This window comes from Pyrus communis, chromosome 9 (genome assembly GCF_041283825.1).
Source record: "Pyrus communis isolate YQ-2024b chromosome 9, ASM4128382v1, whole genome shotgun sequence".
Classification (NCBI taxonomy): domain Eukaryota; kingdom Viridiplantae; phylum Streptophyta; class Magnoliopsida; order Rosales; family Rosaceae; genus Pyrus; species Pyrus communis.
Window position 1 is genome coordinate 8,867,901 of NC_142573.1, and position 141,755 is coordinate 9,009,655.

The following is a 141,755-nucleotide window of genomic DNA, read 5'->3' on the forward strand; positions in this document are numbered from 1 at the left end:
TCTTTTTTAATTTGTTGCCACATTTGAGATTATTATTTTAGCTTCAGATCTCTTATTTACAAGTACCCTTCTATGGAGATCATGTTCTTCGTGATCTTGTATTTATCTTTATCATAAATGAAATATGTCGTTTATCTTTAAAATGAATAAAAATTAAAAAAATACTGGTATAGAAATATGTCGTTTTTCTTGTTTGGATTCATAAACATAGAAAATTAGAATTTCCGCGTGGAAAAAAAAAAACTTGGAATTTGGAACCTCCAATTCTCAAGTTTAATATCCACGTAAATATGTGTCATTTCCAAATTTCTGCAAGTGAGAGTTTAAAAATTAAAAAAAATACTGTATTCAAATTTCATTGTTCTTTTAGGTTAACCAAATAAGAAAATTCTAAAATTCTAAAAAATAAAATTCTGGCATTTCTATTTTTGTCATTTTGAAATTCCTTAATCTTAAATTTCAGGTAGACGAGCCATAGGTCCACTCCAACAATACCGATAATGTCCCCACTTGGCCACCTACTCAATTCGTCAGGTGTGAGGTTTTAATACAAAAGGTCTCAGTGTTAGTTAGAGTGAGGTAATTCTATTTAAAGAGTTTGTTCTCAAACCTTCTAGGCGATGTGGGACAGATGAATTCTAACAATTAAAAATCTTAAATTCTCTCATCCAAATCCAAACATAACGTAGGTTAACCAAATAAAAAAAAATTCACAAATAGATAAAAGTCCAACATTTCTATTTCTGTCATTTTAACTAATCTAATATTTTGGACTTTTTGTAATATAAAACAAATAAACTATTTCCTAAAATATACGAAAGTAAACCAAAGTCGAGACTCAAAACCAAGACCACGGAGTTTTACCAAGTAAATCGAGACTCAAAACCAAGACCACAGAGTTTTACCAAGTAAACCTAAAACACTTGTGAGAGAGACAGAGAGCGATAGAGATAGTCATGGTGGTAGCCGCTAAGTGTGAAAACATAACGGTATATGAGAGTGCCGTGGGACAAATGAAGCAGGAAAGCGAGGGGAAAGAAGCAGAAAGATGAAGAAGACCAGGTAAGCACTTTGATTAAATATTAAAAATTCACAATTCCACATCCTCCTCTCCTCTCCTCTCCTTCCTCTGGTATTTATTTCTGCTTTTTTATTTTTATCGAAACCGCGTTTTCAACTGCACCCTCATCTTTTGAAAAAACAAATCAACACATTCAAAGTCTTTGAAACCGATTCAAAGTATTTCCCAGAAACCTTTCCTATTTTTTTAGAGCTTTAAATTGAAGTTTTTTGCTTCTGGGTTCCCTTCTTCGTTTTCATTTTTTTTTTCCATCGGAATTCAAGTTCCATCTGGTTTTTCCGTTTCTGGGATTTTCAGATTTTCATCCAAAGATTTGGGCTTTCAGCGAAGTTTAAATCTTTCTTGGTTTTTCTCCAGTTTTTTTCTTCTCGAGTTTTATTCATGCAGGAATTTGAAACGAGAAGATACCATCAGAATGGCTGTTAAGGCTTCAATCCTACTAGTTCTCCTTGTGATCTTCTCCTCCACTTTAGCAGCGATTGCCAGAGTTCACAACCACCGCAATCACAACTCGAATGCCTCCACTTTCGCCGGCATACAACTGCCGGAGCACATGAGCTTCAACGCCGTCTCCTCCTCATCCCACACCGGCTGCAGCCTCAGCTGCTCTAAAATACCCAACCAAGCAGACTCAACCATGGAAGAAGCTGAAGACTTCGACACCGACGAAGCAGCACCCGAATTGAACCCCCATAAACAGACTATGAAGCTCCACCTACGGCACAGATCACAGAACAAACAATCCGAAAGAAAAAGTTCAGTGATCGAGTCCACAGTCCGAGACTTGGTCAGAATTCAAACCCTCCACACAAGAATCGTCGAGAAGAAGAATCAGAACACATTTTCAAGGCTGCAGAAAGATAAGAAACCGAAGCACCACCAATCAAATCAGGTTGTAGCCCCGGCAGCCTCGCCGGAGTCCTACACCAACGAGCTCTCCGGCCAGCTTCAGGCCACGTTGAAGTCCGGCGTCAGCCTCGGCTCCGGCGAGTACTTCATGGATGTTTTCATCGGTACACCCCCTAAACAATTCTCTTTAATTCTCGACACTGGCAGTGACCTTAACTGGGTCCAATGCGTGCCGTGCCACGACTGCTTCGAGCAGCACGGCCCGCACTACGACCCCAAAGACTCAACTTCTTTTCGTGACATTAGCTGCAAGAATCGGCGGTGTCAATTGGTTTCGTCCCCGGATCCTCCGCAACCCTGCAAGTCGGAAAATCAAACGTGTCCGTATTTCTACTGGTACGGAGACAGCTCCAACACCACCGGCGACTTAGCCCTCGAAACCTTTACCGTCAACCTCACGTCATCGAACAAGGCGGAGTTCAAGAGGGTGGAGAATGTGATGTTCGGATGCGGCCATTGGAACAGAGGATTGTTCCATGGGGCTGCAGGGTTGCTAGGTCTTGGCAGAGGTCCTCTTTCCTTTGCTTCTCAGCTCCAATCGCTGTACGGCCACTCGTTTTCCTACTGCCTTGTGGATCGAAACAGCGACGCGAATGTCAGCAGCAAGTTGATTTTTGGGGAGGACAAGAACCTCTTAAGCCACCCGAAACTGACCTACACTTCTTTGGTAGGAGGGAAAGAAAACCCTGCTGATACATTCTACTACGTCGAGTTAAAATCCGTCATGGTCGGCGGAGAAGCGGTGGACATACCGGCTGAGACTTGGAAATTGTCGCCGGAGGGTGCCGGTGGGACAATCATTGATTCCGGCACCACGTTGAGTTACTTTGCGGATCCAGCCTATCAAATTATCAAGGAGGCTTTTGAGAAAAAGGTCAAAGAGTATCCAGTCGTCAAGGACTTCCCATTTTTGGAACCTTGTTACAATGTGTCAGGTGTTGAGAAAATCGAGCTGCCGGAATTTGCAATTTTGTTTGCGGACGGAGCTGTGTGGGATTTCCCAGTTGAGAACTACTTCATCCAGATCGAACCGCAGGAAATCGTCTGCCTGGCGGTGTTGGGGACTCCGAAATCCGGCCTTTCGATCATCGGTAATTATCAGCAGCAGAATTTTCATATCCTCTATGATACAAAGAAGTCTAGGTTAGGATATGCACCCATGAAATGTGCTGATGTTTAGAAGGTGCGGAAAAATTGTAAACATTTTTTTTTAATTTTTTTTTATTTTTAAGATTTTCCTTCTGACAAGGATCATAGGTGACATACAGAAATTATATTAATTGTTTTTTTTTCTTCTGATTTTTTGAAGTTTTAAGTGATTACATATTGATAGCTAGAAAGGGTTATAACCTGTATTTAAAAAAATGCGGAAATATTAATGCATTTTTTGTACATTTTTATACTGGTTCTTGTTATTGCCTTTTGATGGGTTTAATTTAATAGAAAATTTCATTTTAATCATTGAAACAAATGACTTTTATGGTATAACTTATGTAAGATTAAGATTTAATTTTTGTCATTGATACATTTAGTCAACTTATTTATTAATTATATTTTGATGTTTTATGTTTCTTTTCTCCTAATTTTAATGTATCTATCAAATTGATTCCTAATTTTCATTTCATTCCTCATAACTATTTTATTGTAGACATTTAGGTGAACTAAATTTTTTTATACAATATATTTCGATATAATTAATGTTCTTCATTTAGGTACATTAATTTATTTAATATATTTTAGTATATTCATTTATACAAACATTTAGGTACATTAATTCAATATAATACGTTTCAGTATATGTAACATCCCACATCGCCCAGGGGAGTGATCCTTAAATGTATATTCCCATCTCTACCTAGCACGAGGCCTTTTGGGAGCTCACTGGCTTCGGGTTCCGTAGGAACTCCGAAGTTAAGCGAGAAGGGGGCTAGAGCAATCCCATGATGGGTGACCCACTGGGAAGTTGCTCGTGAGTTCCCAAAAACAAAACCGTGAGGGAATGGTAAGCCCAAAGCGGACAATATCGTGCTACGGTGGTGGAGCGGGCCCGAGAAGTGATCCGCCCCGGGCCGGGATGTGACAAATTGGTATCAGAGCCAATCCCTGGCCGGAAATGTGTCGACGAGGACGTCGGGCCCCTAAGGGGGGTGGATTGTAACATCCCACATCGCCAGGGGAGTGATCCTTAAATGTATATTCCCATCTCTACCTAGCACGAGGCCTTTTGGGAGCTCACTGGCTTCGGGTTCCATAGGAACTTCGAAGTTAAGCGAGAAAGGGGCTAGAGCAATCCCATGATGGGTGACCCACTGGGAAGTTGCTCGTGAGTTCCCAAAAACAAAACCGTGAGGGAATGGTAAGCCCAAAGCGGACAATATCGTGCTACGGTGGCGGAGCGGGTCCGGGAAGTGATCTGTCCCGGGCGGGGATGTGACAATAAGATTGTGACATCCCACATCGCCCAGGGGAGTGATCCTTAAATGTATATTCTCATCCCTACCTAGCACGAGGCCTTTTGGGAGCTCATTGGCTTCGGGTTCCGTAGGAACTCCGAAGTTAAGCGAGAAGGGGCTAGAGCAATCCCATGATGGGTGACCCACTGGGAAGTTGCTTGTGAGTTCCCAAAAACAAAATCGTGAGGGAATGGTAAGTCCAAAGCGGACAATATCGTGCTACGGTGGTGGAGCGGGGCCGGGAAGTGATCCGCCCCGGGCCGGGATGTGACAATTTGGTATCAGAGTCTAACCCTGGTCGCGTGTGTGCCGACGAGGACGTCGGGCCCCTAAGGGGGGTGGATTGTGACTATTGGATATATATGCCAGGTGTATTAAAGATTGCCACATAAGCAGCAGCTTAAGACATAGACTATTGATTGGTGAACTGTATATATAGATTAATAGTTACTTGTATTAGATAAGTTTTTCAATTGTAATAACAGTTTTGAGATATCAGAAATACTTCTTTCTTCTTCTCTAAGTTTCTTTGTGCTTTTCAATTCTACAATCCTTTCATGAAGGTTAAGAGTGACATCCCACATCGCCCAGGGGAGTGATCCTTAAATGTATATTCTCATCCTTACCTAGCACGAGGCCTTTTGTGAGCTCATTGGCTTCGGGTTCCGTAAGAACTTCGAAGTTAAGCGACTAGAGCAATCCCATGATGGGTGACCCACTGGGAAGTTGCTTGTGAGTTCCCAAAAACAAAACCGTGAGGGAATGGTAAGCCTAAAGCGGACAATATCGTGTTACGGTGGTGGAGCGGGCCCGGGAAGTGATCCAACCCGGGCCGGGATATGACAATTGGTATCAGAGCCTAACCCTGGTCGCGTGTGTGCCGACGAGGACGTCGGGCCCCTAAGGGGGGTGGATTGTGACATCCCACATCGCCCAGGGGAGTGATCCTTAAATGTATATTCCCATCCTTACCTAGCACGAGGCCTTTTGGGAGCTCATTGGCTTCGGGTTCCGTAGGAACTCCGAAGTTAAGCGAGAAGGGGGCTAGAGCAATCCCATGATGGGTGACCCACTGGGAAGTTGCTCGTGAGTTCCCAAAAACAAAACCGTGAGGGAATGATAAGCCAAAAACGGACAATATCGTGCTACGGTGGTGGAGCGGGCCCGGGAAGTGATCCAACCCGGGCGGGGATGTGACAGTATAGACATTTAGGTTCATACATTTTAGTACAAACTTTTAGGTTCATTATAATATATTTCGGTACAAACATTTAGGTACATACATTTCGGTACAAAGAAGTCAATTTAATATATTTCGGTACAACCATTTATGTACACTTATGTATTTACATATTTTCTTATGTAACACTAATTTCTTTTAATGTTTTCTCATTTGGGTTGATTTATAATTGGAAGAACTAAAATGTGCATATTAATAAAATCAAAATTTTAATGTGGAGACATTAAATAACAAACATAGAATATGAATTAAATAAAAATACCCTTCAAAAGATTAAAATTAATATGTAATGTAACAACAAGTTTTTTTTTAAACTTCAATTTTTTTTAAGGACTAATCTTCAAAAACACCGTAGTTTGATTCATTCCTTCATGAACAGTTATGAATGTCTTTATGTAAATAGGGATTTTGGAGGAAGGCTTATATTTAAAATTTAATTAATTTCTTGGTTTTAGACCTAGAGTTCTTCTCTGCTTCTTGGCAGATAGAAACACGTCACTCTAACGAATTTGATATTCCGTCTGTCAACTTTGATTTGATATTATGAAATTCTAATTCTTTCTTAACCTTTTATTTTTCTACGTTATTTTTGTTTATCTTGAAGCCTAACACTCTTTGGACTATATATTACTATGATGAATACCTGGTCAATTATTTAGGTGTATGAAAACTTTAATATATATAGTGTGAATAAAACAAAGAACAAGTCAAACTGTTTGGTTTGGGCTGGCGCAACTTCTCTATTGATTTCAATTTCTGTATATACATTTGATATTACAAATTTACAAGTATAATTAAGCTTACACAATTCAAAGGGGCTCTGCATACATGACATCAATAATTGACTTAAACTACCGCTACAAAACGTTAATTTTCGCATAATAATTTGTGATAATGCCTTGGATATATTTGTCATTGTAGAAGAAATGAATAGGTTCCCATTTAGAGGACCATAGCTTTTGTCATAAGAGCAAAGTCAGCCTTGTTATGTAGAAAGAAATTTCCCAATATTGCTTTGCAAGGTGGCTTATTGGAGAAGATCATCTGAAACCAAAACTGATGCTAAGTCATCGTTTAGGGCTTCCAAGAGACCAATTTGATATGCCTTCTTCTTTTTCTCAAAACTGTCTAACCCACCATGTATTAGTGGTTTCACCGCCTGCGGCGGAGATAACGCTTGTCAACCTCCTGTTGTAACGGTGTTATCTCCAACTTTGTTACTTGAAGATCTTGACATATCTAAAGTTGGATGAGGGCAAGCCAAGTGAGATTTGACATTGAAAAGGTTTTGAGGCGACTCTAGCAAGTCGAAATGTTCAAAGAGTACTTGTTAAAGTTGACACATAACATGAATACGTAGGGCATTAGGACTTGCATTTTCTTGCCTTTAATTGCAAGGTACAAAGCATCATGGCTCACAACTATCTCTCTTTGCAAGTTGGGATTCGAGGGTCCGAGAAGATGAGACCAATCAACCAACTATTTCCAATGCTTCTGACCAGAAGTCGAGGATTTCCATTCACATTCACAAGCTAGACCTGTTTGTAGAGATCAATTTACATGAATCGAGTTTTACCGACATAACATTCCATTTTAATAATATAATGTTAAAAAATTACACATAAAAATTCCATTATTAGAACGAAATGCTACGATGGTTGTGAATATATTCTATATAAGTGTTTATCTTGCTTTCATGCTCTTGTTTGTGGCTTTCTCCAAGGGCAAATTCTTATATATGTAACCCAATATTTATGTCTCTCTTTTATATCTCTCGTGACCAGTGTGTAAATTGAGTGATACTGAAGGGGGAATAAACAACCAGTTAAACGCTAGAATGTGCACCCTACTAGAAATGTTTGGGGAAAAGGAGCAATATGACACCCTTACTATTCCAAAATTACCAAGTTGTAATCGCCATGGACGCAAAAAGAAGAGGTTCTCCTTTACTTAATTTTAATTTTTAGAGAAGCATGTTAAATCTCTCTCCCAACGAAGGACACAATTATAATATAACGACAATACAACGATAATGTAATGACGATATAATAAACATATTTTGACATTTTGTTGTAGAAATTATCAGTGTTTATTGTATCATCATTATATCATCGTTGTGTTGTCGCTATATTATCATTATGTCTTCAATATATAATCAATATGTGACAGTTACTTATCATTTCTGTAAATGTTATTATGCAAGAAAAGAGTAGTCTCGTCTTTTTACATCTATTTCTTTGTTTTTGAAAATGGTCATTTTTTTATCTATCACAGATTGGCGTCATTTTTGTAAGGGGTGTATTATACACACACATTTTTTTACTTTTCACGCATCCTCTTAATTTCCGGCCGCCGGATCAAATGAATTGAAGAAGATCAAAGAATAAAAATTAATAAAGAGTGTATAAGAAATAAAAAAAGATGCGTGTATATTACACCTTTTTTTTGTAATGGCAAATTTTAAGGGTGTCATTTTTGTGCATTTCCCATACATTTGCCTCTTAACGCATGGAAAATAATGGGCTACTTGTGTCCTATGAAAGTTCAATGAAACCTAGCCCAGCCCACACTAGGGAGTCGGAAAACAAATGGGGTACTTGAGTCCAATCAAAATTCATCCGAAAATTTGACCAGGAAAGGGAATCAAATCAACTAATCTTTCTTTTAGTTAATTTAATTTTTATTTTTTGGTATTTTATTATAAATTTCAACGAGAGACTTATATTCTTCTGATTTTATGTGTTGTTCGTAAACACAAGAAAAAGTTAAGAAGTAAAATAATTTTCTTACTCATATTTTAATAATGCAAGAAACTCGAAAATCCAATTTCGTTCCGACTTATATATTTTTGGGCAAGAATTAAAATATTGGGCCCATAAAATTTGGGCTTTTTTCAGCAGAAAAATAAAAGTTGGGCTCCTACATGAACTTTGAAGGCCCATACACACCAACCAGAGGAATTAGGGTTTTTAAACCTTCACTTGATATAGAGTCGTGGAAGACAAACTGCTCTTGCAGCCAGCAGCCGTCAGCAGTCAGCAGCCAGAGCAGCGGCGTCTCTCTCCCTCAACGCAGAAAAATGGGTGTTTTCAGGGTGAGCCGCAATGATCCTACTCTCTCGATCTTATCTATCACAACCCCAGTTTTTGTTTTCAGAAATCAATTTCCACGCTTTCATTATTTTTGTGATTTTTATTTCGTTTTCAATCGTTTTTTTTTAGCTTTTTGGTTTCTGAAAACGTGGATTTGGAGAGATTAAAATGGTGGGTTTTGTTTTATGGGAACAGTTTCACCAGTACCAGGTGGTGGGGAGAGCCCTCCCGACAGAGAAGGATGAGCATCCCAAGATCTACCGGATGAAGCTCTGGGCCACCAATGAGGTCCGTGCCAAATCCAAGTTCTGGTAAGAGCTTTTTCATCTGTTTATTTTATTTAGTTGCTGAAAAATATTGGAAATGGAAAAAGATTTAATTTTTAATCTAAGATTTTTGATAAATTTAGGGTTTATGACACCAGATAAACTAATCCCACACTTGACTATGCCTGCGAATCTTACTAATTTGTATTTGGTAGTATCTTTTATTTATTTATTTATTTCTGAATGGTGTATATCAAAGTATAACAAGGAAAGTGACAGACTTGTTTGAGAACAAGGAAAGTGAGAAACTTGTTTGCACTTGTGAGATGAACCAACTGATTGCATTTTGAATTTACTATAGGATGATAGCACGGGCCAGGAAGTCGAGTCGTAGAATGGTTGTTGTCATGTTTGTTTTGGTCTTGGCAATATTTAAATTTGTACAAGATTAATCAAATTTTCATGGTTCACTAGCTTGTCAATTTCTGTTATGTTTTCGGGGTTTCAATCTGATTGGGTGTTTGTTCTCATGTTTGATTTTATTTTATTAGGTACTTCTTGAGGAAGTTGAAGAAAGTGAAGAAAAGCAATGGACAAGTTTTGGCCATTAACGAGGTATGCATTTTACGTTTCTGTCATCTCTCTTGTACTCTATGAACCAACATGATCTAATTTGTTGTTTTGCCTAATGTTTGTTGGCTTCTTAAGCTGGGCCGTAATTCATATGAAAATTCGGTCTAGTTTGATTGTTTATGCTTAACCTGTAATGTACTGTGAACCCAGTTTGTAATAATGTTTCATATATTGTTATGATAAAAGTTCAGGGTTTTTATTCCTTAGATATACACTTATATTATGTGATAGCAGCTTCTTTAATAAGGTCGCAAATTAAGATTTAACTTTTAATATATTGTTGCCGGTTAATATATTAGATGATGTGTTACTTCTGTTGTAGTATTGCAGACACTAAGTTGAACATATTGGCACTGAGACGAACTGTTTGCTAGTTTTCTTTACCGTGTAATATTCAGGGTATTTGGGTTGAAAAGAGTAATTCTGATATTGTTGATTGCAGATTTTTGAGAAATATCCAACTACCATCAAGAACTATGGAATTTGGCTTCGATATCAGAGCCGAACTGGTTATCACAACATGTACAAGGAGTACCGAGACACAACTCTCAATGGTGCTGTTGAAGCCATGTACACTGAGTTGGCATCTCGTCACAGGGTGAGGTTTCCGTGCATCCAAATCATCAAGACAGCTACCATCCCAGCAAAACTCTGCAAGAGGGAGAGCACCAAGCAGTTCCATAACTCCAAGATCAAGTTCCCGTTGGTGTTCAGGAAGGTTAGGCCCCCATCCAGGAAGCTCAAGACGACATACAAGGCATCCAGGCCCAACCTCTTTATGTAATCTTGTTACCTCCTGCGGGTTCCCTTCCTCCGATGGCTTTGCATTTTAATTAGCTAAACTAGTTACTCAAGTTTTGTTTTGTGGGAGTGAACATCCTTTTTTCTATTATCTGCGATGTTACAGTTTCGACGTGTCTTTACAAGTTTATAATGACGTTAATGAGCTTGGTATTTTATTTTATGCTTGCAATTTCGTCTATGATGCTTCGCTTTCGCTCTAATTTCGTTAATGCATACGCCATGCTGCATGTAATCTGCATTTGCAGATGAATATATCGGGGACAATGTGTCACTCGATTTGTATCTGGTGAGATTTCCCGGCAACTAAGTGGAGGGACGCAGCGAACGTTTTCGCACTCAAACGTCCTGAGTTTGAATTACCGCCTTCACCAATATCATTTGATCAAATGACAACTACGTGTATGAAAATCAGACAATGTGCTAAATAAAACAAAGTAAAGAAACGCTTCAGCACATATATCAAATTGTGATTTATCTTCTAGAAAGAATGATTCTTTAAATGTAGATAATCAAGTTTTTTTTGAACTAAAATACCAAAAGAATAAAGTGATTTCCGCATTCTTTTAGCATACCCTATTTATGTGTAATGGACGAGAGCGTGAAAATCATTTCCCCTTGTTTGTAACGACAATGGGTTTGGTGGCAGTAACACAAGTACAGCTACTGGTCAAAGGATAAAAACCATGGTGTAGTAGTTGGAGGTGGTGGTGGTGATTGTTGGATCTGGTGGTGGGTAGATAGACATTTGCTCTCTCTCTCTCTCTCTCTCTACCAAACCAAACATATGCTCTCTCTCTCTCTCTCTACCAGACCAGTTACTTGGGTTGCTATCAACAACAACAACACAACACTAAAGCTTCTCTTCACAACCCAACTTTCCTCTCTGCAACTTCTTCTCTCGAAAAAGAACCACAATTCGACTGATAACGTAAGTTGTCATTTTTCGTTTGATCAATTGTTTCTGTTTCAGCTTTCATCTCAAAAATTTGAACTTCAGTGCTCCTAATTCTGGAACTAATTATCTTAATTATCTGGGATTAAACAGCGTTCATCTTTTCCTCACTTTCTGATTAATTTGTTTGTACAGTTTGTTGGATTATAACCCGCGAGTTAATTATTCGTTTAAATGGCTCAAGAAGTTGTAACTTCTGATGAGGTAATCTACCTTCTGCATTTCTAATTGCCTGAATCAAAAGAGAAATTTTGTTCTTTTACTTTTGCTGAATTACTGCCTGTGAATTACTTGATGTGTGTGTTTGTGGGAATAATCTTTTAGGTTATTGTTGGAGAAGAAATAGAGCGGGTGAGGTTGATCACATTGAACAGGCCTCGTCAATTGAATGTCATCTCATCCAAAGTGGTATGTTAAATAAAGTCGATATGCTCCTATTTGTGCTTTCTCTCGGGTGTTTTTCTGTTCTTAATTTAGTTTTTTACTGCAATCAGGTTTCTTTGCTAGCTGAGTACTTGGAAAAGTGGGAAAAAGATGACAATGCTGAGCTTGTAATTATCAAGGTTAGTTCAAACGATCCCGGAATCTTGAACTTCCATTGGTGCTCCTTGTTTAAAACGTCAATGTACAATGTTAACGAAGCAGTTCAACTTGGGCCACAAACGTAGGCATACAGATATTAGGCTTAGCCACTTGACATGCTCTGGTGTTCTTGTGTAGGGATCAGGCCGAGCTTTTTCAGCTGGCGGGGACTTGAAAATGTTCTATGACGGCAGGAAATCAAGTAAACGTTCTCTTTTGCGAAAATATTTAAGTTCCTAATGTATACCCAAAGTGAACTTGCTCATAAATCTCTTTTGGCAGAGGATCCCTGCCTTGAAGTTGTTTACAGAATGTATTGGCTTTGCTACCACATTCATACTTACAAGAAAACCCAGGTAATGCTTCAAAAGAAAGTAATCCTAGCTTTCTTGTGATGCATATATTTCAAGTTTACGTTATTGTTGAAGGTATCACCGAAACATTCATGTTATGGTTAGGTGGCTTTGGTCCATGGAATTTCAATGGGTGGAGGCGCATCTTTGATGGTCCCAATGAAGTTCTCAGTAGTCACTGAAAAAACTGTGAGTAACATCTCCATCTTTGGTGTTCGTCGGCTTGATATCTATTTCTGCACAGTGACATCAAAACTTAATGTGGTATATTTCATGATAGGTTTTTTCCACTCCAGAAGCTAGTATTGGATTTCATACAGATTGCGGTTTCTCATATATGCATTCCCATCTTCCTGGGTATCTCGGTAAGCATGCTGAAAAATGGAAAACAAAGTTTCCAGCATTTTTTCTGAAACTGATTGATATCATGTGGGGAATGCAGGGGAGTTTTTGGGCTTAACAGGAGCAAGACTGAATGGTAAGGAACTGGTTGCGGTTGGACTAGCAACCCATTTTGTCCCTCTTGAGGTAATTTTCTCACTCTTCACTATAATTTTTTCCCCCACCGAAAACCAAGTCTTGGAAAGTTGGAAGGATTGCTTCAAAAGATTTGAAAATCTAAATGACTGCACTGTACCTTACTACATTTTCTCTGGTTGTTTTGAGTCATCGGTAATGATATCAGCTAAGTTGATATCAGTCTTCTTTGTAGTTATTATATCAAACTGAAATTTTATATTGAATTGGTTTTGTACAATGTGCATCAGAAATTATCCGACCTAGAGAAGTGTTTGATAAGCTTGAACTCCGGAAATGAGAACGCGGTCAAAGCTGCAATTGAAGAATTTTCTGTGGAAGTCAAGCCTGATGAAGAAAGTGTTTTAAACAAGTAAAAAACAAAATCTTACTTGCTGATTCTTAATTTCTAGTTCTACTTCAATCCTTCGAATCAACATTCAAAGCTCCTTATGTCGATATCATTAAGCTTTCCTCCCCTTACAGGCTGTCAATAATTGATGAGTGCTTCTCCAAAGATACAGTGGCTGAGATTATACAATCATTTGTAAGTTGCTTTTTCTCATTTCTTAATTAACAGATAAACGAACAATTGTAGATTCATGCATTTTCTCAAGCATAAATTCAACAAATGTGTTTGTTTCCCAGGAAGCAGAGGCAAAGAAAGAAGGAAATGGATGGATAGGTCCACATCTCAAGGGCTTAAAAAGATCATCCCCTACGGGGTTGACAATAACTCTGAGATCGGTATGATTTCTTGCAGTTTGATCAGATGCATATTGCGTTTTGAGTCCTCGTGGCCGTAGTATTGTTTGGTTAGCGGGGAATTTTCATGTGTTTTTGGTTAATGCAAGCCTGAAAGGTATACGAGATTTATGTTTTAAGACTCACCTAAAGATGCATCATCTGTTGGGGTCCTTGTCTCTCTTGATTTGAACATCCATGGGAATGCAACCCATGCGTAATTCCTTTTGCTTTCGATGGATGCATTGCGTGCTTAAGTTGCTTCTGCCATTTTATTCTCCAGATTCGCGAAGGCAGGAAGCAAACGTTGCCTGAATCTCTGAAGAAGGAATTTAGACTCACAATGAATATACTGCGGTCCAAAATTTCTGAGGATGTTTATGAGGTAATTGTTGTATAACGATAACTAACTAGACCGTATAACTATGGACATTACTACGCTGAAAATACCATCTCGCTCCCTGCTTTCGGAGTGTACTAATCTTGTATTTTGATATGAAGGGTATTAGAGCTCTCACTATTGACAAGGATAATGCTCCCAAGGTAATCCCTCTCTTTCCATTAATCATTTTCCGGTTCTATGTGTTACGACCAGAGATCAAATTATCTAAAGATTACAGTCATATCTAAAGACGAGAAAATGTGTATTGTTGTTGGTTGTAGTGGAACCCGCCGTCTCTTGACAATGTGGTGGATGAGAAACTAGACCTGGTCTTCCAGCCGTTCGAAGAAGATTTGGAGCTTCAGATTAAGGAACAGGAAGAAAACAGGTAAGTGCGGCTTCGTGTCTCTTGTATCTGAACAACGCTGTGGCTAAATAGGTAGTTCAACGGAAAAGAAAGAATGACGAGTTGCTTTTATTTACTCAATTTCAGGTGGGATGGCAAGTATGAGAATTCAGCTTATGCATCCTTGAAGGTGACTGAGTAAACGAGATGCATATCTGGTCACGGTTGAGCTTGTTCCTTAAAAGTATTATCTTATATCATTAGCGCAAGTGTCGACGTTTTGTGTTGCATTTCTCCCAGCCTATTTGCATGAGTTGTTCGCCTTGATGAAAACCGTTGCAATGTAATTCAGATTCGGAGTATTGATTATCCATCCGAGACCCTGAGAACGTAATGTAATAAACTAGAGTGTTTCCTTTGTTCTGGCAGGATAGATATCAAATGTGGTCACGGACGAGCGGAACAAAGAGCGGGGAATTTGGAAACACACGACCAAAATTCATGAAATCGGTTTTGTAGTACCAAAACTAAACTATGATCATGATAAGAACCAGACCTGCAATGGCCTCAACCTGCAATGGCAGCTATGGTGACAGTGATGAAGGGACCGAGTAGATAGAAAAGAGAGACGGATATTCTATTGATTAATTCCACGATGCCATTACAATTTCCTCTGGCCACCATTTACCACGCGCCAGTGTATTTTTCCCCACTACATGTGTGCCAGCTGGACACCACTAACTAATTAACTGAACTCCACTAAAGATTTAGGTGATTACAATTGAACCCAATTACAAAAACCCTTACACTTTAACCCAAAATCCCTTACAAAACAGTCCTATATCACCACTACTTGTTTATTTCTTCTACTGAGCGATCCTTCCTCATAGTTCACAACAACGCTCTCCCCTTCGAACAACCTTGTCCTCAAGGTTCTAGAGTGGAAAATCTAGGTATTTGCTATGAAACTCGTTGAAATCTTCCCAAGTTGAGCTTGCTTCTTCTTGATCCTTCCATTGCACCAACACCTGCACCCTTGCAACATTTCCCTTTCTGTATATCCTCCTAGCAAGTATGGCCTGTGGAATATTGTGAATCAAACCATCATCAGTGACTTGGGATAGCTCAGTCTGTGGAATGATAGTTGGTCCAAGTTGATTCTTGAGACAACTCACATGGAAAACATGATGGATTCTTGTCTCCGGAGGTAGCTTGAGTTTGTAAGCAATCGGTCCAACTTTCTCCAAAATTTCATAGGGTCCATAGTATCTTGGTTGTAGCTTATGGTAGCTATGTGGGGATAAGACCTGCAACTGATAGGGTATCAGTTTCAAGTAAACAAAGTTGCCCACTTCGAAATACCTTTCAATCCTCTTCTTATCAGTATATTGCTTCATCCGGTTCTGTGCCACCACCAAATTATTCTTCAATATTGACAACACCTTATCTCTGTTCATTAGCTCTTGTTCCACAATTTCCACCTTTGTAATGCCCATCTCATAAGGAATTATTTGTGGTGGAGGGTATCCATATACAATCTCAAAGGGAGTATGTTTCGATGAAGTGTGAAAAGAGGTGTTGAAGCACCATTCAGCCCATGGTAGCCACTGAACCCATTTCCTAGGCTGCCCTCCTACGAAACACCGCAAATAAGTCTCCAAGCATCTATTCATTACTTTTGATTGCCCTTCACTTTGAGGATGATACCTCGAACTCATGCACAACTTAGAGTCCTGCAACTTAAAAAGTTCCTTCCAGAAAGCACTTGTAAAAACTGGGTCTCTATCACTCACAATAGAGTTTGGCATCTCGTGAAGCTGAAAATGTGTTCCACAAAGAGCTGCGCTATGGATGAGGCAGTGTAGGGGTGTGACATAGCAACGAAATGGGCATATTTGGAGAGCCTGTCCACCACCACCCATATAACAGATTTGCCCTTGCAACTAGGTAGACCAACAATGAAGTCCATACTGATATCACTCCAAACTTTTTGTCGTATTAGGAGGGGTTGTAACAATCCAGGGGGTGAGATATTCTCAATTTTGTTTAGCTGGCAGGTAGGACATTCAACTATGAACTGCCGAATGTCATGTTTCATTCATTTCCAGTAAAACCCTATTTTGAGTCGCTAGTATGTTTTCAGCACTCCCTGATGCCCTGAGGATGGGGTCGAATGATGTTCTGTAATAATTTTGACTTTCCATTCAGAAGTTGGGCCTAACATAGTTCTTTTCTTATAACAAATGAACCTGTTGTCAATAGAATAACAACTCAAATTTGAATTGTCAGTGCCATAATGTGTAGCTTGTAGCAACATATTCTTTTTCTCCCTAACCCATGCATCGTGTTCACTGCTCCTTCTCAACTCATCTAACCAACCTGCATAGGGGTAAGAAATGGCAACACACTCACTGATCTCACCATTGTTAGTGACATGTTCTTGCCTCTGAGGTATATCATGCAGCCTTGACAGTGCATCAACTACCAGATTTTGGGCCTCTTGTTTATATTGAATTTCGTAGTCATACCCCATGAGCTTGGAAACCTATTTTTGTTGAAAATGAGTACTTGCCCATTGACTTAAGAAGTATTTAAGGCTATTATGGTCAGTTTTGATAACAAAATGCCTTCCCTGCAAGTAATTCTACCATTTTTTAATTGCATACACTATAGCAATCAACTTGCTCTCATAAGTAGAGAGAGTTTGGTTTCGAGGACCAAGAGCTTGACTAGTGAATGCAATATGTTGTCCTCTTTGTTGAAGAACAGCCCCAATGCCGCATCTGGAGGCGTCATACTCCAATTCAAAGGGCTAAGAAAAATTTGGAAAAGCCAAAACCTGGGGTGAGAGCATGATGGATTTAAGATGGTCAAAAGCTTGTACTGCTTCATTACCCAATGAAACCCATCCTTTTGAGTCAACTGATAGAGAGGGTGACATATCTTGCCATATCCCGGACCAAATTTTCGATAATATCAGTTAACTCGAGGAACCCCCTTAACTCTTTGACAGATTTTGGAGTTGGCCATTCTTGTATAGCAGACAACTTAGAAGGATCAACTGCTACCCCTTTTTGAGAAACGATGTGCCCCATATATTCAACACTCGACTGTCTAAATAAGAATTTAGATTTCTTAAGATACAATTGATTTCCCCTTATGACTTCAAACATAATCTGCAAGTGTTGTAAGTGCTCATCCCAGCTCTTGTTGTAGATCAAAATGTCATCGAAAAATACCAACACAAACTTCCTAAGATATGGCTTGAATATATCATTCATCAATCTTTGGAAAGTGGCTAGAGTGTTGGTAAGTCCAAAAGGCATCATTAAAAATTCGTAGTGACCCTTATGAGTTCGAAACATAGTATTTTCAACGTCACTAGCTGTCATTAGAATCTGGTGGTAACCAGACGGCAAATCAAGCATAGTAAAGTACCTGGCACCATACAACTCATCTAATAGATCATCAATAAGAGGTATCGGGTATTTATCCTTGATGGTCAAGGCATTAAGTTCCCTGTAATATATACATATTCTCCAGCTGCCCTCATTCTTCTTAACCAAAAGCACATGGAATGAGAAAAGACTATGGCTCGATCGAATGAACCCGGTAGCCAATAATTCTTGAACTGCTTTCTCAATTTCTCTCTTCTGTAATGGACCATAGTGATATGGTCGAATGTTTAGTGGTTTTGCTCTTTGGACTGGAGGAATGTGATGATCATGGTCCCTGGGTAGGGGTAACTTGGTAGGGACTTGGAAAATATAGTCAAAGTGTTTAAACACTGCTTAAAGTTCATGCAAATGATCCCCACTCAAATCACAAGACTCCAGTTTCATCCCCTCCATATAATAAAGAAACAATCCCAAATTAGAGCTGTCGAGTGCCTTTTCAAGGTTTTGTAGAGAAATCTCTTGTATACACTGCGATGGGGTCACAGTAGGGGACAATGTCTAACAATGGTGATCCTTGGTGAATTCCATTGTAAGCAACTGAAAATCCCACTTGACTGGACTCACAGTTGACAACCATTGGACTCCTAGAACAACATCACAACCACCTAAGGGCAAAGAGAAGAGGTCAACCTTGTAGGTATACCCCTTCAAGGAGATTATAGCATCCATACAGCAACCGGAACTACGAACCTTACCTCCATCAGCTATCATGACTTCAAAGTTTGTGGTAGGAGAGATTGGTTGCCCCTATTGTTTCAACAACTTGGAGTCTACAAAATTGTGAGTGCTTCCCGAATCTAGTAGAATTCGAACATGGTGCCCATTTAGTTGGCTGTCAACCTTCATAGTGCGAGTTGTTTGGCTCTCCCCAGTACCATAAAAAGCACAAGAATTGAGTTCCATGGGAGGATCTAAGCTAAGAACCTCCGAATGAGGCAATTCCACCCCCGCATGATCAAGGACATCCAACATTAACAATTGCTTCAACCTATACTTATGCCCCGCAGTCCACTTATTAGTGTAAAACCAACACTCCCCTCGTTCCTATTTCTTTTGAATCTCCTCAGGTGACAATTTCTTAATAGGGTACGCACTCTGTCGAGTGACTGGAAAATGATGATGAGTGGTAGTGATGGATGGTTTGGATGTAACAGTGGATTTCAGAGTGGGAGTTTTGGGTTCAGTAAATTTGACATCTAACTGGAGAGCGATGGAAATGGCTTCATGAACACTCATAGGTTTCAAGATCTTTACATCAAATTTCAATTTCGTCCGCAAGCCTTCTATGAAGCAACTCTTAAGCAAGATTGGACCAATTTCAGGCAAGCTAGTGGCTAAACGCCGAAATTCCGATATATAGTCACGAAGACTACCAGTTTGACGGAGTTTGAAGAGTGCTTCAGCGCTATCTTCAAACGCAGAGGGTCCAAACTTCATACACAGGCCTTAGTGAACTCTTACCAAGTAGGTGCTGTATTCAAGTAATCCAACCAATGAAACCAGTGGAGAACCTCCCTTTCAAAATGGAAAGAAGCAGTGAAGACTCGTTAAGCATCTGGAATGTTGTAGAAGGAGAAATACTGCTCCACCTTGTAGATCCAGGTGAGGGGATCGTCACTGTCGACAAATCTCGGAAAATCGAGACGTTGATGCCATGGCAGCCGTGGTGGAGCTCCCCCTTCCCCCTCTTCCCCAGGCACAGAAGAACTCTGTGGAGGCTGGAAATGAACCATGTCAGGTGGCGGGGAATCCTTAGCAGGGGAGGAAGCAGAGGCATCGGTGCCAAGACGTTGACAACCGAGCTCAAAATGAAACTGCTCGAAATAGAGAGGTAAACGAGCATCGAGGTGAAAGTTGATTTTAGAGTCAAATGCCGTGTTAACAGTAGAGGTGATGAGGGAGGGAAGATCGACAAAGGTAGCTTCAATGGAAAAGACATGAGCGTTCATAGCGGTGAAGCGATAATTGTTTGTGTAACGGAGCATGCACTACAAGGAAAACCAGCGATGGAATGGGTGATACCAATGATAAGACCCAGACCTGCAATGGCTTCAACCTGCAATGGCAGCTATGGTGACAGTGATGAAGGGACCGAGTAGAGAGAAAAGAGAGAAGGATATTCTATTGACTAATTCCACGATGCCATTACAATTTCCTCTGGCCACCATTTAACCACGCGCCAGTGTATTTTTCCCCACTACATGTGTGCCAGCTGGACACCACTAACTAATTAACTAGACTCCACTACAGATTTAGGTGATTACAATTGAACCCAATTACAAAAAAACCCTTACACTTTAACCCAAAATCCCTTACAAAACAGTCATATATCACCACTACTTGTTTATTTCTTCTACTGAGCGATCCTTCCTCACAATTCACAATAGATCATATGACATAAACTGATGGCCACAAGTCACAAATGCATACATTATATCGTGTATGAAAACGAAACTCATTCGCCCTTACATATTCATCCTGTCAGGTACAATGTTAAGAATATGCACACGCATCGTCGACAAGAATAAATTAAAAACAAAGGGATAGGATGGAGGCAGAAAAACTAAGAAACGAATTAGTCCCTAAAAGTGTGAAAATTTGATGAAGCTGCAACGTTTTGTGAGAGAGTCAATTTGAGTCGACCAAGCAATTCACCATCTTTCGCCTGACAGGCAGCATCAGCAGCTTCCTTGGCCATGCCAATCTGGAGAATACTTCGCTTTAAATAGAAATGTGACTAGGGAGTCCGGCTGCTGTAAAAATCGACAGCCTTGCTTGGCTAGTAGTGCCAAATTATAGGCATGTAAATCTTGAAATCCCAATCCTCTTTCCCTAGGTTTGCATAAAAAACCTAAGAAAATTGAGGTTCCACCATAAAACTAATTGACAAATAGAAATAGGGGGAGTAACTCAATTACTTATAAGCACATTGAATGTCACCTTTTCCTCGAAGTGAAATTTATCCTCCCAACAAAACCTAGCTAGTGATTTTTTTTTTTTTGTGGGTCAACCCTCACCCAAAACGCCATCAGTTGGTATGTTAAAATCAAATGTGACATGTCAACAACATTAGCTAGGAACTTTTATGATGGGTTCATGTGATATTCTGATGTATCCCTCCTTTAGTATGTGGTAATTATAAAACAACATATCTCATCATGGTTCTTCTTACGTACAGCCTGTTAAGGATGTTTAACATCCTAATCCTATCAATTATCTGCAAATCACTACAGTAAACTGTGTTTCAAAATCAACCACTTTTCCTAAACTTTGTTGTTTTAAATTTCAAAATCAACATTTTCTAAATTTTGTTTCAAATAATCAATTAAGATTTGGTTTTCACATAGGGAATTGTTATTAGTACTCCAAAAATTTCATTCTACACTCCTCATAAGTGTATTTTTCTTTCTAATTATAGAAAGTTTGGAGTATCAAATAAGATTTTTGAAGTGCTAATTGTTTTAAATAATTCCTGCCAAGAACCACCTTGCATAAGCATTCTTACTGCAACTATCTTGTACTCTTATAAGTATTTTATGTGATTTTAACCTTCTTTGCGTAGGTACTAAAAATCCTATCAATAGTAAAGTGAAACCTTTTTCCTTTTTAATTATCTCCTACAAAAGGGATTTAATTTCTTGTGTACAATTAATCATATGATGTATCATATGAGGAGAAATAATTTTATCTAAAAGTTCATTGCTATTGGAGTTTGAGACACTCTTGTCCCACATTGGTCAACAGTATTTTTTCATTAGCTTTTATATAGGCTTATTCTTTTTTCTTAGTAATTAGAACTTGAACCATTTGGAAATGGATTGAAGGCTTGAGCCTTATGATTGGTTGGATTAGGCTTGATGATTATACTATAATATTAATATTAATTAATCAAGACAAGGGCCTTGGGCATTGGGGCACTTGAGACTAAGGAATTAAAATCAATCCGATCAATTAGTTTTAATTTCGAATTAAGTTTTTAATTAAATTAATTAAAAACGTTTTGATTAATTGACACAACTCTTTGGAAAGAGTTGTATCTTTTTGGAAAGAGCTGTATAGCTTCAAATACATCTAAAAGGTGTTTGAAGAGTTATGAAAGAGCTTATATAACTGGAGTACTCATTTCCATCAATCATTATCTTTTTCTTCTCCTTTGTCTTCCGTACAAAATTTCCAGGGAGTAAACACACAAAGCAATTCGCTAGAGTTCTATAATCCAGTGCAGGTTGTAGAATTAGGTAGTTGTATCCTGGTCGAGGAGACGTTGTAGAACCACAAGCACACGAGTGGGACGGAAATACTGTTCGAAGGACATAGCGTTTGCGCTAGCCTCTACCTTCAATTCATTCAAGTTAGTATCATTTTAATTTTTTGTAATTATTGTGTTATTGCATTCTGTATTGCAAGTATTTTTTGAATAATAAAGTATAAGTATTTCAGCTCTGTATTTCTGTTATTTTATTGTTTCTAAATTGTTCTCCAACAATTACTTCATAAACAAAGTTATTCTTGACTCGATTAAGCCTAAGCTTCTTATAATTACATCCAGTTTTATTGCTATTACTAGTACATTTGACAACTAGGTGAGTTTCATATAATATACAAGTTTCTACTATTGTCGAGCTGTCATCATTTTCAATCAAAACTGTAGAGAGTTTTGATAAAGATCAAATAATGTGCATTATGTTCTACTTTAGTTCCCAACCCATAAAAACATAAAGCAAAAACGCTTTTTGAGTGCAATGGCCATTTTCGTTCAGGTGCTCTGCATACTGCATGCGCTGTTACAAAGAGCTAATCTCGCCTGATCATTCTCTATTTTTATCAGGAAAACAAAGACGCTTTTATGCTTTAAGATTAATATGGTTTAGAATCTTAGATTGTTGATTGAGGTTACCAACTAAAAAACATCAAAATAAGATAAGGGTCTGTGCAAACACGTATAAGTTACAAAATGGTAATCATGAATTTGAAGGAATCCAGAGGTGGCTGTATTTGAAAAGGGAGGACAACACACATAGCTTTTCTTATGCAATCAAAGATTAGATTTCCCACAACCAAAAAGTATATATGCATGACATACGCTGTCTTGGTCCACCTGCCTCATAATATATATACCGAGAAATGATCCATGCTATTCACTAATTACTTCACTCAACCATCTGTTCTACATCATTAGTTAAATCTAAGTGCAATTGTGTAAAACTGGTTCAGTTCAGTGTGGCATACATAATTGATAATTTAACTGCTTGGATTAGTCTGAGTTAAAATTTAAAAGGACTAGTTACTAAATAAATCGATCTAATAGTTTAACAATGTGAGACACAATACCGGGGTTGTCACAACCTCCCTCGCTTGATTGCCTAACATCCTCGTCCAGGTCCGCCCGCCTGCTGTCAGATCTTTGATATTTTTTTTGTTAAAATTCACACTAAAGCGAGCTCTAATGGAAACTCTAATGGAAATAAAGAAAACAATAAAAACAAATTTACTGATGTTTTATTCTTATTTTTATACAAAGCAAAAATGAAAAATGGAGGATTTGAACTTGGGACTTGGAGTGCCAGGACAATCCTTTACTGTTTAGTGTGAAATGCCTTGTGTTTTTTCAATGGGTTGGTACATCATGTTAGACTTGTGAGTTATGTACAGGCACACCATATACTGGTTAGTGGAGAGCAGAAAACCTGACATTCTTTTTGGTCGATGAAATTCCACATTCTCTTCCATCAACCCAAAAAGCATGTCAAAGTGGAACCCCACAAGGTTGAAACATCAATTCATATTTCAATTATCCTCCACTTTCTTTTCTTATTCTCATTCATTTAGACCATCAACGTCCATGCAATTACCATCCCTATTACATTAAAGACATCCCACTTGGCATTCTTTTAAGCCAAAAGAAACAGACTGAATGGTTAATCTCACAAACTTTTAAGCATCTTTCTTGATCAGTTTGTTCTCTTACATTTTGACATATCTGTTGTTTTTGAAGTGGGGTATTTTGCATGTGGGAGGGAGAGAGAGAGAGAGAGAGAGAGAGAGAGAGAGAGAGAGAGAGAGAGAGAGAGAGAGGCAATCAAGTACTGGTGAAGCACTTCAAATGCCTTAGTGTCTGCAGCATGCCTTATTGTCTGCAGCTGACATCCAGAGCGCTTTCCCAAATATATATCATTAAGCTTAGGGTTTGTTTCTTCATTTACCATAGAGAAAGCAAGATGAAGTTTCTGCAGAAACTGGGTTTCTTCTGCATTCGTTCAAGTCTTCTTCTTTTTCTTGTTTCGCCGCTCGTCAGCTCCTCTCAAGAACACATGAAAGGTGGAGGCAGTAACAAAGACAACATTCATAAGGTAATACTCCACTCCATCTAATTACTTTGTGAAGGAATTCAAATGCTCATAACTCAGAATTTTGGTGCATGACTTTTACAGCAGATGAGTCACAAATTAACGTTTGAAATCAGACTCCACGGGTTTCTTCTTTGGGCTTCGATGGGGTTCTTGATGCCTGTAGGAATACTTGCTATCAGAATGTCACAGAGAGAGGAATGTGGAAGAAGGCTCAGAATTCTTTTCTATGTTCATGGTTTTTCAGAGGCAAGTTCATCTATTTACTGTTACATTATTATCTATTTACTGTTACATTATCATTCTCCTCTCTAATAATATAGATTAACATTTAATTAGACTTTTCAATAGTTTTAGATTTCTTTCACTTGAAAACGATTAAAATTGCTTTGTTTATGAAACCTGACTCACCCGTCTTTCCTATTTTTCTTTGTGTTTTTGGTTTAAAAAAAAGATTAAAATTGCAAGTGATAGATTTCCATGGTGAATAGGATATTTCTCTTCAATTAAGAGTTTCGCAGATTCAAACCCTACCTTCCATGTAATACTAAATAAATAAATAAATAAAAAGACTACAATGTTTATGAAAACTAAATTATTTAAGCTACAAGCTTATTTATTAGGTTCAAATGCCCCACTCTTACTTACAAAGATGGTGAAAGGAAATTAAAACTAATTTTTTTTTTTTTTTTTTTTTTTGTTTAAAGGAGATTATGATTAATGCTTAGAGAGCAAGACAGGAGTATCTTTATAATTTTCTGGGTAACTAGAAACTCAAAGCTTCTGATTTTTTTCATTTTAAATTAATTAGCACATGTGTGTGTGGAACATAATTATAGTGTTAGGTGCTGAATTTCCCTGATGTCAAATCCCATCATTCACACAACTAATTATATGTAGTGGCTTTTGATTCGATTCGATTAATTACGACATGACATGACTTTAATTAATTCTTGCTTGATTAGTTTTGTTCAACAGATGCTCTCTATCCTTCTTGCAACAGCAGCAGCAGTGATGTCTTTCAGAAACTTCAACAACTCCTTCAACAATAAACACCAAAGAGTTGGCTTAGGCCTATATGGCCTCATATGGTTGCAAGCCCTAATAGGGTTTATAAGGCCACAAAGGTAAATTATCAAATCCAAATGTCTTCACCAAAACAAAATAAAACGAATGTGCTTTATCTTTGGGGTGCTAGGAAAGTGTGGTTGTTTGATAGAGCAAAAATATGCAAATATGGGTTAGGCTAGTTGAACAGTCGGCCTGCTCCATTCACTTTAGCTTGATCCCCTGCTTCATAGTTTAAAGTAGTTGAATATCCCCTTATCAAAACAACAAATCTAAAAGTACAGAAATTCTGCAACGAGTCTTCAGTAAGTGTGTGAGAGGAAATAAAAGGCGAAAATAATTTCACTTACGAGTTAATTACAGTCTTTATTTCTATACAGGGGATCCAAGGGAAGAAGCGCATGGTTTTCTGTACATTGGATTCTTGGAACTGCAGTGTCACTGCTTGGGATCCTCAACATATACACAGGACTACAAGCCTACCATGAGAAGACCTCAAAAGGCATAAAGCTTTGGACCATAATTTTCACTGCTCAAGTCTCTTTCATGACCTTCTTCTACCTCTTCCAAGACAAATGGTGGTACATCCAAAAGCAAGGAGTGCTTCTGGGCCATGAACCAGTAAGGCCCACTGCAGATCAAGTACTTTTGCCAATAGAAAAGCAAAAGCAAGCAGTCACTGATTCTTGCTGAGAAGTGTTCTCTTTTCTTAATATATAAAATAAATATATATATGTATCTTCAACTTTTTCACAGAGAATGATTTCTGCATTCCCTTTCTCTCCCCTATTCTCCTCCCGTTGGATAGAATAGATCGAAAGGAGAATCAACGGACAAGCAAAGGGAGAGTGTAGAAGGGGAAAACGAGATTTGCGGGAATCATTTTCCCGTCTTCTCTAGGAATAGTTGGTGTTTCTAGCAGGTGAAACACTGGGTGTTGGGATGAGGAATTCTTCCAATAAGATGAACTAATGGTGTTTTTGCTGGTATATTTTGAAATTATTTGGTAACACACACCATTAGCGGAAGTTTGTAAGCAGGATTCTGTATAAGATTTGGAGATTCTGTGATTATAAACAGATTGTAGATTTTTACTAAGGGAATGCGATTCCAAGAAGTCAGTGTACGTACCCCTTTGAACAAACAATGAAGCATTTGAAGCACTGCATCTCCAAATTTTATAGTGAACTGAATTTCTATATATTAGTTCAGTAGTATATATGTCATGGGAAAAGCTGTACATAACCTGTCAATATGGCGATTCCTAATATTACAAGAGGTGGAACAAGCACAAATGCTCCAATGGTGGCAAAGAAAACTGAATCATTCCTCTTCGATACTTCGTTTAAGTAAGCCTGTCGTTTGATATTTCGCTTCTGAGAGACGGTTAGAGCCTTGGCCCTCACCTTTTTAAAGTTTTTACCTAGTGGAATGATGAAATCGCCGTCTCTGTCCCCAACCAACTGCGCTAGCTGCTGACGGATTGTAAGTTTTCGGGAGTTGCCATCACTAACATAACCTGGCAATCAAATATGTAACTTATTAGCATTCCCATTCTTCAAATTTCTGAGCAACACATGATACGTTTTTGTGCCTGTTTCAGTAAATGGACAGAATTGCATACTGGCGTCAACTGATGAGCTAGAAGAGGTAAGTTGCTCCAAAAGATCCAGCTGTGCGCGAGCAGATGACGATGATCCTATAAAGAAGGCATATCAAAAGTGTTTCAAGCATATTTGGGTTACAAAGTGAAGTCAACATACTCTAAATTTCAAGTAATCAATGCCAAAAGAAAATCAACAGCCTTTCAAAGGGAACGAAATAAAAGATGCTGGCAACCAGAAGTTGAATGGCAGATTTCGTAGCTATGAAATTCTCTCTATTATTATCAATTACATTAAAATGGAGATCGAGGGTCATAATTAAACAGAAGAATGCAAAATGTCAAAAGGGTGTGCAGAAATCACTTCCCGTCAAAAAACATGATATAAGAAGCCGCAAATAGAGTGTTAGTGGCATGCTAAATTCCTTGCTCTTAGGTGCTAGTTGAATCAAATTGTTAAATAGCTGACAGTGTAAAACCTGTGATTAGATTGTTTATGTAGCAGAAATTGAAAAGCTGTGATTAGATTGTTTAGAAGTGCTTATAGAGGAAGCCACTAACATCTCCAGTGTTCTTGATACGCTCAAGGGCTGACTAAATTGATCAAATAGAGGACTCGTTTGATTACTTCAAACAAAGTGACTTATCCAGTAAAGTTAAGTGTTTTAAATAATGAAGAAGCATACTTTTCGAACCCAGATCACATAAGAACAAAATCGATAATACGCTAACGAAAAGTATACCGGAGAAAGAAGCAGGAGGGTCTTCCTCTTTAACCCAACTCTCAGTTCCGTCTGACGAATGAGCTGCATATGTTCTAAAGGGATACAACTTGAGGTGGGGTTTGTGCTTTGGGTTTAGAAATGGAGGAGGAGGAGGAGGACTAAAAGAAGAAGAAAATGAAGAAGCAGCAGTAAAACTCAGGGCCATAATTCTATGAGATTTGGTTGTGTGAGTTTACAAGGTTCTTCATTGGCCATGGAGGCCTTTGAGGCTATTACTTCGGTTGCGCCTCCTGTCGCATTACACCCACACCTCAATTTATTATTTATATGGACTAAAATAAATGCGGGAAATTGCTCCTCCACATATTGACACATAAACCACTTAAACGTGTCTTTTGTCCGTGTGGAAAATTAAACAAATATTTGTGAGGCAAAATAACTATTATTTCTCTACCGTTTGGTGATATTCATTTTCACCTATAAATGAAATGTCTTAGATTCGAATCTTGTGGATGACGAATTCGATACCAAATTAGATTGCCTATTGCGTAGTTTAGCCGAACTCTCCCTTCCCTTTTGTGTAAAATATATCGTTGTACTAAAAAAAAACTATTATTTCTCACCCATGCTTAGTAGCCTAATTAAATCAAACTAATCTATCTAGTGATTAGGATCAGTCATAACTATCTAGTGATTAATTTTAGGTTCGGTTTGGTAAGTCCGTTTTCATTTTATTCAAATCAAGAACCAAATTGGAAGGTTGGTTTGATCTGAGTTTTGTCTTATTTAGTCAACTTGATTATTTATTTTTCGGTTTTTTAACTCTAGTTCGGTCTAATTTCTCGGTTATTTATTTTATAACTCGGTGTTAATCTATACATAACAAGTCATAATGAATTATAACTAAGTATCAAACTCAATACAAATTATAGATTTCACTTGCATTAGTACGTATGGCAGAGCCAACATGGGATCATTTGTTGTTTTTGACCCCAATAATTTCGAAAACCGCATGTATATTTGTTTGTGTATTATATTTGACATTTACAAACAAATAAGGTAAATTAAATTACAACCTCCTCCTCCTACTTCTTCTATTTTCTTCTACACTAAATTGAATTACCGGTCCCCGTAATGATAGAGTAGTCGGAAGATAGCCCTTGTGGTGAAAAAATCAGATTTAAACCCTCGTGGTAAATCCAAATTTTTTCACCACGGGGGCTAACTTCCGATTACTCTATTGTGCGATTATGTGCTTGATGAAATACTTTAGTTGAAAAGCCTTGACAGTTTTCAACATTACTCCATATCTAGCATCCACCCTAGACAAGCCTCTACAAATAATAATAGTTGTCAACGTATGTTGGCATAAACCTTCAACATATTTTGACAAGAATTGACAGGTGCATACAAGGTGCTCGACTAAATGGCCTAATAAAATTTTTTTTGAATGATATTATGACCCCATTATTTAAAAATCATAACTATGCCACTATCTGTATGAATCAAAACCTAGAACATTCTCCAACCTAATGGAGACGGGTTGGTTTGATTTGGCTGTTTTATTGCAACTTATGTTGTTGGCTTGGCTCCCAAATATTTTTAACTTCTAGATTAAGTAAGCCACTATGGACCCCACAATCTAACAAAGGATCACCATTGAGGAAGGATCCTGAGGATATCCTAAATTCACAATATTCAATTTGATTTTCTTTGACCGGGGACCCAATATAATCCAGCTTGCAATCAAACGCTAAAACTCCAGGAAGGACAGTCAAATGACCAAAACATCCTTCGGCCTTAGTGCCCTCTAAGAAATGTATTTTATGCTTCTGATTTTAAATCAAGCCAATTATTTTATATTCTTTCTATGAAATTTAAAAAAAATAAAAAAATATTTTCATGACATATGTTACATTTTTGAATTTTTCTCTATCCGAGAATTGAAATTTTTTTTTTTAAATAAGGATATTTTTTCTTGAAATCGAGCAGGGGTGATATGGTCATTTGATATTGAACCCACCGAGATAGCCAGTAATATGACCGTTGGAGGCCTACAAAATCCAGGCGTTTCGAATCATTAAATTACAATTAAAAGGGAGGCCGATAATCCTATTTCCCATTCACTTCTTCGAATCAGATACCAACTAAAAGACTTCACCTTCCTTTTTCCGTACCCCCACTCCATCTCTCTCCTTCTCTTTCTCTCCCCTCATCATGCAAAGAAACCCAGAAAAAAGACAGGAAGAAGTAGCAGCAGAAGGAGGCGGTGCTGTTTCTGGTGGCGGTGCATTAATGACTGAGCACGGCGGCGGAGAGGAGACAACTAAGGAAGTTGTGGCAGCTGAGGCTTCTCATCCATACGCTTTCCATGTATCCGGACCTCGCAATTTGACCTCGCCGAATTGGAGAGACCTTCTAAACTCGAGTTGGTAAGTACCCATTTCAGATTTTTATAAATTCTGGAACTTTACAGATTTGAAATATGTTGGATTGTTGCTAAAAAATTTTAGCAGAATGGGTTTCAGTTTTGGATTTTGTTAGAAAATTTGGAAATTTAGAAACTTGCCCATGAAATTTTGGAGATGAATGATTAATTTTGAATTTTATTTATTTTTTTGGAACATAAAAGGAAACTCCCTTTGGAACAGAGAAGATAACAGAGTTTTCGCCTGTCTATGTTTTGTGCTTTTATTAATTAGTTGATTAATTAGGGAAATGCATTGTTGGATCTCAGATCAGATTATTTCAACCAGGATTGGCGGATAAATTTGGTACATAATTGTAGGTTTTGACCCATCACCACCTGATTCACCCAATGTGCATTTGTGATTGTATCAAATTTTGCTGCATTTTAGTGGGACTTTCTTATATTTTGGGATCCTTGATTTATGGGGTTTTGGGAGTTTTATCTCATTTGATTCTACTAATCCATGTTTACATTGATAAATTATGGACTTTCCGGTTCGATTGTTTTTTTTGGTTGCTTTGGCAACATATATCAAGAGCATAAATTACATGATTACAAATAAACATGATTACATGGTTGCTTTGAGATTGGATCATGTTGAATATATTTCTATTTTAGCTAGTATATATGTTGCCTCACTCATATGGCTATGCAGTAATTAATTCTTATGAAGCTGTAGTTTAGGGGATGGAGAAACATGTAGGGTTTCAATTAAATGACTAGTATTTCTGTTCATACAGGAAGGACGGGAATTATAAACGAACTGTAATCGCGTGCTTCATACAATCAATATATTTGCTTGAACTTGACAGACAAGAGAATAGAGATGAAGCACATGCTCTAGCTCCTAAATGGTGGATACCCTTTAAGTATAAATTGTCGCAAACCTTAATCGATGAAAGAGATGGATCCATATTTGGGGCAATACTGGAATGGGATCGATCTGCAGCACTTGCTGACTTTGTACTTATCAGACCAAGCGGAGCGCCAAAGGTGGTTCTAGCACTTCGAGGAACATTACTCAAAGGCCCAACTATGAGAAGGGATATTGAAGATGACCTTCGTTTTCTTGCTTGGGAGAGCTTGAAGGGTTCTGTGAGGTTCAAAACAGCTATGGAAGCTTTGAAATCAGTTGCTGAACGGTATGGAAGCAGTAATGTGTGTATTGCAGGACACTCATTGGGGGCCGGATTTGCTCTCCAAGTAGGAAAAGCATTAGCCAAAGAAGGGATGTATGTGGAGACTCATCTGTTCAACCCGCCTTCTGTATCGCTAGCAATGAGCTTCAGAAATATTGGAGAGAAAGCAGGGTTTGCTTGGAAGAGATTTAAGTCAATGCTCCCCTTGGGCAGTGCAACTAAGGTCAGCAGTGAAGAGGGGGATAATGCTCCTGGTTCTGCATTGAAGAATTGGATACCAAATTTTTCGGGTTTGAAGAATCCTGGTGTAGGCTTGGGAAAATGGGTTCCTCATTTATACGTAAATAATAGTGACTATATCTGCTGCTCTTACACCGAACATGATGGAATAGAAGGAGCCAATGCCGACAAAGAGAATGTGCGTCCAACCAATGGGCAAGTAGCAGCGAAGCTGTTTGTGATGTCAAAAGGAAACCAGAAGTTTCTGGAGGCTCACGGGTTAGAGCAATGGTGGTCGGATGACTTGGAACTTCAACTGGCTATGCATAACAGTAAGCTTATTAGCAGACAACTGAAATCCTTATATAGCCTTCCAGCTCCACGACAAACACAAGCTAGATGACAAAGGCTTCTTGTTTTCTTCGTTTGTTAAATAACTCGTTTTCGATCTGTGTCTATCATACTGTCATGTTTTTATTATGCTTTGTATACATTGTTTAACATCAGTTCATAATAATGGCTTTTGCCTTTGCTCGTGTTGGTAAACTACTCTGCTTTCTAATAGTAATTTCGATTTGTTCAACTGCTCTAAATTGGCCCAACATATATGATCTAATCAGTTTGATAAAGTCTGAGCACAATTGTGTGTGTGTGTGTGTGTGTACGGAATTTTAGAAGTGCTTGCTTCACCAGATTTATTATGTCCTTCAGGAGTAAGCTTCAGCAATTTTTTTCATACAAGGTATTTTGAAAAGTGCTTTCTGCACCAAACTTCTTTGGTCCTTCATTAGAGTTATCTTTAGAGTTGTTATATCATCGGTTTCTTGAGCATCACGGTGAAGATGAGCAAGGGCAGAAGCACCGTTAGCTAGGGTGGTTTCCAGCCCAATGCAAGTTTTTGGACATAGATTTTTGGTGCTACCAACAACTTAAGACAGAGTCAGCCATTCACTCATGCATCAGACGGAAAAGAAGCATTATAGCTCTCGGTTGAGTAACCATGTCCGAGACAATAGCTCGAATCATAAAATTTCATTGCAGTAGTACACTATAAAATCAGTTAAAAGCTTTCCTCTGCTCGGACGTGCAGAGGGAAGCTTCTAACTGACATGCATAACAAACTGGACAAAAACTAAGGGCTCGTTTCTTATTTTGCTTAAGAATTGGACTAAGAAAATTATTTTTTCTTAAAAAAACAAGGGCTTTAAATTTAGACTTAAGAATCCAAGAACTTGTTTGGTATGAATTTTATTAAATTCTTGAAAATAATTTTTTTGGGAAAGAAAAAAAAAATAATTTAGATAGAACCAAGCTCAACAGCCAACACACATGATTCTACTGATTTGCATCACCAGCGTCAAATAAGTTTTGAATTAAATTGGATTGTGTTTGGTGGCCGATGACGGCGATAGTAACAGGGACGGAGGGAGAGACTCGAGAGAGAGAGGGAGGATGAGAAGCCAGTGAAGAATGGCCCGATGGCTGCGAAGCGGTGGTGTCGGCGCTGGCCATCACCAGCAGGTGATACCTTTTAGTCGACGGAAATCTCTCGATCGGCAATCGGTGGTTTTCACTCTTCTTCGACCGGTGGACTCAACGCGACTAACTCGACTCGCAAAGAAGAGATCGGGACTACGAAATAAAAAATTAAAAAATAACTTTTTGTGTTTTCAGGACGTAGACATGGTTTTTGTTTTGAGTTATTCTCAAGTCCAGTTTTTTAAAATGATTTACCAAACAAGAATTTAAATTTTGTAACTCAAAAACGATTTTTGAGTTAAAAAACTTGTACTCAAATAGAGTATCAACGCACCTTAAGCTTTGCATTATTTTTTATTTGTGAAGGCGGAAGTTGTTACTGAGCGTGCAATGGCTTTTATAACTGTGTGTACTATGTACATGTGTCTTTCTTCATGAAAGTAGAAAATAAAAATCTGTGAGATGGGGTTCAGAAACTCATTTCTTAGGATAATACGATAAAGCTTATTGTTCATTTGGAGGGAAGTTTTAACGGAGTATAAGCATATGCATTGAACAAAATTATACATTTTTAATTATTTATCTGTAGGAGTTGATGCTCCAGGATGGTCTGGAGCCTCCTGCTTTCATCCGACTGCAAGGAAAGCGTTTTTCATACCTAATGGCACACTCAAGGAGTTTGCTAAATATGTTTTTTGTTCAAGGAGTTTGCTATTAGTATATTCTTTTTTTGGTACTAAAATTTATTTTCCCTAACAGTGTCCTCACTTGCAAACGTGAAGGTTTTGAATCGTCTTGGTAAGTGGGAAATGCTTCACATTCCTAGTTGGTAAATTATCAAATTTACACTTCCTTGCTTTTTACTTGTTTTATGTTTAGTAATCTTCTATTTTCTTTCCCCAAGTTTGATAAATGCTGATTTTGTTTCCTTGGTGTTCAGCGTCGAGAATTAGATGGAGGATAACTTGAAAATGACTAGAAGCAATACATTTGAGAAAACTTTAAAGTTTCAATGGTAGCTTCGTAGTGTTTGCATAGTTTATTGTTCATTTAGCGTCTTTGTAGTAAATTTGTATTGTTTTAGAGCTTTATATATAGTGTTGATAGTTTTATATTGTAGGGTATTTTTAACAATTGAGCCTTACTAAGCTTGATCATGAAACTAGTGCTTTTTACGTTTGCCATGTTTGAATGAGAAAATCAAAATTCCGAGGTGGCTGGCTTAGTGCATGAGTTGGCATGTCTGGCTTACATGATGCATGTATATTGTTCCATAGCTTCTGCATTGTGTTGAGGATTTGCGGCCCGAGTAATTGCTTAAGTGGATCGGGGCCTGTTTGGAATTGGTTAGTAGAGATACAGTTTCAAATTCCCCGTAATATTTTAGAGAATTATTATTGGCACTTCAAAAATCTCAACTATACTCTAAACTTTTTATATTTGGCGAGAAAAATAAGCTTGTGAGGAGTGTAAAATGAGATTTTTAGAGTGTCAATAACACTTCTCATGTTTTATTTGTATATTGTTTCTACTTGTCTTCATGCTACTGTAGCAAGAAAATTTCATATGGGCCTTAATATTTATTTCAACTTTTTTTTATTTTTCGTTGTTTGTTTTGTTTTTATTTCATTTTGGTTATTTTGTGGGACTTTATACAAACAGAAGAAAAGGAAGGTTTACAAAAGTCCGTTGAAGACTCAGACGATAATCTCAAACTCCAAAAGGAAAAAGAGACAAAATCCATCTGTGAAGTTTGTGGTCGGAAAACTGCGCACCGCTCCTGTAATGTTTGTGGTCGGAAAAAAGTTAAACACTCCGTAAGGATTGCCCGTACAGGTGTTTATTCCTACGCCGAGGGCGGTTTTCAACTTTTTTCTGGATGTTGCTTTGGCTACGAAATACTTTGTAAGGACTGTGAGGAGCTTGTAGAGAATCACTCTGGTACGCCTGAAGTGAACTGGCCTGTACATCTTGTTATCAAGTATTGTTATTATTGTCAGGCTTCTGGTAAGCTCTGGAGTACAGAATATCCCGGCCGGGATCAAAAGAGCTTCTGAGGAGGTAGTGGATGGGAAAGAATTGGCAGTGGATTGAGGTGCGGGTGCTGGATAAATATGACACTGGTAGTTGGAGTGGTGTGTCCTGTCATGAAGTAACTATGTAATAATAAATAATGAAATACCATGCATGCTCTATACAAAGAATACACATTGAATAAACACACACATATATACATACACATCTTAATTTTTCTATGAACTTGTAGAACGAAATTTAACAATTCGATCATAGTAGCCTCGAGAGCTCGTAGTCATATATGCTGACTTGCTGATCAAGTTGAGTATAATCATAGTTGGAAAAAGGATCATGATTAGGCTGATGATAAACAGCGTCTAAATTGAGCAACTGCTCAAGCTCTTGAAAAGGTAGCATATCATCCACCAACAATTGCTCTTCCGCTGAACCTTCTAAAGTACTAGTAGTTGTTGTATGATCATCTGCATATATCTGATAACATAACTGATTGAACTCTTGATCATTCATAAACACCTGGCTGCACAATTCCGAAGAATCAAACGACGCGTCAGCAGACACATCCACGCTACCTTCAGGCTCAATGTCCACAACTACTGGGATTTCCTTCTCCTCCTCCTCGACCGGCGGTCTATGTTTTTTCGGAGGGTGCGAGAGGGAGGAGGAAGTGGTAATTGGATTCGAGGCTCCATTGCCGGTGAGGTCTTGTACGAGCCTCTTGAAGCTAGAGCTGTCAGTGATGTAGACTTTAGGCCTCAAAAGTCTTATCAAACTGTTAAACTCTTTGTTTTCTTTCTTAGATATTTTCAGTGAAATAGTTTGTTGGCTTACTTTCTTCCCCATAGTTTCTTACAACTGTGCCGTCCTTGGAAACACCTCCCAGCTGTTTTTGATGCTAAAGCGGAGGACTCAAAGAGCTTATAAACATTAGGGTTAATGAAAAAGGTGAGTTTTGAAGGTGGTGGAAGCAGAAGAGGACACAAGACAAAGATGCTGAAAAATAATATTTCTTTTTTTGATCTTTTGTTTCTAGAAAAAGAAAGCTTCATAACAGGAATTATACACACAAACACACTCTCATTCGTTATCAGAGTATGACCCCCACACCCCCGCGCGGGGGGCGGGAAACAAAATGCTAGTGGTTGTATTTACACGGGAAGATGGAGACATTGGTCAATTCAATAGGATGTTTTTGTGTATTAGATAAGTGTTTAAAATAATATGAAAAATGCTAAGGAGATATGTTTTTAGATCATATTTGTAGATTGCATGATGTGACAGTTGATGATTAAATTCTTCTTTTAATGATTTAAAGAAGAAATTTAACTACCAATCACTACGTCATATAATCTACAAAATATGATTCAAATTGATGATCTATCTAACATCTACTAAATAATATATATCACTGTATGCCATATTTGGTAGACGAGCATTCAGGGCACGCCGCTAACTATTCAATAACAATAAAAAATTGGTGGCAAATCTGAAACACTATTTGGCTTTAAAGAAGTCATTTTTTTCTCTAAATCATAATTTGATATGCGTGTAAAAGTAATTTGTTAAGATTACTTTTATGTTTACAAGTTAAAACGTGACTACAATGTTCTCTGATATTGAATGTTCAAATTTAATTTTTTTTTATTTTTCAGGATATTCAATACTACGTTGCATAGCAAAAAAATTGAAAATTGTCAATCTGTCTATAATGAGAAAATATCCTCTTACATTAAGGTCATCTATAGTGGTTTATGTGAGGTTGATTATCATATAACAATCAGGCACTAGAGTTGGATTAATTATATAACATTGCTTAATAAAGCGGTGAGTTTAATAATTATGGGAATTATATGTGAAGAAATCAAACTCAAAAGACTTTTGTTTTGCACTCAATAATTAAACTCACACCTATTGGACCCGAATTCACGGCTCATTCTATTTGTTCAATTTCAATTTATAAGAATCAAACTCAAACTTTCAAGCTACTTTATGAATTCCAGTTCAAGGAACTAAGAAATCTTCTAAGTGCATATAAGAAGTAGGGGTGAGAGCAGGTTGGGTTGGGTTGGTTTTGGGCCAAAAACCGAAACCAAACTGACCTAATTGGTTAAGCCAAAATTGCAAACCAAAACCAATGAAGCCGGATCTAAAACCGATCATGTCGATTAACCGACGATGGGGGTTGATTTGGGTCAGTTTTCGGTTTGTGTGAACACTAGTTAAATTCAAAGTTTAACATTCAAACATTCTTAAAGTTACAAAAAGGAAATATATCAAAGCTCCAATTTTTCAAAATATTACAATCCAAAAGTTCCAAAGGATCACAAGTTCCAAAGTTCAAAATATCAAAAAGTTTAAAAAGTTCCATATTTCCAAGCCTCTAGTAACTTTCCCAGCACTTCCTACGCTCCAACAATCTACCCATGTAATAATTATGTAAACACAGAAGCAGAAGTTTTGCACAAGAGTTCGTAAAACTACCACGTTTTGTTTTGTTGTGGTGGGTACAAGGTATATGTCTATTATGATTAAAACAAATAAAAAAAAAACACACGAGTTGGTTCAGATAACTGATGTCCCAAGAATTATAAGAATCGCTCGTCAAACCGACCTTAGTCGGTACGGTTCGGTTTACTCATAGAAAAAAAAAAAAATATATATATATATATATAAAACCAAACAAACCAAACCAAAGATTTGGTCGGTTTAGTCCCTTTTTTTTTAATTTGCCCACCCCTAATCAGAAGTTGATTTTAAGATGAAACCTTCACATTCTTCAAGTACTTGTCTGATTATCTTACAGTTACATGATTGCTGCTTCCACACTGACTGATAGCTTGCTGGCTTAAAGAAGATAGGGAATTTAATTACATAAACTTTGTTTTATTATTAAATGGAAAATTTTAAGACATCATCGGCATCAAAATAGCGATGTGTGAATGATCTAGCCTCCATGTCCACATCCCACGTCATATCAAAAATCTGGAATTTCGGCGCTTGGCTGTCCAAATATTTGGCAGCTTGTTGGCAAATCATGTGCATGGTGGCTCTAAAATGAATCATCTTCGGATTCCTTTTCACCTGATTCATTTAGTTTAGGATTTGAACCGTTCAAATTTGATCTAACGGTTACAGTTATTATCATTTTAAAGGGATTTCCTGTTTGTAGCCGTTTAATCAAATTTGAATGATCCGAATTCCGAATTAGGTGGATTAGATAGAAAGAAATCTAGATGATCCCTTTCCTTGTGGCTCTGCAGATAAGTGAAGTATAAACAATGAAAGTGATTTTTTAATTGAATTGTTTGGTAACCCATTCGACTGCTTATTGAGTGCTTTTTTTATATGATGCTCTGCTTAAGCATCTTTCTGTTCTTCAACCCTATGTCAAGCACACGATTAAGTAAAAGCAATTCGCCAAGTTTGAATAAATGCTTTTATTTAAAGTTGTTCACCTGAATCTAATTAATCTTCTTCACTAATAAAAAAATAATTTTAGCTATAGAACATTTCTTGGCATAGCAACATATATATCTGATCAACGTGGATGCAAAGTCATCACTGATCTTTGCAAGCCATCTAATACGTGTATTACGTTTCAACAAGCTAGTGTCAACAATGTAATGTTAAAACCCAAGGAACGCTAATGGTAGAGCACTTATCTTTACATCTCAATGAAAGTTAGGACTTTTAGCATTTATCTTTACATCTTGACGAAAGTTAGGACTTTCGTTCTTTATATTTATGGTCTTACACATTTTCAACAAATGCTTGCCAAAATTTGTTTATATTTGACCTCAAATGACTCAAAAATTGTTTATGACTAACTACTATCTCTAGTCTTTGGCAAATTTTTTAGAGATCTTTTGATATAGGCACCTCAGTTTTGAATTTTCTAGATCAAACATCCATGTCTTTTAGTGATTTGATTAAACTTTTTTTTTTTGTCATAAGTTTGGTGCTATATGCACATTATATTGTAACAAATTTCATATAATCTAGCATTTTGATTACATTCTCGTCCGTTAGAGATAATTGTAAAAATAAAAAAAAATAAAATAAAAAGTTGGTTAGATTCAATTTATTTTCACAATAATGCTACAATTTAAGATATTTTCTTTCCAAAATAGTTTAAAATATTTTTAAATCCCCCAAAATCAAACGTACCGAAATAAGTTTTTCTTTTAGTACATTAAGAGAAAATGTGATTGTGAATAATACAAAGGTACCAATACACAATGTGTACAAAATAAAGCGTACCAAAATAAAAATAATGTACCAATATTAACAATAAGTATCAAATCAAACTCACCGAAATAGCAAATAAACGTACCAATTAATGATTTTTGTAAATTCAAACGTACCCGCAGATAATATATATGTAATGTATTGTATCTAATAATAATTCGTCAACAACTATACTTAAAAAAACAGCAAAAAAAAATATTTCACAAAAAATTTGAAAAAATTACACGGAACTTTTATGTTGATCACCAACTATTTGAAAAAGAAAAAATCATTTGGAAAAAGAAATAATATTAAATGTTTGCATAACAAAAAAAAAATTGTGATCGAAAAAATATATTTAGAAGAAGAGAAAATATAGTTTAATTACTAATATCTCTACTAAATAAGGAAAAGTGCATCATGTAGATAAAAGAATAAATTCAAAAAGTATTTTAATTTTAAAAAATAGAGGTAACTATTGGTTAAAGTACTTTAATCAAATTTTAAAAAGACACAAATATATAATCTAAATGATATAGAAAAACTGTATACGATTTGAATTTTCCCATTATATAATGATTCCATCATAGGCCTCTTTTGGGACTTCACCTGTTGGTTAATCAATCCACTGTCAGACAGCAAGTGCCAGAGGTTAATCCACCGTTAGATCGAGTCCAACGGTTCCCGATCTTTCAATTTTAACCGTTAAATTTGATCCAAAGATCGATCTTCCAAGGTTAGACACAAAATTTGAAACAATTTGGTTAAAATAAAATTTTGGGCAAGGAATCTGAGGCCTGGGGATGGCCCAACTTTTGAAAATAGAAACTGAGAAATCCTATGGAAAAGGGGACAATTATAAGACAAATTCCACCCCATCCAATTGCCAGGGCAATTGGGTAATTCAATCCACCAAAATCAATAAAATTTAGAGATTTTGAATTTGGTGTGTGAGTTGAGGTTGGATGTAGGGTTTATATGAAGAGAAAAAAAAGAAGTTGTAGATAATGACACATGTCACGCCGTGATTGACTGGAAATCTTGTCATAAATATATCCACAAAGATTCTGATCAAATAGTGGCACGTGGTGGGACGAAATTGTCACATCCCTAGTGTTGGAACATATCCATAAATTTGTATGATACAATCTATGACCAAGATTGACAGTCCCCCGCCACATCCCAGGCTCGACTCCACCGTAGTATGATATTGTTCGCTTTAGGCCATGACCACACCCTTACGGTTTTGTTTCTGGGAACTCATGAGCAACTTCCCAGGGGTCACCCATCCTAGGATTGCTCTAACCCAAACTCACTTAAATTCGAAGTTCCTATGGAACCCGAAACCAATGAGCTCCCAAAAGGCCTCGTTCTAGGTAGAGATAATAATATAAATATAAGGCTTACATGATCCACTCCCCTCGGCTATGTGGGATGTTACAAAATTGATTAAAAATCTTATTGGAAATCTATTAGCAAAATTCTTACAGATCATGACAAGTGGCGCTACGAAATTAGTTAAAAATCTACTCAAAAATCTATTCCCACAAATTATATTTTCAGATATTAAAGTGATGTGATTAGTTAAAAATCCTTATCTTAAACTCTACACAAAATAATCTTTTATTATTTTAATACCATTTGCGCTCAAACATCCGCAACTTTTTGGAGTCTGGGATTTCCTCTCCTCAACCAGCAGACGGCCGTCTGCGTTTCTTCAGAGGGTGCGAGAGGGAGGAGGAAGTGGTAATTGGATTCGAGGCTCCATTGCCGGTGAGGCCTTGTACGAGCCTCTTGAAGCTAGAGCAGTCAGTGTAGACTTAAGAATGAGTAACCCCAACTTCTTCAAAATAACAGGAAATTTTGACTTTTCTTGTGCAAATATATCGGTTGTGTGCTGTGATCTGATTTCCTAAACACAAACTAGAAATGCATCCTATGACACTTGGAATATGTTGTGAATACTTTGGTTTGGTAATTAAGATCTTTTCTTACAATCGAAGCATGCTATTTATAAAAAGATTTTATAAGCTAGACCAATGCTGCTAACCTTTTGTGTGTTGGAAGCCGTACAATTCTTTGCCTTTTATGGACAAACCATTCAGTTTAACAAACATAATTTTACGACATGCACGATTGTCCCCGTTGAACATATAAAGTTAGCATGTGTGTTACAATGTACACCTACGTATATGAATGAGAAGCACGGATAATAATACGAAATATAGATTGAATAAATTATACACGGTAATCAGTTAAAGCGGAAATAGGTTCTCTATACAAAGAATCCACATTGAATAAATGCATATCTTGTACTACTTAGGCATCAAAAGAAGAATATTACAAGACCGGATGCTCATACAACGAACATTTAACAAATTTGATCATGGTAACCCCGAGAGTTCGTAATCATATATGCTGACTTGTTGATCAATTTGAGCATAACCATAGTGGGAAAAAGGATCATGATTAGGCTGATCATAAACAGTGTCTAAATTGAGCCATTGCTCAAGATCTTGAAAAGGTAGCATATCATCCCCCAACAATTGCTCTTCTGAGGAACCTTCTGAAGTACTAGTAGTTGTTGTTGTATGATCATCTGCAAATATCTGATAACATAACTGTTCGAACTCTTGATCATTTATAAACACTTGGCTGCACAATTCCGAAGAATCAAACGACGTGTCAATAGACACATCCACGCTGCCTTCAGGCTCAATGTCCACAACTACTGGGATTTCCTTCTCCTCCTCGACCGGCAGTCTATGTTTTTTCGGAGGGTGCAAGAGGGAGGAGGAAGTGGTAATTGGATTCGAAGCTCCATTGCCGGTGAGGTCTTGTACGAGCCTCTTGAAGCTAGAGCTGTCAGTGATGTAGACTTTAGGCCTCAAAAGTCTTATCAAACTGTTAAACTCTTTGTTTTCTTTCTTAGATATTTTCAGTGATGCAGTTTGTTGGCTTACTTTCTTCCCCATAGTTTCTTACAAGATCTGCCGTCCTAGGAAACACCTCCCAGCTGTTTTTGATGCTAAAGCGGAGGACTCAAAGAGCTTATAAATATTAGGGTTAATGAAGGAGGTGAGTATGAAGGTGGTGGAAGCAGAACAGGACAGAAGACAAAGATGCCGAAAAATAATATTTCTTTTTTTACTCTCTTTTTTTTCTCTAGAAAAAGAAAGCTTCATAACAGGAATTACACACACACTCACGCTCATTCCTTATCAGAGTATGACCCCCGTGAAGCAAAATGCTAGGGTTTGTATTTACATGGGAAGACAGAGACATTGGCCAATTCAGGAGGATCGTTTTTAGGTATTAAGATAATTGTTAAAATAATATATATCACTGTATGCTGTGCGGGGTAGAAGAGCATTCAGGGCACGCCTCTAACTATTCAATAACAATATAAAGTTGGTGGCAAATATGAAACACTATTTGGCTTTAAAGAAAGTATAATTTGATACGTGATTTGTTAAAATTACTCTTATGTTCACAAGTTAAAACATGACTACGATGTTCCATGGCATTGAATGTTCAATTTTAACTTTATTTTTTCCGAATTACTCTATACTCCGTGGCATTGCAAAAAAATTAAAAAAATGTCATTTGTCTGTAATGAGAAAAATCATCTTACAATAAGGCCGTTTGTATGTGTGAAGATGATTCTCATATAAGAATGCGCACTAGAGTTTGATTAATTTTATGACATTGCTTATTAAAGCAGTGTGAGTTTAATGATTATGGGAGAAAATTGTAGAAATCAAACTCGAGAAACTTATGTATTACACTCAATAGTTAAACTCACACTAATTGAACCTAAACTTTTGATTCGTTATCTGAGTTTAATTTCAATTTATCAAAATCAAACTCAAATATTTGAGCTACTGTGTGAATTTCACTTCGAGAAACTAAAAAATCTTGCAAATATATATTAATTAAGAGTTGATTTTACGTTGAAACCTCAACATTTTCAAATAATTTTCTGATTATATTACATGATTGCTGCTTCCACACTGACTGATAGCTTGCTGGCTTAAAGAAGATAGGGAATTTAATTACATAAACTTTGTTTTATTATTAAATGGAAAATTTTAAGACCTCATCAACGTCACAGTAGGGATGCGTGAATGCTCTAGCCTCCATGTCCACATCCAAGTTTGGCGCTTGGCTGTCCAAATATTTGGCAGCCTGTTGGCAAATCACTTTGTGCCACATTGCAGTGCATGGTAGCACTGCAGATAAGTATAGTATCAACAGAGAAAGTGATATTTTTAATTATTGAATTTGACTGCATAAGTGCTTTTTTTCTATTTGATGCTCTGCCCAAGTGCTTATGGACTTAAGCATCTTTCTGTTCAACTCTAGCTATCTAATCACGCACGATTAATATTTTGTCCATGGGTAACCCTGAGCAAAAGCAGTTCGCCAAGTTTGAATAAATGCTTTTATTTGAAGTTGTTTACGTGAATCTAATTAATCTTCTTCACTAATTAAAAAAAAAAAAAATTAGCTATAGTACATTTCTTGGCATAGCAACATATATATCTGACCAACGTGGATGCGAAGTCATCACTGATCTTTGCAAGCCAGCTAATATGTGTGTTACGTTTCAAGCAAGCTAGTGTCAAGAATGTAATGAAAAAACGAAAGGATGCTTAAAGGAGTCATTGTCACTCTAACGATAGAGTATTTATTTTTATATCGCGACCAAAGTTAGGACTATCATTCTTTATTTTTATGGTCTTACGCATGTTCAACAAGTGCTAGCTAGCCAAAGTTTGTATATGTTTGACCTCAAATGACAGAAAAATTGTTTATGGCTAATTACTAATGACAGAAAATTGTTTATGGCCAACTACTATCTCTATTTTTGGCAAATTTTAAGTTGCAGCAGTCGGACCACCTGACCATGTAGTCATATTCATACACATAGGAGGGCCCTGTATTTGTCTCCCTCAACCTAAGTTCGTTGAGTATGTTTAAGTTATCTGATACATCACCATGTAATGGTGTTGTTATGCTCAAACTATAACACTATTATTATTTTTTAATTATATATCCTACAAGTAGGATGTGTGTCAATTACGTCATTTACTATATTATAATTAACACATAAAATGATAATACCACGTGCTGATGTTCTAGGTCACACAAAAATTTCTCGAACTTGTCCTACCTAATTGTCTCTAGATATGGGAACGGTCTAGCCATAACATTATCTTCTAGTTTGGCTAACATGGAATAGTAAATAATTAATTTTAATGAATTGAATTAATAACGAAGAGAGAGGAGAGAACAGGACTTGGCAAAAAGTTTTCTTTTCTCTTTTGGCTAACCACTTTTAGCTAGGAATTAATAATGTCATGGCTAATTTGTTGGAGTGGTTTTTCGGGGAGTTCCAATGAAATATATATGTCCTGAAAGCAACTTTGGGTATTCTACTAGAGATGCACAGGCCTCCTTCCGTAATGGTTTTAGATCATATGATCATTAGAGGTAGAGGATGGAACTTGAGTGCCAATTCTAATGGAAAAGCAATCTTGTGGCTGATTGGTATCAATAATAATTGAATTAGATAAATTACTAAATTGACAATGAAAAAGATAACTTACTAGATTAAGTACATAACAAATGATGAAATGAATGTTAAATGTTAAATTGTTTGATTTGGATGATATAAGAGAGAGTAGTCACAGATGGAAACTAATCCCTCCAAATCTAACGAAGGGATTAATTTCCTTAATGTTCTATCTTAGACGAAGTGGACACCCAGATTTTCAACAGCATTTAGTATTCTTCAATTTAATCAAATCATGGACACTTTGACCAAAAAAAATTCAAATCGTTGAAACCAAACATGGCCTCTTAAATTCTCTAATAGTCTAGCAATGAAGTCTTAGATTCTCCTAAGTAAGAAATAGTTTGAGAAAATTGAACAGCGAATTTTGAGTAATAAGTGATGATTACTAATTTCCATGTTTGATTTTTAGATATTTATGGGAGAGATTCTTCGTAGGCAACCGGGAGGTGAGGTTGCAAGCTATGCTAGGCAATTTATTGTGTTATGCTAGCATGGAGCATACCACAATTCCCAGACTACTGGAGAACTCCCTGGTGGTAGGCCTATGACAGGTAAATGGGTGGAGTGTAGGACACCCAAGGAAGACTTCAAGGAGTCGACCCTTGCCTCTCTTAGAGCCAGGAAAGGCACGAAGGTAGGAATGGAGATACTGTGTGAATTCCACTTTTAGGAATTAAAAAATCTTGCAAGTGCATATTAAGAGTTGATTTTACGTTGAAACCTCAACATTCTTCAAGTATTTTTTTTATTATATTACATGATTGCTGCTTCCACACTGGCCGATATCTTGATGGCTTAAAGAGGATAGGGAATTTAATTAATTTCATTAACTTTGTAATTATTAAATGGAAATGTTAAAAACATTATCTACATCACAATAGGGATGTGTGAATGCTCCACCTCCATGTCCACATCCCGCGTCATATAAAAAATCTGGAACTTTGGAGCTGGGCTGTCCAAATATTTGGCAGCCTGTTGGTAAATAACTGTGTGCCACATTGTAGTGCATGGTGTGGTGTTGCTTATTTTAATTATTGTTATTTTATTCTATTTTAAAGATTCAAAACTTATTATTTATTTATTTTAATGTCTAAGAGTTGTGTCATTTCAAGAGTTATAATCATATTTTGAAGGGGTATGAGGAATTCTTTAATTAAGAAACCTCAACTGAATTAAAACTTCTCTGTCTCATCTACTCTTCATATTTCTATCATCATCATCAATTATTCAAATCCTATAATCATTGTGTTTTGATCTTTGGGCAATTGATCACTATTTGGCAATTTCGTCTGTCATTCGTGTGCATAATTGATCACAAGATCATAAATTCTGTAGTTGTAGGCACCGTCATAGTCTGCATGTATGGAGACATCTATTGCTTTAGGGCAGTGACATCGCACCCCTCTTCAGTTTACAAACAAGAATTTCTAATTCACTTTCCTCTTTTGAATTTCATGAGTCTGATAATGATTATACACTTTTAAATTTCATAAATCTGATAATGGTTATACACTTAATTTGCTATATTTCATTATATAAATAGTTAGTATAATTTTGCAATATCTTTCACAAGTGGCGCCGCAGATACGTGAAGTATCAACAAAGAAAGTGACATTTTTTGTTATTGAAATGCTTGGAATCTCATTTGACGGCATAAATGTTTTTGTTTTCATTCATTTGATGCTCAGCTTAAGTGCTTAAGGACTTGAGCATCTTTCTGTTCTTCGACCCTATCTAATCACGCACGATTAATCTTTTTTATATCGTAACCCTGAGCAAAAGCAATTCGCCAAGTTTGAATAAATGCTTTTGTTTGAAGTTGTTTAGTGAATCTAATTAATCTTCTTCACTAATAAAAAAATAATTTTAGCTATACTACATATATAGGCATAGCAATATATATGTTTGACCAACGTGGATGCGAAGTCATCACTGATCTTTGCAAGCCAGCTAATATGTGTGTTACGTATCAAGCAAGCTAGTGTTAAGAATGTGATGACAAAAGAAAAGGGATGCTTAAGCGAGTCAATATTGTAACTCTAATAGTAGAGCATTTATCTTTACATCGCCACAAAAGTTGGGACTTTCATTCTTTTATCTTTATGATCTTATGCATTTTTGAGCAAGGGCTAGCCAAAATTTGTTTATATTTGACCTCAAATGACATAAAAATTGTTTGTGGCTAACTATTTAAGTTGCAACAGTCGGATCACTTGGCTATACGACCATATTTATGCACATAGGAGGCTTTATGGCACTATTGACACACACATGAGGGACCCTGTATTTGGTCTCCCTCATCCTTGGTTGAGTAATTTCAAGTATATATTCAAAACATCGCCACGTGATGGTATGACTCATTATAATACGTTTTTTTTTTTCTTTTAATTATATATATATATATATATATTGTATGACGATAACATATTAATTATGTCGTTCATCTTTATTATAACATATAAAATGATAATACCACATACCGATATTCACACAAAAATTTCTCGAACTTGTCCTACCTAATTGTCTCTTATACTATATATGTGAACGGTCAGACGAATTATTAAGGAAGAGAGAAGGAGATAACAAAATTAGGCCAAAAGTTTTTGTTTTTTTTTCCTCTTTTGGCTAACCACTTTTAACTAGCAATTTCATTTAAAATTGTTTTTAAAATGACTAAAATTATTTTTGGTGAAATTGTTTTTGAAACCAATCCTTGGTAAAGATGAAAGTGAATATTGAAAAAGCACTTAAAGTGTTTTTGAAACCAATCCTTTTGCTGCCAAGGATGAAAATTTCTGAATTGTCTAATTTGAAGATAGAAAGAGAGAGTAATCTTGAAGGAAACTTATTCTTTCAAATTCCAACCATGAATCAAAGGGGATTAGCACTTTCCTTCATATTCCATCTTAAATTTGGACGAAATTTGGAAGTTGACATCTATTTTTTATTAATTAACACTCAATATTCTTTAATTCAATCCAGTCTTTCTTCAATTCAGTCCAATTCTTGATACCAACTAGGACCTTTTAAACTCTTAAGGGCTCGTTTGGTACACATGATTGGATTTGAATGAAAAAATCTCAAATTTGAAGGGTATATTGAAGGTGTAAGTGAATGATTTTTTTTTATTTAAAGAGAATTAGAAGAGGATTAGATATTATTTTATTTAAAGAGAATTAGAAGAGGATTAGATATTAAGAAAATTCATCCCATCTAATCCTACCATCTTAAAGCACATAAGTGAGACGAAAAAAAACTATGGTCAGGAAAGCTGAAAATCAGTAAGTTGCAACAGATAATCAGGCAATGAAACATTCTTATACCGGAACGATTACATGCATTAAAAACTAGTTTAATTCACCACCAAAGTTTGTGGAGAAATATATTGAAGAAACAAAAACTTCTTAGGCTTTTTAGTCATAAAGATCTATGAGATTTGCTTAACTTCTCACTTTGGTCCCTGAGATTTGAAATCGATAGAATTGGTCCATGAGTTTGTCCATAATTAATCATTTTGGTCCTCCCGTAAAAATCTCCATAAAAAAGAATAAAATGACAAAAATACCCTCAAATTTTGTCAAATCATTTTGGCTTATTGTTTATTATATTGAGGATAATTTTATCATTTTGATCCTCATTTGACACAATTTTTCACCGAATGATCAAAGGTGAATAATCTTATGAACCATTTCTATTGATTTCGAATCTCAAGGACCAAAGTGAGAAGTTAAGCAAATCTCAGAGATCAGTTTGGCTAAAAAGCCAAACTTCCTGTGTTTTCACATCGAGAATTCTTTGCAAATGAAGAGATGTCAAAGGGGTTTCTTACTTCCCAAACAAATCTTCCTACATCTATATATAAACGCTAATTCATCAAGAATATACAAGAAATGTACTCTGAATTGTTAATTCATCGCCATCAGATTCATCCATAATAAGTAATAAGATGATACGAAAGGGATTGAGTGGGATTCATCGACATTTGAGATTCATTTTGAAGCAGATCTTCCTCAATAGGAACTGAACGCTGGCACGAGGAAAGCTTTGCGACTTCGAATAAAAAGCGGAAAGCGCTTATTCGTGAAAAGAAAATAATGGAGTTCTTTGGACTCTGCACAAGAGCCGATATGCCAACAGCTGATTCCCGATTGATATGGAAATGTAACAGTAATTTACACTGTGTAGCTATTTAATTACATGAAACAGAGAACAATATCACCACAAATACAAGGGTCAGAAGGAGAAAGAATGGATACAAAACCAAATTATAACGAATTTTCGATGAACTCGAGTACTGCTCTTGTCCTCCAGAGTTGATGAGCTACGAACCCTTAAGATTAACCTATCAAAAATGCTGAGTATAGACCTAAATGCTAAAGAGAATAGCAAACCGATCAGCTGAAACGGCAAGAGAAGTAAAAGGTTACTACCAAGAGATCCACCGGACATCAAGACTTTTGGGTCGCACGAGGATTTTCCGTCAAAGATGACCCTAGCTGAAACATTAGAGGATAGACAGGGCTGAACTCTTTGTCACCTCGAGCCCTTACATGCGTGGCATAGTCATCCAGTGTTGCTTTGATACCCTTCCATACCTGATCCTCTCCTTGAGAATCTAGCCACATTGAGTATTGCAGAGGTGTTAGTTTGTTCCTTTGCAGGGGTGATTGCAATTCATCAGGACCTCGGGAGTAAAGATGGTGAAGTACGACGCTTGGTGGTAGATCTTGAAGAAGAGGAGATCCTCCGAGTTGGGAAGTCTCCAAGAAGATAAGAGGTCGAAATGCTCGAAGGGCTCTGTATGGCCTACCAAGTTGCTCTACTGGGAACAAGTTTTGGCCTACAGCTAATTCTAGCTCAGCCATGTCCCTGGCCATCCTTAGTTTCCCTGATTCTGAAAGGGGTCTGACAAGAGAAGCATGTCTGATAAAGAATATTAAAACCCGTGCAGCCATGCTCCTAACAAGCCTAGTGCATATGGTCTCTGTTCCAACCGTGGCAGATTTTGGAGGCAAAAGCCTAGACAGGAACTCACTACGGAAGTGAAGAATGCACTTTTGCAACTCCTCCATGTAAGGTGAAGCATTGTTGTCCATAGCAGCATCCATGCCTAGCGCACCAAATCTCTGTTCATGAATTTGCAAGATGCAAGATTCAAGACGCTCAAGCATAGCTTGGAACAAGGACGTCACTGAGTCACTAGCAACCCCGTATATTGCACCTAACGAGGGAGACAGCACATCTGAAGCAATAGTGGGCAGTCCTGTAACCATAGATGATATGCGTGTGTGAATTTCTTGGAGATACTGACATAACATGAAGTTCTTGAGCTGTGCAGGAGTTGCAGGACCATTGACTTGACGTGCTTCAGGACCAGTTGATATCTGCCATTGTGGACATAATAATAGAATGAGAAAATTTGAACAAGGACATACTAATAGAATGAGAAAATTTTGAACACGGACAAAAAATCACTTTTCAAAATCAAAGGGTCAGCATACATTTCTATTATATACGTACGCCCTTCAAATGAGTTCCTATAGATCAATAATAGTTATCGGGCATAACCTTTCAAGAGAACTGGCTATCCTTTGACTTACCAATCTTAATTAGAACGTTGACAATTTTTTGAAAAATAAATCCACAGAGAGTAAAATTGATTTATATTTCCTCCATAATGATACATGAACTTGACTTTCCATTAGTCGCATTCAATTGCCCTTCTCTAATTAAGATTAAGTGATAAGATTCACAACATATATGTATAACAACAAAGAAAAACAAGACAATTGAGCAAGTGAAACAGCTTGGGCAATGAAATAAATAGACATTGAACTTAACTAATATATTCAGATTATGCAGATACTACAAATGAATGCATGAATTCTATGATTTGTATTTAATGGAAACCATATAATTGAGCTCATTACATCTAGCTTTAGATGCCTAAGAAGACTAGGATCATGTGTCTACCTTGGGAATATTATGCAAGAACTAAAAGATTACCCGGTACTCAGCTCGTTCACCAAGTAGGAGAAGAACCTTGCCAATTTCACGCAATACAAGAAGAGTCAAGCGCCCATCCAACTGAACAGATTCAATTTCTTCTTGAATCCATGATATAATTATTGAGATATGTTCTTTAGAGGGAACACTTCCACGGCTGGACACTGGAAATACAGTATTCACAAGGTCTGACAAGCGACCCAAGCAGAGTCCCAAAAATGATTTTTGGAATATTTCAACAGCTGCAACCAGTTGTTCCTTTCCCTCTGACGTAATAGCCGGTAAAACCCCTTTGACATCTGTGTCGTGTGCAATTCTTTCGAGAAGATTATCTATCATAGAGAAAAGCTTCGGATACCCCATAGTGAAAACCTCTTTAACAAAACTTGATGCAGTGAAAGCGGACTTCATTTGGTTGGCAAATGCCTTCACAAGGGCCTCCCACACTCTGTCTGTTATCATAGGATCAGCTTCCTAAGCAAGTAACAGATAATGTGAGCAAAAGTTATTGCTTTTAGACAGGATGAACAGTAACAATCATTGCCAATATTGTTAGCAATCAAGCAGCAAAGTTATCAGAATTAAATACTAATAGGAAACCTTAATTCAAGTCAGGATAGAACTGCAAGTCAACCATTGCAGAGACAAAAAAAAATTATGCCGATTTTGTAGGTTACTCATTGGTAGTAGCGCAAATCAATAATCATACACCGAAAATTAACAATATACTTGTAAACCAAAATACAGAGTAATCGAAACAAACTGTAGCAGTTCATGGGTACATTGTGCACATTGATCGCTAACCTAAGTATAACATAACATTGCTACAGATGATCAGAAAAAAGGAAAAAAAACCAACTTCGAGAGTAGAAGGCGGTTAATGACTGTTCAGACTTCCGTAAGGCCACTATAAGATGATAAATCTTCTAGGAACTGCGAATTAAGGGATTAAGTATGACCCAATTCCAGTTTCCAATCCAGTAAAATTGTTTTCATTTATCTGTCAACTAATACAGAAATGAGGCTAGTATCATATCTGAGCTAGTACAAGAATACAAAAGCACAAGTAAATTCATACTTTCTATCATTCATACACAATCAAATAGTCAAGCAATTGAAAAGCAAACCCAATTGGACAATCCTCTCACCTGAATAACCTCATCAAGCAGCAATACATGAGTAAACGGGTCACGCTTCTTCGACAACACCCTCTGCAAGTGCCACACCACAACCATTATCGAATGAAGCTGATCCATACAACTCCCCATCCTCTGCCAAATCGCCTCCCTCGCCTTCCCACCACTTCCGATCTGCGGCGTGCCCCCGCCTCCTCTGATCCCACCCGACCCAAACCCACCTCCTCCCGACCCAGAAATCGCCTTCATATCCAATGCTGCACTCACACTCTTCATCCCCATTCCCTTATACTTGTTAATCAGCTGATCCATCGCCCGTCTCAGCTCTCCCAAATTGTAAAACACCTGCAGACCGGTCCCAACCTCGGCCTGGTTCAAACCCTCCATCCCTCTCTCCAAAACCTTCATCGCCTCCGTACGCAACTTGTCTCCCGTCTCCTTGACCCACTCGAGCTCGGAATCGACCACATCAATGCCGGCGAGGTCGTACTCGTTGTAAAGAGCTAAGATCTCGCAATGGAGCTGAGCAGCCTTGGCGAGATCGAGGCGGTCGGGGTCATCGGAGGCGAGGGACCGGAGCTTACTGGAGAGGCGTAGGGCTCTGATGGAGTGGTGGAGAAGATCGGAGGAGGCGTGGAGATTTTGGAGCTGAATGGTGAGGGTGCGGATGGAGGCGAGGGGGTCGGAGAGCTCAGACCGGGTGTGGCGGAGGGAGGACTGGAGGGTGGCAACGGAGGATCGAACGGTGGAAAGGGCGTGATCGGCGTGGTGGAGGGAGGAGAGCTGGGCGAGGAGGTCGGAGTGGCGGGAGAGGACCTCGGAGCGGAGCTGAGACTCGAGGAGGCGGATGGCGTGCTGGAGCTTTTCGGCCGTAGAGGCGGGGGAGCCGGAGGAGAGGGCGGCGGAGGAGAAGGTGGTGGAGGAGAAGGAGGGAGAGAGGAAGACAGAGAAGATTGGGTCTGAGGCGAATGTGTCTAAAGGGGATGCGGTGGCGATGGCGAAGGTGGGGTTTGAGGATTTGAAGGTGGAGAGGCGTTGCAGTGGGGAAGCGGAGGAGGAGGCGGGAGATGAAGAAGAAGCCATTTCGGACCCGAGTCTAGACTGTTACTCTAGTCCCCGCCCTGAGCCCCCTTTGCTTTTGATGCGACTGTTTTTGTCAACGAGAAATGGCAACGAGACTTTCCGTGGCCTTATGAATTTTTGTACAATTTTACGAAGAGTATTATTTTGAAATAGTCTCTTTGCCATTTTTCCTTATCAATACAAGGCTTTTAATCTAAAAAAAAAGTCTAGCACATGCACAAACAAATTTTGTTGCATCCTGTTTTACCAGACGAAAAGATTTGTCACACAAAATGTTACCTAATAAAACCCTATCGTCGTCTCAACCTCAATACAACGACTATGTCATAACATTAAACTTGATATAACGATAGACTTTCGTCCCTTAAACTTTGACACGACGAACACCTTTTATCTTAACTCCACGTGTCGTAAAAAGCCTTATATGAAATTCAGCTTTGCTCAACGAACTAATTTTCCCCGCGAAAACACATTTCTGTAGCAGTGAGTATTGTTATAGTGATTCTAGACTATAGTAGACTTCACTGAGTGTTAGTAGAGAATAATATGACATAATTTTCTCAAAATGCATATAAATTGAGGGTTCAAACCCAGATTAGCAAATATATTAACAATAGCATTATCTAGACATACAGAACCGACATCATCCTTAATAAAATGAACCCTATCACTATGAATGCAATCAAATTTGTGTTTCTAAATAGTATTGTTGGGTCTGATGCATATTATAAGCATTATATCACCCACAAATTATAACATGTAAAATAATAATATTATGTACAATATCATCCTCGTGTTACAAAAATCTCTCTATTTCATGAATAGTAGGTTTCATGTAAAATTCTTTAAACTAAAACAGAACTCTCCACATTAAAGTTACATGTTTTTATCTTTGTTAGTAGACCCAATAAACAAACAACCCTGACCTTACCCTGTCCCCACCACCACCACCACCACCACCACCACCACCACCATGATATTAACCTAGCTACTCTAAACTTTAACCTTTTTCGAATAATGGGATAACCAACTAGACCGAAAAAATATACAAAGCGTTAGACTGGAAAAACAAAACGTATACATTGTTCATATTAAACCATAACGGAGTTTATTTTCAAAATTAAAAAAGCAACTGTTACACAAATGAATTCTCAAGGTTCAAAATTAAAAAAGCAACTGTTACACAGATGAATTCTCAATGAACCAGAAACCCTAGCCAGTTACATGCTTTTATGCCCCTTGGCCAAAAAAAAAAAAAAAAAAAGCAACAAAAAAACATCAAATTAATACCCCCATTATATCCCAAAAGGTGTAAAAAAAATATAAAAAAATAAAGAGTGAAAGAAAGGAGTAAGGAGATACAAATTAAGAAATTAATTAACTAATCAGAATAATGAATTATGGAATATAATTAATAGTATAGTAGGTCAGATGTGGCAACCGCAGCAAAGGTAGAAGAAGCAGAGCGTCGAGACCAGAACGACGGCCTCCACGACGGATAGTATCTTGAAGACGACGTCGTCGAGGATGGTGATCTGAAAGTTCACGCGCTTCCATTTGAACACAGAGAATTTCCTTGGCCATAACTCTTTGCTGATCACCTTCTTTAACGACCACGCTGCCTTCTCCTTCTTTGTTGTTGCCGGTGAGCTCTTTTGATAATTTTCCATCTCTGAAACGTTGTCGTAGGGTATGGAGTTGATGATTGCCTGAGAGGAAGAAGTGTGAGGTGGTGGGTATATATAGAAAGTGGGGAAAGGGTAGTGCTTTAATTGGTTTCTTCATAAACAAAAGAAGGTGGTGCTGGGCCTGCCGGCCGAAGTAATTTCAGGTTTGTGACGAGGCTATTTCTGGAATTTGGTACAAATAGTCTAAGTTTTTTTTTTTTTTTTTTTAATTTTCAACCAGACAGTCTCAATAAGAATTCAATTATTAACCGTCATATATATGGTCTACAAAATATGGTTCAAGTAGATGGTTTCTTTAACACTACCCGTCACACATAATAACAACATAAAATTTGATTAATCCAATGTTTATTGAGAAGTAAGTTAATTAATTACTTTTTTAATTTCTTATATTAGCAAGAACACAAGTTCAAGAATGTTGGCAACTTTTCATTTGAACTTCTACGTTCTCGTTTGCCGAGTTGATCCATTCACCATGTAAGAAATGTGTTACCTTATTATTTTATTACATCAAACTAGTATATTAAATAAAAATAATAATCAAATTAATCAAATGCGTTTAATAACCAATTAAAAAAAGATTGAAAATGCTGTCAATTTTGGCAACAAATGTGAAGTTTGCCAATCTATGTCATATCACATTAAATTTAACTTTTCGATTGAAAAACATTGTTACTGTCTCTTTTTACTAATAATGATGATCTAGATATTGTAACATCTCTTTTGGAGATACTTTTAAATTATGCTTGGTTTGCACTTCATGTGATTGGCATCTTCTTAACGAAGTCCACACATTCTCGATGCCTTTTCTTTCTGTAACGGCTCATAAAAAAAGTTTAAAGTTCGACAAAATCGACATATGTGTTGGTTTCATCTAACAACGGTTTGGTAGGGTGTGGTCCATTTCTATAGTTGTTTGTCCAGTTGGTCAAGGTTATCCAACGGCTACTTTCTTTCTTTTTTTACTAGGGTATAAGCGCACATTTTATGTGCGAACAATTTCATTTTTCTTTTTGTTTTTTATTAAAGAGTGTGATTAGTTTTTAAATTTTTTTAAAAAAAGTACGAAACAATGATGATGAGATCTTTTAATAAAGACATATTTTTCTTAATATTACATAATTACTATTTTACCCTCTTTATGTAAATAATGTGTATCAAAAGTGAGGGTAAAATTAAAAAAAATAGGAATATGATTGTCATTTTGTCAAAATGTACAAAATTACTATTTTGCCCTCCTCATGTCAACATTGTGTATTTAAAAGTGAGGGGCAAAAAGTTGACAAGCCCTCTTCTCTTAATAATATAGAACATAGATAGATTAGAACTTAGAACTGTTCTTCGACCAACTGTTCAAAGAATATTTACCTGGATCCTATTGAGTGTTAAAATGCAGGGTCCACTTCATTATACATGCAAGGCTTGTTGACTTTTGTATAACTGAGTAGTTTGAAAAATCAACGATTAGATTTAATATATAAGAGTTTAATATATATTTGCAACAGTTAGGTCTTGTATAAAACTTGTAGCACTAAGTCATATGTATCATTGTAGTTTAGACTCTTAATTTTGTTTTGTTCTTGCCTACCTTTTCATTTTAACTCATCTCATTTTAGATTAAGAGGAATGGAAAAACACGTGAAATAGTATATGATCAAGTGACTTGTGTTTTCAGTACACGTAAAACCTTCTCCTTTACTAAGCTAAAAGGCTTTGCAAACTTGGAGAGCTTTTGCCACAATTGATAAGTTTTCCAATTTTCGTGTAAAGTTTTCTCATCAGTGCAACATAACATGTTAGATTGTGTCGATTGTGTTTTTTCACACCTTGTGCGGCAACCACTCTTGCAACAAACCGGAATATAATATTAAGAGAGTTTTTTTTTCCTCCCTAAAGTAAGCAAACCTGACAAGAACAAAGGAATTACTAGAACATGAGGCCGGTGTTTGTACAAGATCGCCACACTCCAAGCTTTCTTGCGTTTGAAACAACTAATTGACAACTTCTCCTTTAAACTTAATTTATAACTTTTCTTCGTCTTCTTCTTCGTATAATATTGGAACTTGATTATTTAGATTCTTAGCGTAAAGATGAAATCAGAGACACACATGAATGATGCATCCGAGATCTCATTTTACAGATACTATAAATATATATTAGATATTCTTGTACCAAATAGGCTATAGACCCTTCTTTTTGGGATTTGAATTCACTCCGGACCTTACTGTTTAGAGCCTAGAAATCAAACAATTTGTGCCACACATTTGTGTGGAAACGAAATTGGAGTCGTTGGTTTGTGTGAGGTGAGTCAACGAAATGAATTAATGGGAATTGTTAAATTCATTTTGTATGGCTCGAATTATTTGATCTTTAGACTCTGAACATTAAGGTCCGGAACGGATCCAAAACCTTCTTTTTCTAGTGTTAGGGGTTGTCCATGATGAGATGAGCACTTTGTGTGGAGGGTCGGTCAATATCCAGATAGACTACAGGAATAATATCTTGGAGGAGACAGCCTCATAATTTGGTAGCGACTTCAACCCTTCTTTTTCTATAAGGGATATCAAGGCTGCAGAGGAATCCTAGTTAGCTGTCTCCAACTGTTCTAAATGAGAGATGCCCTCGTGTAACTGGTGATGTTATATAGCAAATATTAATTGGATAATTAGGGAAATATTTGAGAACGTATTAAACATTTAATAAGTTAAGTAACCCAATAAGGCTATGCATTAGTTTCAAGAGATATTCTCTCGTTCTGTATGAAAAAACAAGTATCTAATTTCCATCCAAAAAGTAAACATTGTTATTCTCAATTCGTATGAAGTTTCAGATTTCAGAATCTCCTCAATTACTTGTAATTTGTTATACTTGGGGAAGTGAAACTGCGCGTTAAGAGAAAGCTTGAAACACTTCAGCGAAAATACATAAAAGGATTAAGATCTGAGGTGATAGGTGCTTAGGGGGTTATCGGAGTGGATGTAAACAAGATTGGTTGAATCACTATATCTAAATCGTTTGTATTCTTGTTTGTTTATTTGCTTGGTGGTAACCAACATTCAAGGTGTGTGATGGATCATCGAGCCCCTAAGAGCAACCCCGTTTCTAAAAAAATGCGCCAGCATTCAGCCCATTTAATCCACTCAGTAAATAGTGATAGACTCCAATGAACAGTAATAGGTCAAATGCATCTTCATCCCTACAAAATGCGCTTGCACCCAGCCCATTTAAAATATTATTAATTTTTTTTATAAAATAATAAATAAATAAATTGTTTTAATTTCGGATAGAATTTTTAACCAATCTCATCACGTCACGTGTCATTATCATAATAAAATTACATAAACTCATCAAATAAGCTTAAAAAAACACACTAAATAAAATTACATAAACTCATCAAATAAACTTAAATAAACTAAGAACTTTATTGTTCCACCACAAGATCCTTTTAATTATCTTGACCTTGTTGCAATCCCCATTGGTGCTCAATCAAGTCACTTTGACGGGTACATTGCCAGTATGGCTCTTGCAATGAAGTGTAACGCTCAGCGATCAAGTAAGAACTCAAGATTTGAAAACGATGAAGATAGATGTAGGGATGTAGGGTTTATATGGACAAAAAAAGAAAGGATGAGGTTCTTGGTATTTTTTTCACACAAAAAGTATATGGAAGCTTTAGTAGAAAGTGTTGAAAGTATTGAAATATGGTGTAAGGTGGAAGATGAGTGTGATGACCCATCCCAAATTAAAATATATTTTATCCCTGAACGCGTGAAAATGACGATTTTACCCTTGTGAGCGTTGTGATGTGAATGTATGTATATGGTTTAAATTATTGCCTCGTTGACAAAAAATTATTGATATTTGAGGTTACAAGGGTGTCGACGTGAGTTAGTGGCCGAGTTGGATTAATAGTGGAAATATTAGTAAGGAAGAGAGCAAATTGGGTTGGACCCAAATTGCATGAGCTTGGCCATGCAGCCCATTTAGGACTTAGGACAATTTAAAATGCCCAATTCCGTTGGACACACATACACACACGTGCAACCTTCTTCCCTTCTTTCTCTTTTTCTCGAAAATTCTTTCCGTCCGTACAACCAAGTCTTCAACCTTCAAACACCATCAAAACACCATAGATCGAACTTCTAAGGACTACCTTTGGATTCCTTGTAAGCCTACGAACCCAATCATACCAGTTGTTCAAAGAAAAGACGCCGGGAACTCAAGAACTCGCGAGCTCCGGCGGGGTACCCTGTTACTCCAACGTGATCGTGGATCTTTCACAGTATTTTAAAGTTCAAAAAGGGTCCTAAACATTTCTACTAGGATCCTAGGCTAGTTTTGGAGTGGTTAGAACGTCGAAACCCTTGGGTCTGTCAAGTTTCAAGTTTGGCCGGTTGTGTCGAGCTATTTTCCGACCTTTTTCAGTCGGTGTTAGGACTTCAAGGTGGTAAGATCATGTTCTACTCGTCTAGGGCTTCAATTTGATACAATTTTTATGAAATTTGGTTAAAAAATGGCAAAGATATTAAAGTTTAAAGTTTTTCCAAAAACCGGTGAGTGCAGCAATGGTCGGCGCCGGAATTTAGCAAACCATCGGAGAATACAAGGAATATTCTGTCAACTTTGACGAAATATACTAACGGCGTAAGGTAACATCATTAGTTTTTAGATGGTATATGCTGATATTTAACGAAATATTCCCTAACGTCGTTAGGGAATTCGTTCGTGTGCCAGGCACGTGCCCGCGTGTGGCCAGCGTGTGGGGTGCGTGGGACATCGGTAAATTATTCTAAAAATACGAGGATGCTCGGGGTGTTGAGTAGGCCACAATAGTATATTCAAACACCTCAATTGAGCAACGTATGAGAAGTTATTTCATAGTGATGGTTATGTGGTTAAAAGTAACATTAAAATAGTTGTTTCACATATAGGTGAGACGTTTCCAGAGAACAAGCGCAGCCAGGCGAGACTTGGGGGTTACGACCCGGCTACATACCAGTGATTGGGGCTTTTAAGTTACATATATATATATATATATATATATATATATATATATATATATATATATATATATAGACACACACACACACACACATATGCCTTATGTTTCCCAGAAATTGTTTAAATGGTTTTTACGTTTTAAATGCCATGTCGTATGCATTGCATATTAGAATATGCTTTATTATAGATGTGCATATTACTACTCGATGATGTGGACGCTCAGGTAAGCTTCAGGTGAGTATATAGCAATGGTTGTGATGGTAGTGTGTATGATTATGATGAGTTGCGTTCAATGATTTATATCCTACACCCCGGTATTAGTGCTCCGCTAGAGGGTAGGGCCTAGCCTTCACGTGATCGTTCATCTCGCACCATACGCTTACCTTGGATCCAAGGCAGGTGCTAGCCTATTGTACATACCACATTAGGTGGTTCCGACTCGTAGGTGACTTGTGATACTTCGCACAACCTTCACGTGATTGTAGCACTTGAGTGTACTTATTTACACCTAGCCTGTCGTACAGACCACATAGGTGGTTCCGACTCGTGTGTAGGATTTGATTTGATTGTTGAGTTATTAATTCAACCGTACAGGTCACATTAAGTGACTCCGGCTAATATGTCACTTTATATTAGTGCAATTCACCTGGCTTACTTATTCATGGTTGAAATGATTGTCATGGCATACACATGGTTTGGTTATTCTCGAGTATAGTTTTCATGTATGTTTACAATATTATTTTTTGGGAACTTATACGGGTTTTATAGTGAGGGGTTATTACATTTGAAAAGATAAATGGTTTTGAAAGTTTTGTTTTTGCCCACTCATACTTTCTGTTTTACGCCCCTCCAGGTTTTAGATAGAAGTTCGTGTTGGTGGCTCACGAGGACTTCACGACGATTCGAACAGACATCCACCAGTGTAGGGCTTCTTTTTTTAGATGTATAATTATTACTTAGTCTTCTGGATTGCACTTCGATACCTATGCTCTGGTTGTGTGTGTCTTTACTCTAATTATTTTCACTCGTACTTATAGGCTAGTCTAAGGTAAGATAACTAGTGATTTTTATTTATTAGCATTTTCATATCATTACCACTTCCGCACAGCGCACATGGTTACGTCACCCTCATGTGACGGCCAACATGCCTCGATTGAGGTCGGGGTGTGTCAATGAGGGTTTGGTATTTATAGGAGAATTTTTTTTTTTTTTTAATTTTTCTGTGTTTTTTTAACAACTTTTAATTAATTTTTTATAAATTTTAATTTAGGTAATTAATATGGACCGTTGGATTTGAAAAATATTCAAATCCAACAGCCTAGAAGTTGACACGTGGCCAATGGTCAAAATTTTGACCATTGTGCCTTTTTTTTTTTTTTAGGGGTAAAGCGTGGATCGTTGATTTGTGATTTGACGGTCTAGATCAAAATTCAAATTCAAATTTTTTTTTACCGTTGGAAATCCAATGGCCCAGGACCGACCACGTGGCCTTTCTATCGGTGCACTGAGTGCGCCTACGCAAACGGGCCCTGGCTCTGGATACTTGTAGGCGACGCTCGCCCAGTTGCGTGTGCTTCCCATGCGCCTAGCGCAAAAAAAATTTCAAACGGCCTCAGACGCCACGCTAGTGTCAGCATGGCAACAGATGGGCCGGTCAACAAGTCTGTCGATTCTGGGCTGGCTTGGGCTGGGGTGGAGCAGAAATGAGGGAGCCCGGTCCATTTTTTGGACTGGGTGCCGAGCTATCAAGCCCCAGTGGAGCTGCTCTCATAGTCTGGAAAGCTGCATCCTAACAGACCAGTAGACTTGAACCTTGTTCCTACATGACTCGGGATAGCTTGTTTTAGTTGACACCCCAAACTATCACACCTATCTTTAGTTGATGCTTGATGGTACGCTCACTTTGTAGGACTCGAATTAATTAGTAGCTGACTACCTAGTTTACACTGTAAATAATCGTTCTCATTCGATGTTGGATGTTGCACATCATATGTTTTCTTGTATCAAGCTAATTACTACACCAACGATCTCTACCTTGGTGAGACTCAAACCAAGGCAACCCATCTGTTACAACACTAGCACTTATTTTCAAGAATGGCATGGTCCCTGGAACTCCACCTCATCTGATAATTTATTGGCACTTACTTCCAAAAATGTGCTTGAATTGCCTTCAGGCCCTTGGTTATAGAGTCTTCTTGACCATGCGTCTTCCACATTGAACTTGTTTGCTTTTTTCCAAGCCGAACTCTGATAGCAATTATTATGTCACAAAGTCGGTAATTGTCGATTCACTATTAATCATGCACTAATAGCGTCTCAACTTAACCCATTTAAGTCCAATACTCTAAATGTGTGATGACTCATTGTGTGCATATAAGCAAATATTTTATATCAAACTCTCTTGACGCCATTAGTAGTAGGATCACATATTTTTAGAGTGTATATTAATGTGTTGTACTCCTTTGATGTGTGATGTTGCGCATCATTCTTTTGGCTTGTATCCAGCCAAACTACACCAACAGAATTTTCGAAAAAAAAAAAAAACTACACCAACAGAACAGATCATATATGGACACATTCGTAACAAGATTGTTTAGACCACTTGAAAACCCTTTTCTCCTCTTAATTTAGTTTAAGATAGTCATATTGTTTCTAGTAAGGGTTTTTAGTCAAAATGTACCCTGAGATTGTTTTGATCCCTAACAATGAAAATCGATAAAAGTCATCCTTGAGTTTGTCCACGTAAATCATTTTTGGTAGTGAAAAATCTGTCGACATCCTTATTAAGTGGAGGGGTTGGTTTAACAAAAGTACCCTTAAAGGTGGTCGAACGGTTGCTCACATGACAATTTAACGACGATAGTCATAGATTTTTTTACGAAAGGACCATTTACTGTGGACGAACTCATTGTTAGAGACCAAAGTGAGAAATTATGTCAATCTCAATAACTATGTTGGCTAAAAAGCCTTCTAATAATAAAAAAAAATACTCACTTGTCATGTAGACAAATAACAAAAAGATAAGCTTGACTATCCGTTTGGCAAATGAAATCTCTATGCAATATAAATCATTTCTGAAAAGCCACTCGTACGTAAGGAACACCTTCATGCGGTTCCTTCTGGGTTTTGGCAATTAACCAAATCAGTTCACCAGAACATCTCTAGAAAGCTGCAGGCACACAACAATCAGCAAGCCAATCATGCCAGAAAAATAGGTCATGTGCAATTTATAACTTGTACACCACCATGATCATTTGCACGGATTTACCATTAATAGCAAGTAATCAAATGTCTTTTCTTTTGGTTTTTTTTTCGATCATGTGGAAACAAGGTTTAGTGCTTGGTAACACCTTGGACGAGTAATTTTGAGTTTCAAGGGATAAGACGGGGGAGATAAAATCGTTCATCTAACTAATTTATCATATATCGTATTTGAGTATCCTAAGTACTGGTATGTGGGATTATTTGGATATGTCTGTGTGTTTTCTTTGAGAAGAGCTTGCTGTTCAAACAAGGGAAGAAATCATGTCCACTGGTTCAATATGAAATTTGTTGATGCACAAAATCAGTAACACTTTAGAACAACGTAAAGTGTCAAGTTTGTGATCGCTCGGTTGCTCCGGTTACCTAGTAAGGATAATATGTAAGAGATAGAGATAGGGAAACAAACACAAAATGTGTGTGGTTCATCCTAAGTTTGGCTACGTCCACGGGATAGAGGAGTTCTCATTAATTGTGAAGGGTTTACACAATACATATGTTCAAGCATAATCATCATTAGTGAGTTCTAATGATGAGTTTAAGTACAGTAATGGCATTCATCCTTAATTGTAGGATAATGATCTTCTTTTATAGTTGAGGAGAATCTTCGGCTTTCGTCAACTGTCGATGTGGGACTCCAAGAGCTTTATTCTAACGCTGACACGAGTCGTGATGTGATTAGCCTCCTGGGTAGAGAGAAACTCTTGTGCTTTGGCAGGGGTGCCTCTGCATGAATCCTTTAGTGGGTCCTTAAAGGTATGAAGTTGATAGGTATTTTGTAGTTTCAGGATTGGTCGAGTATGGTACAAACAAAATCCAATGACCAAATGACTGTGGGAAGAATTTCAAAGTTTGAATCCCCCCGCCCTTCCCTATTCATAAAAAGTATAACTATCAATGATTAATAAGTTTTGATTAGTAGATAAAATTACCTTCACAAACTTTATACAACATATTGGTGACACCTAACATTTCATAAGAAAATGTTGGAGAAAAAAAATAGTGTGTCAATCATATATACACAAGTATGACAATTTCAAAGATAAGTAGTTACTCAGATGGCGAAGAGAAAGAAATATGTAGGAATCTTTCGATCACATCATATGTAGGATACTTTTTACAAAAGAATTAGACTTTATGTATTTTAGTTTCACCTGATTCTACGCTGGTCTCACTCAATGCGAGAACTACTCTAATCAGTTAAACCTATTGAAGTTTCTCTTCTTGATAGTGAACAATCAATCGTTGTTGTAGCTAATGCGGATATGTTTTGTAGCATGTTCATTTGTTCACTTCACCACATGAGGAGCAACCGAACAAGTGGAAGAAGAACACACGGATAAGGAAACCTTTGGTGGGCAATTAGAACCATTAGCTGTCACATACACAATACATGACGACTATACGTACGTGGTCCAACAAGATCATATCTCATAAGCCTTTTTGGCCCAATAGAATTGCTTGCATGTCTCACAAATATCCTTTTGGCAGTATATCTCTTTGGAACACAGACGCCGCGTCCGCGACTGGTTAATAATATGTCAATATCCTTGAGATATTTACAAAGATTGACCTGAAATGTGTCATGTTTAGGTGTATTGACATTTTATCAATGAAAAGCTATTCAGTTAGTAGACATTCCATTGGTGAGGACAGAAGTCACTGAACAACAGCTAGTAGATGTTTTAACACACGCGGTGTTCGTAAAAGTGTTTCATGACTCACTTAACAAGTTGAGTTTAAGAGACATCTAAGTACTAACTTGAGGAAGAATATTAGAGTGAGTCAACATAGCATAGGGATTCAATATTGTTGGCGTGAGTCAATATACCATAGGGATTCAATATTGTTGGCGTGAGTCAATATACGATAGGAATTCAATATATGTTGGTCTTAATGAATGTACCTAAAATCGGGATTTAATGTTTCCGATAATTGGGATTAAATATACCGAATATCCTTGTACTTGTATATATATTTCCTCCTTGAGAGAAGAATATAACACCACAGTTGAAACCCAAAATTTATCCTGCTATGAGCACTTTTGCCAATAAATGCTTCCACCATGTTAAGTAATCCTCTGGTGATTCCTTGCCTCATTTACATGTAGATGCCTCCCAACTGGGTGTTTTTCACGATGTTTACATCGTAAATTTGTAATGTCTTGAGCTGTAAGCATATCCTTTACTGCCATTATTTGCTAGTAAATCTAAGAACAAGAATCCATGCTTTGTAGCCATGGAGGTAATGACTTTTCTTAACTAATGATGCTTCAGTTTCACAGACCTTTTGGTGTTTTTTTTTTTTTTTTTTTTTTTTTTTTTTTGGGGGGGGGGTTAAATTAAGAATATATTAATAAAGGCAAAGCTCAAAAAGAATAATAAAAGATAACAACATGAGGAAAACTCAAAGCACCAATAAGTAAAAGGGAAAACGTGAAAACCAAAGCCTAACCCGCGCAGGGGAAGACAACAAACAACTTTGAGCCTAAGGAGCAACAATATTCCAATTATGGAAGATCCCCGTGTTAATGGTGGAAGACTTAATTTTTAAAGTACAATCGACACCGAATCGTATTGGTGATGAATTGAAGAATTGTAGCAAGAGGTTTCTTATAGATGTTGAAGATGCGTTATTCCGCTCACACCAAATGACTAACTTTTGTTGGGAAACCTAACTAAAGGAATAGTTGAATTCTTGCAGAGGACACTTCAATGGTAAAAGCTCACCCTATGTATCCACTCCAAGGTTCAACCCCTATTCCCAATTGCTAAAAAGAAGATAAAAGAAAAGCATTAACAAACATCTAATCAACCAAAGTCACCTTTTTCATCCAAGTGTTTCGTTAACAACCAAAATCAAATCAAAATTCTATGTTAGTATTGTGATTAGTAAAAGAATTCATGCAAAGTTGTTCATGCAATGGAAAGATCATATAAAGTTACAGGTAAAAAATTACGTGTTCAAGAAATAAAAATTAGCTATTTAAAATTTTATCATAACCAGTTACTTGGTATGTGGAATTCAACTTACAATCATAGTAATAGCTATGTAATTGAATTATTGATATTATTATAATATAAACAATATCAAAAGTTTATAAATAAAAAAGTTGAAAGAAAGGGGCATTTTTACTATTTTGCACTTACTTAATTGAAATTTTATTTTCACTCATCAAAAGTTGAAAGAAAGGGGCATTTTTGACATTATAAATGTTTTAACAAATTTATTTGTTTATTTATCAATTTTTTTGAGTCAAACGATAGCGTAAGTAAGTTAGATCCTAAATTAAGCACCGATCGAATTCGAACGCAGACCATCATATAAAGGCACAACATATTTTCACTACTGTGGAAAAATGCCACTTGCCTTAACAAATTTATCTTCTCCTTTTATATACATGGAAATAAAAATACTAGAAAATTTTCCTGGATATTTTCTACGTGTCACCCTCCTGGCTTAGCTGTCCCCACCTTCTTTCTTCTTTACGGAGTCATGGTTCCCTTCCCGCCCTATTAACTTCCAGTACTATGCAAACTCCGCTGATTTCAAAAAGCAACCTCTCCGAAAAGCAGAAACACCCAGGAAAACAAAAGCACTTCCGGGCAGCTGATTGAAGATTTGTTTATCATAATCCTCCAATTCCAAAAGCAAAAGCACTTCAAAAAGCATCTGAAAACAAACAAAACCCAACCCTCGCAGCACCAATTCCTTTCTTGCTTCGAGAGCAAAATCCCACTTTGCTTTCCCTTTCCCCCCCTCCCTCCCAAAGTATCTCGCTCTTTGTCTCCCCCCCCCCCCCCTATATTTCTCTCTCTGAATAGCAAAAAGATGACATCTTTCCTTAATTCGCAACAACCCACATTGAAATCAGTGAGAGCTAAAACCGAGAGGAGGCTGCCGAGGATTGGCGGCGCTTTTCGGAAATGGCGAGCTCCAGCGGTACGAAGAACGAGTTCCGGGGGCCGTCTCGGTCATTGTCGAGGGCAATGACGAGAATGCCCACAAGGGTTTTGGAGTTGCCGAACGAGGACGAGTCGTTGGACAACATAACTGTTCCCTCGGGACTTCCCTCAATTGCTCCGGTTTTTCGAGTGGCGGATGAGATTGAGAAGGACAACCCTAGGGTTGCTTATCTCTGTATGTTATTGTTGCCCTCACTGTTATGTTTGTTTGCAATTAATACTGTTTGGAAACAATTGACAAGAAAAAGTTTGAATTTTTTTGTGTGCATAGTTTGGAACAAAATGTTAAACTGTTGAATTCGGTATTCATTATTTCCTCCATGTATGCTTTACCGTTCTTTACGAATGGCGATAATCCCATGTTAGTTGGTGAAAGGAGAAGGAGAGGGGAAGTATGGTTGGTAGACCGTAGGTGGAAGAGAAATCAAAGCCCTGTAAAGAAAATTTGGAATGTTAGCCACATAATATTTTTGATGGCATACTATTGTTCTTCTGCATACGATTTTCCACTGGTTCCATTCCTGATGACTTCTCCGAATGAAGGAAGAAGTCAGTGGGAAAGGGCCTGAGTAAATTAGTCGTAGGGTCAATCCATCCAGGAAGACCCCAGATTTGTATCCTGGTTGGTTCGCCTCAATCACCAGTCGGAAGCCCGGATAAAGAAGTGACTTGGTTGATAATTGGTATATGGGCATCATACAACTTAGTCGAACTAGAAAACTTGCATTTCAGTTAGATTTAACTATATTCTGGTGATGAAGTCCGTATAACTGGCATTTCTTGTTGGCTTGAAAATTTTCTCCAGTGTACATATACATGCCTCTTGTTGGAAGTTTTCTGTTGTTCTACTGTTTCTTTGTCCCTCAATAAAACGTTTTTCTCACTGTAGGTGCTATTTTGTTTCAAACGTGAATATATGGCAGAAAATCTTAATACGACTTTCATTTCCCATCAATAATATTTTTAATCTATATTTCCAATGCGGATAGAATCTTAATGTTCTTTGTGTCAAGTGTTCCTGCTTAGCTTGGTAAGTGAGCTTCATTGTTGCTTGTAATGTGCTTGGTGTGTATGTTTTGAGTACGGCAGAAAGCAATTTCTTGATGGCAGTGGCGGAATATGTTAGTCTCTTAGGTTGATATTTTTTGTGCATTCAGGCCGCTTCCATGGATTTGAGAAGGCACACAAGATGGATCCAACATCAAGTGGACGTGGTGTTCGACAGTTTAAGACACTTCTTTTGAACAAACTTGAAAAGGTAGACCCTTAAATTGTTAATGGTTTCTTGTATTATATTTTCTTTTTCGTGAAGATTGGTATGATCTTAGCACTTCATTTATATTTCTTGTTGGTGTGTGTATGAATAGTTAACTTGTGATTTCATCTGTACGTTAATGTGGCAAGATTTATTTTATTTCTTCTTTACCTCCTTTATCCTTTGTCTTCCATGATTAGAAGTTTCAAACTCAAGACCTCCTGCAATTAGAGCTCTGATTCCATTGTGGACAACGATTGGACCCAAAACTTTAAGCTGTTAGGAAATAAGGGAACAATTCATACCAGGCTACCATTTTAAAATAATCTTTTAAGGCTAATCCTAACACTAAAATATCATTACCAATATTTATGTTAGATGAAGTGCTTTTTGAAAATGAATTGAAGTGTCTTTATATTTCTTAAAATTCTATTCGTTGCAGGACGAAATAGTGACAAAACATCAGCTTGCTAGATCTGATCCACAAGAAATTCTGAAGTATTACCACCAATTCTATGAGAAAAATATCAAAGATGGAGAGTACACAAAGAAACCGTAAGGCTTGTCTTTGATTTTTGATATGCTTGATTAATTGGATAAATCGTTGTATCTTATACTTTTGGACACTAACTCTTGAAGGGAAGAGATGGCTAAGAATTGTCAGATTGCAACAGTACTGTATGATGTGCTCATGACAGTGGTACCTCAATTCCAAATAGACAAACAGGTTTGAGTTTTATGATTTGGGGATGCGCAAGTCCTTAACAGACAGTTTGATACAGAAGGTACTGAAAATAATTGTGTCGTTACAGACACTGAAGATGGCTGAAGATGTCAAGAAGAAAAGGGAGCAGTATGTCAACTATAACATTCTTCCGCTTTATAATGTTGGTGTTAAACCAGCAATTATGGAACTTCCCGAGGTTGTACATGCGCAGTATATGTGATTTCCATTCCTTTCTGATTTCGTTTCATGAAATATTATTTTTCTCTATTGCTTACTGCTTTATTGTCTAATTTTCACCTGAAAATATTAGATCAAAGCAGCGCTCCGTGCTCTACAAAATGTGAACGGTCTTCCAAGATTTCATGTTAAGCCCTCGAATCCTGATGACAAGTCAACAGTGCCTACAGAGAGGATAAAACCTGTCAATGATATACTCGATTGGCTTTCTTCTATTTTCGGGTTTCAGGTAACTTCTGCCCGAAATACCCATCTCTTTCATCTGACCTTGGTTCTTATATGCCCTAGGTCCAAAACTTTTATGGGTATGCTAACCTTAAGTTTCTTAATGGAAATTTCATTTTTGTGGTTTGAAGAAAGGAAATGTGGCGAATCAGAGGGAACACTTACTCTTGCTACTTGCCAACATGGACGTAAGACATAGAAATCTTGAAAATTTCACTGAGGTACATCTGTGTTCCTTTGAGATGCTTTGTGTTTATTTTTTGCTTTGAGTTTTACATGCTCCCATTTTTCTTGACTGTATTTTACGTGATGATTAAAGATTAACAGAAAGCTTATTGCAGTTGAAAAGTGCCACTATACAACAATTGAGCGAGAAAATTTTTAAGAATTATCGTTCCTGGTTTAACTATTTGCATCGTAAAACAAATATTAGGTGAGCGATCTAAATACCATCAATTATAACTTGATGCCTTAATTTGAATTCATATAGAGTTGTCACCTTTTCAGCACTACTAATTTTCATTTGGCATCTCTATCCCTCCCTCCTCCCCCAACTTTTTAAGGTTCCCTTCAGGTTATGACAGACAACAATTGGAACTTATTTACATTGCGCTCTATCTTCTCATATGGGGTGAAGCTTCAAATATTCGGTTCATGCCTGAATGCTTATGCTATATTTTCCATCAGGTATGTATGCTTTCTTTTCATATTAGCTTATCAAGATGAATGGTCTGGAGTGAATGGCCAAATCCTATAGTAGTTTTCATTATTTTCTTTGTTTCTTATTATAGCTAGCCTCCTGATAGCAAACTTGATTTTGAAACCAATTCCTCACCATTTATTACAACAGTAGAAGAACAAAATGAAAGTCCATAAGTACATACTAGCGAGTTGCAAGGTAAAACATAAAAATCTAATCTACGACATAAATATAATACTGTAAGATTGTAGAGAATCATGCTTGTTCTTAATACACAACTTTTTCAGAAGTTTCACTTTTACATGTCCTGAAACTTATAAGGTTTGTTAACACTTTTCTTCCATAATTGTTAAGATGGCCAAAGAGGTATATGGACTTTTATCTAGCAATGCTTATCCAGCTACTGGAGAAATATACCAAACAACAGCACGGGATGAAGAATCTTTTCTGAGGGATGTTGTAACTCCTATCTACCAGGTCTTGTACAAGGTAAGGATTGTATTCTACTGCCTGTATTTCTCCACAAGAAGCATTTTTATTACAATTTTGTAATTCAAAAGTTGAATCGCTTTTTTGTTGCAAAGGAAGCAAAGAGAAACAAAAATGGCAAGGCAAGTCATTCAAGATGGAGAAATTATGATGATCTAAATGAATACTTTTGGTTAGTACCTTTGATGGTAAATTTTTCTTTCGATCCATTCAGATATAAATAGCTGAAAGGCCTGTTTATTCCTTCTAGGTCTGACAGATGTTTTAGGCTAGGGTGGCCAATGGACCTTAAAGCAGACTTTTTTAGGCATTCAGATGGGATTCAACCAACAAATGAGGTACTTATCTTTGTTGAGGTTGTCTGTTTATAACTTTGGGTGGGGGATGGTCAACTTAGACATCTTCGGAAACATTTTATTTAATATCTCATTCCAATGTTTTATTCAGAAGAAACAAAGTTTACTAAAATTCCTCTTCTCTTATGAGTTGGACTTTTCTGCGTGCTACATGTGCACAGAAACATGTCCATAATGCACAATGTTTGCGTACATGAACATAATTTGTGTCTGCACATGCATAGGATTTTTTTTCCTTTTTCTTAATAAATTTGTATTCATCTGCATACATGTTTAATAGAGGCCAAATCAAGCTGCTGGTGGGAGGAGGAAACCTAAAACAAATTTTGTAGAAGTCCGAACATTTTGGCACCTCTACAGAAGTTTTGATCGAATGTGGATATTCTTGATATTGGCTTTCCAGGTAGTCTTAATTTATAATTATATGTTTATAGTTTGAGTAATGATTCCAAACTCCCTTAGAGTTCTCAAATACACAATCCTGATATACACTAAACTCCACGTCGTAAGTGTCTTTCAACAATGGTAAGAATCGACCTTTTGGTTGCTTTTCGATTTTCAGTATGATCTTACAAATAATGTACTCTCTTTCCTGCCCTCTCCTATCCATATCAACAAGATTGGAAAAACAAGCATATCTCTTTCCTGCCGTCTCCTATCCATATCAACAAGATTGGAAAAACAAGCATACACTTCCCTTGCATATGAATCACCCATATCAGCTGTGTATGCTGTTATAATACTATGATGTTGTCATTTTCCATGCCCACCTCAATTCATATCAGGCGAGTTGTTCAAGAACTAACATGACATAAGATGTCACTTTGATGATAGATTTTGTTTTGTTTAATTTTCAAAGCAATTTGGATTTTGAAGTCCTCTATGGAAGTGGACTTGAAACCAACAATATAGGAACACTATAGTCTATACTAAATAGAAAACAAAGTAAAAATTTCCTATCTATGCAAGCTTAAGTGGTGGTGATGGAATTTGAGAGCGATGGAAAAGATACGAATTTGTATTCTCTTTCTATATTCTGTTTTGTTTTGTGGGAGGAGGATTGGATGTGGTGGGTGGAAAACTGGCAGTGGCAGGCTGGGTAGGTGGTGGGGGAAGTTACAGGATTCAGAATGGAGGCAAAATAGGGTAATGCTTTGTTTAAGAAAAAAACTGTCATCTCTGCCGCTAAGAGTGTGTGGCATTTTTCTTTGGGGGAGCTTTTCCATTTGAATCAAAGTTGCTACTCCTGAACAAAAGTGAGGTTGATATGTTTCGTAGATAAAAAAGGATGTGTTTTTAAGATGAAAGGGAGATTGGAGAATTTCTTTTCTTTTAATTCTATACAATTCTTGTAAAGAATGTGCCTCACTATATTCTGATTTTTAGGCTATGCTTATTGTTGCATGGAGTCCTTCTGGTTCTCTGACTGCTTTCTTTGATGCGGATGTCTTCAGAAGTGTTTTAAGCATCTTCATCACTTGTGCTTTCCTCAACTTATTACAAGGTGGGTGTTCTTGGCATCTGTTTCCGTATAATGTGTACCGTTATATTCTGCTCTAATGGCATGCCATCTATTTACTGACTTTTCTGCTACACTTTCTTATCTTGTGTATATATGTTCTTCAGCCACTCTGGATATAATTCTTAGTTGGCATTGTTGGAAGAGCTTGAAATTCACACAAATACTACGATACCTCTTGAAATTTGCTGTAGCTGGTGTATGGGCTGTGGTTCTGCCTATTGGTTATTCTAGTTCTGTGCAGAGTCCTACAGGACTTCTAAAATTCTTCAGCAGTTGGGCTAGGGATTGGCGGAATCAATCATTTTATAATTATGCTGTTGCGCTCTATCTGCTTCCTAGTATATTGGCTGCTGTGCTATTTTTTCTTCCACCTTTACGGAGGCACCTAGAGCGCTCAAACTGGAGGATTGTCACTCTTTTTATGTGGTGGGCTCAGGCAAGCATGTCTTAAACAAATTTCTTGTTGCCTTGTGGTTGTAGATATATCTTTTTGCTCTGTTATTTTTGCTTGAGTTATGGATATTTGAATGATTTTTTTGGTGTGTTTCTGGCCATACTACAGCCAAAACTGTATATAGGAAGAGGGCTTCATGAGGATGTCTTTTCACTGCTGAAGTAAGTAAAAAGTATCTTCACTTTTATTATTTTTCTTCATCGTTTGACAGTGGGGTGTTGAATGTGAGTGGGAAAAGCTCTGAGGGGGTTCGCCATTTTGCTGCTTGTCTTTCCACTCATTACTTATTACTATTGATATTTGATTTCTGGTCCCCTTGTTCTGATTTTAACAGAATTACCTTTCTTTTCAGATATACACTGTTTTGGATCATGCTGCTAATCAGCAAGCTATCGTTCAGCTATTATGTGGAGGTGGTTTCTCTTCAATATTCTTCTTTCTGATCTTAAACCGTTTTTTTATTTTCCATTTCTTATTCATGGTCACATACATCCATAGCAGGCATTGGCATATACATTTAGGTTTTAGGTATTGTATGATTTAACCACACCCGCACATGTACAATCTGTTGTGTGTGCATAAACTCACTTAGCTCCTGAAATTAAAACTGAAGAGTTATGAAATTTGAGATGCATAGCAGCCTGAGTCCACAAATAAGTGGCCGAGCTAATTCTATAAGTTTCAATAACACGAAACAGAATTCCTTGACCACCACACACAGGCTCAACATAAGGGTGATAGTCCTTGAATCTCAAATGGTATATCACCATGTATAGAATTATGATCAGGATTACATATTTTCTTAATATTTTCCCAAATCAGTTATAGCCTGTAAGTCATATTTGAAGATTACCACATAATGTATAACCTAAAAAGTTAGAAGAAAGTAATAGATCCATTGAGAAAGGTACGATGAAATGTTAAGTTACCTGACTTTGTTCTCATTGGCCAGTGGAAAAGATTATTCTGGAAAACCAGAAGCAACATATTTAAAGAACATCACACGATTTCTAGTCTTAGCCAGCTCGAGTACTCAACTCCACTAGGCTGAACTCGTACTTCTAGAACTCAAATTTTATATTAATGTTGCTTCTTATTTTTTCTGCTACCTTTGTCTCCTAATGCCTTCCACCTAGAGATGAACAACAATAATTTTCTTTTTAAACTAGGAAACTTTACCCTGTCCAGTTGTGAAACATTAAGTGCTCATTTGTATGAATCGTAAGTGTATACATGGTAAATAGATGCCAAACTTCATTAACTTCCTGTTGACAAGTTGATGCCCAAATGCTGAATTCATGTATACCTGGTCCTAGAAATAGGGTATAACTACTCTCTTTCTTGGGGTGTGATCACTTTATTTTAGGGCCATGTTTCAGTTACTATAGAGCGTTTTTCCTTTCAGGATCCTTTGAACTCATATTTTTTTTATTACTAATCTGATTGTATATTACGATAACAGATACTGCCACTTGTTGCACCAACAAAAATAATAATGAAGATGCCTATAAGTAATTATCAATGGCATGAGTTCTTTCCAAATGGTAATATTTCAAACTTTGCCATACCGCTTTTACTTAAAATGTTTTTAGCTGTAGCCTGTGCTTACTACAAATTCACATTTGGAACTGCTGTAGTAACTCATAATATTGGCGTTGTTATTGCAATATGGGCTCCAATTGTCCTGGTAAGTGAACCGCTGAAGAAATTCTGTTCGAGTGAAAACTGTCATGTGATAAAATTTTCATTTCTTGTACATGCTTATGTAAATTATCACTTTTTAATGATTATTGGTGTATAGGTTTATTTTATGGATGCTCAAATATGGTATGCAATATTTTCTACTATCTTTGGTGGAATTCATGGAGCCTTCAGCCATTTGGGTGAGGTTGGTGGCAAAATTGTTCTCTCTGTTTTACATTTAACGTGTCTATATCTGTCTCAGGCTCTCAGCTAGTCTTGGTTTCTTCCCAATGAACCCTTTATAACTATTTGTCTCTCAGATACGGACCCTTGGGATGTTGAGGTCCAGGTTTGAGTCTGTGCCTTCTGCTTTCTGTAATCGTCTTATGCCGTCACAAATTGAGGATGCAAACGAGAAAGGACCATTGCTGGTACTAATTTAATCACTGTTTTCATATTGCTCCATATTACATGGAATTTAAGTTGGTTTTGCCCCTCATATATTTCATACCATACATAAATGATTTGCACACCACATACTGATGCAGGTAATTTGTTTGGTACTTCTTGTCAATGAAAAAAACATGACTTGAAATCTTTTTTCTTCCATGTCTTTGACTAAAAGTAGACACTTTGATGTGGCAGAATGAGGAACGCCAACGAAAGGACATTGCTAATTTCTCTCAGGTGTGGAATCAATTCATAACTTCAATGCGATGGGAAGACCTTATCAGCAATAGGTTAACTGCTTCTTGCTCTCTAATTTACCTTTCAACACAGTTTTGGCAAGTTGCTGATTATATCCATTCAAAATAAACCGTACAGAGATAGAGATCTGCTGCTTGTTCCATATTCGTCAAGTGATCTGTCTGTTGTCCAGTGGCCTCCTTTCTTGCTTGCTAGCAAGGTATATATTTTACATGCCTTCGTATGTTAATTTTATGTACAAACCCAATCAGTAACTCTTATTATTGTTTTTTTCACATGTGAAGATTCCGATAGCATTAGACATGGCAAAAGATTTTACGGGGAAGACAGATGAGGATTTATTTAAAAAGATCGAGAGTGATGATTACATGTACTCAGCGGTAATTGAATGCTATCAGACACTCACGGATATTATAAATGACCTTTTGGAAGATCAAGCAGATAAGATGTAAGTCAGAAGCATACCAGTTTGAAGGTCATAGATAACAAGAATCGGCTTGCACAATTTTATCCTCCCTATTATAAAGTATGTTTCATCTTACATAACAGGATTGTAAAGTGGATATGCTATGAAGTTGTCCGTAGTATAGACCAGAAAATATTTTTGACTAATTTCCGCATGAGTGGGCTGCCATTTCTTAGCGAGCGGTTGGAGAAATTTCTAAAGCTCTTGGTAACATACTTCCTTCGATGCCTTTCTAAAATTTTTAGTGCTGAGTTTCTCAGTAATAAACTGATAGTCTAGACAATGTAGACATTATACATTTCCTTTCTGAGTACTTAAGTTGGTGCGTTGGCAGCTAGTCGCAGATGAGAATGATGAAAATTCCATGCGTCAGATAATCAATGTCCTTCAAGATATCATGGAGATTATCACACAGGATGTTATGATCAACGGCCATGAGTGAGTTTTAAGAAATAAGTGCATTCTGGTGACAGAAAACTGTCATAACCACCAAATGGGCCTTTCCATCTCCTGTGCTTTTATGGTTTTGTTCTTCTCTGTGTAGAATACTGGAGGCAGCACATACAATTGATCCTCAAAATGTTGATCCTCAAAATGTCAAGAAGGAGCAAAGGTTTCAAAAGCTTAAGATTGACCACAGAGATAAGGGTTGGAGTGAGAAGGTAACCTTGGGAGACATTCTTTTGTTGTTGACATTAACTGATTATCTAAGATTTTTGGGTCTTACCATCTTTTATGTTAACATAGGTAGTCAGACTTCATTTGCTTTTGACCGTCAAGGAGTCTGCCATCAATGTCCCTCAAAACTTGGATGCTCGCAGGCGCATCACCTTCTTTGCAAACTCCTTATTCATGAACATGCCACGTGCTCCCAAAGTTCGTGACATGCTCTCATTCAGGTCTGTCATTGTAAACGCTAAGTTTGTCAATGGTAAAATTAGGCAACCAAATGGAATAAGGAAATAACAAAAAAGCCCCCCTTTTGACATGTTTTTGAGACTTGGTTGAAGTTGAAAGATCAATATGGTTTTTCTTCCAACATTTGTGTTGAAGATATATGTCTCTTTCCTCTTTCAAGATTTTCTTTTATGCTTCGGGATCTGATAATTGCTAAAATGAGTTCAATATTCTTCCTGATTTATGGTTCAGTGTTCTGACTCCTTATTACAAAGAAGATGTCATCTATTCTGATGAGGAACTTAATAAAGAAAATGAGGATGGAATCTCAATTTTGTTCTACCTGCAGAAAATATATCCTGGTGCGTGTCAGTCTCATATCTGCATTATTCTTTTCATTTTTTGAAATTGACTTGAACTTACCCTTGCCAACCAACTATGATTGCCAATTAGATGAATGGACAAATTTCCAGGAACGGCTAGAAGATCCTAAGAATGAGATTCCTGGGAAGGACAGATCAGAGTTAACCCGTCAGTGGGTATCTTACAGGGCACAGACACTTTCTAGAACAGGTCTGGATTAATGCGTAAATTGGTCTCTTGTATAATTATCATTTAAATATGTTAACTTATACTTTTAATCTGTATTTTTCTGCTAGTGAGAGGGATGATGTACTATAGGAGGGCTTTAGACCTTCAGTGTGTCCTGGAAACAGCAGGAGATAGTGGTTAGTGGTTTCTGTAACAGATAATGTGTTTCAAGAGCAACGTTACCCGATTTTGGTTCCAAAATTTTGTAAAAGCTAGTAAAGTGGCATATGGTTATGTTGCAGAGTTTTTGGGAGGCTACCAAACCTCAGGATTAAGTGAAAATGATGAGCAGGCTGAGCAGGCTTTTCTAGATCGTGCACAAGCTCTGGCAGATTTGAAGTTTACATATGTAGTTTCTTGTCAGATCTATGGTGCTCAGAAAAACTCCATTGAAGCTCGGGATAAAAGTTGTTACACTAATATCCTGAAGCTGATGCTAACGTGAGTCAATAGTGCCATAGGATGAACAATGAGTAGATTCCTTTGCTATTTAAATTGTTGATGGCATCGTTTAATATGTAAACTTTTTTGTAGGTATCCATCTCTACGTGTTGCTTACATAGATACAATCGATGAGCAAGTGAATGGAAGACCCCAAAAAACTTACTTTTCTGTTCTAGTCAAGGGAGGTGAGAAATGGGATGAGGTATGGAAAAAGACTGCTTGTTCTATACACACTGAACAGTGCATAGCATAGTAGTATGTGCCTTGAACGGGAAATAAAGCTACTAATTTTTTTTTTCTATTGAAGTATATTATGCGCATAAACTGGAAGGAATCAGCTTTATTGCGAAAGTGAATTGTTCTGTTAATCTTGGTTCTTGTTGAGTAATAAATTTGTGTTATTCTAGTATATAAAATATTTTATTGAATTATCTTCTTTTCTGTAATGTATGTATCTGTGCATGAATTGGATTTTTTTTATTATTGTGGGAAAATAATTACTAATTCAAATTTGTGGTTTTTATTTTGGAATATTTTATTTAATAAATAAAATAGAAGAATGTAATGGAGAGCTAGAGTTTCAGATATAAAAAAAGGAAGAAACTTATTCTTATACAACATAGTTGTATAATGTATATATCGTTTTTGGGTGAAAGTAGAGAAGGATTAGGCGGTATAATGTATATATTGTAATAGTACTTTTGATTAGATGTCCATTTTGTTGTAGACAAGCTTCATCTATAAACAAGTGTCCAGGAATCCACACATAGAATAGAGTAATTAAGAGCTGGCCCGTCCTACCTGTATTGAGATTAGTGCACTCATATGAGCCATATCGAATGTAGCTAACAGTTGATAACTAATACTTCTGTTTCTTGCATTGCTAGGAAATATACCGCATCAAGCTTCCTGGTCCTCCTACAGATATTGGCGAAGGAAAACCTGAAAATCAAAACCATGCCATTATCTTTACTCGCGGAGAAGCCCTGCAGACAATAGACATGAATCAGGTAGCTCTCCTTGTGTCTTTATGTAAAAAATTATATACAAAGTCGGTCATTTTACCTTCTTATTGCCTGAAAGAGGAAAAAAGGGTGTTATATTGTGCTTTATTCATCCTCTTTTTCCAGGATAATTACTTTGAAGAAGCTTTCAAAATGAGAAATGTGTTGGAGGAATTCCTAAAGCGTCGTCGTGGGAACCGAAAACCCACAATATTGGGTCTAAGGGAGCATATTTTCACTGGAAGGTAAGCCTTTCAATATATCCGCTCAAAATTTATGGACCTTAATGGGATGATTAGTGGCAATTGTAGTGTTATATGCTTATTTTTCTTTTCCTTCCTAATGTACAGTGTTTCATCACTTGCTTGGTTCATGTCGAATCAAGAGACCAGTTTTGTAACTATTGGCCAAAGAATTTTGGCAAATCCACTGAGGTAAGCCTTAAATTACATTTGACTGAGCCACATTCTAATTCTGTTATGTACTTCATTTCTTGGTTTGGGCGTGGTGGGAGGACTAATATCCATTTAACTCTAGCCACCAGAATCGTAATCCAATCCTCAATTGTTTGTTATTTATTTACTATTACCATTCCAGTACCTGTCTAATGTCATTCCAACTTGACAGGGTACGGTTCCATTATGGTCATCCTGATATATTTGATAGAATCTTCCACATAACAAGGGGTGGCATAAGCAAAGCTTCAAAAATAATAAACTTGAGCGAGGATATATTTGCAGGTAATTTTCCATTCTTAACACGATCATCCACTAATTTAGTATTATATCTGTCGATTAATTGTGTTGATGCCTTCAGGGTACAATTCAACTATGCGTGGGGGGTTTATAACGCATCACGAGTATATCCAAGTAGGCAAGGGGCGTGACGTGGGAATGAACCAAATATCACTTTTTGAGGCTAAGGTTTCAAATGGAAATGGAGAACAAACACTTAGCCGTGATGTTTACCGGCTTGGGCGTCGGTTTGATTTCTTCAGAATGCTGTCCTTTTACTTCACAACAATTGGATTCTATTTTAGTAGTATGGTATGCTAGCGAGACTAATCTCATTTGTCTAATGATTTACTTTGTTCCATTAGTAGTTTATACTGAGTAGATTTCTCAGACAACATGTCAGATGTCAATGCAGTCTCTGTACTTCATTAATCCATCCTTTGTCTATAGGACTAGGTTGGCATTGCTTAATTCATGTTTGAGAGAAGATTTTTCAGATGATTATATATGTTACTGACAATGTCCATGACAGGTACAATAGTTATAGATGATAAAGCGGCCAGCCGTATTCACAATAAATTGATTGAATCTGAGAATTGTATAAATAGGAAGGGCATTATTAGAGTTTTGAGGATGTCTTTTGGTTGTCTTTGGCTTTTTGTGTTTATCTGCTTGAAGGGATGTGGTATTTTACAACTGACTTATGTATTGCAGCTTGACACGGACATTATATTGTTTCAGGTAACTGTGCTGATTGTATATGTGTTTTTATATGGACGTATGTACATGGTTATGAGTGGGTTAGAGAATGAGATCCTGGACAGTCCAGCCATACATGAGAACAAAGCCTTCGAAGAGGCTTTGGCTACCCAGTCTGTCTTTCAACTGGGCTTGTTGCTTGTGCTTCCCATGGTAATGGAAATTGGCCTAGAGAAAGGGTTCCGCACTGCCTTGGGTGATTTTGTCATCATGCAGCTGCAGTTGGCCTCTGTTTTCTTCACATTCCAACTTGGAACAAAAGCCCATTACTATGGAAGGACAATCTTACACGGAGGATCTAAATACCGTGCAACTGGCCGTGGTTTTGTTGTCGTCCATGCAAAGTTTTCCGAGAATTACAGACTCTACTCACGCAGTCACTTTGTGAAAGGGTTGGAATTGCTGATTCTGCTGATTGTTTATGGAGTCTATGGGGAATCTTATAGGAGTTCAAATCTTTTTTGGTTCATCACCTTCTCCTTGTGGTTTCTGGTTGCTTCGTGGTTGTTTGCTCCTTTCATATTCAATCCGTCCAGCTTTGACTGGCAGAAAACTGTAGATGATTGGACAGAGTGGAAGAGGTGGATGGGAAACCGTGGTGGTATTGGGATATCACCTGACAAAAGTTGGGAATCATGGTGGGATGAAGAACAGGAACACCTCAAATACACAGTTTTCCGGGGAAGAATTCTTGAGATAATACTTGCGCTTCGGTTCCTTATTTACCAATATGGAATTGTTTACCACCTTGATATAGCTCATCACAGCAAGAGTTTACTGGTAATATTCGTGTTCTATTATATTTGACTAGTTGTTCTCCTGTTGGCCTATAAATAGTTGTTTAGCCTTAAGGCCTAATTTTTACGACTTTTTTTCAATTTCTTTGCAGGTTTATGGACTTTCTTGGGTGGTTATGGTAACTGTTCTTCTCGTTTTAAAGGTATGCGAATAAAAATCATTAATAACTAGTAAGTATGTTTGATGCAAAGGTTGTTTGGACTTGGTTTTGAGTGGGTTACAGATAAAAATGTTGCTTCTCTGATGATATGATATATCTGATGTTGCTTATTTTGCATGTTTCCATCAGATGGTTTCCATGGGTAGACGAAGATTTGGCACCGACTTTCAGCTCATGTTCAGAATTCTGAAAGCGCTTCTGTTTCTTGGTTTCATGTCAGTCATGACTGTCCTATTCGTTGTTTGCGGCCTTACTATTTCAGATCTATTTGCTGCAATCCTTGCCTTTCTACCCACAGGCTGGGCCCTTCTTCTGGTAAGTTAAATGTTTTATGTTGTTTAAGCGTCGAGAGTTTTTTCATTTCGAAAATACCTGTCTCAAAATTATGCTTAGAAACAATGTCCCAAACTTTTCCTAATTGTATTCACTAAACCAATTGTTTGTTTCATTCTTTCAAGATCGGACAAGCATGCAGGCCGATGTTCAAAGGGCTAGGGTTCTGGGAATCAATCAAGGAGCTTGGAAGAGCATACGATTACATAATGGGACTAGTAATCTTCATGCCGGTAGCCATTTTGTCATGGTTCCCGTTTGTATCAGAGTTCCAAACACGTATCCTCTTCAACCAGGCATTCAGCAGAGGCCTGCAGATTTCCAGGATTCTTGCGGGGAGGAAAGACAAGACTGCGTCTCGGACAGAAGCTTAAAAATTTCCATCTACATTGAAGCTTTTAGCATCTCTAAGTTCATATCCGCAATTAGAATATAATTTATCGTGTGAAAATCCATAGAAACATAACAATTAATTTTATGAGGAAGACTAAGTAGAGTGCCTTTGTAGTTGCTTGTCTTTGCCACTCACTGCCTATACCAAGTTTCATGTATATCATTAGCTGCTACCGTCTTTCCACTTATGTTGTTAAATTGCATAATTTTGAATGTTCACTGGAATTGGTGGATGCTTCCATGAATATACGGCCTAGTTTCGTGTCTAGGACTAGATTGATAACCTTCTAAATAGTGGCTTATTCATTCAAACTCAATCTTATATACCAAACGAGGCCTAAGTTCTTGGATTTGGAGTCCTCTGCCTTTGAGTTAGGCAGATCATAGATCTTTTAAAGGACCAACCTTTTGTAACCAGATTTTTTCTCTCCAAATGTCTATTTTCAATTTGAACGTACATACAAAATTGAATGAAAATATTTTAAATTAGATAATATTGATTTTGTTTAGTGCATGACCAATAATTCAACAAACGAGAGATGCTAGGATCAGTCATTGGTAAAATAATTTATGCAAGGTTGTTCATGTAATTTGAAGATAATATAAGGTTACTGGTAAAAGGTTACGTGTTCAAGAAATAAAAATTTAGTCATTAAATTATTAACATAACCATCATCAGTTACTTGGAATGTGGAATTCAACTTCAAACGTATTGATAACTATGTAATTGAAGTATCGATAACATTATAACATGAATCATGTCCAAAGCCTGTAGTGTTTTAATATGCTTGTCCATATTAAATATCAAACCAGCATGTTGGTCAGACCGTTTAACCCAAATAATGAACAACAACAATCATTATCATATCGTTTGTATGTGTGTAGTCATTTTGCTTTTGTGCATGGAGTTGCATGGTGGGCATGTACATGAGTGGTTTGTCCTATTTTAGTCACAAGATTAAGAAAATTGATCATTTATGTCTATTTCTCGGATATTACACGTGTCACCCTGCTGGCTTTAGGGGTCCCCACCTTCTTTCTTCTTTACGGAGTCACAGTTCCCGCTTTGTTAACTTCGAAACTAAGCAGATTCCGGTGATCTTAGAAGGCAGCCTCTCCGCAGCAGAAACACCACACTTCCGCGCAGCTGATGAAGATTTGTTTATCACAATTCTCTAATTCTAAAAGCAAAAGCACTTCAAAAGGCATCTGAAACCCTCCAATATATCACCAATTCCTTTCTTGCTTGCAAAGCAAAAACACACTTTGCTTTCCTTTTCCCCACCTCCTTCCCAGAGTGTGTGTGTGTGTGTGTGTGTGTGTGTGTGTGTGTGTGTGTGTGTATCTCTCTCTCTCTTATATTTCTCTCTTTAAATCGCTGAAAAGATCACATCATATCTTCGCAACAACCCACATTGAATAAGTGAGAGCTGAAACCGAGAGGAGACTGCCGAGGATTGGCTGTGCTTTTCGGAAATGGCCAGCTCCAGCGGGACGAAGAACGACTTCCTGGGGCCGCCTCGGCCATCATCGAGGGCAATGACCACTAGGGCTTTGGACTTACCCACTGACGCGTTGGACAGCATAGTTGTGCCCCCTGCACTTGACTCAATTGCTCCGATTTTTCGAATTGCGGATGAGATTGAGAAGGACAACCCTAGGGTTGCTTATCTCTGTATGTTATTGTTGCCCTCACTGTTAATTTGTCATGTTAGTTTGCAATTCGTACATTTTGGAACCAAGTGACCAGAAAAAGTTTGAAATTACTTTTTTTGCATGAATTCGTTTGTGTGCATAGTTTGGAACAAAATGTTAAATTGTGTTGGAAAATTTGATATTATTATTATTACTATTATTATTTTAAATTGATTATTTGAATGGAAGTTAGAAGTTGTGCCTTTTGGTTGTGACTTTTCACGACATGTTTTCTAAAGAAATATCTCAAATTCTATAAATAGGGAAGCCCCCTGTAAACATATAATAACTTTTACATTCACTTATTCACACATATAGTGCACTAAGTTTTGTAGTGTCCCATTGAGTCCATATGAGGGAGTGTGGTTCATTGGAGTCTTGTATCCTGAGAGAAGCGCCGATCAACCATGAGCACCGTAATAGGGGATAAACTTGTTTTAATGACAGAGTGGTCAACACTTGCTTCGGCCGTATTTTCTAATTTTTCTAATCCATTATGTCATGTTCATTTAATATTGGTTACTCATGTGCATGAATTACTTTGACAAGTTTAATTGGTGTAATTGCTACTCTGATTTTTCATTAGTAAAGCAATTAAATGGTTTGCATATTCTGGTTGTTGAGAAGAATTGTATATGAAAAACTTTATGTCGTGTTATCTTTATTTGATTATGCTATTTGGATATATGACTGATATTTGATGAAAACATGGAACTACTTTGGTTACTTTATAGTGGGTATCTAATGTTTTGCATTTGCATATAGATTTGTTACTTTGTGGAATTGTTCGCTGTAAATATTTTAATATATATGTTCTGCAAATGTTACGAGGTTGATTCAATGACTTATATGGCTGTTTTCCAGAAAAGCCAGTACTAGTATCTTTTGGAAATAGTCGTTTCCGTTGCCCATTTTCCCAGTCGTGACTAGTTCTTTACCGTGTTTTGTAGCAATGCATGCATATACCGCCACTAGTGTGATATATATGGTCATAATTCTAATTAATTTCAGTGCATGCATATGCTTTATTTTGTTTGTTAATTGGTTCGTTCATAGGCCTGTGGTTGTGGCAATTTTTTCGACGACAAGGAAATCTGAGAAAAGGGGAAATACCTTTTCATGAAAGGATGTTTCTTTTCACTTAGAAAACTATGTGCCGACGTGCGTTGGTAGATAGAGAAGGTCTGAAAGCTTGAGATATCATGTGTATACACAATAGATACGCTTTGTGTGGATTTCTAACTAGGGCGTCATATATAGTGAACACATGATGCATGACAACAGTAAGTAATGAAACCAATGAAATGTGAAATGCTACGATGTGAAAGTAAAAGGAGTGCCAAGAGAAATGCTTCTCATAGAAAGGACTTGTGAGGCTTGAAAGCTTAGAAGTAAAGATAGATAAAGAGAAAAGCCAGAAAATCTTAATAAGACTTATTTCCCATTAATAATTTTTTTAATCTATATTCCAGTGCGGATAGAATATCAATGTTCTTTGTGTCAAGTGTTCCTGCTTCGCTTGTTAAGTGAGCTTCATTGTTGTTTGTAATGTGCTTGGTGTGTATGTTTTGAGTACGGCAGAAAGCACTTGTTGATTGTAGTGGCAGAATATGTTAGTATGTTAGGTTGATATTTTTTGTGCATTCAGGCCGCTTCCATGGATTTGGGAAGGCACACATGATAGATCCAACATCAAGTGGACGTGGTGTTCGACCCTTTAAGACGCTTCTTTTGCACGAACTTGAAAGGGTAGACCCTTAAATTGTTAATGGTTTCTTGTATTTTATTTCCTTTTTCCTGAAGATTGGTCCGATCTTAGCACTTCATTTATATTTCTCGTTGGTGAGTGTATGATCAGTTCACTTGTGATTTCGTCTGTACGTTAATGGGGCAAGAATTATTTTATTCCTTCTCCTCCTCGTTTATCCTTTGGCTTCCATGATTAGATGTTTCAAACTCAATTCCTCCTGCAATTAGACCTCTGATTCCATTGTGGACAAGGATTGGACCCCAAAACTTTAAGCTGTTGGGAAATAAGGGAACAATTCATACCAGGCTACCATTTTAAAATAATCTTTAAGGCTAATCCTAATTCTAAAGTATCATTACTAATCTTTATATTACATGAAGTGCTTTTTGAAAATGAATTGAAGTGTCTTTGTTTTTCTTAAAATTCTATTCATTGCAGGATGAAGTGGATACAAAACATCAGCTTGCTAGATCTGATCCACAAGAAATTCTGAAGTATTACCACCAATTCTATGAGAAAAATATCAAAGATGGAGAGTACACAAAGAAACCGTAAGTCTTTGAATTTTGATATGCTTGATTTATTTGCTAATTGGATTAATCATTGTATCTTATACTTTTGGACACTAACTCTTGAAGGGAAGAGATGGCTAAGAATTGTCAGATTGCAACAGTACTGTATGATGTGCTCATGACAGTGGTACCTCAATCCCAAATAGACAAACAGGTTTGATTTTTATGATTTGGGGATGCTCAAGTCCTTAACAGACAGTTTGATACAGAAGGTACTGAAAATAACTGTGTCGTTACAGACACTGAAGATGGCTGAAGATGTCAAGAAGAAAGGGGAGCAGTATGTCAACTATAACATTCTTCCGCTTTATACTGTTGGTGTTCAACCAGCAATTATGGAACTTCCCGAGGTTGTACATGCGCAGTATATGTGATTTCCATTCCTTTCTGATTTCGTTTCATGAAATATTATTTTTCTCTATTGCTTACTGCTTTATTGTCTAATTTTCACCTGAAACTATTAGATCAAAGCAGCGCGCCGTGCTCTACAAAATGTGAACAGTCTTCCAATGCCAATATTTCATGTAAAACCCACGAATCCTGATGACAAGTCAACAGCGCCTACAGAGAGGATTAAACCTGTCAATGATATACTCGATTGGCTTTCTTATATTTTCGGGTTTCAGGTAACTTCTGCCCTAAATACCCATCTCTTTCATCTTACCTTGGTTCTTATATGCCATAGGTCCGAAAATTTTATTGGTATGCTAACCTTAAGTTTCTTAATGGATTGCTTTTTTGTGGGTTGAAGAAAGGAAATGTGGCGAATCAGAGGGAACACTTACTCTTGCTACTTGCCAACATGGACGTAAGACACAGAAATCTTGAAAATTTCACTGAGGTACATCTGTGTTCCTTTGAGATGCTTTGTGTTTATTTTTTGCTTTGAGTTTTACATGCTCCCATTTTTCTTGACTGTAATTTACGTGATGATTAAAGATTAACAGAAAGCTTATTGCAGTTGAACAGTGCCACTATACAACAATTGAGCGAGAAAATTTTTAAGAATTATCGTTCCTGGTTTAACTATTTGCATTGTAAATCAAATATTAGGTGAGTGATCTAAATACCATCAACGTTATAACTTGATGCCTTAATTTGAATTCATATAGACTCGTCACCATTTCAGCACTACTAATTTTCATTTGGTATCTCTGTCCCTCCCTCCTCCCCCAACTTTTAAGGTTCCCTCCAGGTGAAGACAGACAAGAATTGGAACTTATTTACATTGCGCTCTATCTTCTCATATGGGGTGAAGCTTCAAATATTCGGTTCATGCCTGAATGCTTATGCTATATTTTCCATCAGGTATGTAAGCTTTCTTTTCATATTAGCTCATCAAGATGAATGCTCTGGAGTTTCATGTCATAACATTAGTTTTTTTTCTAGACCGTGGCCCATTTTTTTCGAAAATCATTTTGAGAATGGCCAAATCTTTTAGTAGTTTTCTTTATTTTCTTAGTTTCTTATTATAGCTAGCCTCCTGATAGCAAACTTGATTTTGAAACCAATTCCTCACCATTTATTAAAACAGTAGAAGAACAAAATGAAAGTCTATAAGTACATACTAGTGAGTTGCAAAGTAAAACATAAAAGTCTAATCTACAACATAAATATTATACTGTAAGTTTGTAGAGAATCATGCTTGTTCTTAATACACAACTTTTTCAGAAGTTTCACTTTGACATGTCCTGAAACTTATAAGGTTTGATAACACTTTTCTTCCATAATTGTTAAGATGGCCAATGAGGTATATGGAATTTTATCTAGCAATGCTCATCCGGCTAATGGAGAAACATACGAAACAACAGCACGGGAAGAAGAATCTTTTCTGAAAGATGTTGTAACTCCTATCTACCAGGTCTTGTACAAGGTAAGGATTGTATTCCACTGCCTGTATTTCTCCACAAGAAGCATTTTTATGACAATTTTGTAATTCAAAAGTTGAATCTCTTTTTTGTTGCAAAGGAAGCAAAGAGAAACAAAAATGGCAAGGCAAGTCATTCAAGATGGAGAAATTATGATGATCTAAATGAATACTTTTGGTTAGTATCTTTGATGGTAAATTTTGCTTTCGGTCCAATTCAGATGTAAATAGCTGAAAGACCTGTTTATTCCTTCTAGGTCCGACAGTTGTTTTAGGCTAGGGTGGCCAATGGACCTTAAAGCAGATTTTTTTTAGGCATTCGGATGGGATTCAACCAACAAAGGAGGTACTTATCTTTATTGAGGTTGTCTGTTTATAACTTTGAGTGGGGGAAGGTCAACTTAGACATATTGTTCAGAAGAAACAAAACTCCTATTGCTACACAGTTTACTAAAATTCCTCTTCTCTTATGAGTTGGACTTTTCTGCGTGCTACATGGGCACAGTAACTTGTCTATAATACACAGTGTTTGCGTACATGCGCATAGGAATTTTCTTTTTATCCTTTTTCTTAATAAATTTGTATTCATCTGCATACATGTTTAATAGAGGCCAAATCAAGCTGCTGGTGGGAGGAGGAAACCTAAAACAAATTTTGTAGAAGTCCGAACATTTTGGCACCTCTACAGAAGTTTTGACCGAATGTGGATATTCTTGATATTGGCTTTCCAGGTAGTCTTAATTTATAGTCTTAATTCATAATTGTATGTTTATAGTTTGAGTAATGACTCCAAACTCCCTTAGAGTTCTCAAATACACAATCCTGATATACACTAAACTCCACGTCGTAAGTGTCTTTCAACAATGGTAGCTTTTCGATTTTCAGTGTGATCTTATAAATAATGTACTCGCTTTCATGCCCTTTCCTATCCATATCAACATGATTGGAAAAACGAGCATACACTTCCCTTGCTTCTGAAATCACCTATAACAGCTGTGTATGCTGTTATAATACGTTGATGTTGTCATTTTCCATGTCAGGGCAGTAGTTCAAGAATTAACATGGCATAATATGTCACTTTGATGATAGATTTTGTTTTGTTTAATTTTCAAAGCAATTTGGATTTTGAAGTCCTCTACGGAAGTGGACTTGAATTCTAAACCGTGTTTATTCAAGCTCGTTAACCAACAATATAGGAATAGAAAACAAAATATAAAAAAAATTCCTATCCATGCAAGCTTAAGTGGTGGTGATGGAATTTGAGAGTGATGGAAAAGATACGAATTCGTATTCTCTTTCTACATTCTGTTTTGTTTTGTGGGAGGAGGATTGGAGGTGGTGGGTGGAAAATAGGGTAATGCTTTGTTTAAGAAAAAAGCCATCATCTGTGCAGCTAAGAGCGTGTGGCATTTTTCTTTGGGGGAGCTTTTCCATTTGAATCAAAGTTGCTACTCCTGAACAAAAATGAGGTTGATATGTTTCCTAGATAAAAAAGGATGTGTTTTTAAGATGAAAGGGAGATTGGAGAATTTCTTTCTTTTAATTCTATACAATTCTTGTAAAGGAGTGTGCCTCACTATATTCTGATTTTTAGGCTCTGCTTATTGTTGCATGGAGTCCTTCTGGTTCTCTGACCGCTTTCTTTGATGCGGATGTCTTCAGAAGTGTTTTAAGTATCTTCATCACTAATGCTTTCCTCAACTTATTACAAGGTGGGTGTTCTTGGCATTTATTTCCCTATAATGTATACCGTTATATTCTGCTCTAATGGCATGCCATCAATTTACTGACTTTTCTGCTACACTTTCCTATCTTGTGTGTGTATGTTCTTCAGCCACTCTGGATATAATTCTTAGTTGGCATTGTTGGAAGAGCTTGGAATTCACTCAAAAACTACGACACCTCTTGAAATTTGCTGTAGCTGGTGTATGGGCTGTGGTTCTGCCTATTGGTTATTCTAGTTCTGTGCAGAGTCCTACAGGACTTCTAAAATTCTTCAACAGTTGGGCTAGGGATTGGCGGAATCAATCATTTTTTAATTATGCTGTCGCGCTCTATCTGCTTCCTAATATATTGGCTGCTGTGCTATTATTTCTTCCACCTTTACGGAGGCACCTAGAGCGCTCAAACTGGAGGATTGTCACTCTCTTTATGTGGTGGGCTCAGGCAAGCATGTCTAAAACAAATTTCTTGTTGCCTTGTTTTTTTGTGTTGGGCTCAGGCAAGCATGTCTTAAAACAAATTTCTTGTTGCCTTGTGCTTTAGATTTATCTTTTTGCTTTGTTGTTTTTGCTTGAGTTATGGATATTTGAATGATTTTTTTTTATGTGTTTCTGGCCATACTACAGCCAAAAATGTATATAGGAAGAGGGCTTCATGAGGACGTCTTTTCACTGCTGAAGTAAGTCAAAAGTATCTTCACTTTTATTATTTTTCTTCATCGTTTGAGAGTGGGTGTTGATGAGGGGGTTCGCCATTTTGCTGCTTGTCTTTCCACTCATTAGTCATTACTATGGATATTTGATTTCGGGTGCCCTTGTTCTGATTTTAACAGAATTACCTTTCTTTTCAGATATACGCTGTTTTGGATCGTGCTGCTAATCAGCAAGCTATCGTTCAGCTATTATGTGGAGGTGGTTTCTCTTCAATATTCTTCTTTCTGATCTTAACCCCTTTTTTATTTTCCATTTCTTATTCATGTTCACATACATGCATAGCAAGGCATTGGCATATTCATGTAGGTTTTAGGTACTTGAATGATTTACACACCCCCACACACGTACAATCTGTGTGTGTTGTGTGTGCATAAACTCTGTTAGTTCATGAAATTCCCTGGCCACCACAGAGGCTCAACTTAAGTACTCATTTGTACGAATCGTAAGTGTATGCATGGTAAATGGATGCCAAACTTCATTAACTTCCTGTTGACAAGTTGATGCGTAACTAAGGAATAACTACTCACTTTCTTGGGGTGTGATCACTTTATTTTCGGATCATGTTTCGGTTACTATGCAGCGTTTTTCCTTCGAGGATCTGCTAAACTCATTTTTTTTAAGTTACTAATCGGTATTTGTATATTATGATAACAGATACTGCCACTTGTTGCACCTACAAAAATAATAATGGAGATGCCTATAAGTAATTATCGATGGCATGAGTTCTTTCCAAATGGTAATATTTCAAACTTTGCTATACCGCTTTCACTTAAAACGTTTTTAACTGTAGCCTGCTCTTACTACAAATTCACATTTGGAACTGCTGTAGTAACTCATAATATTGGCGTTGTTATTGCAATATGGGCTCCAATCGTCCTGGTAAGTGAACCCCGGAAGAATTCTGTCATATGATAAAATTTGCATTTCTTGTACATGCTTATGTAAATTATCACTTTTATTGATTATTGGTGTATAGGTTTATTTTATGGATGGACAAATATGGTATGCAATATTTTCTACTATCTTTGGTGGAATTCATGGAGCCTTCAGCCATCTGGGTGAGGTCGGTGGCAAATTTGTTCTCTCTGTTTACATTTAACGTGTCCATATCTGTCTCAGGCTCTCAGCTTGTCTTGGTTTCTTCCCAATGAACCCTTTATAACTATTCGTCTCTCAGATACGGACCCTTGGGATGTTGAGGTCCAGATTTGAGTCTGTGCCTTCTGCTTTCTGTAATCGTCTTATGCCATCACAAATTGAGGATGCAAACGAGAAAGGACCATTGGTGGTACTAATTTAATCACTGTTTTCATATTGCTCTATATTACATGGAATTTAAGTTGGTTTTGCCCCTCATATATTTCATACCATACATAAATGATTTGCACACCACATACTGATGCAGGTAATTTGTTTGGTACTTCTTGTCAATGAAAAAAACATGACTTGAAATCTTTTTTCTTCCATGTCTTTGACTAAAAGTAGACACTTTGATGTGGCAGAATGAGGAACGCCAACGAAAGGACATTGCTAATTTCTCTCAGGTGTGGAATCAGTTCATAACTTCAATGCGATGGGAAGACCTTATCAGCAATAGGTTAACTGCTTCTTGCTCTCTAATTTACCTTTCAACGCAGTTTTGGCAAGTTGCTGATTATATCCATTCAAAATAAACCGTACAGAGATAGAGATCTGCTGCTTGTTCCATATTCGTCAAGTGATCTGTCTGTTGTCCAGTGGCCTCCTTTCTTGCTTGCCAGTAAGGTATAATTTACCTTTCAACGCAGTTTTAGCAAGTTGCTTTTTTACATGCCTTCATATGTTAATTTTATGTACAAATCCAATCAGTAACTCTTATTATTGTTGTTTTCACATGTGAAGATTCCGATAGCATTAGACATGGCAAGATATTTTAAGGGGAAGGCAGATGATGATTTATTTAGAAAGATTAAGAATGATGGTTGTATGTACTCAGCAGTAACTGAATGCTATGAGACACTCAGGGATATTATATATGACCTTTTGGAAGATGAAGCGGATAAGATGTAAGTCAGAAGCATACCAGTTTGAATGTCATAGATAACCAGAATCGGCTTGCACAATTTTATCCTCCCTATTATTACGTATGTTTCATCTTGCATATCAGGATTGTAAAGTGGATATGCTCTGAAGTAAACAGTAGTATACAGCGGCATAGATTTTTGACTAAATTCCGCATGAGTGGGCTGCCATTTCTTAGCGAGAGGTTGGAGAATTTTCTAAAGCTCTTGGTAACATACTTCCTTCGATGCCTTTCTAAAATTTTTAGTGCTGAGTTTCTCAGTAATAAACTGATAGTCTAGACAATGTAGACATTATACATTTCCTTTCTGAGTACTTAAGTTGGTGCGTTGGCAGCTAGTTGCAGATGAGAATGATGAAAATTCCATGCGTCAGATAATCAATGTCCTTCAAGATATCATGGAGATTATCACACAGGATGTTATGATCAACGGCCATGAGTGAGTTTTAAGAAATAAGTGCATTCTGGTGACAGAACAAAAACTGTCATAACCACCAGATGGGCCTTTCCATCTCCTGTGCTTTTATGGTTTTGTTCTTCTCTGTGTAGAATACTGGAGGCAGCACATACAATTGATCCTCAAAATGTCAAGAAGGAGCAAAGGTTTCAAAAGCTTAAGATTGACCACAGAGATAAGGGTTGGAGGGAGAAGGTAACCTTGGGAGACATTCTTTTGTTGTTGACATTAACTGATTATCTAAGATTTTTGGGTCTTACCATCTTTTATGTTAACATAGGTAGTCAGACTTCATTTGCTTTTGACCGTCAAGGAGTCTGCCATCAATGTCCCTCAAAACTTGGATGCTCGCAGGCGCATCACCTTCTTTGCAAACTCCTTATTCATGAACATGCCACGTGCTCCCAAAGTTCGTGACATGCTCTCATTCAGGTCTGTCATTGTAAACGCTAAGTTTGTCAATGGTAAATTTAGGCAACCAAATGGAATAAGGAAATAACAAAAAAGCCCCCCTTTTGACATGTTTTTGAGACTTGGTTGAAGTTGAAAGATCAATATGGTTTTTCTTCCAACATTTGTGTTGAAGATATGTCTCTTTCCTCTTTCAAGATTTTCTTTTATGCTTCGGGATCTGATAATTGCTAAAATGAGTTCAATATTCTTCCTGATTTATGGTTCAGTGTTCTGACTCCTTATTACAAAGAAGATGTCATCTATTCTGATGAGGAACTTAATAAAGAAAATGAGGATGGAATCTCAATTTTGTTCTACATGCAGAAAATATATCCTGGTGCGTGTCAGTCTCATATCTGCATTATTCTTTTCATTTTTTGAAATTGACTTGAACTTACCCTTGCCAACCAACTATGATTGCCAATTAGATGAATGGACAAATTTCCAGGAACGGCTAGACGATCCTAAGAATGAGATTCCTGGGAAGGACAGATCAGAGTTAACCCGTCAGTGGGTATCTTACAGGGCACAGACACTTTCTAGAACAGGTCTGGATTAATGCGTAAATTGGTCTCTTGTATAATTATCATTTAAATATGTTAACTTATACTTTTAATCTGTATTTTTCTGCTAGTGAGAGGGATGATGTACTATAGGAGGGCTTTAGACCTTCAGTGTGTCCTGGAAACAGCAGGAGATAGTGGTTAGTGGTTTCTGTAACAGATAATGTGTTTCAAGAGCAACGTTACCCGATTTTGGTTCCAAAATTTTGTAAAAGCTAGTAAAGTGGCATATGGTTATGTTGCAGAGTTTTTGGGAGGCTACCAAACCTCAGGATTAAGCGAAAATGATGAGCAGGCTGAGCAGGCTTTTCTAGATCGTGCACAAGCTCTGGCAGATTTGAAGTTTACATATGTAGTTTCTTGTCAGATCTATGGTGCTCAGAAAAACTCCATTGAAGCTCGGGATAAAAGTTGTTACACTAATATCCTGAAGCTGATGCTAACGTGAGTCAATAGTGCCATAGGATGAACAATGAGTAGATTCCTTTGCTATTTAAATTGTTGATGGCATCGTTTAATATGTAAACTTTTTTGTAGGTATCCATCTCTACGTGTTGCTTACATAGATACAATCGATGAGCAAGTGAATGGAAGACCCCAAAAAACTTACTTTTCTGTTCTAGTCAAGGGAGGTGACAAATGGGATGAGGTATGGAAAAAGACTGCTTGTTCTATACACACTGAACAGTGCATAGCATTGTAGCGTGTACATTATGTATATATTGTAATAGTACTTTTGATTAGATGTCCATTTCGTTGTAGACATGCTTCATCTATAAACAAGTGTCCAGGAATCCACACATAGAATGGAGTAATTAAGAACCGTATGGAGTAATTTCGAATGTTATGAACAGTTAATAACTGATACTTCATTTTCTTGCATTGCTAGGAAATATACCGTATCAAGCTTCCAGGTCCTCCTACAGATATTGGCGAAGGAAGACCTGAAAATCAAAACCATGCCATTATCTTTACTCGCGGAGAAGCCCTGCAGACAATAGACATTAATCAGGTAGCTCTCCTTGTGTCTTTATGTAAAAATTATATACAAAGTGGGCCATTTTTACCTTCTTATTGCCTGAAAGAGGAAAAAAGGGTCTTATATTGTGCTTTATTCATCCTCTTTTTCCAGGATAATTACTTCGAAGAAGCTTTCAAAATGAGAAACGTGTTGGAGGAATTCCAAAAGCATCGTCGTGGGAACCAAAAACCCACAATATTGGGTCTAAGGGAGCATATTTTCGCTGGAAGGTCAGCCTTTCAATATATCTGTTCAAAATTTATGGACCTTAATGGGATGATTAGAGGCAATTGTAGTGTTATATGCTTATTTTTCTTTTCCTTCTTAATGTACAGTGTTTCATCAGTTGCTTGGTTCACGTCGAATCAAGAGACCAGTTTTGTAACCATTGGCCAAAGAATTTTGGCAAATCCACTGAGGTAAGCCTTAAGTTACATTTGACTGAGCCACATTCTAATACCTATCTAATGCCATTCCAACTTGACAGGGTACGGTTCCATTATGGTCATCCTGATATATTTGATAGAATCTTCCACATAACAAGGGGTGGCATAAGCAAAGCTTCAAAAGTAATAAACTTAAGCGATGGTATATTTGCAGGTAATTTTCCATTCTTAACACGATCATCCACTAATTTAGTATTATATCTGCTGACTAATTATGTTGATGCCTTCAGGGTACAATTCAACTATGCGTGGGGGATTTATAACGCATCACGAGTATATCCAAGTAGGCAAGGGGCGTGACGTGGGAATGAACCAAATATCACTTTTTGAGGCTAAGGTTTCAAATGGAAATGGAGAACAGACACTTAGCCGTGATGTTTACCGGCTTGGGCGTCAGTTTGATTTCTTCAGAATGCTGTCCTTTTACTTCACAACAATTGGATTCTATTTTAGTAGTATGGTATGCTAGTGAGAACTAATCTCATTTGTCTAATGATTTACTTTGTTCCATTAGTAGTTTATACTGAGTAGATTTCTTAGACAACATGCTTGGGAGAACTAATCTCATTTGTCACTGTACTTCAATAAACCATCCCTTGTCTATTTTAGTAGTTGGCATTGTTTAATTCACGTTTGAATGATTATATATGTTACTGACAATGTCCTTGACAGGGACAATAGTTATAGATGATAAAGCGGCAAGCCGTATTCACAATAAATTGATTGAATCTGAGAATTGTATAAGTAGGAAGGGCATTATTAGAGTTTTGAGGATGCGTTTTGGTTGTCTTTGGCTTTATGTGTTTATGTACTTGAAGGGGTGTGGTATTATACAACTGACCTATGTATTGCAGCTTGACACGGACATTATATTGTTTCAGGTAACTGTGCTGGCTGTATATGTGTTTTTATATGGACGTATATACATGGTTCTGAGTGGGTTAGAGAAGGAGATCATGGAGAATCCAGCCATACATGAGAACATAGCCTTCGAGGAGGCTTTGGCTGCCCAGTCTGTCTTTCAACTGGGCTTGTTGCTTGTGCTTCCCATGGTAATGGAAATTGGCCTAGAGAAAGGGTTCCGCACTGCCTTGGGTGATTTTGTCGTCATGCAGCTGCAGTTGGCCTCTGTTTTCTTCACATTCCAACTTGGAACAAAAGCCCATTACTATGGAAGGACAATCTTACACGGAGAATCTAAATACCGCGCAACTGGCCATGGTTTTGTTGTCCACCACGCAAAGTTTTCCGAGAATTATAGACTCTACTCACGCAGTCACTTTGTGAAAGGGCTGGAAGTGCTGATTCTGCTGATTGTTTATGGAGTCTATGGGGAATCTTATAGGAGTTCAAATCTTTTTCGGTTCATCATTTTCTCCATGTGGTTTCTGGTTGCTTCGTGGTTGTTTGCTCCTTTCATATTCAATCCGTCCAGCTTTGACTGGCAGAAAATTGTAGATGATTGGACAGAGTGGAATTGGTGGATGGGAAACCGTGGTCGTATTGGGATATCAACTGACAAAAGTTGGGAATCATGGTGGGATGAAGAACAGGAACACCTCAAATACACAGGTTTCCGGGGAAGAATTCTTGAGATAATACTTGCGCTTCGGTTCCTTATTTACCAATATGGAATTGTTTACCACCTTGATATAGCTCATCACAGCAAGAGTTTACTGGTAATATTCTTGTTCGATTATATTTGACTAGTTGTTCTCCTGTTGGCCTATAAATAGTTGTTTAGCCTTAAGGCCTAATTTTTACCACTTTTTTCAATTTCTTTGCAGGTTTATGGACTTTCTTGGGTGGTTATGGTAACTGTTCTTCTCGTTCTAATGGTATGCAAATAAAAATCGCTAATAACTAATAAGTATGTTTGATGCAAGGTTGTTTGGACTTGGTTTTGACTGGGTTACAGATAAAAATGTTACTTCTCGGATAATATGATATATCTAATATTGCTTATTTTGCATGTTTCCATCAGATAGTTTCCATGGGTGGACGAAGATTTGGCCCCAACTTTCACCTCAGGTTCAGGATTTTGGAAACGCTTCTGTTTCTTGGTTTCATGTCAGTCTTGACTGTCCTATTTGTTGTTTGCGGCCTTACCATTTCAGATCTATTTGCTGCAATCCCTGCCTTTCTACCAACCGGCTGGGCCCTTCTTCTGGTAAGTTAAATGTTTTATGGAGTTCAAGCATTGGGAGTTTTTTCATTTCGAAATACCACTCTCAAAATTATGCTTAGAAACAATGTCCCAAACTTTTCCCAATTGTATTCATTAAACCAATTGTTTGTTTCGTTCTTTCAAGATCGGACAAGCATGCAGGCCGGTGTTCAGAAGGCTAGGATTCTGGGAATCAATCAAGGAGCTTGGACGAGCATACGATTACATAATGGGACTAGTAATCTTCACGTCCATAGCCATTTTGTCATGGTTCCCGTTTGTATCAGAGTTCCAAACGCGTATCCTCTTCAACCAAGCATTCAGCAGAGGCCTGCAGATTTCCAGGATTCTTGCAGGAAGGAGAGACAAGACTGCGTCTTGGACAGAAACTTAAAAATTTTCATCTACATCGAAGCTTTTAGCATCTCTAAGTTCATATCCGCAATTAGAATATAACTAGAAAGTGATGCTTGTGCGTTGCTGCGGGATTAAAAATTGTATGAAAAATTGTGTAACTTCATTCTCTTCATAAGCAATGTTTTGTTTAGGACCTTGCAATGCCTTAACTCACTCCTTCGTTAATTTACCTACCTCGTAGTGAATATAGGAATGTGGTGACTTAGCACTTGGGTTACCTAAGTCTTTTGTCTATAGTGGACGATGTGGGTATATACAATCCCATTGTAATTCCCTTTGAATTATGAAATAACAAACTTATCTTTTCTCTACAATTTTCCTTTTTCTCTGCAACTTTTCTTTTCTCTACAACTTGTTCCTCCCTTGGTGCAACTGGAACCTATCATTTGGTATCAGAGCCAGGTTTCGATCCTGGGACCTGTGGGTTATGGGCATGCCCAGAAGGCGGAATTCGAGTGCCAAGATGAAGAGATGCTCGTCGCTGGCATAATTCATCCAAGCATGAGTCATTTTTCTTCGCCTGCATTCTTGGTGGTTAAGAATGACTCTTCCTGGCATTTTTGTGTGGACTATCGCGAAGTCAATTCTGTCACCATCAATGATTGTTTTCCAATTCCCATTATTGATGAGTTATTGCCTGAATTGCAGGGGGTGGTTATTTTTTCAAAATTGGACCATTGATTGGGCTACCATCAAATCCGTATACATGGGGCGGACATCCATAAAACGGTGTTCCGCACTCACGAGGGTCATTACGAATTCACGGTCATGCCTTTTGGCCTTACCAACGCCCTTGCAACGTTTCAAGCATTGATGAATTCCATCTTGAAGCCACTACTCAGAAAATCCGTCCTTGTTTTTTTTTACGACATTTTGGTTTTCAGTGCTTCCTTGGCTCAACATGTTGCCCATTTAGTTGTGGTATTTGACATCTTACAGGCATATCAACTGCATCTGAAACCATATAAATGCCTTTTGGTCAGGACTCCATTGCCTACTTGGTTCATATCATTTTTGCCAATGGAGTCACGGTTGATCCCTCCAAAATTGCTGCCATTGTGGACTTGTCGACACCTACTAGTGTTCATGCTCTTCGAGGATTTTTGGGTCTCGCGAGGTATTACTGTAAGTTCGTCCGACATTTTGGCCTTATTGCCAAGCCCTTCACAGACTTGCTCAAAAAATACGGTTTTCTTTGGTCCAAGGACTCGAACACCGCCTTCTCGGCTCTCAAGGGTACGCTGTCCACCACCCCAATCCTCGCGCTGCCCGATTTTACTAAGTATTTAGCCATTGAGTGCGACGCCTCCAATGTCGGGATTGGTGATGTGTTATCCCAAGACAACCACCCGATCTAGTTCCTTAGTAAGCCTATAGCCCCCAAACACCAATCTATCTTGGTGTATGATAAGGAAATGCTCGCGGTGATATTCACGGTTCAGAAGTGGCATCAATGCTTAATTGGCCACCACTTCAAAATACTCACGGATCACCAGACATTGAAATATTTCTTGGACCAGCACATTACTACTCCAGCACAATAGAAGTGGTTACTGAAACTTCTCAGGTACAACTATACTATGGAGTACCGCTCTGGTGCTTCCGATGCAGTCGCCGATGCTTTATCCTGCCATCCCAAATTACTCTCCTTAATGGGTATCTTATAGCCATTGTTTGATTGTGTGGCAGCAATACAAGCAGCCCATACCGCAGACCCCCAGGCATCCGACATCCTCAAAGCATTGCACCAAGACCCGACCAGTTAACGCTCATTTCAGCTCCAAGGTGACCTTCTCTATTACAATTCTGGAATTTTTGTGCCTTCCACGTCGCTCTGGCGTTCCCACCTTCTCAAGGAATTCCACGCCTCCCCCTCTTCAGGTCACTTTGGCTTCTTGCACACTTACAAGCGCCTCACCCACAACTTTAATTGGCATAGCCTAAAAAAGGATGTAAAGAGTTTCGTGGCAGTTTATGAAGTTTGCCAAAGAACCCATTATGAAACAATTAAACAACCTCGACCATTGTAGCCCTTATCCATTCCCATCCAAGTGTGGACAGATATCGTCATGGACTTCGTCGAATGTCTACCCACAGCCAACGAATGGGATGCTATCTTGGTCGTAGTGGATCACCTCTCCAAATATGGACTCTTCATCCCTATCAAGCATTCTTATACTACCCCCCAAATTGCAAATATCTTCATTCATGAGGTTTTTTGTTTGCACGGGATACCAGCGTTCATTGTAAGTGACAAGGATCCGACTTTCATTAGTGAATTTTGGACTGCCTTTTTCAAACATTAACATACAGTACTTTCTAAAAACTCAGCCTATCATCCACAATCTAACGGCCAAACAGAAGTTCTCAACCGCACCTTGGAACACTATCTGAGGAGCTTTGTCATGGACAAGCCGAGCACGCGGTTACGATGGCTTCCGTGGGCCAAATGGTGGTAAAATACTACCTTTTAGTCTTCCATCAAGATAACACCCTTCCAGGCAGTCTATGGCTACCATTTACCCTCTGTGTCGTCTTACATTCTTGGCTCCTCGCCTGTTCACTTGGTGGATATCACTCTTCAGGACCATGACACTTTACTCAAGCAGTTCACGGAAAATATGCACATGGCACAACAGAGGATACATCAACAAGCAGATAAGCATTGGTCGAAACACACTTTTCAGATAGACGATTGGGTCTTTCTCAAACTCCACCCCAATCAGCAAACATCGGTGTCCAAAACTCACTGCCCAAAACTGGCTCCTCGCTACTACGGCCCCTTCCAGGTGATCGTCAGAGTTGGACCAGTTACTTACACCTTGGACCTTCATCCTCAGTCACGCATTTATCCCACCTTTCACGTGTCTCTACTTAAGCCCAAGCTCGGTGCCCACACGGCTGCCTCAGCCACTCTTCCCCTGGTATCTTTTGATGGATCTTTTCTATGGTTCTCAGAACGGATCCTGCAATGTGGCATGTTCAAACATGCCAACAAGGCGGTCACTCGCTAGCTTACTAAGTGGACAAGTATGCCGAAGCATGACGCCACGTGGGAGAACGCCGACTCTATCTTGAACTGTTTTCCAAAGCCTGTCCTTATGGGGTGCCCTGTTAGAACCCATTAATGCCTTAACTCACTCATTAGTTAACTTACCTGCCTCGTAGTGGAATATAGGAAGGTGGTGACTCAGCACTTGGGTTACCTAGGTCTTTTGTCTGTAGTGGATGATGTGGGTATATATAATCCCATTGTAATTCCCTTTGAATTATGAAATAACAAACTTTCCTTCTCTCTATAACTTGTCCCCCCCTTGGTGCGGCTGGAACCTATCACACGTGGGCTAGGCAAATGGGTCCCTGAACTGTGGCGAAAACCAAAAATCAACCCTGCACCCAAACGAATTGGAGTCACGTGTGGCCTAGGAGGGCAATGTCGTCATTTAACTATGCAACAAAGAGAATAAAAGCTTGCTAGAAAACCAAATGGAGGGCATTTTCGTTCGCGCACTGTTCGTGAAAAGTGCACGTTGGTTTGGGTTTTAGTATAGGAATAATTTATCCTGTGAAAATCCATAGAATCACAACAATTAATTTTATGAGGAAGATTAAGTAGAGTTCCTTTTTAGTTGCTTGTCTTTGCCACTCACTGCCTATTCCAAGTTTCATGTATATCATTAGCTGCTACCATCTTTCCACTTATGATGTTAAATTGCATAATTTTGAATGTTCACTGGAATTGGTGGATGCTTCCAAGAATATACGGCCTCGTTTCGTGTCTAGGACTAGATTGATAACTTTCTAAATAATGGTTTATTTGTTCAAACTCAATCTTGTATACCAAATGAGGCCTAAGTTCTTGGATTTGGAGTCCTTTGCCTTTGAGTTAGGCAAAGAATTAGATCTCCTAAAGCACCAACCTTTGGTAACCAAATTTTTTCTCTCCAAATTTCTATTTTCAATTTGAACTTACATACAAAATTGAATGAAAATGTATTAAATTAGATAATATTGATTTTGTTTAGTACATGACCAATAATTCAACAAATGAGAAATGCTAGGATTAGTCATTAGTAAAAGAATTTATGCAGGGTTGTTCATGCAATTTGAAGATAACATAAGGTTACTGATAAAAGGTTATGTGTTCAAGAAATAAAAATTTAGTCATTAAATTTTTAACAAACCATCATCAATTACTTGGAACGTGGTATTCAACTTTAAACATATTGATAAGGGTTTTTATTGCATATAGTCCTTAAAATTGATCCAACTCATCAATGTAGTCCCTCAATTTCACAATCAATCAATTTCATCCTTGAATTTGACTACCACACATCAATGTAATCCTTGCCGTCTAAATCCGTCAAATTTTATGTTAATTTGCTGATGTGGCAAAAAAAATCTTTTTTTTAAGTTTAAAAAACAATTAAAACGAAGTAAAATATTTTGTTTTGTAACAAAATAAAATTTAAATTAAAAAGCAAAAATGATACCAGCCATATCGCCCTAGCCCAATCCGCCATTGCCACACTCACCCGCCACCCTAAGTCCAGCCACACCCTGGTGGCGGTTATGCGAGGTATCTTTAAGATTGAAGCTTGAAGGTTTGAATGGAGCTGAGCTCAATTTGCAGATAATGTGTGCCTATAATTCAAATCCCCACACTGCCAAACTGAGCACGCCATTAATGGATTCAAATACGCACCAACCCAGTTGCACCAACCAATTTTGGGTAGCTTAGAATTTGCTCCGAGCTCCCTGCTCGCCAATTTCGTCGACGGGGTGTGACTGGCTTAGGGTAGATGGGTATGACAGATAGGCGGATGCGACGGAGTAGACATCGTTGGACATTTTTTGTTTTTATTTATTTGATTTCTAATTGTTTTTTTTTAACTACAAACAAGTGAAATCTTTAGGTATAGTCTACGTGGCATCAAAATATTGGTTATGTGAGTTTTCTGTGTGCCACATCAGCAAACTAACAAAAAATTTTACGAATTTAGATGGCAGGGACTACATTGATGTGCAGTAGTCAAATTTAGGGACGATATTGATTGATTTTCAAATTGAGGGACCAAAGTGATGACATAGGCTAATTTTAGAAACCATTTGTGATAAAAACCCTATTGATAACTATGTAATTGAAATTTCGATAATATTATAATATGAATGATGTCCAAAGTTTGTAGTGTGTTAATATGCTTGTCCATATTAAATGGTCAGACTGTTTGACCCAAATAATGAACAACAACAACAATCATTTACATATCGTTCGTATTCATTTATTTTTTCTATTTTATGTTATTCGTACTCATCATTTTCATTGTCATTCACATGAATGATGTCCAAAGTTTGTAGTGTGAAAATATGCTTGTCCATATTAAATGGTCAGACTGTTTGACCCAAATAATGAACAACAACAACAATCATTTACATATCGTTCGTATTCATTTATTTTTTCTATTTTATGTTATTCGTACTCATCATTTTCATTGTCATTCACATTCTAATATGCTCGAAATATTAGAAAGTTAATCATAAAAATAGGGAATTGTTATTTGCACTCAACAAATTTCATTTTGCATTGTTCACAAGTTTATATTTCTTTCTAAGTATAAAAAAGTTTAGAATGCAAAATGAGAATTGTGAAGTGCAAATAACAATTCTCTAAAAATATTAGAAAATTAAATATGCTCAAAATAAAGCGTTTGAATTAAAACTTACCAGTCTCTCATCATCCACTAACGCGTGTCAATTGCTCTTTGTATTTTAATTTTTTGTTAGATTTTTAATTCTTTATTAAAAAAAAACTTAATTTAAGATCTTTTATTTCTAATAAATTCATAAAAAAGAGCCACTAACTTCTTTACCTGAGTGAGGTTGTTTCTTTTAAAATTTTAATATGAAAATTGACAGAAATGATTTTTTTTCTTAATTTTAGGATCGAAATAGAATTTTACAAACACAACATTAGACCCGGTAGTTTCTGACACGATACGAAAACGCCACGAAAATAACGAGTTCTTATTAATAACGGGTTCTTAACTAGTATACACGCGAGTAACACATGGGTAACCTATTTCGACCCGTTAAGAAAAAAATTATTTTGATAATTTTAAAGTTTAATTACTAAAAGATTTATTATAAAATACTTAGCCATATTAATATATACAATACATTCTATATTAAATATATAGTTTTGTATTATTATTCTATTTGTATAGCCAAGAACTAAGAAGACATACATACAAGTATGAAAAATGTGAAAGAATATATAAACACTCGTGATTCATCATTATTCCTTCACGAGTAAATAATGATTATACTTACATTATCGTTTAGATTTTTAAAATCCCCCAAACCCTCATGAATAATGTTTTATATTTGAGGGAAAAATTAATAAAATTAATAATAATTATTGTAGAAGTGTAAAGAATGTAAAAAATATATATATATATATATATATATATATACAATCACTCATAGTGATAAGCTTTACAACTTTCATGAAGGGGTCAGCTTCAAAATCCAACACTATAATCCATAAACCTTAAATTTATATTTAACCATCGATTATCATTTACGCTTTATTCTTCTTACTTAATTTCATTTTTAAAATTTTCTTTTTTGAAAAAATGATCATCTGCCGGATGTAAGAAGATGAACGGTTTAAATTTTCGATATCACGTTTCGATATTTACGATTAACAGAAATATGAGTCGATATCATATTGTAGAAACTTTATAAACATCAAGCAATATTTTCACTAACCGTAAACTTTGAATATAATATCAACGATCCAAACCATGCATCTTCCTGCATTTTCTAATAGATCATGTTTTCAAAAAAGAAAATCTGAAAAAACAAAATTTGATGAGAACAATAAAGCGTAAATATAAACAACAATCAACGATTAAATTTTGATCTATGGTTTATATGATTATAGTGGCGAATTTCGAAGTTAAGCTCTTCATGAAAGCTGTAAAGCTTGTCATTATGAGCGTTTATATATTTTTTTTCTATATTTTTTACACTTCTACATTAATTTAAAAACTATTAAAGATTTTACGTAAATAACAATCGTACGATAAATGAGAGTAAATCTGTACCGTTAGATTCTATTTCACTTATATTATTAGAACTTTTTTGGACGAAAAAAACTCCTCTATTCCAATATTTTCCAATTTTACCATTTAATCAATTTAGGTAAGCGAAAATATACTTAAAAGAAAAATGTGTCTTTATGTTTTGGATGTGACAATATAGTGTGTATATACTTATTTAGTTTTATGTTTTTTATTTGATTATTTATTGGTTTAAAATATATTTTCCTTAATGAGTAAGGGATTGGGTCATATTACATGTTAATAATATCGGGTCAATTTCGGATCGGATCATTTTACCTGTTTATTTTAACGGGTGTTACACGACACGACCCGTTAAAATATCAGGTATAACATGAAAACGATACAAACACGAAAAACACGACATGAATGTCAGGTCTACACTGACAAAAATAACTTTTTTTTAAACTGAAAATAACTTAACTGCCTTGTATATAAATAGGTTATTTCCTCTCCAACCCAATCATATTTGCACCTTTCTCCCAAAAACTCTCTCACCCAATCCCCAACAGAACCCTAACCCCCCGAAGGGTTGTTTCAATATCAGATTTTGCAACCGATTTACCTGCAAAAATAGAGTGTGCAAGTGTTTCAAAAGGCTGAGAGTGGCGTGGATGGGGTCCACGAGGTTGCAGCTGCCCATGTCGAGGATTTGCAGCGAACTCAGCGACCCCAGCTTCGACGAGTTTCATGACCCAATTAAAACCTCCCCGTCCATAACCTTAGTCAAAGCAACTCTTCCGCGTATATCACAATTTCTACCCACACACATGTGGGCTGAACTTCTTTTGGATGGTAGGTGATCGCCCGTATCTCAGGTCTTGATAGCAACGGGGTCGTGCACGTCACCCTCTGCCACAAGAAGTTGGACTTCTTCCTGGGGAGGCAAGATTAATTCCCCAGGTTAAAATTTATAATTTTTATGCCTCTCGTTTAGACTGAATCCAATGGTGGGTTATAGGCTAAATTTCTCCTCAAACTTAGTCCAACCCAAAGGAAAATTTGGGCTAAAAGTTAAATGGGGAAGTGAGGTCAGATTCCGTTCAAAATTTAACCCAAAAGTGGCTGTGGGCCCCACCGAAATGCTTGCTTTTCAGCGTTTGGGCGCCAAACACAGCCCAACCCAACCCCCAACGTGCCTAACAAGCCTTCCGACCGCGAGGGACCCACCCACATGGGCCTGTCAGCCACATTCCGCCTTGCAGCCAACGCCTCATTGCATCCGAGTCTATAGAGACGTTAAAAGTTTTCCGAGAATTACAGACTCTACTCACGCAGTCACTTTGTGGAAGGGTTGGAATTGCTGATTCTGCTGATTGTTTATGGAGTCTATGGGGAATCTCACAGGAGTTCAAATCTTTTTCGGTTCATCATTTTCTCCATGTGGTTTCTGGTTGCTTCGTGGTTGTTTGCTCCTTTCATATTCAATCCGTCCAACTTTGACTGGCAGAAAATTGTAGATGACTGGACAGATTGGAAGAGGTGGATGGGAAACCGTGGTCGTATTGGAATATCACTTGAAAAAAGTTGGGAATCATGGTGGTATGAAGAACAGGAACACCTCAAATACACAGATTTCCAGGGAAGAATTCTTGAGATTGTACTTGCGCTTCGGTTCCTTATTTACCAATATGGAATTGTTTACCACCTTGATATAGCTCATCACAGCAAGAGTTTACTGGTAATTTCGTGTTCCATTATATTTCACTAGTTGTTCTCCTGTTGGCCTATAAATAGTTGTTTAGCCTTAAGGCCTAATTCTTACGACTTTTTTCAATTTCTTTGCAGGTTTATGGACTTTCTTGGGTGGTTATGGTAACTGTTCTTTTCGTTCTAATGGTATGCAAATAAAAATCACTAATAACTAATAACTAATAAATATGTTTGATGCAAGGCTGTTTGGACTTGGTTTTGACTGGGTTACAGATAAAAATGTTACTTCTCGGATAATATGATATATCTGATATTGCTTATTTTGCATGTTTCCATCCGATAGTTTCCATGGGTGGACGAAGATTTGGCACCGACTTTCAGCTCAGTTTCAGGATTTTGAAAGCGCTTCTGTTTCTTGGTTTCATGTCTGTCATGACTTTCCTATTTGTTGTTTGCGGCCTTACCATTTCAGATCTATTTGCTGCAATCCCTGCCTTTCTACCCACAGGCTGGGCCCTGCATTTCAGATCTATTTATCCTGTGAAAATCCCATTGAATCACAGCAATTAATTTATGAGGAAGATTAAGAGCTGGTTTGGTATTGCTATGCTTTGAAAAAAAGTTGTTTCTGCTGTGCTGTGAGAATAAGTAGCTGTGAAATAAAGCAGCAGAGTGTTTAATAAACTTTTTTGTAAAAGTGTTTTTGAAAAAAAAAGCAGTATTATAGTGTTTGGTAAACTTTTATGTAAAACAGATGTAAAAAAAAGCCGGTTTTTCAAAGCTGGGTTTTGCAGCTTCTTGTTTTTGGCTTTTTTTTACCCAAAACTGTGAAAAAAGCTGAAACTGAATGTTTACCAAACACAAAAATAGCTCCCAGCTTTTTTTTATACTAACTTTTTTCAGAATGACTTCAATACCAAACCAAACCTAAGTGCCTTTGTAGTTGCTTGTCTTTGCCACTCATTGCCTATTCCAAGTTTCATGTACATCATTAGCTGCTACCATCTTTCCACTTATGATGTTAAATTGCATAAAGTTTTAATGTTCGCTTGAATTGGTAGATGCTTCTATATACGGCCGCGTTTCATGCAATATCATTAAGACCGTTAATTTTCAATCAATAAACCAAAGAAATAATCAGTCGAACCGTGCATGCAGCTGCATAGCAGCAAGGAATAGCTGAACGTGGGTGGACAATGTTTTTCACTCAAAATGCGCATCGGGCTCCACCACTTTGGCCCCTATAATGTCTTTATATGTGGGAATTTGTTTTATGTATGGGATGAGTCTCTACACTTTAGGGATTCAGTTTTTAGTGCATTAGAGAGCCTTATTCTTCATTTATAGGATCTATACGGTGGTGAGAATAGCTTTAAGGGCTAGCATGATGCTCTAACTAAGTAATAATTATGTACTATTGACCTTAAATGTTTGATAAAATGAGGCATTTCAACAGTATATATACCCACCAACGTCTTTAACCAAAGAACAACAACAACAAACCACTCGATCGGCTCTTCAACAGTGTCGAGTCAAAACGCTTTAATTAGTTTCATTTTCTCAAATGGCTTCTTCAACAATGGCTCTCTCCTCTCCTTCTCTTGCTGGCCAAGCTGTCAAGCTTAATCCATCTTCATCTAACCTCCTCGGTGAGGGCCGAGTCACCATGCGCAAAACCGCAGCTAAGTCCAAAAATGTGAGTCTCCTTCTTACCTAACTGGAGAATTCCCTGGAGATTACGGTTGGGACACTGCTGGACTTTCAACCGACCCAGAAACCTTTGCCAAGAACCGTGAGCTTGAAGTCATTCACTCGAGATGGGCAATGCTTGGCGCTCTGGGCTGCATTTTCCCAGAACTCCTATCCCGCAACAGAGTCAAGTTTGGCGAGGCCGTTTGGTTCAAGGCGGGAGCTCAAATCTTCAGTGAAGGAGGGCTAGACTACTTGGGGAACCCAAGCTTAGTCCATGCACAAAGCATTTTGGCAATTTGGGCCACACAAGTTATCTTAATGGGAGCCGTGGAGGGCTACAGAGTTGCCGGTGGTCCACTCGGTGAGGTGACCGACCCGTTATACCCCTGCGGGAGCTTTGACCCCTTAGGCCTTGCAGAGGATCCGGAGGCTTTTTCCGAGCTTAAGGTGAAGGAGCTTAAGAATGGAAGATTGGCCATGTTTTCTATGTTTGGATTTTTCGTACAAGCCATCGTCACCGGAAAGGGACCAATAGAGAATTTGGCTGACCCCGTTAACAACAACGCTTGGTCATATGCCACAAACTTTGCTCTATGGCAGTGAGGGTGACATTCCCTCAAATCCTGAGAGAGAAGCACTTTTACTAATCGCTTTTTTAAGCTAATTGTTTTGGCAAATTGTCTGAATTAATTGGGATTTTATCATTTTTTTTTTCTTGTGTGCTTATGTTGATAAAACTTAGTGACCAACGCAAGGGAATATATCAACAATTGAGATTAAAGTTTCAAGTAAAAGTTTGCATTGTCCGTGAATGTATCACCGCCTAATTAATATTTATTTAAAAATTAACACTGAATTTTTTCTTGGTCTGACAAGTTAATGAGGCAGCACCATGCCTTAAGAGAAAAGGACAACCCTCATTTGGCATCTGCATAATTTTCTGATGGACTGGGGCCCAAAAGAGGCAGCAGCGTCATTGCCACTAGCTTCATCTGATCCATACCATCCTCTCATGGAAAAGGCAGAATCAATTCGCTGAGGAATTCAAGCAAACATTGGAAGATAGAGACTTCGAACAAAAGAGACTTCGGTTGTAAGGGTCCACCTTTGGCATCTTATGATATGGTTATGGGCAAATGGTGAGGACTGAGGAGTGCCAGCTGACCATTATGAGTATTAAGTTAGATCATAAGCAATCTGCTTCAACATGTTTCGTAGGATCACATTAAATTAGATCATAAGCAATATAGGTAGCTACCTTGTTATCACGTTACAAGTTCATAGTTGACTCAGGTTTAAATCCAATTTCAGTCAACAGTTTCTATAGTAATAGAAGTCCCTTGGCCATGACACGAAAACTTTTGTACATCCGAACACAACAATGACAGATGTAGTTATTGTAATAGTCATGAGACTGTCTTGTCATTTCTTAATTGCATGTGGAGAACTAATATAACAATCTATAAACTGTTACAAATTTCCATCCATATATATTAGATTTGATTAAGAAAAATCATCCATATTATTAGAGCTTCCTCTCATTATCCAAAAAATCTTTAAGATGATGTCATTACTCTCACCAAGAAGTACGTATGTGGAAAAATTGTACTGGCAAGAGACATCGATACTTCCATATATATTTTCTTCCTTTGTTCTTTTGTGAGGTTAAGTTCATTTAGCTAGCTAGTAGAACATGTCAAGCCACCTGAATTGAAAATGAGACGGGCTTCGGCAAGCTCAAAACAAGGCGGGCTCAACGTAGAAAACTAAGGCATAGAAAACGAGCTCTCACCACTCTACAAACCCACCTTCCTCCTCTCTGTGATCACACACACACACCACCACTTGCACACCTAGATGGAAGAGCCCCCAAAAACCCCAGGCCGTGCACGGGAAGCCCCACAGTGAAGTTGTCATTGTTCATCGTCTTCTCCGACATGTTTCGTATTGTTTCAACGTTGGTAAGCTTCTAGAAACCCTTGGGTTGTGTTTTAGGATTAGATTGAAGCTTGTTTTCAGAGCCAACTTTTGGGGAGTGCAACCGATTCTATTGCACAGGGCTCCAAAATTTTGGGGGCCCCCAAAAATAGTTTTTTTTATTGAATATAATAATATTATATAAAACTAATATATAGTATACTAATCAAATAAAAAAATATGTATATAAAAATCTAATGGGCCCCAAAAGCCATACTACTCCCTAAAATATGTATGCAAATTGTATAAAATAATAATTAATGAAGGGCAAAGTTAATCTAGCAAAAAAAAAAAAAAAGGCAAACCTAATCAATTAAAAGTGGAGAACTCCACTGACCGAGGGCCCCAAAAGCCATACTACTCCCTAAAATATGTATGCAAATTGTATAAAATAATAATTAATGAAGGGCAAAGTTAATCTAGCAAAAAAAAAAAAAAAGGCAAACCTAATCAATTAAAAGTGGAGAACTCCACTGACCGAGGCAATCAATTCAGATACTCAAACTTCTTCTTTTACGCCAAAGTCTAATCGCTGCTTCCCCTTTTTTTAATTCTATCACACCATACTACCAGAGCACCAAAAGTCAGAATTCCAGTCCAGATGCTGTCGCCAGTGTCCCAGTTTACTTCCCATTCTCTCTTCAGTCCCATTGTTATATTTCCCACAAATTATTAAACCCTAATTTATAAATTTATGAAATTGAAGAGAAACTTTCAAATCATGAAGACAATTCAACTGATCAGAGTGATGTAGACTTCAATCAAAGTAAGATATTTACTAGTTTAAGTATATTGACTTGAAATTTGAAGATTTGGGTATTTCTCATCTATAATGATTTTTTTTTCTTTTGTACTTTTCAAGGCAAAATCAAGAGAAGAGCAATCACAAAAAATCACTAGATGCACACACATTACGGACTATCAGGTTTCATTGTTCATACTTACTATAATTTTATTGTGATCTTATTTGAGATATAAAAGATGGCACCTACTAGAAAATATTCATCTGGCTACTTGAAGCGTCAAAGAAAAAGAAAAGTTGAACAATTGACTCAGTCTAAAAAATGAGCTATTGATAAGAAGGGCCATTTTTATGAATTTCGCACAGGGCCCCGAAATCTCAGAGACGACCCTGCTTGTTTTAAGTGGTGTATACATGTGAATCGCAGAAAATAGCTCGAAGTAGCTTTTCTAAATTTTCCGGTGAGCACCGCCCCTTTCGAGGCAATTTCCAACCAAACCACGGCGATTTGGCCGATGTGAAAGCTATCAATCTCTTCGTCTCATGGAGTACTACAACTTTCCTTTTTGTTTCACCCAATTTCGTTGAGTATTGAAGAAGTTATGTTCATTTGAATCTTACCCAGTTTCTGGCAGCTTTCGAGGCATTTTTCAATCAAAACACGACGAGTTAGACATCATGCAAGGTACCATTCTCTTCGTCTCGTCGAGAACTATGATTTCCGTTTTTGAATTACTCGATTTAGTTGAGTATTGACAAAGTTATGAACGTTTAAAACTTGTCTAAAATTCCGGCCGAAATCCGGCATTCTTCTGTCGAATCCGGCGACCCACAGTTTAGTAAACCCAAGCCCTTTGGGCCATTTAGAACTTGGGATTTAGGCCCGTTAAACCCAACCCCCTCTTCTTTTTATTTATTTATTTTCCTAAAACCCAACCCCCTCTTCTTTTTATTTATTTATTTTCCTAAAACCCAAAAGGCCTTGGGCCATCTTGGTTAGGGCCTTAGGCTCGCTCCCACTAAAACCCAAAATTCAAACCCTTTTTAATTATTAAACGCCAAAACCCTTTGAGGCCAAAACCCTAGGCCCATCCATATCCCTTTAACCTTTTACCCCAGGCCTTTGGGCCATCCTACCAAGCCCAGCCTAACCTAGTGGAATATTCTTTGGAATATTCTTATGTTGAATTTTTGGAAATTTAACTGGAACCCTTCTTAGAGTAATTCGATGTCCTAAATCCGTTTATGAAGTCTGTTTTCCCAAATTCAATCATTTGAGCATAGTTTTATTAATTGTACCCTTTTATGTGCTTAGATGCAATTAATAGCAACGATTCCGTTATTCCTTTTGGCACGGCTTTGCACCAACGCGGTGTACGGTGAGTGGACCCCTTCTAAAAATGTATGTTTTAATAGTAGAAATGAATACATGGAAAGCATGATTTAATGATTATGTTTTATGAAATAACATGCTTATTGAGGCTAGTTTGAATTATTACTATTTTTCCTATAACCCATGTTCTTTATAGGATATCTGATGGATGATGATATAATATTTAGAACATGTTTCGAACACCTATTTATAGTATAGATGATGGATGACTTTATACTATGAAGTTGCCTTCAAATATATGTATGTTCAATGGTTTTGTACTTACCTAGTGGTCCCTATTCCGCTACGGGGCAAGGGATAGATTCCGTCATAGGTGATTTTCCTCTGGCAAATTGGCACAGGGACAGGGAGCTGACACGGGGCCTGAAGGTGATTTTCCTCTAGCAATTGGCACATGGGCTGGGAGCTAGCATGAGGCCTGGAGTGAGATTAGACATTCACTAGCGATTACAATATATATGAGTTATGTTTTGAGACATTGCACGGCGTGCTAGGTTTCAAAAAACCTATTTTATTTATCATGATATGTGTGTTTTCATAAACATGAGGGTTAGTATGTTGATAACTGTTTTATTATATCTATATCAACTTGGTCCACTCGTGTTTGTTTTGCGCCCCCTTCAGAACTTAGAATCGAGGCGTACAATTCCAGCGTCAAAGCACTTCTGCATCGGCATCTTCGAGTCTTCTCAGTGTACTACCCATTCTTTTATTCATTAAATTTTATATTATTTCTTTTAGTGTTCTAGTTAGTTGTATGATCTGAACACGTTCCTCATTTGCACATTAATTATATTTAAATTTCTTTTATCTTATTTATATTTTAGTCCTCATGCATTCAATAAATGACTTTCGTCATTCTCGGGTGTCGTCCAACACATGCCTATCCTAATGTTCGAAGAATATTGGGATCGGGGCGTGTCACTGAGAGCTGAGAAACGCTTTCACAAAGTTTGCAAGTCAGTGGGGTTAATATGCTTAATTATGTTGATGAAACTTGGTGATCTAAGAGGAATATAACAACAAATGCTTAATTTTGTCCTATTACATATAAACTTCTATTTGGTTGCAATATTTTAGTTGAATCAAAATTGTGATGCGTTTGCAAGAAATGGTAAATATGTGATGTAAATTCAAAGTCTGCAGCAGTCTGCAGAACTTCAAATGTTGCCGCTTACAAACTTACAGATACTTTCAATCATCTGCATTATTTCATCCAGAAACTTCTAGTTAATGATATCTCATACAACAATATTCCAATTCGTTCTAGGTTGTAATTACATGATTTTCGATTATCCGAATCCTAAGGCTACATTGTACTTAATTGAATTGTGTAATAAATTGAATTTAAATAGGGAATTTTAATGAAAAACTTCCGGTACTCATTTTAACGAAAAACTACATTTTTACATTAAGAAGTCAATCCTGATACTATTCACTTTACTTTTTATTTTGCCCTTATCGTCAAAACTCAAAAAATTTAAGCATTTTTCATTAGTTTTCCTTAAAATGTACTCATTTTAGTTTAAAAAGGGACCAAAAAAACAAGGGACCGCTCGAATTCCTAAATATGAGCTTGAATGATTGGATTCATAAAAACTTCCAATTAAGATGCAGACTTGAGCAGTAGCGGTGCTCGTTTTCTTATGCAACAAATTTGAATCTCCCACTATAAATAAATTTTACGTAGAATATTATTTTTGTCAAAAAATTATAAGAACTTCTGATGAACAATTCCCGTACAGTTTCCTTAATAATTTACCCAAAGTTCGGGAACTTTTCACGGCATAGATGTTAAGTCGTCTTTCATTATAATTAATAAATAAATCATAAAAGGATAACATAAATTTATGTTACTTGTTAAAACAAAGAAGAATGTCCAGTGTGCATGGATAATGTGAGGGTGTGAGAGATAAATAAATAAATAAATTGGAATAATTATGTAAGGGCCTCGTGCAAGCATCCAAGAAACGAGCATCTTATTGGAAATGGAGTGTAAGGGGGACAAATCATATACAGAAAGCAACAAATTAATTATAAAAATAGAGACACTTTCTTGGCTACTTGATCTCCGAGTTTCTTTTGGGTTTATCCTAAATGTGGGAATGTTATTAATACTAAAGGCATAGATATTTAAGATATGACATGTGACAGATGCATTAAATTCATTTTTATTTATAAGCGAAATGTTTTAGGTTTAATTCTGGTCAAAGGTAAATTAAACCACATAATTACTAGCTCATTAACTCACTCCCCCATCTCTTTAAATGTAGATAATATCGTTTGTGCAAAAAATAAAAAAAAACAGTGAACCATCAACATAAGATACTCGATATATACTTTCACACTATTATTTTCCATATCAACTCAAGTTTGAACGATTTTCGTTCAGTAGCAAAGCCAATGTGAGGTCATTGGCAACTACTGACCCCAATTGGTTTTAAAATCCCTCTTTGAACTTTTGTTTGACCGTAGACCAGTTAAGGCAAATGGAATAAGGATACCTGTAATCAATATATTTTTTTAATTGACACAAACCAAAACCCTTTGGTGTACTTGCTTGTCAAATTCATGTTGCTTTACGGGTTGCTACTGTTTCTGTTGAAAGAGTTTTTTGGTGATGAAAATTGTGAAGCTTGGTTATATGCATCAAGAAAAATGTATATGATTCTATTGATAGTGATGTGATAAGATGTTTCTAGAACATAAGAACACGCTGTAGACAATTATAAATGAAACTATGCTCGATTTTCAGAAGCTTCTTTTTTTATGACCACATTTTTGTAAATTCATGGCTTCGCCTTCTCGTTCATAAAATTTGAATTCGATACTTTCTTCAACAAAGTGAAGATTGTCTCTTGTCTCTCACCTCGTATTTTCAATTGCTTTGAACTTGGAAACCCATTTCGTACAAGAAACCAACCCCGTAAAACCATCGACGGGTTAATTCTACATGTCATTGGTTGGTTTATAACTTAATAATGTCATTAGTTGCTAATTAATTTAAAAGTGAATTGGCTGGTTTTTTTTGAAGTTATGTGCCCAGAATGTGGGCTATAAAGTAAAATATATGGAGCCCCTGACTTGTGGCCTACAGAAATTCTCTTTCAATTTCCTATGGTAGCTAAAAGAAATTAAGAACATAAAAACAGAATCGTTGTCAATTGTACCCAGCTCATTTGCTACATTTGACACTTTTCTTTTGACAAAGTAAAGCACAAAAAGCATGATTAATTTGACACTTCACTTATAAGAGGGATTAGAGAAGGTTTTTGGGAGATGTGGGACAATTTTCCATCACAAGTTCCAACACAACCTTTACTTGAAGCTTGAAGTTTGGATGATTAATTTTGATGCAAGTCGTATTCATAACAACCCAATCTCGAGGTTTTACCGAATTAGCATATAATGAGATGAGATTCAATTTAGAATTCTTGCAATATTGGCAATTAATTAACAGTAAAGTTAAAATCAAATATGCAAACAAAGTAAACAAAATTTCTCGTAAAATAGAATTCACACAATATAATAAGTCATAGCCAGAGTTTAAAATATTCACAAAATTGTCTATATTTTTGTCAAAATATCTGAAAAATCAAGAATCAATACGGAAATAGAGGGTGAAATGAAAACTTCACCTTATATCGGCGAGATATAGAAAAATCAATGAATATCGATAATATTTACCGATTCACTACAGAAAACTATGCTAGAACCCATTACGTGTTTTAAACTTTTGAATATTTTTTTTTTGAGAAAATTTTCTCTAATTTTGACTAAATTTGAATAGGTATATCAACTCAGCCCATTCTAAATTTCCATAATTTTCATCGAAGGCAATCAATATCGATATCGATATGAATATTTTCATAAATTTACATATCAATATTTTAAACACTAACTACAACTGAATCTGTTCTTACGTGTTTTTTTCTTTCTTTATATTTAATTATAAAGTGCATGGACAACTTCTAGCTAGTTTTTAGTTTTGGCAGTTCAAGATATAATGATCAAATATGTATATGGTAATTATCCAAATTTATAACTCCAAGATGGAATATGCAGAAATTTGTCTTGTATGTATGATGCAATGCAAATTGCAACCGTACGTACTTCCCTATGTCACGAAGCATGAAAATATTCCTGCACACACTCATTTAATAAATAAGTTGAAAATAAAATAGCACAGCAGCGGCCATGGCTGCAGCGACCTTATCGCCGGGAAGAGGAATGGGAATGGGAATGGAGAGAGAAAGTACGAGCTCTTTAGATTCGAGACTTCTGACTAGAAAAAGACGGGGTCATTTATTTATTTAAATACAACAATATGAGTTAGTTAACGTAAAATTAAGCAATCTGAGTTAGGTCAAACATTAGAGAGGAAATAGTTTTGTAACAAATGTGATACCAGAGTCAACAAAGTCATCGAACGAATATTTGACAATAATTTTAACACCAGCCCCTAGCCCCATCACTCGTATCAATAACCTAGTTCACGTTAAACTTGAAAATACCTCATTTAGAGGCTTCCATTGCTCATAACTCAGGAAAAGAGTTCTCCTATGAATCAAAACTTTTAGCTTGTCATCGAAGTTTTTAACACGCTGAATAAGATTTGGAATACTTGGCTTTAATCCATGCAACACTGAATTTTAACAGTTTGAGCTGGAGTTAATTAGATAGAACAATGCATCAGATCTGTTGCACACCAGTGTGAGCCCCATAATTAGGGTAATTTACAGTTACCATAATATATATATATATATATATATATATATATATATATATCATGTAAAAATCCTAAAAATAAAAACAAAATGAAAATGGAAATGAAAGTTCTACACATCACGTGCCATGCACGTGCATGCGTAGCTCCAAAAAGCAGGATGCAGTGCAGTTGATAAAATCATACCAAGTTGGTCTTAAAACCACATGATTTAGAACAGTGGGAAGCATGGGATTGGTCATTCAAGTCAATCCTTGGGCTCACATGGTCATATCACCTAATGTGGGCCCCATGAGATGAACCCTAATTCGTCACGTCTTTTGTTTTTTAATTTTTATTTTAGGGCAAGCCCAAATGGGTTAATTTGAAGTTTTGGGTAGCATAAAAAGGAATGGAGAAAATGAAAAGTTAGGAAGCATAAAAAGGAATGGAGAAAATGAAAAGTTAGGAAGATGTGTTTTTAGACTATATTTAAAATACATAATGTGATGTTAATAGTTGATTTTTTTTTCAATGACTTAAGAAGGAGTCTGATTATCAATCTGTACATCATATAATTTATAAATTATATTTCAAGTAATAATTTTCATAGTATCACTAAAATAAATTTATCTGACACACACTTTAATCGAAAGTGATACTTCAAATCAAAGACTGTTCCTTTTCCCAACTGGGGGCTTTACAAAAAGCCCCCCAAATCCCAATCTATGATGATAATCAAGAGCCACATTTGTTATTATGTAAAGCCCCCCAAATCCTAATCTATGATGATAATCAAGAGCCACATTTGTTATTATAATCCATAATTTCTTCGGTTTAAAGTTTACAGTGTTAGGTTTTGTCAACCTGTATTGACAAATTTAACCTTCAGAACCGTTGCAATATATGTTTTTTAAATTTTATTGGCCTAGTCAAACCTCATAAGTATGCATGAATAAACAAAGGATAGATAAGTGTTAGTATAAGAGAATCCGTTAGGTTTTGTAAATCTATGTGAGCTTAAAATTATTTGTAATCCAAGTTATAGACTAGTATATATTTATACATTTTGCTATCAATACAATTACAATTCTATATGGTATCATAGCATTTAATATGACATACTATAAGCATCGTCAAAATACCTTGTAATAAGTGATTAAGCAACAATAAGTAAACTTCCAGAAGTCTTGGCATGAGTGACAAAAGAGAAGAATTATATTTGTATTTAGGAGAAATATTTGTATTTTTGGCTACCTTAATAAAATAGAAGTGATTCGCACACACCTCTCTTTATTTTTATTTACGATCATTGAATTGAATAAAATTACTCTTTTAAAAGATAAATTTTTAGATGGTGCTATCCACGCACTCATTTTTACTTTTCACACACTCTCTCAATTTTCGGCCGTTGACTTAGATGTATCGAAGAGGTTCAACAACAAAAAATTAACAAAAGTGCATAGAAGGTAAAAATGAGTGTGAACCGTTCTATTTTTTTTTCACCATGGCATGTAAAAAATTTCTTTGGATTGGATAGGCATGAAAATCATGGCTAAGGAAAATTTGCCACACAAAACACTTTGATTATTGACATTTAAATTCCATAATTTTATCCAATCATTTACATGCATGATTTAAATTAGAGCATGAGGGATGAACTTTCTGAAACATCAATCCACAAAAGCAAAGTTATCTATGGTTAATTCATAATGTTTTAACAGTGAACCTAGACAAATGGTTGGGGATTATTTACCAAAAAGAAGACAAATTGTTCAAGGTGTTTCTAAATTGTAAACCTAATTAATTGATTAAAAAAGAGATCAAAACTCAAGAAAACAGCTACCTAGTACAGAGAACTCGATCATATGGTCCTGCATTTGGTGTGTTATTTGTTTCCTTCAAGAGAAAATGCAAGACTGTTTTTGTTTTTCAATGGGAAAGGAATATAAATTATCGACTTGTGTATTGACAAAGTTATCAAAGCTGTGAGTGCCTTATTAATAAAAACAAATTTATGTTTGAGTCTGGACGTAAAGTTTATGACTTTATGGACCTCCACCTCTAATTTATTTGTCAGTTTCTAAGTATGTAATCACAGGCCACTGCCCTCTCATTTTCCCTGAAATATTTGGCAGAGGTTTCGGTCCCGGTTCGACGCACATTGACATAACAATGATATATTTGTGAGGAAGTTTAACGAAAAGTATTCAGTACTGTTTATTTTAACGAAAAATTATATTTTTATATTAAAAAGTTAATCATGATACTATTCACTTTATCCTTTATTTTGTTCTTTTCGTTAAAACTCAAAGTTTTCAAGTTTTTTTTATCAGTTTTCATATATTTGTAATGGAAAAATGTTAGAGAAAAATTTAATTATCAAACGTCACATCATGTGATTTACAAAATATAATTTAAAAAGATAATCTCTCTATCATCACCTTTTATAGTAATATCAATGCTAAGTTGTGACATAGTATTGATAGATTACTGGACCATTATAAAAGCGTTTTTATAAATAACGTATCGTTTGTAGAAGAATTACACAAGGTTTGATTTCAAGCAGGATTTTTTTAAGACACAAGGACAGTCTGGTAAGTAAACTAAACGTCAGGGGCAAGCTAGATTTGCAGTTCCCTCCTGTTGATGGTGTTTGGGTTGACTCTCTCTCATCTCTCTCTACATGTTTGCCACTTTACTTTTGTAGCTTACTCAAATATTTTTTTCTTAACCAGCTATTAATTCCCCGTCTCTGTTCACCTTATTTTTGCTTTCCCTTTACTGTTTCTCTCTCTCTCTCTCTCTCTGGGGTTTCCTCCATTGCAAACCAAGCTTCCTTTCCAGCTTGCTGAGGCCCCTCTCCTTCACACAGACATAAACACCCACCAACCATTTTGCCCACCTTTTCTTTTTTTACCCTCTAAAATCCCACCCCATTTCACACACACAAATTCCCTCCTTCCCTCTCTCTCACCACCCCCCCCCCCCCCCCCCCCACCCCCACATTTTCCCTTCAAAGATTAGATTTTTGTCTGTCCTTCCCTCTCCTCCTCCTCTCTTTTCTTCCCCCTTTTTTTTCTCAAACTTCTATGGTTTTCTGAATTCTTTTGGCCCACTTGAAAGCCACATCCCTCCTCTATCTCTACTTGCAAACTAATCCTCCGGAAATCCTTTGCCTTTTTGGACTTCTGGGTTTTGGTGGGTTTTTGGTGTTATTTTTCAGGTCTGCAATGGCCTCTCTATGCCCATTGGGTCGCTCTTGGTTAAAAAGGTAGCTCCTTCTCTGCTCCTCTGGCTGCTCAGGGAAGAAGATCAAGGGGGTTAGCTTAGATCGCGGCAAAGTGCAGAGGTAAGTGCTTCTCTCTTGGAATCACTTTTTTTTAGATAGAATCACTCACATTTCTCTTTATTGGTCTCTTGCTTGGATTATAAGTGATTCTGTATGAGATTTTGATTCGCTTTTGTGATAGATTTGGAATTTAATTTGTACGTCAAATGTTAGTTTGCTTCATTTGTTAAGAAAGTATTGCTTAAATATTACTGTGGTTTTTATCTTGGGGTATTATAAATGCGAGTCTAATCAAGGTGCTAAGTAATTTTTTTTTTATTTTTTTGTTGGAAAATAATCAAGCAGTTATTGTATCAGATTCCCCCTTTTTGCGTTACTTTGGTTGTTCTTTAATATGATCAATATTTGAAGACTAAGCTAAGAATTTAACGTCGTAAAATTGATTTGATAGGATTTTCGAGTACTTTTTATTGTGGAATTGGAGTGTTACGTAGGATTACGATGAAATAAGAAATCTTCAATAGCTGCGTGATCATTTTCTTGCGATTTGAGTTACATGACTTGTTTCTCATGTCCAGGTTGGTATGTCTTGATTTTTTTCTGGGCACTGAAAGTCAGAACACCAAGCCAGATTTGATATATAGCATCCAGAGGAGGATAAGAATGTCATCTGGAAGTTCTTTGAATGTGGAATTATCGAAGAAGATAGGATTTTTGGGTTTGAAACTATGGGTTGTGATCTGTGTATGTGTTGGTGCATTTATTGTTTCGATCCTATGTTTCTTATCTATATGGGTTTCATTTCGGAGGAAGTCTCGACGATCAGTGGACAAGTTCCCAGTCACCCAAATACCAAATGTCTCTAAAGATATCAACATTGATAAGATGGGGGCTCAGGGTACCCATGATCACCCTGATAATTTATTTCTTTCAGAACATGATAAAGCAAGTGATAAGAAATCAGAGAAGATGTTAGTTCATTTAGGCACGAGCAAATCGAGTGATCCTGATAACATGAGTCAGTGCAGCTCAATTTATCATCATGAGAGGGCACTTAGTTCGCAGTCAGGGGAAGAAGGAAGCTCTGGGACTGGACGAAAGCAGTCGTCATTATCCTATGGACGACCTATTACAGCCTCTCCTTTGATTGGCTTGCCTGAAGGTTCTCATCTTGGATGGGGCCACTGGTTTACTCTTAGAGATCTGCAATTTGCTACAAATCGTTTTTCTGCAGAAAATGTGCTTGGCGAGGGTGGATATGGGGTTGTTTACAAGGCCAGGCTGATCAATGGAACTGAGGTGGCAGTGAAAAAGCTCTTAAATAACTTGTAAGGATTTAAACTCAAGTGCACAATCTTGTTATCATGAAGCTTTTCGGAAACACAGATTTTTTTCTTCTTCTGCTTCTCATAGATGCTTTTTTTATCTGGTGCGTAGGGGGCAGGCAGAGAAAGAATTTAGGGTTGAAGTGGAGGCCATTGGTAATGTTCGGCATAAGAATCTTGTGCGGCTCTTGGGTTACTGCATAGAAGGTGTTCACAGGTATTATTTTGATTTGAAATTGTTTATATTAGTGCTGATGACTTAACCTTGTCTAGTAACATAATATTTCACATTAGTATGGGTTCTGTCTAATTCATCCCCTATCTTTTTCGGCCTATGATATAGCTTGCCATTTGTGTTTTCGGTTCAGTTTCTGTTGTTCTTGATAAGTTGCAATCTATTGCATAGGATGCTGGTGTATGAATATGTGAACAATGGAAACCTAGAACAATGGCTACATGGGGCCATGCGCCATCATGGAACCCTTACTTGGGAGGCTCGCATGAAGGTGATTCTTGGTACTGCTAAAGCGTAAGTTTTCATCTTTCAACTAAAATATGTTTCTTATTTAACTTTTGTATTGTTAATCTTATAATTCCACTTGAGATTTAGCTAATAGTGCGACTCTATTTCGAAAACTGATTTACGTACTGAATTGCAGGCTTTCTTATCTACACGAAGCTATAGAACCAAAAGTTGTCCACAGAGATATTAAATCCAGCAACATTTTGATTGATGACGAGTTCAATGCCAAGGTTTCTGATTTTGGATTGGCCAAACTCTTGGGTTCAGGAGAAAGTCACATCACGACTAGAGTCATGGGGACTTTTGGGTATGTAAATTTATATGCTTTTTAACTCATGATAATTTATCTACAACTTATCTTCTAATCGGAGCAAAAAACCGATCTATTATGCAGTTATGTGGCACCAGAATATGCTAATACTGGCTTGTTAAATGAGAAGAGCGACATCTACAGCTTTGGCGTCCTCCTGCTTGAGGCAGTTACAGGAAGGGATCCTGTGGACTATGGCCGCCCTGCTAATGAGGTTCACAATTTTCAGAAATATTGTTTACTGTTTTTGAGAGTGTTTCCTTCAATACTCTTCCTTCGTTCCCACCCTCAGGAGGCAGCGTCCTTACCGGTTATGAAAGCTTTACTGTTATGTGCAGAATTTTAAGAAGAATTTCTAAATACTTGTGGCAGGTCAATCTAGTTGAGTGGCTCAAATTGATGGTAGGTGCAAAAAGAGCAGAGGAAGTTGTGGATCCAAACCTTGAAGTTAAACCCAGTACGCGTGCTTTAAAACGCGCCCTTTTGGTTGCACTTCGGTGTGTAGATCATGATTCAGAGAACAGACCAAAAATGAGCCAGGTTGTGCGTATGCTCGAAGCTGATGAACACCCATTTCGTGAGGTGCGAATCCTCATCTTACCTGGAAATAATCTTTTAGATGTTTTATTATGTTCTATGGTTTTTCGTTAGACTGTTTATCTAAACATGGAGTTTGTGCAATCTCATTTATGAATTTGTGTTTAGACTAACAAAACACTTTTCCTAGATTACTTCATTCTAGCCATACGTATATTGCGGAGAACTGATTAGCATGTGGTGATGGTGGTGATGAAGTTATAAGTTCATATTTGTTCCCATGTTCATAAAAACTGGGGGGTGTTACGAATCTTATTTTGCAAACTTGTACAATTCAGGATCGAAGGAACAGAAAGAGTCGTACAACCAGCACGGATATGGAATCTGTGAAGGAAAGTTCTGCCTCAGCTGACATAGAAAAGAAGGCAGGGGATCTGGAGAGCCAAATATCCGGGACAAGTCATGAATAGGACTGACAAACGCGTGAGCTTGGTGAACAATACTCCTTCCTCACCTCCCAGAGTAGCTTTCAGTAACCCGTCGACAGTACACAATCTCAGTTTCTTTCCAACAAAATTTCTAAAAAAAAAATCTAAGAGAGGATTCGGATTGGAGATAGCGCATTTTGATCCTTAACCATTCAATCCCGGTCCTTGAAGAACGAAAGAGGTGCTCCCAACTCCATAATTTGGGAATTTTCTGAGAGAGAGAGAGAGAGAGAGAGAGAGAGAGGGAGACCGGAGACTCTTGTTGTACATATGTTGCTTGGGGACCAGTGGGGTTTCTTCTTCAGATGGTGAAATGACTCCTCCTATTGTTTTTATTTATTTTTTCATTATTTTTGTTTTTTAAGTTATCATTTTTCTGTCAGAAAAACAAAGCATTGGATTAATGTTGATGAAGATTCTCCTTTCCCCCTTATGCAGTTATGTTGTCTTCCTCTTTGTTACATTTAAATGATGGTCAGTTATAAACTATAATGCATTGTCTCATAAAGTATGTTAAGCAACCAGGAGCAACGCTTTAACAGAAATCTTCTTTTAGGGGTAGAAAGAACAAAAAATTAACAAATAACTCTGATTGGCTCCTTGCAGTTAACGAGTTATCTCTTTTTACTTGTAAACAATTTCACAACTTATGCATAAGTAACTTGGGGAATGATAAACATACTGTTTTTAACTTCTCATACACTTTTGTTTAATCATGTATATTGTTTTTGTTTGATTTATTCAATTTGATGACTAAAAACAAAAAGAGGTGTGTGAGAATCTAAAAATAATGTGTGAAAATTACCTCTCAAGTAGAATAGTTTATACACACGTGAAACTACCTATAACGATGAATGAGTCCTTTGCGTATACCGAGCCACGTATCTACCTCTTCAAAGTAGCTTCTACTCTAGCTTCTCAAAATCACAATGTACTCACACACACACAAGAATGGTCCAAAGAAATCAACAAGGTGGTCCAACCCAAGTTACTTGCATTACACAACTCTTTCTCAACCAGAAAGTTTAGTTCAAATGTAGCGGCTAATAAGAAGGAACACAAGGAAGATGCATTGATTTTTCAATGTTTTTTTCTTTTTTGGAAACTTGATAATGTTTTTTTTTTTTATTTATTTATTTGGAAACTTGATTTTTCAATGTTTGGGTTGGCAGTTTGGTCAAATGAGCCATCAATACATTGAAGGGTGGAATGCAAAATGCAGTGCATTAATCGGTCAGCTTCTGCAGCCTGACAAACAAGCACTTCTGCTGTGGGCCTGTAAATTTAGTCAGTGTTTTCTATGTTTCCACATCAGGAGGATGCTTGTGGGATTCTTTTTATGAGAATTCTGAATATTCTTCAATTATATTCATTTATCGTAAATTATGCAGTTATAAATTATTATAAATTTTTTAATTTAAAATTGAATATAAATAATAGCTGATAAAAATTGACAACACGATATATGATGATCGGATGTGATTAGAGAATCCCGGGAATCTCACAAAGAGGATCCAGCGAGGATCCTCACTCATTTCCAAAGAACTCTGAAACAAAGAGAGACTTATGAATCATGGTCATAGATCATCGAATGGGTAAACCTGATCAAAAATTCTTTGGTGTTTATGAAAATTCGATGCTCCAAAGTATTTTAACTGTTAAATCTTAAATTTTGTATATTTAAATAGATATCTAACAATTAAAATTAGAAAAATGGCTTTAAAATTTTGAATTTTAACGATAAAGACAAAATAAAAGATAAAATGAATAAATAGTACCATGATTAATTTTTTAGTATAAAAATAAAAAAATTTCGTTAAACTGAATAATACCGAAATTTTTTCGTTAAAATTTTCATTAAATATTTGGAATACATTGATACAGCAACAAAGTCCCCTTAAAGCCTGCTACATTTGAATTCTGAGTGTGCTGTCGAGTTTTTGACTTTTTGGTCCAACGGTCAGCATTTGGATATTTTTCCAGTATGTGGTTGGATAAACGTGGACGGCAGCAAATCATTTTTTGTTTTGGTCGGGTATTGCACATCATTCCAAGTCTAGGCGAATTGAGCTCATGAAAATAATGTGGGTGAACAAAGATAAGAGGAAAAGAACAACGAGGAAGAGTGGTGAAAGAAAGACGGTATGATAGATGTGAAAAAATATGTAACCATATGTAGTTTTTACACTAAGGTCATTTTCAATGGAGATGATTAAAGGTCCAAAAGCTGAAAAATAACTTGATTTGCCTAAAAACTCATCTCCAACCGGTGATGATGCTATAATTCTATGGAGCTCACCAGAGTCCAGACTATTATTTAGCCAAAGGGGTATCAAGCTGGTCAAATGTAGCTCCACTCTTAGCCATTTTTCGGAACTCAGTTTCTCAGTTGGAATAATTAATTCAAATTCAAATTCGACAACTAGATTTGAAAACATTCAACGGTAGGTTAACTAAATTAACCAATAAATTTAAAATATCAACTTAAACCTAATAAATTATTGTGGGGGCTATATTTAGCCATTTGGGTTGTAGATTGTATATAAGTATGACCTATCATTGTTTATTTAAAAATAAATTTTTTGGGGGCCTATAATTCTAGATAGGGTTATGTTTAACTCTTATGGTTGGAGATGACCTAAGGGGATGGGGGAATGAGCTAAGCCTTACAATGGGCTTACCATAATAATGTGGTTCAACTTCATATTAGGTGAGAATCGAACTTAAAATCTCTCATTTACAAATGAAAATTAATACCATTGGATCGTAATATTAAGTGATAATCCATTTACTATCTTAAGCCTACATGATGTAACTTTTAAAAACATCTCCAAAGGAGAAGTCAAAATGTCCACACAAACTATAACAGTGTCAATAATAAAAGACTACACTAATATTCTCCAACCGAAATGTCAATTCCTATGTGGCGCTAACATGGATTGGCAGCAAAGAGGTTGCTGTCAAATTTGACAGCAGCTTCAAATATTTTTTTATTAATTTTTTTTTATGGGAAACGCTGAAACTGAAGGCAAACGAAGAAGCCAGAAAGACCGAAGCTGGAATTTTGGAAAACCACAGAGAGAACAGAGATTAGAAAAGTAGAAAGCCAAATGCAGAAGCCAGATGTAAGAAAGACTCCTTCTTCTTCAGCTTCTCTCCGCCGTACACCGCACTGCTCTCAGAGGTTGCGTTTGATTGTATCAGTGTCAGGTTCGAATTGGGTGTGAGGGACTTGCGGGAGGGAAGCCTTTCTTGGTGAGGTTGCATTTGATTTTATTAGCGTCGGGTTCTAATTGGGTGTGAGGGACTTGCGGGAGGGAAGCTTGCAGAGCTTCCATGGCTGAAGGTGTGAAGTGAAGAAATCCGGGGGTTTTGAAAGATGTCAAAATGGGTAAGAAAATAATTGTTTAATAAAATAAAAGAAAAAAAATAGTGTAATAAAATAATATTTAATTTGACATACCGGGTGGAGAACAAAATTTTGAAAGATGTTAAAATACCATATAGGCCGTCAAATTCAATTTTATGTTTAAAATTTGACATCTCATTTAGAGATGCTCTAAAACAATCAACGGGCCAACAAAATGGGGTTGGATTTATATCCAGTGCCCTATCCATTCTAATACATGGGCTACATTGGTTCGGGCCGCCATCCAATTGCATCATTTAATTTTCTCTCAGATTCAACCAGTCACACCAATATATAAATCAAAGGCCGAATACCACAAACAACATGGATTCTTCTACCTTTGTGCATTTATCATTCAAATTACAAAATTTTACACATCAATCCAAACTTACTGCATTGTGATAATTTTTAAAGGAAAGCTAATAAAAAAGACTTGAAAACTTTGAGTTTTAACGATAAGGACAAAATAAAGGGTAAAGTGAATAGTACTAGAGTAATGTTATTTATACCATGTTTTTGTACCACATTTTCATATCACCTTAGATGACATTTGATATGGACAACCACATCATTTGAATTAATCAGATTTTTAAATTTAGTTCATTATTTAAAAAACTAATAATTATTAATTAAGAAAAACTAGTTAATTAAATGATAATTGTGGTATACAAGGAGTCTTTCTTCTTCATTTCTTTGGCTTTTGCAAACTTTTAAAATGATGTGGCTGTCCACATCAGATACCAGTGGTATAGAAATGTGGTACAAAAATATGGTATGAATAACATTAATCATAGTACCAGGATTGACATTTCAGTATAAAAATATAGATTTTCATTAAAGTAAACAATATCGAAAACTTTTCGTTAAAATTCTCTAATTAATTTTCAATTCACATAACAAGCCCCTCATAGAATATCATGCATTCACCTTCTTCACCCAACATTCCACCCATTTCTTGCCAATTGTAGGTGTTAGAGGTCTCAACAATTGGCCACGATGTTTTTGTTTTATTACTTTTATTCTGCTTGTAAATTCACCTTTGAAAGCCTTTGGGCGTTACATATTATTTGATCACTCCACGACGACAAGGGAAGTTTGTGTGTTGGTATCTGGTAATATCAAGTGGTATGGTAGTTTCGTGTTACGCATACACTGAAATTATATAATGTTATGTACAAGCATTAACACTTAGCTGCTAACTTTATACCCCATACTATACGGATTATAAGTTCAGTAAATTTCCAATACCGCATCGATCCATTTGTCACGTAATTTGTCTCCGCACATACACTTAAAATTATTAAATACATCCACTATCTACTGATTTGTAGTTGCTTTAAAACAAATTTTATTATTTATACAGTAAATTGTCTCCACTAGTAAGAAGACAATGCAACTACATTTTTTATACAACAATATATTTACATTAAGGGATGAGGGAATAAGATAGTATCAAACTCATCATTCACAAGATTTGAACATAGAGAAATACTACTAGAAAATGCAACTACACTTAACTTGTCTATTTATTCAAGGATGTTCTCAATTTAGAAGAACCTAAACAGGCATAAATTCTAAAAAGAAAACAAAGGAAAAGGTTTAGTTCTCCTGCAACTTAGTATGGTCTAGTGGTATTCCTCTTCATTTGTAAGTAGAAAATCATAAGTTGTCATTTAGTACTACGGTCTACTAATATTTTTTTTTTTCCATAAAAGTTTTAGGTTCAAACCACATAAATGGCGAGTTTAATACCAATTTATTTTCCTATCTCTTAGTGTAAATATATCGTTGTATAAAAAATAAAAAAAGTTTGACTCCTAGGCGAGTTCAATACCAATTATTATGGTTTGCTCTAATTCACATATATTTAGAAGCCTTTTCTTAATCAAATTAAAATATGCATATATATGTAAGCTATTTGAACGCTAACACGCACAGAAAACCTTAATCCTCCTATAAATGTAGGTCTAACCATAGCTCTCCAATCAAGTTAATCAACCCCATTTCTTACAGTTAAGCCCTCGTTTTCCAATGGCAGCTATATATACATATTTGCATACATGCATATATGCACTGCAGTTAAGCCCATCTCCTCACGTACAGTTAGCCCTCTAGAGTAGCTAGACAGGTTGCCATTCCTTCAAAGAAGCACCTTCATTCACTAACAATTTGAGAAGCTTTATAGTAGATTAACTTTAAGACCACAGGAACAATACATATGCACTGCAGTACTCAGAATTATATATACTAGTACTCACTGAATGCAATTCCTTGAAAGCCATACTGTTTCTCAGCCCATCTAAGAAATCTAAGTACAAAAGTTTATGAGAAAAAGAGACAGATCAGGGCCACAGAAACCGTGCATACAAGAAAGTATTGCAATAATGAGATAGCTAGACCAAAAGATAAAATGTCGTACTACTTGCAGTGATATATATACGTACAGTACTGGAAATATCATAGTTTTGGTGCATATAGTTGCCCGCCAATCGACTCGAAAAGTACTCACAAATATTCATGGCTCTTGCTTGTGACTAAATGAGGGAACTAAATCTTGCAACAAACCATGGTCAGAAGCAGGTAGCTGTTGCTGCTGCTGATTATGATGATGATGATGAGGACTCATGAGGGTTGAGTATAACGTTGAACTTGGTGGATGATCATGTTGATGACTTTGCAATTGCAACTGGTTGTCCATTGGGAGAAATTGAGCTAAGAATTCATGTGAAAATTTTGCTGATCCGCTCAAAGATGCCGATGCCAAAAGTGAATTAGGTGACAGCATTCCGACAGCAGCGTTGAGATTGAGATTTCCACGGAGTGTTGCCGGACACTGGTGGTTGTGCTGACCTTCATATGTTGTGATCACGATTGATGAATCTTGAAATGATCTCTCAACACGCTTCTTTACGATGCACTTCTGTGTGGTGCATCTGTAATAACTTCTGAAAATTTAAGCAAATAATAATTAGGACTTGTGCTAGAGTTCACTATATGTATCGATTATATACACTTCTCATGTTATATAATATGATTTTGTAAGAAAGAAATGAAAAAGGAAATATGTATGCAAAGAACATATGCAAGTGGAGCGAAAATTAACCGCTAGATCAATAGCTAGCTATTAAAACAGATATTTACATGATTATTAGGGTTTAATTTGAAGGCTAACATAATAAGCATATAGCGTAAGATATACTAAATCAATTATAAAGAGTTCGAACTTCATAATTAGATGCACCCACTAATACTTCAATTTAGTAATATTTCTTTCTACTAAATCAGAGGTCTCAAATTTTGACTACTATGAGTGACGAATTTGATACTTAATTATAGCTCAACCCAAATCCCTATCTCAGAGTCGTTATACAAAAAAAACTTCATAATCTAAGTGCAAATTATTTAACTATATACTAATGGCCAGTAACAAATACGAATTGCATATAACAAACATTTCATCATCAAATAACGGCTATTGACTGGCCAAAAAGAAAATAACGGCTGTTGAAAAATTCGAGATTAGTTTACTAAATAATTATAAGTTGGAGTTTTTATTTCCTGCAGGAATGTACGTTCAGGTACTGGAATTAAATTAAGAAATCGGTATATATTAACCTAGGATAAGGGCTGTTCTTGACTGCCTTCTGTCCGTACTTCCTCCATCTGTATCCATCTTCAAGGTGATCCACTTCACTCTTAGTCAGAAACGCAAACCGTGGTTCCCTCTTCCGTTTCTCTTTCTTTTTTGCTTTGTTCCTGAATCATACAGTTTCAGAAACTTCAGTCAACATTTAGCACTACCTAATAAAAGAAATAAAAGAACAAATAAACCAAACCCTGCCAGTTTCCAACAATGATCTGAGAAAATTAGATATATAGATTTTCTTGAAACTTGTTTGTACCCAAAAGTGACATATATTGTATACATGTATAGTGTGTGATTAGGGTTCTAGATACAGATCCCATTTTTGCTTTTAGGGCTCAGGGTTAATCAGGAAAGTAATGAAAGCGAATAATTAAATAAATATCTCTTCAATTAAAGACACAAGGGAGAAAAATGCACTAAAAAGTTTTGGCTTTGAAAGTCTACCTTCAGACAAAATACAGTCAAGCTAGGGAACCCCATTTATCCATATCTACCTTAAAGCTTCTAATTAACCTTTACCATGAATCTTGCAACAAGGGACCAAACAAAACCTACCCTTTCTTTGACTTGTCTTCATCATCTCCATCAGACCCTAATTTCGGCTGTTTATCTTTCTTGCTCTTATGATCTGAATCTTCATCTAAAACTTGATGATCAACAGCAACAGCAACAGCACCAGCACCAGCAGCTTCATTAGGGGAAGAAGATATTGAGGAATAATTTGGTGTGGAAGGGTTTTCAGTAGTACTATTAGTCCCCACTGAGTGATCTCCTACACCTGCTGCCGCAGCCTGCTGCTTGTTTGAGTTGTTGTCATGATCTAACAGCGGAGAAATGACTTCCGATGAGGAACACGACATGTCGAAGGCTTTCGAGAGGGTGTTGTAGTCCAATGATCCGTGTAGGCAGTCGGTAAAGCTCATGAACGAATTAGGATGATCAGATCCAAACCCATTTAGGGTTTGTGGGTCATGCGAGGGATTTTGGTATAAGGAGGAAGTACCATAGTTGAAGAATGGACAGCTTGACTTCTTGATCTCATGGTGGTTGTAGTCGAAAGGGTCATACTGGTAAGGGTTTTTCTTCTCATTTGACATGGTAGAAGAAGATGAAGGAGATGAAGAAGAAGAAACTTTCAGAGATGTAAGAGAGATGGGGATGAGATTCTTGCTTTGTTCTTTTCACAGGAAATGAACCTTAGGTTTGATTTTTTTCTTTGCCTTCTTATTAATAGGAGGGAGAGAGGGAGAGAGAGTGAGAGAGAGAAGAGTTGATCTCTGATGGGATGCTAGCTAGCTAGCTACTTTTGGCTACTTGCACACTTGGCAGTTTCAATTGCTAATAAGCTTTGATAAAAAATAAAAAAAAATATTGCTAATAAGCAATAGGTTTTTTTCTTCATTTTCTTATATATTTCCTTCCAATTAAATATTATCAAAATATCATTTTTTGTGTGTGAAATATGAAAAAAGTATATCAGATAAAAGAGGTATGAAGAAGAGTAGTGGAAGAGTGAAAAAAAAAAAATTAAAATGAAAACTACTTTAAATAATTTTTTTTCATTTTTTGTTTTTAGCTTCATTCTATGTTGTGTGTTTTTCTACACTATTCTACGTCTCTCGTCATCCTCCATCTACTCTTCTTCATCCCTATTTTTCTATTTATATTTTCCTTCTATCAATAATCCAAAAGGTAAAAAATAAAAAAACTGAAAAGCGAAATGTTTATAACATAAACCCAAAGCACTCCAAAACACTCACTATCCATTAACGTGAGTATTCGCCCCAAGTCTTAGGAATGTGAACATGTCGCGCGATGCTCGGTCATAAATTAGAACGCAACAGCCTTTATCACGTGACATTTTTATGACCTTCCGATTTGAATGGTAACTTTCATTGTATGTGTATTATCTGGAGTTAGGTCTGGGACCACATAGCGGGGTGGGGTGTGGTGTGGTGGTCAAGATGTCCAAGCTTACACGTGTTAGGGATTGGGCACCGTCATTTGACCTTATGTGGCACGTGGGAGCGACATTCTGTTCCTTTCCCACGCCTATGTCTTGCTGATTGGCCCCTCACGTCATCTCGGTTGCGGAAACCCCCGAATTTTGTGGTTGCCCTTTTTCCTGTTTCCTGAAAATCGGTCAAACCCATCCCCATCAAGATTAAAAGGTTGGTCAAATACCAACTTCATATGATAATTATATATATTGACAAACAAATTGGTTTGTTTTTATCTCAAAATTATTAATCTATATATGCAATAGTGATTGTATGAATCTCGCATTGTGTTTCTAAAGGGTTTAGGCCTTTTTTAGTGAAAATGTTTTTGGATTTTTTGAAAAAAGTAAATGAATCATGAAAAAATTACTTGAAATGCTTTTTGAAAGAAACATACAGCTAGTACTTCTTCCGAAAAGCATATCAAGTGCTTTTGAAATCCAAAAATATTTTTTCTGAAAATGCTTCCAGTCATTTAATAGTATTTCCAAATGACTCCAGAAGTAAAAAAGTACTTATCTCAATTTCAGGCCTTAAACTCATTTGTATGAATAAGCAAAGATGGATTATTTACTTAGTATTATAATTAAGTGATATTTATCTTCACTTATAAGAAGTGTTAAATTGAAATTTTGTAAAGAACGATTTCGATACCAATGTTCAAAATATCGTTGTATACAAAATATACTTGTTCAATAGCATATATGAGGACATATTAAGTACTAGGTTTTTTTTAAAGAAAATAAAACGGACCACACACACACACACATATTGAAAGGATATTCCCGAGATTTTGCATTCAGTAAAATAATGAACATGGGGTAAAGTGATGTGTAAGAGTCTCGGTTCAAAATTCGTAACTCTTCAATGTAACAAAAACAAATAATGAAGACAATAATTGGAGGCAATCGTCCAATCGAACCCAGCTACTACCTGCTAGATAGATTGAAACATCACGCATATTAGGAGCATTGAAGCATAATTGATTGTGCAATATGCTGCATGCAACTCTTATTATCCATGAAGTTGTATATGATTTCATATATTAATTAGTCCAATGATTTTAAATTGGAAAAAGTTGTTAGTTCTTCAATATTGACAGAAGTTTCCCGCTTGTGTCGGATTTGATTGGTTTAGGTGGGTGCATTATTTTGTAGGCATGCATGACATGCACGAACATACATTATAAACTAATGAGATGAGAGCAATTATCACTTATTAATTTAGTATGACACGATTTACAAGGTCAACGACCCTATTCACAATAAATAATAAAGTAACATTTTTTTTAGACGACATATTTATTAGATTAGGGAGCCGACAGAGTTTAAACCAACGTCGTGATGCAAGGACAACACTCCTATCCATTATTGTGGTAGAGATCCAATTGCAATAATATAACATTTTAGAATGACTAATATACAGTAAAACCTATTTAAAGTAATACTCTGTAATGGAATAACCTCTTTGAAGTCATATAAATTTTGGTTTCAACTTGGGACTAGTAGTGTATTTTTAGAATAAATTCTATAATGTAATAAATTATAATTTTTCCAGTCTCATTTTAAGGAAACACGTATCCACATAGTTATAACTTATAATTTTCAATGAGTACAAAAATATGCAAGAAATAAAATACTTGGTGAAGGGCACCAGCAGCAAACGGATACAAGAAGACACAAAAGCAGAAGGCCCAAAAATAAAAACAACGGATAAAACGTTAATCCCTATCAAATAGAAACAGCCTAACGCCATATGTCTCTGACCAACAACCATCGGAATAGCCGCCGTGAAGGAACCAAATTCAAAATGGATCCGCAAATGCCAAGGCACAGCCAAATCAACCCATAAATGGCAAGAATACCCAAAGAAAAGCAAATCTTAAAAATAATAGTTTGGTACATAGTGTTTTGTGTGTATATAACAAACTAATAAATATTTGTAAGTCCCATATATATTTCCAAAACGACCTTCCACTAATCAAAATGGCTATATTGACCAAAAACATGGCTACAACTATTTGTATAACGAGATGCTACTAGTTAAACAGTGTAAAACCACAATGACCCATCAATAATGAAATCAAATAATATATTCCTAAGACCAACAATCGTTTGGTACATAGTGTTTTGCTCCGAATCTGTACAACAAAATGTCATGACCAATTGATATGACTGATGTAGAAATTAATCTTTGGCATCAAAGAAATCATGATTAGATGGATCCATCAGTTTTGTGTGCAACCGGAAATCATATGTGTATATATCGTACATATAACTCTTTCACTCTATTGAATTTACAGTTGACTTGAAGAATTGGAAGAAGCTATCATTCTGTAATTGATCATAGTTAAGGCTGACTAATTTGAGTTTAGCTAGAAGAAGAGCAGCACCTTAAAACGCATAGATATTTGCTCGAATCGATTTCCAATAGGAAAAAGTGGAGTAATAATTAAGCAGGGATATATATCATATGAAATGTATCATCATATGCTTTGACATGGTTGGAATATTTTTTGTGGTGCGGCTTTTGATAGGGGAAGGCATCACTCAAAAGAGAAATAATTATTAAGCCCAACCATATTGAAGAAGTAGCTTGAGTTTGTTGACAATTTAGTGTTCTTTTGCAAATGGTAAAAGGAGCACGCTATCTGTATCTGACAAGTGACATTGCCATTGGCATGGAGTTTTGGTCAATGAAGAGCAGGTTATTTGTTAGGTCTTGGCAGTAATCCTACACAAAATAGACATAAAGTATATATAGGATGTTGACATGTATTTTCTTTAGAATAAAAAGAGCTCAGATTTGGCTGATCTGGGGGTAAAGTATTCAGCACCGGATCTTGCATTAATCTGATTAGTGTTATATAATCAAAGAATTTTAGTATTGGACTCAAGAAACAAGTAATCATGCATGCATGACATATAGGTTTAAAGAATATGAGCAATTAAATGCTACAAATTAGTATGGGAGGTCTTTTGCCCTAAATTTCTTTTGGGATTATTCAACACTTTGAACATGCCAAACAAATTAGCTGCGCATGTGTTCAGACCCTTGTACTCTTGGTTTAAACTATGCAAATAGCTAATCTAGACTTGGGAAGGATCTCCCCTGCAAATTGAAACTTGGTCACATGATAGAGCGTTGCAAGCAAATATTTTCAGTGACACAAGAAATTTTTTTTTCCCCCTCGATAGACTTGTTCATGGCACATTAAAAATTAGATAGAATTTATCGTGTTTTATTTTCTTAATGTGAATAGCTTCACAATATTGTAATCAAATATATGGAAGATACGAAGAACATATATGATATGCTGTAAATTAGCTAGTGTGTTTGACTGTGGATCATATAAGTGGTAAGCTCACCGTTTTGAAGTTCAAGTTAGGCAAATGAATTTGTCAGTACATATCCTTTTTTTATCAAACTAAATAAAAGATCACTAATCCTAGCTAGGAAAACAAATTCATCCAATGTACTATTAATGTTCAAAACGAAAACAATTTTATTAAATCACTTTTAGTTTCTAAGGTTTTCAGTTAATTTCTGCGTGGGTGTGTGTAACCCTTCAAATTCATGCGGTATGCAAAAACTAGGGTTTTGCAAACTTTATAAGTGAAAGGAGGGTTCTTCCTATAAATTAAGTCAGAAGCATTCTTGACTGCATCCAACCACTAAAGGCGTTTAGATTGTAAGGGAATCTATTCAACCTTAAGCTTTTTCACTAAATAATTTCATTAAAAAAACTCATTTCCCTGTATTGTTCAAGCTAACAGCTGCTCCACCAATGGATTATATATTATTTTGAACAGAGGAAATGAAAAGGGAAAGACGTGGACATTTTCATGTTAACAAGTATTGACCTATGAAATTGGCACTAGTCGAAATCGCCTGTAATAATGTATAGTAATAGACACTATGGTACCCAATGGCGAAGCCATATGGGAGCAAGAAGGTGCAGTTGCATCTTCGGTAATTGGAAATCGACCCTAACAGCGAGAATCTGTCCCTCTGATTCCTCTGGACTTGCACGGAACTGTTCCATTTTCTACTTTTTCTACCCCCACAACACCATGGTCTTCTTTTCTCCCTTCTCATAGATTCTTGTGACTTAGGGTTTATAGTTTAGGATTTAGGGTTTTTAGGGTTTAGGTGACTGTGACCCCCATTTGCCGAGATCTCTCCTAGTCTACAAAAACACCATCAACCACGGTGAGCTTATCAAAACCTACCATCTCCAATTTCCAATTTTTCTCTTTGCTCTCCAAATATTGACATGCCCCAACTCCGATATCCCCACATACCAGGGTAGGCACGTGCTGACCGACACTCGAGGGTGAGAAGCCATTTTAAACATGCATACAAATAAAATATATACAATTAGAACGATTATACCAAAGCAGGAATGTGCTCAAAGCATACAACTAATTAAGAATAATATGAAAGAATTACTAAGAAAATATACGAACATGGAAATGATACCTATACTGAGAAGACTCGAGCATAACTAAGCCGAAACGCTCTGACGTCGGGATCATATGCCTTGATCCTAACTCCTGAGGGGGCGCAAAACCAAAAAAAGTGAGTGGACCATAATTTATAATAATACTAATAGTACAAAAACCAATTTATTTTAGAGCATACTAACCCCCTGTTTTGAAAACATATACATAATACTACATATACGTTTTATGAAAAACCTTAGCATGCCGTGAAAAACATGTGTGAAACATCGTAAATCGTATCCATGTTGTACTTAACTAGGGGTATCATAGTCGCCCGAAAGAAGTACTTGTCCATCACCCAAAGGTAAAGCCGAATAACATGTCCATCACTCGAAGGTGAAGCTGAATAACATGTCCATCACCCGAAGGTGAAGCTGTATAAAATAGCATAAATCCATACCGACACTAGCCGTGGCTAGTGAAGCTGGGGGTATATAATATATCATATCATCATCTGTGTCATATGGCCATAGACATTTATACTCGTGGTCTACGGATGTGCCGTATGATGACCCACTAGGTAAGTATCCAAAAACATATCTCAAAACTCGTATCAAATCCGGAGCTCAATAGGTCGAAGTCATCTCATAAATCGAAGATACATCACAATCATAAAACCATAAAATAAATCATACTTGAAAGCCATATAAAATCATATACTCAAATCCCATAATTCATAACCTTTAGTAAAAATGTAATCTTGATAAATCATGAATATTTCGTAAATCATAATTATTCCGCAAAAGCAAGTGACCGAGAACCGCTCGAACTAGTGAGGATAACTATTCATAACCTTTATTGCCTGAGAACCGCTTGAACTAGCGAGGATAACGTCGCTTCCTGTCAACTCGCCTATACATAATTAGGGACCATTTAGTAAAACTATACTAAAACGTTAGAATTTGGGAAAATGGACGACGGATTTGGATTTGGCATGTCAGAAAACCTTAGGAGGGACCTCGGGTTTTTCCCCTATGCACCACCCACCGCACGTGGCAGCCGGTTGCCCTGACTCACCAGAAAATCGAACAACTGCAAAAATTTCCAAATTTTAGAAGAATAAAGATCTTGATGAGTGGAGCAAGTTTCATACCAGTGACTAAGGCCAATTTGGTCGGAAAAAGCTCCAATTCGTCTCGAACCCGCTTGAAACCCTAAAAATGGTGGGCTTCGATTTGCCGTCACCGGTGCTCTGCTACCCCTAAGGTTGTTTGGGCCTTGTTCTTGGGATCAAGGGGAGTCGAATGGTGGTGGAGATCAACATGGTTGACTTCAGAAAAGGGTGGATCACCTATGAGGGGCACACGACCACCGTCTCAACTCGCCACAACACGGGCCAAATTCCATCATTTCGCGGATGAACAGCGAAGAAGAAGAGTCGTGATGATGGATGCAGGTGATGGGGTGTCCTAATTTGCTGAAGAAATGGCGCAAAACCGTCGAAAAATCATACAAGGAGGCCGGGTCCTAACCGAGTCACGAAGGGGTGTCAAGGCACAGAAAGGGGGTCCGGTTCACTGAGTCTCTCCCTCCTCATTTCCCTTCATTTCTCTCTTTTCTGATTGGTCATTCTCTTCACCTCCTCCTTCTGATTGGTCCGCACCTTCCTTATCTCTCATTTCTTTTCCATCACAGCCACACACGTGGCTTTCCAAATTTTGCTCCAATAATCTGGAGCCTTCCAGAAAATGATCAATTGACCAATTTGTCCTCGATTTTGTTCGTTAATAACTCCTTCGTTATAACTCCAAACTGTGTTCCATTTACGCCCATGCGTTCGTAGGGACGAGTACTATGAGGATACACCAAGAAAACGAATCTTACATGACACGACAAGGCAGTCAACAAAAGTCAACGTATTTGCCTCGAAGGGCATTTTCATAAATTCACGTTTAAAATTATAAAAACTATACTTTTTGGGGACGGGTCGTTACAAATATTGAATCTTTTTGCTCTTCTACTTGTTGGGTTTTGTTGGGGGTTTTTTTTTTCATCTTTTTGGAAAGAAAGGTTAAACAAAAAAAAAAGTTTTTTGTTTGTTTGTTTGTTTGTTTGATGGAGTTGATGGGGAGCTTGCATAGGTATAATTGGATGGGGAAGAGAAATGAGGTGGAGATGGAGTTTGTGTTCAAAGAAAATTGGTTGTGTATGGAGCTACCAATTGAGCCGCTTCTAAGATTGATGAAATTTCCAGCTTCCCAAGTGGAGTAAGGGTATCTCAACGGCTACTGGGTCTATATTTTAGCATTTCATGAAAATTCACATCCTAATTTTACATGCATTCCATCTATTCTTTCAGTTTCAGGTACCATTTTCAGTCTAATGAATTTAGTCTTATGTTGTCTCTCTGCTTTTTTTTTTTTTTTTTTTTTTTTTTTTTTTTTTTTTTTTCATGCTCATATTATTTTGGTTGGGGGTTGTCATTATTTGTGTTTGTGTTTGAGATGTTCTAATTCCAGTATTACCTGATTACGGATTTGTAAACATGTCGTTAGAATGATTATCTTGATATTAAGAATTTGGTTGTCAACATTTTTCCATAACATTTTAATTTTTTAAATTTGGCCCCTTCTTCAGACAATTCTTGACTTTGCCACTGATAGTACCTAATTCTACTCAGGACCTCCACTAAATAACACTGACAAACAACAACAACAATATAAACATTATATAACATACATGAACTTGACTAGTCACAATATCCTAGTTAAGAAAGAACATCCAATATATCCTAGCTGTCAGATATAACTCAACTAGATATATAATGATATCAAATCAAGATCCAAACAATCATTTATGTGAATATTCACAACAACAGTTAAGATTTAGAGAGATATAAAGCACACAAACAGATTTATGCTTGGAAATTTCTTAACTGTACATGTGAAACTAGGGGAACTCCAAAGAGCTCCATTCACTAGCAGAAAATCAAGTTCATACATAGAATTAGGTACACACGCACACACAAACTCAAATCCTAAGCTAGACTACAGTAGCAACTCATACGTACCTCTATGCAACATGAGTTTCTTCAAGAGAATCTAAGGTTGGTCTTCACAATATGGCATATTTAGCTCGAGCTCTTCACTTTTGAAACCAGAGATATGACTGAGACTAAAATGATATGTAGAATGTGATCCAGCAACAAGAGACACCTTTCCTCCATCGAATATGAACAGATTGAGAAGATTTGCAATGAATCCTTACCTAAGGATCTAAATATAAAAGCTACAAGCTCATATTCAACTATGAATGCAAAGGCTGAGATATTCTCTAGCCATTTATGAGATGAATGTAAACACAGCTTCTTAAGAAGGAAGTTTTATGCAGCTAAGGTTTTCAAGAAGCTGTAGGAAAAAAAAGATAATGGGAGCTAAAGGCTAACCCCATATATATCACCAAAAACCTAAATCATCAGCAAATAAAAATCTACATAAATTTATAGAAATTTATGTGAAATGGTTACAAATGGCTAACTCAAAGGTTTGATTCATGCTTCTCCCACTTGTTTGTTGTAGATTTTAGAGAAGAAAGAGGAGACATTCGCCAGAGTAGGGGGCCCACCAAGCGACGTTTTTTATTTTTTTTTTCACTAATCTCTTCTCTTTCACTCTCTTTCTTCATTCAGGAAAGGTGAAGATTGAATCGAGAATAGAAAATGAAGCAGGAACAGACTTGTCCTCTGGCCAAGCTTGCTTCACTTCCTGAGCGAGGCTCGCCACTTCCTGCGACAGCTAGCACAAGGCATTTTGGACAACTTGTTCATTCGCCCATCTCTCTAAATGGGCTTATGCACTCCACTCGTTACCACTAAACGACGAAGCTAGAAGCAGAAAAACAAAGTGAGCACACGTCTACTGTTGATAGGACATGAATAAAAGAGAATATGACGACTAAACTAAATATGAAGCAGTGTCACATGACTATTTAAAGATGTACGTGCCTAGACTTGACTAGACAAACAACACTAGTCAAGAATCGTAAAGATGCAATTTTTATATGCACATGCATGAAACAAACCTGCTTAGAGAAAGAGCTGGAGCATTTGTCATCTTTGTATCTTCATCAACATCCTATTGCTATCCTAATTCTACTATAAGATTGGTGTCATAATAGAATAAATAAGAATTACACTTTTGTTCAAAGAAAGCCAAACCTAAACGAAGTCCTAGACTTAACAACTTGATGTGAATCATCAAGGATAATTAATTGGACAAGTTGTCTAGTCTATCTTTATATATGTATGCTCAAAAGGAGAATTTTTACTAAAATCCACTACTTTTGCAGTATTAAAACTAGGAGAGTTGTTTTAATTTGTTCCACAACTTGACATTATAGTATACTTAGTTGGAGATAGACCATTTTGACTTAGCGTTACTAATATATATTATTAAATGTCATATGATAATTATTTAGTGGCAGCATTCTAGATTAGTTTTCCCTCCCTATATAGAAAGAGGGGAAACTTGGCTTTTTTATCTTTTGAGTCTGCGTGTCCCACAAGTACTCTCGATACGAATTCCCTTCTCCAATCATATAAAATGCAAGCAATTCCTTATTAGGGCTTGATATTTTCTTAAGATTAAAATTGGGTGAAGAATTTCTAAGTCCCAAAGTATTAAGGTCAAGTTATTAAGGAATTGATCACAAAATGTTAGATATGAGATTACAAAAGCCCATAACCACTACAAAGGCGTGTGAAAGGGATTTGCAAAACTATCATACATATCTTTGTGATCGTAGCTAGAGTG

At 36.8% G+C, this 141,755-nt stretch overlaps 13 protein-coding genes and 1 pseudogene across 16 annotated transcripts; 10 read left to right on the forward strand and 4 right to left on the reverse strand.

Annotated features, from left to right (window-relative positions):
- Nucleotides 1–1,048: 1,048 nt before the first annotated feature.
- On the forward strand, nt 1,049–3,461 carry LOC148694189 (aspartyl protease family protein 2-like). The gene has a single exon (XM_088699484.1). It carries the CDS (start codon nt 1,497–1,499, stop codon nt 3,168–3,170), a length of 1,674 nt encoding a protein of 557 aa, XP_088555610.1. The 5' UTR covers nt 1,049–1,496; the 3' UTR covers nt 3,171–3,461.
- Nucleotides 3,462–8,591: 5,130 nt separating this feature from the next.
- LOC137740504 (large ribosomal subunit protein eL20y) lies at nt 8,592–10,633 on the forward strand. Its single transcript, XM_068480357.2, has 4 exons — nt 8,592–8,777; nt 8,971–9,086; nt 9,593–9,656; nt 10,117–10,633. Exons 1-4 carry the CDS (start codon nt 8,607–8,609, stop codon nt 10,456–10,458), a joined length of 693 nt encoding a protein of 230 aa, XP_068336458.2. The 5' UTR covers nt 8,592–8,606; the 3' UTR covers nt 10,459–10,633.
- A 437-nt stretch (nt 10,634–11,070) lies between these two features.
- On the forward strand, nt 11,071–14,771 carry LOC137739830 (3-hydroxyisobutyryl-CoA hydrolase-like protein 5). The gene is made up of 16 exons (XM_068479552.2): nt 11,071–11,406; nt 11,566–11,634; nt 11,755–11,838; nt 11,925–11,993; nt 12,151–12,214; nt 12,295–12,368; nt 12,471–12,554; nt 12,646–12,730; nt 12,808–12,893; nt 13,133–13,254; nt 13,368–13,428; nt 13,530–13,628; nt 13,909–14,010; nt 14,127–14,168; nt 14,289–14,395; nt 14,501–14,771. Exons 2-16 carry the CDS (start codon nt 11,605–11,607, stop codon nt 14,553–14,555), a joined length of 1,164 nt encoding a protein of 387 aa, XP_068335653.2. The 5' UTR covers nt 11,071–11,406; nt 11,566–11,604; the 3' UTR covers nt 14,556–14,771.
- Nucleotides 14,772–23,628: 8,857 nt separating this feature from the next.
- Nucleotides 23,629–26,394, forward strand: LOC137741137 (cytochrome b561 domain-containing protein At2g30890). 2 transcript variants are annotated; one of them, XM_088699472.1, is made up of 4 exons: nt 23,629–24,161; nt 24,246–24,407; nt 25,137–25,285; nt 25,607–26,394. In XM_088699472.1, the coding sequence occupies exons 1-4, from the start codon at nt 23,820–23,822 to the stop codon at nt 25,917–25,919; spliced, it is 966 nt and encodes a 321-aa protein (XP_088555598.1). In that variant the 5' UTR covers nt 23,629–23,819; the 3' UTR covers nt 25,920–26,394. The 2 variants fall into 2 exon arrangements, with proteins under 2 accessions (XP_088555598.1, XP_068337041.2); XM_068480940.2 differs by having other exon boundaries at nt 23,648–24,161; nt 24,243–24,407.
- Nucleotides 26,395–26,402: 8 nt separating this feature from the next.
- Nucleotides 26,403–27,842, reverse strand: LOC137741138 (uncharacterized). Its single transcript, XM_068480941.2, has 3 exons — nt 27,573–27,842; nt 26,851–26,925; nt 26,403–26,745 (listed from the first exon to the last, which is right to left on the reverse strand). Exons 1-3 carry the CDS (start codon nt 27,757–27,759, stop codon nt 26,450–26,452), a joined length of 558 nt encoding a protein of 185 aa, XP_068337042.2. The 5' UTR covers nt 27,760–27,842; the 3' UTR covers nt 26,403–26,449.
- A 1,801-nt stretch (nt 27,843–29,643) lies between these two features.
- Nucleotides 29,644–31,965, forward strand: LOC137741149 (GDSL esterase/lipase At4g10955). The gene is made up of 2 exons (XM_068480951.2): nt 29,644–29,986; nt 30,765–31,965. The coding sequence occupies exons 1-2, from the start codon at nt 29,772–29,774 to the stop codon at nt 31,783–31,785; spliced, it is 1,236 nt and encodes a 411-aa protein (XP_068337052.2). The 5' UTR covers nt 29,644–29,771; the 3' UTR covers nt 31,786–31,965.
- A 13,036-nt stretch (nt 31,966–45,001) lies between these two features.
- LOC137738779 (callose synthase 7-like) lies at nt 45,002–82,044 on the forward strand. The gene is made up of 43 exons (XM_088700734.1): nt 45,002–45,032; nt 66,710–67,018; nt 68,001–68,101; nt 68,541–68,653; nt 68,738–68,825; nt 68,911–69,021; nt 69,136–69,291; nt 69,419–69,508; nt 69,629–69,720; nt 69,851–69,974; nt 70,342–70,476; nt 70,572–70,648; nt 70,727–70,814; nt 71,113–71,235; nt 72,219–72,336; nt 72,459–72,790; nt 72,917–72,969; nt 73,161–73,221; nt 74,271–74,352; nt 74,446–74,495; nt 74,610–74,696; nt 74,812–74,922; nt 75,137–75,231; nt 75,317–75,398; nt 75,484–75,647; nt 75,749–75,872; nt 76,000–76,103; nt 76,210–76,327; nt 76,413–76,564; nt 76,815–76,924; nt 77,016–77,135; nt 77,222–77,290; nt 77,396–77,594; nt 77,688–77,799; nt 78,485–78,607; nt 78,728–78,846; nt 78,952–79,035; nt 79,229–79,341; nt 79,418–79,647; nt 80,077–80,874; nt 80,984–81,034; nt 81,182–81,367; nt 81,511–82,044. The coding sequence occupies exons 2-43, from the start codon at nt 66,805–66,807 to the stop codon at nt 81,757–81,759; spliced, it is 5,808 nt and encodes a 1,935-aa protein (XP_088556860.1). The 5' UTR covers nt 45,002–45,032; nt 66,710–66,804; the 3' UTR covers nt 81,760–82,044.
- Nucleotides 48,830–53,188, reverse strand: LOC137739814 (conserved oligomeric Golgi complex subunit 5). Its single transcript, XM_068479530.2, has 3 exons — nt 51,858–53,188; nt 50,710–51,183; nt 48,830–50,087 (listed from the first exon to the last, which is right to left on the reverse strand). Exons 1-3 carry the CDS (start codon nt 52,926–52,928, stop codon nt 49,152–49,154), a joined length of 2,481 nt encoding a protein of 826 aa, XP_068335631.2. The 5' UTR covers nt 52,929–53,188; the 3' UTR covers nt 48,830–49,151.
- Nucleotides 54,020–54,659, reverse strand: LOC137738847 (uncharacterized). Its single transcript, XM_068478321.2, has one exon. The coding sequence runs from the start codon at nt 54,596–54,598 to the stop codon at nt 54,356–54,358; it is 243 nt and encodes an 80-aa protein (XP_068334422.2). The 5' UTR covers nt 54,599–54,659; the 3' UTR covers nt 54,020–54,355.
- A 1,210-nt stretch (nt 82,045–83,254) lies between the features above and the next one.
- Nucleotides 83,255–89,927, forward strand: LOC148694190 (callose synthase 7-like; annotated as a pseudogene). Its single transcript, XR_015967017.1, has 15 exons — nt 83,255–83,453; nt 85,277–85,315; nt 85,627–85,774; nt 85,862–85,949; nt 86,035–86,145; nt 86,260–86,421; nt 86,547–86,636; nt 86,757–86,848; nt 86,980–87,103; nt 87,534–87,668; nt 87,764–87,840; nt 87,920–88,008; nt 88,271–88,393; nt 89,257–89,374; nt 89,497–89,927. The product of XR_015967017.1 is annotated as a callose synthase 7-like (transcript).
- An 83-nt stretch (nt 89,928–90,010) lies between these two features.
- On the forward strand, nt 90,011–97,997 carry LOC137740505 (callose synthase 7-like). 2 transcript variants are annotated; one of them, XM_088700735.1, is made up of 27 exons: nt 90,011–90,063; nt 90,235–90,295; nt 90,752–90,833; nt 90,927–90,976; nt 91,074–91,160; nt 91,275–91,385; nt 91,600–91,694; nt 91,780–91,861; nt 91,979–92,142; nt 92,244–92,367; nt 92,495–92,598; nt 92,709–92,811; nt 92,897–93,048; nt 93,297–93,406; nt 93,498–93,617; nt 93,704–93,772; nt 93,878–94,076; nt 94,170–94,281; nt 94,522–94,644; nt 94,765–94,883; nt 94,989–95,072; nt 95,141–95,253; nt 95,330–95,559; nt 95,981–96,778; nt 96,887–96,937; nt 97,084–97,269; nt 97,412–97,997. In XM_088700735.1, exons 1-27 carry the CDS (start codon nt 90,017–90,019, stop codon nt 97,658–97,660), a joined length of 3,825 nt encoding a protein of 1,274 aa, XP_088556861.1. In that variant the 5' UTR covers nt 90,011–90,016; the 3' UTR covers nt 97,661–97,997. The 2 variants fall into 2 exon arrangements, with proteins under 2 accessions (XP_088556861.1, XP_088556862.1); XM_088700736.1 differs by lacking the exons at nt 90,011–90,063; nt 90,235–90,295; nt 90,752–90,833; nt 90,927–90,976 and having other exon boundaries at nt 91,142–91,160; nt 91,600–91,641; nt 91,735–91,861.
- A 9,923-nt stretch (nt 97,998–107,920) lies between these two features.
- On the forward strand, nt 107,921–108,924 carry LOC137738657 (chlorophyll a-b binding protein of LHCII type 1-like). Its single transcript, XM_088700251.1, has one exon. The coding sequence runs from the start codon at nt 108,285–108,287 to the stop codon at nt 108,753–108,755; it is 471 nt and encodes a 156-aa protein (XP_088556377.1). The 5' UTR covers nt 107,921–108,284; the 3' UTR covers nt 108,756–108,924.
- A 10,580-nt stretch (nt 108,925–119,504) lies between these two features.
- Nucleotides 119,505–123,877, forward strand: LOC137739489 (putative receptor-like protein kinase At2g42960). Its single transcript, XM_068479076.2, has 8 exons — nt 119,505–120,321; nt 120,840–121,589; nt 121,699–121,803; nt 121,993–122,115; nt 122,246–122,416; nt 122,504–122,633; nt 122,792–123,001; nt 123,295–123,877. The coding sequence occupies exons 2-8, from the start codon at nt 120,925–120,927 to the stop codon at nt 123,424–123,426; spliced, it is 1,536 nt and encodes a 511-aa protein (XP_068335177.2). The 5' UTR covers nt 119,505–120,321; nt 120,840–120,924; the 3' UTR covers nt 123,427–123,877.
- Nucleotides 123,878–129,021: 5,144 nt separating this feature from the next.
- On the reverse strand, nt 129,022–131,739 carry LOC137740253 (WRKY transcription factor 28). The gene is made up of 3 exons (XM_068480101.2): nt 131,055–131,739; nt 130,469–130,609; nt 129,022–129,798 (listed from the first exon to the last, which is right to left on the reverse strand). Exons 1-3 carry the CDS (start codon nt 131,594–131,596, stop codon nt 129,369–129,371), a joined length of 1,113 nt encoding a protein of 370 aa, XP_068336202.2. The 5' UTR covers nt 131,597–131,739; the 3' UTR covers nt 129,022–129,368.
- Between the last annotated feature and the right edge of the window lie 10,016 nt (nt 131,740–141,755).

Coding starts and splice junctions, on each gene's coding strand:
- LOC148694189 (XM_088699484.1), top strand. CDS start 1,497: ATGGCTGTTAAGGCTTCAATCCTACTAGTTCTCCTTGTGATCTTCTCC.
- LOC137740504 (XM_068480357.2), top strand. CDS start 8,607: ATGAACTTTGAAGGCCCATACACACCAACCAGAGGAATTAGGGTTTTT. Junction 8,778..8,970: donor GAAAAATGGGTGTTTTCAGG/GTGAGCCGCAAT, acceptor TTATGGGAACAG/TTTCACCAGTACCAGGTGGT. Junction 9,657..10,116: donor AAGTTTTGGCCATTAACGAG/GTATGCATTTTA, acceptor TGTTGATTGCAG/ATTTTTGAGAAATATCCAAC.
- LOC137739830 (XM_068479552.2), top strand. CDS start 11,605: ATGGCTCAAGAAGTTGTAACTTCTGATGAG. Junction 12,731..12,807: donor CCATCTTCCTGGGTATCTCG/GTAAGCATGCTG, acceptor TGGGGAATGCAG/GGGAGTTTTTGGGCTTAACA. Junction 13,629..13,908: donor TGACAATAACTCTGAGATCG/GTATGATTTCTT, acceptor TTTATTCTCCAG/ATTCGCGAAGGCAGGAAGCA.
- LOC137741137 (XM_068480940.2), top strand. CDS start 23,820: ATGTGGGAGGGAGAGAGAGAGAGAGAGAGAGAGAGAGAGAGAGAGAGA. Junction 24,408..25,136: donor ATGTTCATGGTTTTTCAGAG/GCAAGTTCATCT, acceptor TTTGTTCAACAG/ATGCTCTCTATCCTTCTTGC. Junction 25,286..25,606: donor GGGTTTATAAGGCCACAAAG/GTAAATTATCAA, acceptor ATTTCTATACAG/GGGATCCAAGGGAAGAAGCG.
- LOC137741138 (XM_068480941.2), bottom strand. CDS start 27,759: ATGGCCCTGAGTTTTACTGCTGCTTCTTCATTTTCTTCTTCTTTTAGT. Junction 26,926..27,572: donor CCCTCCTGCTTCTTTCTCCG/GTATACTTTTCG, acceptor CCTTCTTTATAG/GATCATCGTCATCTGCTCGC. Junction 26,746..26,850: donor TAGCTCATCAGTTGACGCCA/GTATGCAATTCT, acceptor TTTGATTGCCAG/GTTATGTTAGTGATGGCAAC.
- LOC137741149 (XM_068480951.2), top strand. CDS start 29,772: ATGCAAAGAAACCCAGAAAAAAGACAGGAAGAAGTAGCAGCAGAAGGA. Junction 29,987..30,764: donor GACCTTCTAAACTCGAGTTG/GTAAGTACCCAT, acceptor CTGTTCATACAG/GAAGGACGGGAATTATAAAC.
- LOC137739814 (XM_068479530.2), bottom strand. CDS start 52,928: ATGGCTTCTTCTTCATCTCCCGCCTCCTCCTCCGCTTCCCCACTGCAA. Junction 51,184..51,857: donor TGCTTGATGAGGTTATTCAG/GTGAGAGGATTG, acceptor TTACTTGCTTAG/GAAGCTGATCCTATGATAAC. Junction 50,088..50,709: donor GTGAACGAGCTGAGTACCGG/GTAATCTTTTAG, acceptor CCACAATGGCAG/ATATCAACTGGTCCTGAAGC.
- LOC137738847 (XM_068478321.2), bottom strand. CDS start 54,598: ATGGAAAATTATCAAAAGAGCTCACCGGCAACAACAAAGAAGGAGAAG.
- LOC137738779 (XM_088700734.1), top strand. CDS start 66,805: ATGGCGAGCTCCAGCGGTACGAAGAACGAGTTCCGGGGGCCGTCTCGG. Junction 68,654..68,737: donor GGAGAGTACACAAAGAAACC/GTAAGGCTTGTC, acceptor TAACTCTTGAAG/GGAAGAGATGGCTAAGAATT. Junction 77,136..77,221: donor ACAGACACTTTCTAGAACAG/GTCTGGATTAAT, acceptor TTTTTCTGCTAG/TGAGAGGGATGATGTACTAT.
- LOC137740505 (XM_088700735.1), top strand. CDS start 90,017: ATGTATATAGGAAGAGGGCTTCATGAGGACGTCTTTTCACTGCTGAA. Junction 92,599..92,708: donor GTTATGATCAACGGCCATGA/GTGAGTTTTAAG, acceptor TTCTCTGTGTAG/AATACTGGAGGCAGCACATA. Junction 95,073..95,140: donor ATTTTGGCAAATCCACTGAG/GTAAGCCTTAAG, acceptor CCAACTTGACAG/GGTACGGTTCCATTATGGTC.
- LOC137738657 (XM_088700251.1), top strand. CDS start 108,285: ATGCTTGGCGCTCTGGGCTGCATTTTCCCAGAACTCCTATCCCGCAAC.
- LOC137739489 (XM_068479076.2), top strand. CDS start 120,925: ATGTCATCTGGAAGTTCTTTGAATGTGGAATTATCGAAGAAGATAGGA. Junction 121,590..121,698: donor AAAAAGCTCTTAAATAACTT/GTAAGGATTTAA, acceptor TCTGGTGCGTAG/GGGGCAGGCAGAGAAAGAAT. Junction 122,116..122,245: donor ATTCTTGGTACTGCTAAAGC/GTAAGTTTTCAT, acceptor ACTGAATTGCAG/GCTTTCTTATCTACACGAAG.
- LOC137740253 (XM_068480101.2), bottom strand. CDS start 131,596: ATGTCAAATGAGAAGAAAAACCCTTACCAGTATGACCCTTTCGACTAC. Junction 130,610..131,054: donor GAAGACAAGTCAAAGAAAGG/GTAGGTTTTGTT, acceptor TGTATGATTCAG/GAACAAAGCAAAAAAGAAAG. Junction 129,799..130,468: donor AAGAACAGCCCTTATCCTAG/GTTAATATATAC, acceptor TTAAATTTTCAG/AAGTTATTACAGATGCACCA.